We start from the raw sequence: 138819 nt of genomic DNA, 5'->3' as shown, positions 1-138819 counted from the left end.
ATTCTCTCATTAATCAGTTTCCATCCATTATTCCTTATCTGGCCTTCGAGCACTTTGGAGAATAGCTTGACTGCCTCTTCTTTGGAGCAGCCCCTGAGATACTGGAGCACTGCTATCCTGTCCCCTGAATCCTTCTGTTCATTAAACTACTAGACAGACCCAATTCCAGCAACCTTGTATGTTTTAGCCTCCAGTCCCCTGATCCTCTTTGTTGCTCTTCTCTGCCCTCTTTCTAGAGTCTCAACGTCTTTTTTATAGTGTGGAGACCAAAAGCGATTGCGGTATTCTAGGTGTGGTCTTACTAAGGCTTCATTGAATGGTGTCAGTACCTGCCGTGGTCTTGATTGAATCCTTCTATTAAAGCAACTTCGGATTGCGTGGATGGAGGATTCGTGGAAGGAAGGAGCTTCAGGGGCTTCAGTGGAAAGGGGGAAGGGTCTGCCTAGTAGGAGGGCTACTGGGCAGAGGCAAGGGAGGCTCCTGCAATGAAGAGGGGTGTGGAGGTCCTTCAAGGAGAAAAGCCGGGAGTTGGAGGTCTCACCTGTGGGGGTGGCCTTGCCTTGCAGGAACGGGGAAGAGTGGCGCTCGGACCGGCTCACCCTTAACAAGGAGGTGATCAGCCCTGCTGGCACCCGGAAGTTCCTGCCCTTCCTCAACATGGTGGCCGAGGACTTTGTGGCCTTCATGCACCGGCAGGTCAGGAAGAACACCCGGGGCTCTCTGACCGTTGACCTGTACCACGACCTCTTCCGCTTCACGCTGGAAGGTACGGCCAGGCCCAAATAAGCATCCTAGCCCTAAACTGGAGGACGATTGCCCTTCTTTCTCTGTCTGGGACCTGCTGCTTGACCCTTTCCTCTCTTTGTGACCCTCCACCTAACAGCCAGCAGCTACGCCTTGTACGGAGAGCGCCTGGGCCTTCTGGAGGAGAGTCCCAAGCCCGAGTCCCAGGAGTTCATCAATGCCATTGAGACCATGTTGCAGACTACGCTGCCTCTGCTCTTCATCCCGCCAGGCGTGATGCGCTGGGTGAACAACAGGCTCTGGCAGGACCACCTGAAGGCCTGGGACATTATCTTCAGCCACGGTCAGCCTCAGAGGAGCCGGGCACTGGAGTACTGGGGGTTGAAGGTCACTACAACAGGATGGCAGAGGCCTGGAGGATAACTGCAATATGGGTTGGGTGGGTGAGCGAGGGGCCACCGCCACAATGGGGCGGTGGTCAAGGTCTAGCTCTAGGACACCAAACGTGGGTTGGCCAAAGCGCATTGAGCTCCAGGGACGGCATCTGCTTTCCAGCCTCAGGCCCTTTTGGGGTTGGTTTGGATCAGCTACCTCTGTCAGGCTCCCTAGATACCTCACCACCTCCTATCTGGTTGCCGGTGATGGGGGATGTAGTCCATGCGGTTGAAGGGCTCAGAAGGAGAGAAGCTGCTTCAGCATGGCTGAACTTGGCCAACCTACCAGTCCTGAAGCCATCGTGCTAGGAGAGGCACGGTTTCAACAGCGGAGAATCTTTGTAGCTCAGGTTGAAAGGAGGGGTCCTCGCTGCTCTCTGAGTTTGGTGGTCTTCCTGCAGATGCTTCATGACCCAAATATGTAGCGTCTTCAGTGCTAGGAGGGAGTGGGGCTTTTGGAGTGGAGGAGGAGGAGGAGGAGGAGGAAGATAACTATGAGGTCCTTGGTGCTCTCTGAGCCTGGTTGTTTTCTTGCAGATGTTTCATGACCCAACTAGGGAACAGCATCAGTGCTAAACAGGTGTGGGGTTTGCAGACAAGAGGAGGAGGGGGGAGGAAGAGGAGGAGGGGGGAGATGAGGAGGAGGAGGAGGAGGGGGAGGGGGAGGAGGGGGAGGGACTCCGGGGTTCTCGGTGCTCTCTGAGCCTGGTTGTTTTCTTGCAGATGTTTCATTGCCCAACTAGGGAACATCTAGGATGTCTCCCTGTCCCGGGTGGTCGCACTGAGCAGGGCCTGGGTCTCGGGTGCTTCTCACTCCTTGGGTTGTTTCTTCCAGCTGACAAATGCATCCAGAACATCTACCAGGAGTTCTGCCTGGGGAAGCCCCGCAAATATTCAGGGATCATGGCGGAGTTGCTGGTCCAGGCTGAGCTGCCTCTTGACTCCATCAAGGCCAACCTCACTGAGTTAACAGCTGGGGGTGTGGACACGGTGAGTGTGCCTGAGGGTCACACAAATATCCCTAAGGAAGCACAAGTATCTCAGGTGCACCACAATCATGTAACACTCATACTATCCCTTGACCTGTTGGACCTTCCCTGCCCACGGCAGTTCATGCCTGGGTCCTCGTCCCTCTGTTGGAGAGGTTTTTTTTGGGGGGGGGCAGAACCTCTAGGAATAGATCTGTGTGGAGGTTCTCAATCATCCAGGCCATAGTTGTCTCAAAGGGGTTTTTGCTCAGAATTAACCCTTCCACAGCCCCCGCCATCCTGCCAGAACCGATGAAGCTTCGTGGGTGAGGAGCAAAAAGTCTTTTTCTTCTTCCTCAAGGAAAAAAAGTCTCCAGTTGACTTTTGGAAAAGCACCTTTGTGTCTCTCAGAAAATGGAGTTGGACAGACTCCTGAGCTCCCCCAGTTTTTATCTTTAGCGAGGGACCTTCCACTCCATTCTTGGGCTGGTTCACAACACAAATTTGCTGGCGCCCGAGAACAATATTTGTGATGCTGCTTCTGCAGGTTGTCATAAAATCATTAGCAACCAACAGTCCGCCTTTAAAAGGGTTCGTAAGGTTCCAGCCTTCCAAAGGTTCCCGGGCCCCCAAGCTAAAGAAAGATGGTGGCCAGGAGCCCCAAGGAGGCCTTGCTCCCCAGGAGCCACTTTCTGAAGCTGGGTGTAGCGGCTCCAGGCACTTGGCCAAGGGTTGAAAAGGTCCTCTGGCAGGCTGCCTGTCTGAGTGGCCGGTGGGGTACAGAACACTTTTGAAGTGACAGTTGGCCTCAGGCAAAGCAGGAGGGTGGCCATTTATTTTAGGGTATGATGAGAACATGACAGAAGGAAAGTGAACGTGTGCACACAATCCAAGTAATTACATCCAAGACCTATATGGAGATTACGGCAGTGGCCTCATATCTGGATGTCCAGTTCAGCTATCCAGGCCTTTGGTGTTGCTGGGTGCAGATTTCTAGGGAAGCAGAGAACGCCTGTTGTGTGCAATCTTGCACAATATGTTTCATAGTTTATCAGTACCACAATCGCAACAAGGGGGAGCCTTCCCATCCCCACCGATATGGGGCAGAGGCCCGTCTTCCAGGGAAACACCTAATTCTGTTCAGTTTCGCAGAGAGAGAGAGAGAGAGAGAGAGAGAGAGGGAGGGAGGGAGGGAGGGAGGGAGGGAGGGAGGGAGGGAGGGAGGAGAGAGAGAGAGAGAGAGAGAGAGAGAGAGAGAGAGAGAGAGAGAGAGAGAGAGAGAGAGAGAGAGAGAGGCCAGTCAAAACCAGCTGCCAAGTGAAGGTGATCTCATTGGCTTAAAAGTTGGAAAGCAGATCCCTGCAGAACAGCCTGGGGTTGGCTGTTCCTGCCTGAAATTCTGAACAATCTTCTCTCCTCTCCTCTCCTCTCCTCTCCTCTCCTCTCCTCTCCTCTCCTCTCCTCTCCTCTCCTCTCCTCTCCTCTCCTCTCCTCTCCTCTCCTCTCCTCTCCTCTCCTCTTCTCTCCTCTCCTCTCCTCTCCTCTCCTCTCCTCTCCTCTCCTCTCCTCTCCATGTCCCTTTCTGTTTCTCTTTTCTGCCCCATCCATCTAACCATCCGTCCATCATTTTTCCTCTCTTCTCCTCTCCCCTCCCCTCTTCTTCTTTCCCTCTCTCTCCTCTGTCCCATCCATCCATCCATCCATCCATCCATCCATCCATCCATCCATCCACCCCCTCTGCTCTCTGCTCTCCTCTCCTCTGCTCTCCTGTCTCCCCCTCTGTCTCTCTCCTCTGCCCCATCCATCCATCCATCCATCCGTCCATCCTTTCTCCTCCCCTCTCCGTCTCTCCCCTCCTTCTGCCCCCCTCCCCGGCTGCCCCACAGACAGCCATGCCCCTGCTCTTCACCCTCTTTGAGCTGGCCCGCAACCCCCAGGTCCAGACGGCCATTCGGGAGGAGATCAAGGGTGCCCAGGCGCAGGGCTCCAAGGAGCTCTCCAGGGTGCTGAACGCCATGCCGCTGCTCAAGGGGGCCATTAAGGAGACGCTGAGGTAAGGGGGAGGCCGGGCTCTGTGTGTGTGTGTGTGTGTGTGTGTGTGTAGGGGCCTGGGTTCACAGGGTCTCCAGCTGAATGCCTCTCCTATGGGGACCAGCCCGGGATTTCCTAAGCTCAGGTACAATTATTACACTGAGAGGAAATTTGGTGCAGTGGTTAAGGTGGTGGCCTAGAAACCAGGAGACTGTGAATTCTAGTCCTGCCTTGGCCACAAAAGCCAACTTGGCTGTTGTTGTGGGGACAATAGGAAAAGGAAGGAGTGTTATGTATGTTCACCACCTTGAATTACTACTGTAGAAAGCAGGGCTCTTCAAACTTGGCCCTTTTATGACTTGTGGACTTCAAGTCCCAGAATTCCTCATACCTGGCTGAGGAATTCGGGGACTTGAAGTCCACAAGTCATAAAAGGGCCAAGTTTGAAGACCCCTGGTATAAAGTAATAAAGGCAGGATAAAAATCTAATAAACAAGGGTGAAAAATGAACAACGTTGGCTGCTTTCAAACCAGTCTTAGCTCTTGGCAACTACATGGAGAATTTTCCTGGCAATGTTTTTCCAGAAGTGGATTACTAACGTCTTCCTCCTAGAGCTGACGGAGGGGGGATTGGCCCAAAGTCACCCAGGCAGAACTAGAATTCACAGTCTCCTGGTTACTAGCCCGCTGCCTTTAATCGCTTGGCAAGCAATATCCATGATCAAAGCTTTGAAACTTTGAAAGTTGGGCGGTTAAGAACTTGGATAGGTAAATAAAAATGAACACCCCAATCTCCACGTAGGAGAGCTGGGGAGAAGCAACGGCCCCTCTTTTTTCCCCCCCTTCTGTTGCAGGCTCTACCCTGTGGGCATCACCATCCAGCGCTACCCTCTGAGAGATGTGGTGCTCCAGAATTACTGCGTGCCAGCTGGGGTAAGTGCCCAGCGGCCCAAGGGCCTGCCCCTCACAACCCCCACAATCCCTGGGGAGGTGCGGTGTGTGTGTGTGTGTGTCTGAGATCAGCCTTGCTTGACCTGACGGATTCCTGCCACTCCGGAGAGCCCCTAGCTCAGTGGTGCAAACTGGAGCACAGGGTCCGCCTGGCAAAGATCCGAGATTCAAATCCTTATAAAACCCAATTCTGGGCAGCAGGAGACCCCGTCTCCCCCTCCTCCCCCCATGGCCCCCCTCTCTTGGTTCTCGGTGGCCCCTTCATGCGCAATGCTTGGGTGAGGCTGAGTTGACTTCGGGGTGCCGTTCCTTGCCTCTCTTCGGGTTACCATCCATGACCACAGGCAGTCCTCGACTTACGACTGTTCATTTAGTGACCATTTGAAGTTACAACGACACTGAAAAAGGACAATCTTTCACACTTACGACCATTGCAAGGTCTCCCCCTCCCCCGTGTGGTCACGTGATCAAAATTCAGAGGCTTGGCAACCGGTTCATACTTACGACGGTCGCAACCTCCTAGGATCCTGAGATCCCCTTTTACGACCCTCTGACAAGCAAAGTCAGCGGGGTAGCTTGATCCACTTAAGGACCGCGTGACTAACAACTCCAGTGATTCACTGAAGAACCATGGCAAGAAAGGTTGTCAAATGGGGCAGAACGCACTTAAAAGCTGCCTCACTTAGCGACGGGAATTTGGGGCTTGGCCATAAGTCGGGGACTGCCTGTAACGAGACGTGCAATGGGGGTGAAGATCGTCTCCCAGAGCCGCTTGGGGGCTTTTTGAGCAGGGCGGGTCGGGCCGCCGCCTGAAAGACCCAGGAGCCGTGAGGCGGAAGGGCCTGCCCTGCCTTCCCTGGGCGCAGGAGGGCGACCGGCGGCCTCCTCAGCGGCGTCTCCCTCTCCTCCCCCAGACTCTGTGCCAGGTGGGGCTCTACTCCATGGGCCGCAGCCCGGCGGTATTTGCGGACCCCGAGCAGTACAAGCCCACCCGCTGGCTGGGCAAAGAGGACAACAACTTCAAGGCCCTGGCCTTCGGCTTCGGCTCGCGCCAGTGCATCGGCCGGAGGCTGGCGGAGGCCGAAATGGTGCTCTTCCTCATGCACGTGAGTCTGGCGGGCAGGGGTGCCGCAGGATGGGCCCCGAAAGCCAACTGCTCTGCCTGGGTCGGGGGTCTTGTGGACTTCAAGTCCCGGAATTCCTCAGCCAGGCACGCTGGATCCAAGCCTGCATTTTGATCAAAATGGCCGTCTGAGGAATTCTGGGAGTTGAAGTCCACAAGTCATAAAAGGGCCACGTTTGAAGACCCCTGGGCTAGGTAGTCCTCACTTTACGACTCTTCCTTTAGTGACCATCTGAAGTTACAACGGGGTTGAAAAAGTGACTTTCTTTCCCACTCTTTCCAGCGTTCCCCCTGGTCACATAGTGAAAACTCTGACGGTTGGCAACTGGCTCCTATTTATGACGGTCGCAGCGTTCCGGGGGTGGTGGTGGGTGGTCATGTGATCCCCTTTTGCGACCTTCTGACAAGCCAAGTCAAGGGGAAAGCCAGATTCACTTAACGACCATGTGACCAACTTCAGAACTGCATTTAACAACTGGGGCAAAACTCACTTAACAACCATCTCACTTAGCAACAAATGTTGGGCGACTGTGGTCATAAGTTGAGGACCACCTGTAGAATGAAGCCTTGGTAGATGGCATCCCCCAGCGAGCTGGACGGGGATTATGGGAAGGAAAGGCTGGGGAATGCAAAGGCTGGCTTTGCAAAGGGAGGGGGGCAGGGAAGGGCCTCTGAGGGACCCCCGTCTCTCTTCATGGCCACTGTGGGGCTCTTTCAGATCCTGAGGAACTTCAAGATTGACACCGTCTCCAAGGAGGACATCAGGACCATCTACAGCTTCATTCTGAAGCCGGAGAAACCCCCTCGGCTCACCTTCCGCCCCATTGACTAGGATACCCCCCCCCTCCATGCGGGCTTGTCCTGCTCACCAACTCTGGCCTACATTCTGCAGAGGGTGAGGGGGGAGAAGGGACAGGCCCAATTCTCAAAGACCGGGAAGCCCCCCAGTTTGCCCAGCTCCCTCCTGACAGCAAACCACCCTCCTTACTAGCACTGATGACGTTTTCTAGTTGGGTCATGAAACGTCTGCAAGGAAACAAGCCAGCTCAGAGTGCACCAGGGACCCCACAGTTCTCCTCCTCCTCCTCCTCCTCCTCCTCCTCCTCCTCTCCCCAAACCCCACTCCTTTCTAGCACTGATGCGGATACCTAGTTGGGTCATGAAACGTCTGCAAGGAAACAAGCACGGAGGAGCCCTCATTTCAACCCTGAGCCGTGAAGATTCTCCTTTATTGGTACAGTTTCCTCCCCCAGTTCCTCCATTCCCTCCCCCCTCCAGCAGCTGGGGGCTTTTCTGGTGGGGGGGCACCAAAATGAGCACCTCTTCCTTTGCAATTACTGAGGGGCAGTGGTGGGATTCGGCCACTTCGCACCACTTCGGCAGAACCGGTAGCTAATTTTTTGTTGCCCAGGCCCAGAACGGACTTCCGGAAGCGGCATCCACGCAGAGAACCGGTTGTTCACCTGTTTGAATCCCACCACTGCTGGGGGGGGGGGGTTGTGCAGAAGAGGGAGGCTTCCTGCAAACATCAAAGCAGCGTCCAATTCTCTCTCTGAGGGAGAAGGGCGCTTTCTAGATGAGATAAATGAATAAATAAATCTTCTCCCCACTTTTTAATTTTACTTTTCTGAGGTTTTTTTTCCCTCAGTCGATGTATGCAGGGCTGTCCCAAAGGATCAAATGATGTTCCGTTGGGAATCAAGCATAAATAAATATATGGCTGCCGATGCCCAGTGGTTTATGGCCTTGTCGTGTGCAACCCCGGAGGAGCCGAGGCCCCCAAGCCCCCAACCCCAGGAACTCCAGTTGCAACATCCTGGGGTCACCTGGTCCTCTTCTGGGCACCTTCTGACAAGCAGATTCAATGGAGAAGCCAGATTCGCTTAACAGCGGTGCTACTCATTTAACAACGGCAGTGATTCCCTTAACAAGTGTGACCAAGGAAGGCCGTAAAATGGGGCAAAATTCACGTTAACAACTGTCTCGCTTAGCAACATAAATTTTGGGGCCAATTACGGTCGTAAAGTCGAGGACTACCTGTCTCTCACTCCCAAACCTCCTCAGGAGTGGGCTGCGTTCAATTCAGAGACACCTTGCAGCCAGATGGGTGGTAAACAAACTTTATTTAAGAAGTAAATTATATATATACACATACATAGAAGGCCAGATCCTGAAGCTAAAACTCAAATACTTTGTCCACCTAAGGAGAAGGAAGGACTCACTGGAGAAGAGCCTCATGCTGGGAAAGGTTGAGGGCAAGAGAAGAAGGGGACGACAGAGAAGGAGGTGGCTGGATGGAGTCACTGAAGCAGGAGGCGTGAGCTTAAATGGACTCCAGAAGATGGTAGAGGACAGGAAGGCCTGGAGGAACGTTGTCCATAGGGTCACGATGGGTCGGACACGACTTCGCAACTAACAACAACAACAACATACATATATAAGGGACATGGTGGCTCAGTGGGTTAGGATGCTGAGCTTGTCAATCAGAAGGTCAGCAGTTTGGCGGGTCGAATCCCGAGTGCCGCGTAGCAGAGTGAGCACCTGTTACTCATCCCAGCTTCTGCCAACCTAGCAGTTCGAAAGCACATAAAAATGCAAGTAGAAAAATAGGGACCGCTCCGGTGGGAAGGTAACAGCGTTCCGTGCGCCTTTGGCGTCTAGTCATGCCGGCCACATGACCACGGAGACGTCCTCGGACAAGCGCTGGCTCTTCGGCTTTGAAATGGAGATGAGCAGCGGCCCCTAGAGTCGGAAACGACTAGCACGCATGTGCGGGGGAACCTTTACCTTTTACATACATACGTGTGTGTGTGTGTGTATAGATAGATATATAGATATATAAAATATATATAGATATAGGCATCAGTATCCAACTTCCTTCCGCTTGCAGACAGGCTCCCAAATGCTCCTGCTCAGTCGAAAGGTCGTGTCGCGAACGGTGTCGTGAATGTGACCGCCAACGGCAAGCAGGAAGTGGCTGAGAAGGGAAGAAGCCCTCCGTACCCCTTCACCCCCCTCCCCCTTTCGGCCTGTGGGCCTTCGGACCCCTCTCCCCACCCCCCCTTTCCCCACGAGAGCAGGCTGCATCCGAAACAACATCCGGCGGCAGACAGCCAAGCCTCCTTCCATGATGGTTCATTGAGTGACCGTCCAAAGTTACAACAGCACTGAAGAAAGCGACAGAACTGTTTTTTGCACTTAACAACTGCTGCAGCATCCGCCACGGTCACACAACCAAAGTTCAGACGCTTGGCAACTGACTCGTATTTATGACGGTTGCCATATCCTGATCCCCTTTTGTGACCTTCCGACAAGCAAAGTCGATGCCAGATTCACTTAACAACCGTGTTACTAACAACTGCAGGGATTCACTTAACAAAGGTGGCAAGAAAGGTCGTAAAATGGGCCAACACTCACTTAATAGATGTCTCACCTAGCCACATAAATTATGGGCTCAGGTGTGGTCATAAGCCGAGGACTACCTGTATTTGCCATAAAGAGACTTCTCTTTTCACTCCCCAAATACACCCGAACCCCAAATGGATTCTTTCCCTATGGTCAACGATGGGTCCCGGTGAAGGGGTGGTGTCCCCAGGATGTCCTGGCATCATCCTAGGGGACAATCCCTTAAATAGGAGCCAGCCGTGTGCGGCAGCTGCCAAATAAGCCAACACAGTGTTAGGCTGCATTAATGGAGGGACAGAATCCAGATCAGGTGAAGGGTTAATACCCCTTTACAAGGCCTTGGTAAGGCCACACTTGGAATACTGCATCCAGTTTTGGTCACCACGATGTAGAAAAGATGTTTAGAACTGGGCTTTTCAACCAGTGGTACGGGTACCACCTGTGGTACCTAGAAAAGTGGTAGCGGGGGAGGGGAATGAGCTGAACCGGTGGCAGCACCGCACAAGCCTGAGCGAGGGATGGCTGGAGCTGCAGGGCTGTCAGGGCTCAGCGGAAGCGCCAGGATCAGTGCCAGGCTCCAGCTGGGCCTTGGCGCTGATCCCGGCACATATGCTGAGCCCAGAAGAAGCGCCGATCAGCTGGAATGTTGCAGCATCTCCAGGGCCTTGTGATTTACATTCAGAGGCTTGGCAACTGATTCATATTTATGACAGTCACAGCCTCCCAGGGTCATGTGAAGTGACCAAAACCTGCAAAAATCACCCAGCAGTGGGGGGAAATAAAAACCAAACACCCCCCCACCCCACCCCCGCTGCCAATCCTCAACAGAAATGCTCACAACAATGGAAACCTCGGAGAGGAGGAAGAACGCCGCCAGGCGGGCAGGCAGGTGTCTTGCTCGGCTGTGGCTCGGCTGTGGCTTTTTTCATTGCCATTGTAACTTCGAACAGTCACTAAGCGAACTGTTGTAAGTCAAGGACTACCTGTACTTCATCACTTTTTTTCCATTTTTTTGGGTCATCAAGTTTTTGACACCTTGCTAGGCGACTGGTGGTACTCGAATGTTGCCATATCCTAAAAGTGGTACGATGGGTGAAAAGGTTGAAAAGCCCTGAACTAGAAAGAGTGCAGAGAAGAGCAACGAAGATGATTAGGGGACTGGAGGCTAAAATATACGAAGAACAATTGCAGGGATTGGAGATGTCTAATTTAATGAAAAGAAGGACGAGAGGGGGGGGGACATGATAGCAACTCTTCCAATATCTCAGGGGTTGCCCCAAAGAAGAGGGAGTCAAGCTATTCTCCAAAGCGCCTGAAGGCAGGACAAGAAGCAACAGATGGCAAATGACCAAGGAGAGAAGCAACCTGGAACTAAGGAGGAATTTCCTGACAGTCAGAACAATTAACCTGCCTCCAGAAGTTGTGAATACTCCAACGCTGGAAGTTTTTAAGAAGAGATTGGACAACCATTTGTCTGAAATGGTATAGGGCTTCCTGCCTAAGCAGGGGGTTGGACTAGAAGACCTCCAAGGTCCCTTCCAGCTCTTATTCTGTATTCTGACCTGCAAGGCTTTGGGGAAGAAGACCACCGTTCATAACCAGGAGTTTTATGTTGCATCCAGGCAGGAAGGCTGTTTCGTCTCCACAGCCAGCAGCCTTGGAGAGATCTCTCCTCCAGGACCAGAGATGAGCTGTCGAAAAGTGTTCAGTCAAGTACACTTCGGCAGCCAGGAGTCTGATATCCCAGAGCACATGTGGTTCTTCAGGGGGGGACGTAACCCCTCAGGAGCAGGAAGCTGAATGGAGGACCTTCCCACCATGCCTTGAAGGGGGGCTTGGCGGCTGCAGCTGCCCTGGAGAGCCCTTAGCTTGGACCAAGCCCAGAGTTATTTTCTTCTCCTTCAAGGGGGGGGGAGGACAGAGGGACAGTAAGCTTAAAAAGCCCCCTTAGTTAGAGAGGCAGGATAGGCTCCCAGTTGTGGGGCTGAGAACTGGTGCTTCAGCTCAGCTCAGTGCATGCTCTGGGGCGGCGTTTCCCAACTTTGGCATAATAATAATAATAATAATAATAATAATAATAATAATAATAATAATAATAATAATAATAATAATAAGAATAAGAATAAGAATTAGAAGAAGAAGAAGAAGAAGAAGAAGAAGAAGTTGGAAGGTACCTTGGAGGTCATCTAGTCCAACCCCTTGCTCAGGCAGGAAACCCTATACCATTTCAGACAAATGGCTGTCTAGTCCAGACATGTCAAACACAAGGCACGGGGGCCGGATGCGGCCCGCGAAGTGGTTTCATGCGGCCCGCGAAGCCATCCTGGAAACAGTAATGGCCCCCACTGCCTTGGCCCTGGCCCAGAGACCCTCCTCCTGCCAGAGACCCTCAGATCTGTCCCACTCCTGCCCAGGCCCCCATAGGCACCCTTGATGCGAACGATGTAGAGCTGGCCATGCCCACCCAGTAGGCTATACGCACTATAGCCACGCCCACCCAGGCCACACCCACCCGGCCCCCTGAGGGCAACTGCAATGCTGATGCGGCCCTCAATGAAATTGAGTTTGACACCCCTGGTCTAGTCTCTTCTTAAAAACCTCCAGTGATGGAGCATTCACCGCTTCTGGAGGCAGGTTGTTCCACTTGAAGATGAAGTATGGACTTCAAATCCCAGAATTCCCCAGCCAGCTATTGCTCTGGAGCGTTTTGTCCTTCTGTCCAAAATGTTTTTCTTCATTACATTTCTGTATCGCACACCTCCCCTGCAAAGTGACTCTGGCTTACAAATTATAGAAACAAATAAAAAATAGCTAAAAGTTAAGAGCCCTGGTGGCGCAGTGGTCAAAGGGCAGCACGGCAGGCTAACTCTGCTCACTGCTAGGGGTTCAATCCTGACCGGCTCAAGGTTGACTCAGCCTTCCGTCCTTCCAGTAAAACGAGGACCCAGATTGTTGGGGGCAATAGGTTGACTCTTTAAACCCGCTTAGGCCTGTGAAGTACTGTGAAGCGGTATATAAGTCTAAATGTGATGGCTATTGCTGTTGCTAAAAGAGTAAAAGGAACCAACATTAAAATATTATTTTAAAAAATTCACCTTCCAGTTGCCGTTTTGCAGAGGGCTCCAGCTGGTGGGCCTTTGGGCCCCTGTGAAATCTGCCCCTTTTGACTTGGACAGAGGCGATGGCTGGGGGGGGAGGCGAACTGAAAGAGAAGGGGTTCATTTGGCAGGCTGGTGCCTGTTGACCTGGGGTTCCCTTGGGATGGCCTTCCAAGTGGCCCCATCTTGTGTGCCAAAGGGTCATCATGGATCCCTCCCCTGTCTTTTCTAGAGACCCACCCAGTAGTAGGATTCAAATATATAAACAACCGGTTCCCTGCGTGGATGCCGCTTCCGGAAGTCCATTCTGGGCCTGGGCAACAAAATATTAGCTACCGGTTCTGCCGAAGTGGTGCAAACCGGTTGAATCCCAGCACTGGACCCACCATTAACAGCCAAGCACATCCTCCATTACCTGTCCTGCAAACAGGAGAGTCCTCCATGACCTTCATGCAAAGGTATCCACTGGAGTGATGGTCAAGCTGACTGAGGTGATAAAATAAGCATCTTTCTTGGGCTCATGATAGAAAGAACTGCGGGCCTCTCAACTGCAGCATGGACCAGAACCTTGTCACTGGTGATCCCTCATTTCTCCTTGGTTGCAGAGCACAGATGGAGACCACCTTTGCCCTAAGCAGGCTGACCATCTGGCTTGGTCATGTTCCACCATGTCTTGAGCCTCTATGACTTCTTCCTGGCTTACACTTACACTTACACACACACGTTTATTTTGCTGCAGTGATGTGCAGATAGTCCTCGCCTTATGACTACCCGAAACCTCTGTTGCTAAGTGAGGCATTTGTTAAAGGAGTCTTGCCCTATTTTACGACCTTTCTTGCCACTGTTGGCAAGTTAGCCATATGATTGTTTGTTGTCTCCCCGCCACCCGTCTCTACCCCCTCTGTGCTCTGCCCACCTTCCCGAGGTGAGGTGTCCTAGACCCGTCATCAATGAGACCAGAAGGCACTGATTGGAACCCATTGCTGGATACTCTTAGGCCCGGATTATTATTATTATTATTATTATTATTATTATTATTATTAGTAGTAGTAGTAGTAGTAGTAGTAGTAGTAGTATTAGTAGTATTAGTATTAGTATTCAGCATTTGGCGATGTTACATTAGCCAGGAGACTGCACAACTAACGCAGAGCAGAGGGCTGCCTCCTCCTTAGGGGTCTGCGACAACTCGCCATGGCCCACTGCCTGCAGGAAAGGAGTTACAAAGAAATAGTCGGATGGAATCATTAAAGAGAGGATGCCAAAGGAGGGGCAAAATAAAACGTGAACGGCAAAAATTGAAATAATTTTTAAGACTATTTTAAATAATTGAATTGTTCGATTGTCCCGTGGCGAGGTGTCTCATTCCGCCCTCTGAGCCCTTCCCCTCTTGAAAGCCTCCCTTCCCCAGATCTGAGTCCTGTCTCACCCAGGAGGATTTTGCACAAGGCGGGGGAGCGGGGGGGGGGGGCTTTTGCAACACATCCTGCCAGGCGCCTGGTCCTTTGGTTCCTGCTGATCCTGCTGCGCTCGCTCGCTCGCAGCCGGCCTTTTGTTACCCGGAGCCTTCCCGCTGCTTCCCTCTTTGCCTCCCACCCCAGGGCGCTGCTGTGGCTGCGTCTCCGCCGTGCTTCCTGCAGGCTGACAGGTTTCAGCACTCATCCACCACCGCCTTCTGGACCCCGCCTGGGGCCTGCTTGGGCCGGCTGCCCCGGGCCAGGGGGCACGCGGGCTGTCCGGCTTGCACGGGCCCTGACCTGCAGCCTGCCCCCTCGGTGGTGGGGCCTTCGGGGAAGGCCGTGCCCCTGGGTGTGGCAGCTGGAGCTCTGCAGCCTTCAGGGCGGGCAATAAACAGGAAAAGGACTCTTGACTTGTGTCTAAGGTTACTTTCCCCTCCCCTAAAACGCTTCACGGTTGGAAGCTGACCCAGCAAATTCCCTTGTGGTCACAAATGTGCAAGAAGGGATGTTACCAAACTTCAGGCTGCTTTTGCATCACCTGCAGCTGGCATGTGTCAAGGGGGAGTGGGCCGAATCAGCCTGGCCAGCCCCTCCTCAGCTTGTGCTCCATTTCCTGCGTCCCCAAAATAAATCCCTTGCGTCCCTCTGGTCAAGAAACCAGCATTGTCAAAGAAGAGACTGTTTCTCCAAACCATCTCCTGATCTTGGGAAGATGTCGGATGAGCCGGCTGTTCTGAGAAAGCCACGCAGGTCTTGGAGGGGAATCATAAAGTCTTAGGGCTGGAAGTCGCCTTGGAGGTCTTCTAGTCCAACCCCTATTCAAACAGGTGACTCTAAACCAGGGCTCTCCGGCCTTGGGAAATGTAAGACTTATGGACTTCAACTCCCAGAATTCCCCAGCCAGTTTGGGGACTTGGGAGAAGCCTGACAATCTAGCCTGTCGGGTTTGAACACTCTCTTTTCTCTTTCTTTCCCTTATGTCTTGACCGTCTCTCCCTGGTTGCATCTGCCCGACCCACCAGAGCGGGGGAGGCAGGGAGCGTCGCGGGTCCCATCCCCTAAGGAGGCCCATCTGGCGGGACCCAAAAGAAGGGCCTCCTCTGTGGTGGCTCCCTCCCTCTCTCATCCCCACAGATTGGACTGGCCGCCATTTTGACCCTCTTTTGCAAGGCCCCCAAGACCTGGTTCTGCCAGCGGGCCTGGGGGACCCAGAGTGGTGGGAGGGGGCCCATCAAGGGGCTGGTATGAGTGTGTCTTGTCACCAGGGGGATGGGGGGGGGTGTTATTGCTTTTTATTCTTTATATATTGGGTTTTTATTCTTTGTAAGCTGCTCAGAGTCACTGAAAGTGAATGGGCAGACATACACATTTTCTAAATATTTTTTAAACTTCTCCTTGCTTGTCCTTCCCACGTTGCCCTGGGGCTAGCCCAGGGGTAGGCAACTGTGGCTCCTTCATGACTGGCGGACTTCAAGTCCCAGAATTCCTGAGCCAGCACGGCTCAGCTTGGAATCCTCTCCCTTTCCCCTCAGCGTGGCTGGCTCAGGAATTCTGGGAGTTGAAGTCCACAAGACAGCCAAGGTTCCCCACCCGTCCTAGGCCTTGGCTGCCCTGGGTTGGAGTGTCACTTTGGAGAAGAGCAGAGATCCTGCAAGCCGCCACCAGCCGCCCTTGGTGGGGGAAGGTCCCCTGGCGGCTGCTTTGCCCTGGGGAGCTCCGGGACGAGCCGCTTCGTGCTCCAGAAGGGGGCTGCAGCCCCTTTGGGGGGGAGCAGCTGCCTGCGCAGGGAACCTGGTTCCCTGTGGTCCAAAACCACACAAGCGAAAGCCGCCGGAGTCTGGCTTTATTATCTGTTTCTAACCAAGGTTTGAATGTTGGTGTCCTCCTCCTCTTAACCCACCATTCCTCCACTCCTTCCCGCAAGGGTGGGGAACTGGTGGCCATCCATGGAGGCTCCCCAGGTCCTCCATACTGGTGGTGGCCGCCGGGACTGGGCACAACTACAAGGAGCCTCAATATCGTTTTTCCTTTCAGATGGGGATACTACTACTACTACTACTAAAGTTGGAAAGGACCTTGGGAGGTCATCTAGCTTGAGTCTTGACTCCCTCTTCTTTGGGGCAGCCCCTGAGATACTGGAAGGCTGTTATCATGTCCCCCCTCGTCCTTCTCTTCATTAAACTACACATACCCAATTCCAGCAACCGTTCCCTATATGTTTTAGCCTCCAGTCCCCCAATCATCTTTGTTGCTCTTCTCTGCACTCTTTCTAGAGTCTCAACATCTTTTTTTACATCGTGGTGACCAAAACTGGATGTAGTATTCCAGGTGTGGCCTTACCAAGGCCTTGTAAAGCGGTATTAGTACTTCACGTGATCTTGATTCTATCCCTCTGTTAATGCAGCCTAGCACCGTGTTGGCTTTTTTGGCAGCTGCAGCACACGGCTGGCTCCTGTTTAAAGGATTGTCTACTAGGACTCCGAGGAGGAAGGTGTGTGGGATATGCTCACTGCCTCGAGTCATTTGCAAAACCAATAAAGGCAGGACATTAAACAAACAAATAAACAACCTGTGGACTTCAGGACTGCTGATGGCATCATTTCCTTCCCAAATTCTCCTGGACCAAACCCCCGTCTTCATCAGCGGCCAGGCTGGGTCTGCGCCAGAGCTCTGGGGTTCCTATGTCCAGACACAACCCCCCCCCTCTCTAAGTGAGGCAGTGCCCCTGCTAACCTTGGGGGGGGGGATCGGCTTGCATACACACTTCCCCTCCCCCCCCCTGAGCACTGCTTGATCCTTTCCTACTCTGAGTTTCTACTCTACTCTAGTAGTCTGCTCTACTCTTCTATACTCTACTCTTCTACTCTGCTATACTCTACACTCTACTCTTCTTCTCTACTACTCTGCTCTACTCTTCTACTCTGCTTTACTACTCTACTCTACTCTTCTATACTCTACACTCTACTCTTTTACTCTAGTACTCTGCTCTACTCTTCTACTCTGCTTTACTACTCTTCTATACACTTTACTTTTACTCTACTACTATGATCTACTCTTACTCTACTTTCCTCTTCTATACTCTTCTACTCTGCTTTACTACTCTTCTATACTCTACTTTTACTCTGCTTTACTACTCTACTCTATCCTATTTTTCTACTTTACTACTCCTCTTCTACTCTACTCTGCTCTATTAGTCTGCTCTATTCTACCCCACTTTACTACTCTACTCTTCTACTCCTCTGCTCTATGCTTTACTACTCTACTCTTCTACTCTGCTCTACTCCTCTGCTCTACTCTTGAGAGTCACCTGATGGGGAAGCCCGCTATCCCTGCATCCGCCCCCCGCTTTGCCACAGGTTCCCCCCCCCCCGCCCCCGTCTCGGGAGTTGTAGACGCGGGGAAAGGAAGGGCTCCTCCCGCCGCGCTCTGCGGGGCCGAAGCGAGGGAAAGGGCTCCTCGGGCAAGCGAGGGTTAACTGAGCCCACCCGTGAACCCCGAGCCCCGCCCCTCCCTCCTCGCTTGCCATTGGCTGGCGCCCCGAGCGGCGCCTTTAAAAGGAACTACATTTCCCGGCGGGCCGGGGCGCGGAGCGGCTGCGCAGCGGGCGGTGGGCGGAGCCACGGCGTGCCCGGGGCGAGGCGGGCGGGCGGGCGCTGCCGCGGGCGGGGGGCGTGGCCTGCGAGGGGGCGGGGCCCGGCGGGCGTCGAGCAACGGCGGCGGCGGACGGGGCGGAAGGCTCCGCGGGGCCCGCGCTTCCTCGGCTTCCTCCGCCCGCCGCACCGGCCATGGGCGAGCGGGGCAGCAACGGCGCCCAGCAGCCGAAGAAGCGGGCGGCGGCGGCGGCGGCGGCGGGGGGCGTTTCTCGGCCGCCCCGCGAGGGAGCGGGAGAGGCGAGCCCGGCGCAGCGCGGCGCGGGGGACGGCGGGGACCCCTTCTCCGACGCCAGCTTCAGGTAGGGGGGCGGGAGGAGGGGGCGCCACTCGGCCCCCCCGCGAGGTTTCCACGCGTGTCCTCCGGGGGGGGCGACTGGGGGGGTGGGGGTGGTAAGGCGGAGGAAAGGGCCTCCCCGCTGCTCCTGCTCCTGGACGCCCACCTCGAAGGGGGGGGGGCTTTCCCGACCTCTCCAACTTCCACTCCCAGAATCCCCCCCAACCTTTCCAGTTGGGACGCCGCTCCCAGTCCCCTCCCCCCCGCGTGGCGCTTCCTGGGATGCAAAATGCCCCCCCTTCGGTGCTAGGCTTGACCTTTTGCCCTTGGAGGCCAAGGTGGGGCGGGGGGGGCCTTTCCCTTCACCCCTGCGGTGTTGGTGCTGCCCCACGTGCCCCCCCCTTTGGCTTCTGGCACTTTGGGCTGGAGAGTTTTTAAGAGGAGACGGGAACGGGACAGGGGGGGCTGGACTAGGAGACCTCCAGGGTCCCTCCCAGCTGTGTTCTGATTGAAATGGATAAAGCGCCCGGCCCACCTGTTTCACCAGCCGGAGGATTGTGGCTCTGCAGCACTTGTTCTGCGCTCCCCAAGTGGGAGTAGCCACTTCCTCAAAACAAACTCCTCGCCCAGAGAATTTAACCCTAGACTAAAGTTCGTTTCTGCCCCAGAGGCAGAAAACAGGTCAACCATTGTAAATCAGTTCAGAAGAGCCTCCCACTCTCCTCTTTGCACGGTGGGTGTGGCGTAAATCTTGCAACCTGTGCCTGGCTAGCCTGAATTAATATTTGCCACTATTCACTCACTGGCTGAAGAAAAAAAAATGGCAAATCGCTGGCTTAGTGGAGAAGCTCAGGAATACAGGATAACAGAGCTGGAAGGGGCCTTGGAGATCATCTAGTCCAACCCCCTGCTCAGGCAGGAGACCCTACGCCATTTCAGACAGGTGGCTGTCCGGCCTCTTCTTAAAAACCTCAAGTGATGGAGCACCCACAATATCTGGAGGCAAGCAGTTCCACTGGTTAATTATCTTCACTGTTAGGAAATTCCTCCTTAGTTCCAGGTTGCTCCTCTCCTGGGTGAGTTTCCCTCTGCTGCTTCCTGTCCTGCCTTCAGACGCTTTGGAGGACAGCTTGAGCCCTGGCAGCCCCTGAGATATTGATGGGACTTTGGGCAGGGGAGGGGATGCAGCCCCAGGAGGAGGCGGTGGGGGGGAAAGCTGCTCTTCCCCCCCCATGTCAGAGGGAGTCTCGGGGCCGCTGTTGAAGTACACACCACCTTTGACCTGCAAAAGTGATGACAAAGCTGAGGCAGAGTCAGTTTCCGAGAGGGTGTGGTGGCGCTTACTATGCTCTGGAGTCATTGACTTGTAGAGCGAGTAAAATTTTCCTGGCCAGGCTGGGGAGGGGGGGTCTGTGTGTGTGTGTGTGTGTATGCACCCCGGATGCACTTTGCAAGGAAGGTTTTGCCAACTTCTGGCACAGGGACAGTGTGTCCCGCGCGAGTTCGCCATCCTGCTCTTCTGACGTCCCAGCTTTCCCTAACGCACGGAAGGCAGACCCAGGGTTGCCCGAAGTCGAGGCGGCCAGCTTTGCGCAAACAACCTCGGGCAGCCGGGCTCTGGCCAAAGAAGGGGAACTTGCTTCCTAGCCTTACCTTAGGTAGCTTTCTCGGCAAAACAGCAAAAAGGACAAGCTTTCCTCCCCCCACCACCCCCTTTTACAACCTGGAAGCTTCTCTCCCAGAGCAGAATTTTGGGTTTGAAAGAGGCAGGGAGAAAAACCAAAAAAGGAGGGAGAAAGTAGCCTGAATCGCAAGTGGCTGTCCGGTCTCTCCTCAAAAAAGCCTCCAGGGATGAAGCAACGTCGGAAGGTACAAACGGCACCCTCAGGATCCGCATAGGGAGCAGGCCAGGGCCCTGGGTTCAGGATCATTTTGCAAGGTGCCATCTGGGCCACTCTCCGGGACCGGAGGTTTCTTTCCCCCTGAGGATGGCTCCAGGCGTGAGCCCAAAAGCTTTGGATTGGGGAGGGGGGAAACGACCTTTAGTCCCGGTGACCGACTTACAGCATTATCCCGGGACCTGTAGATTTTATTATTTGTTTTATTTTGCTAGGGCCCATGCTTCAGACAGAGCCATGTCTTCCCAAAGGATTCCACCCTGGGGGGGCGGGGGGGAGACACTTTGATGGGTTCTAGTGCTTAATGATCATGAAAAGCCAACACGGTGGGGGGGCTAGAGTTTGCCGCTCCTGAGGCTGCTCCCACTGCCCTTCCCTGTGCTGGGGCTGGAGGGGGGGGGCCCTCTGTCAGGAGCCCCCTCCCACAGTTCCTGGCGAAGAAGGGCTGGCCAGATCAACGGAGGGCAGGCCTGGGGCTGGTGTGAGAGGGGGAGGGCCCCCCCACCCGGGTAGGAGAGCCTGGGGGCTTCCCTTTTCAAAGGAACCCTGATCTGGAGCTTTTTCAGGAATGTGGCGGGGGGGGGGGGGGAGGCAGAGCACCTTGCTACCCTGATGAGAAGGCCCCACCAGCTTTTTCTGTGGGGGTTTTGGGGTTCTAGGCCCAGAGCAGACTCTTAAGGCACCAGTGGGGGCGGGGGATTGTACGTAGGGGGGGGGGGTTTGCAGCAGCAGAAACCAGGTGCATGGCAAGGTGAGGCATGAATAAGGTTGCAAAGTGGCAGCCCCCACCTCCCAACCAGCTTTCCTGCTTAATAAGGCCAGTTGGCTGTCTTGCCTTTGCCCTAGTTGGGGTGGGGTATCTAGGTGAGCCGGCCGGCTGTTGTGGGAGTAGGGGTCTCTTGGTGTAGGCCAGCGGCTCCCAACCTTTTCTATACCACGCACCCCTAAAACGTTTTGGATATATTTTTGTACCTCTTACAAAAGTTCTAAATAACGGCAACGAATTATGCATATACGCGACAAGTTTTTACACACACCGGAATATCGTCTCGTAGCCCCGGTGGGGAACCCCTGCCACAGACACGGGGAGGGGGCTTTTACCCTGATGCCCCTTTCCCACAGAGCCAGCCGGTGGCTGTGCTGGGCAGCCTCAAAGGGGAAGCCCTTGAATCTTGCGGGACGGCAGTCAGGTCTGAACAAGGCAATTCGGCACCGAGTCAGGCTGGCTTCTCTCGCCAGCTCAGGAGGCTTCCCAACCCGTAACCGATGGGGCGCCAGACGTGTCTAGGGCACGCTCTGCTCTGCCCTGGCAAGGCCGCTCCCCAAGGCTGGGGTCAGAGGTTGGCACTGAGAGGCAAGGCGAGAATGCGCAGCTCAGCTGCAAGACCGCTAAAACCCCAAACCGGTTCCTTTGCGGGAACCGGTTGGGCTCCATCTCCTTTCCAGAAACTGGCCAAAGTTCGCCAGGGAGCAATTCTGCACCACCGGTGACTGTTCCCCCCCCCAATCGGCTTTCATAGTGGGGGTCTTGGCGCGGTGGAGGGTCCTGCCTGGCCCAGTTGGGCTTCTGTGTTTGCTGGGTCCCGGGCCCACCGTGAAAGGCCAGCTGTGAGCAGCGTCAGGAAGGCCGACATTGTAACACAGAACCTCAAGGAGCGGGGGAGGGGGGCACGGTTGTGTGTGTGTGTGTGTGTGTGTGTGTGTGATTGGTGGAGTGGTGCCTGTTTTTTGTCTGGGATGCCCCCCCCCTCAGTCAGGAAGGGAGGGAGCTTTCTTCTCGAGTCCCAGAGGTGCTTTTTCCCAAAGGCAAGCAGACTTCCTTGTTGTTGTTTTTTTGTTTTTTTTCCCTTGAAGACATTTCACTTCTCATCCCAGAAGCTTCTCCGGTTCTTGGGTGAGAAGCGAAATGTTTTCAGAGAAGAAAAGCGAGAAAGTCCAGTTGCCTTTTGGGGAAAAAAAGCCCCTTTGGGGCAACCCTGACCAGATTTTCCACTGGAGAAGTTTGCAGAGCTGGCCAAGAGAGGCAGGTCCCTCTCGAGTACAGCTAGTCCTCGACTTAGCAGCAGTTCGTTTAGCGACAGTTCAAAGTTAGAACAGCACTGAAAAAAGTGACTTATGACCGTTTTTCACACTTACGACCTTTGCAGCCTCCCCAGGGTCACCTGATTTACATTCGGACCCTTGGCCTTTGACTCGTATTTACGACGGTTGGAGCGTCCCGGGGTCACGCGATCCCCTTTTGCGACCTTCTGACAAGCAAAGTCAGTGGGGGAAGCCGGATTCACTTAACAACCATGTTACTCCTTTAACAACTGCAGGGATTCACCCAACAGTTGTGGCCAGAAAGGTCTTAAAATGGGGCAAATAATAAATGTCTCGCTTAGAAACAGAAGTTTTGGGCTCAACTCTGGCCGTAAGTCAAGGATTTCCTGTACCTGGATATTTTTGCTCCCCTGTCACCTTTGCCAGTCCTTCTGCCACTTTGGGATGAGGAAGCCACAGACAACCCCCCCCCCCATTGGAAGAGGGCCCTTTGACCCCCTTCCAGAAGCACTGACCTCCAAGGAGAGGGTGGGTCTCAAAGACTGAGCCGCCAGTATTTCCTTGATGCCCGCAAGCACGAAGGGGCTGGCAAGGCACCAGGCCACCGGGCCCCTCTTTACCATTGGTCAAGGCAGCTGGGGCTCCAAGGGCCACAGCTGGCTGGCTGGCTGGGGGGGGTCTCCCTCCTGTGGGCTGCTTCCGAGGACTGCCCAGAGAGATTAGTAGCCTGGAATTATTTATTTATTTATATTTATTTATATTTAAATTTATATACTGCCCTATTCCCGTAGGACTCAGGGCGGTTTACAGGGAAAATTAAAAGTTAAAATACATCATATACAATTAAAAACAATTAAAACTAAGATTAAATTAATCCCTGAACTTAACTAAAACCCCATTAATTAAAAATTAAAACCCCTCAGTCTGGGCCAGACAACTCAAAAAATCAAGTTTTCAAGTCCCTACGAAATGAGCGAAGGTCGGGGGCGGTCCTAAGCTTCGTGGGAAGTTGGTTCCATAGGGCTGGCGCGCCCACAGAGAACGCCCTTCCCCTGGGAATAGCCCGCTGGCATTCCTTAACCAGTGGTACCCTGAAAAGGCCCTCCCTGTGGGAGCGCACAGGACGATGGGAAGTTGATGCCGGCAGCAGGTGTTCCCTTAGATAATCCCAAGCCATTTAGAGCTTTATAGGTCATCACCAGCACCTTGAATCTCACCCGGAGGACAACCGGAAGCCAATGCAGCTCACGGAGAAGAGGTGTTACATGGGAGTATCGGGAGACCCCCATCACAACTCGCGCGGCCGCATTCTGCACCAGCTGAAGCCTCCGAGTGGTCCTCAAGGGCAGCCCCATGTAGAGAGCGTTGCAGTAGTCTAGCCGGGAGGTCACAAGTGCATGGGTGACTGTGCGTAGGGCTTCTCGGTCCAGATAGGGCTGCAACTGGCGCACCAGACGAAGCTGGGCAAAAGCCCCCCTGGTCACGGCTCCTATATGGTCTTCAAAATTGAGCCGTGAATCCAGGAGGACGCCCAAGTTGCGATCCCTATCAACGGAGGGTAACACCTCACCCCCCCCCCCTCCGTCATTAGTGGTGGAACAACCTGGTTGACCCGAGATGCCGATATGCACAGCCACTCAGTCTTGGCAGGATTGAGTCGAAGCCTGTTTCTCCCCATCCAAACCCGGACCGCTTCCAGGCAACATCCTAATGCTTAGGATCTTTCAACCTGGGCTGAATGTTGAAAGGCAGAGGAGCTGCACACCTGGGTGTGGTGGCAAGTTCAGGTGTTGGGAGGAAGGAGAGCGGCCAGCAGAGACTTCAAAGTCCACTGAGAACCCGGCTTTTGACATTAACAGAATAACAGAGTTGGGAGGGACCTTGGAGGTCTTTTAATAGCAACAATAGAATTGGAAGGGACTTTGGAGGTCTTCTAGTCTGACCCCCTGCTCGGGCAGGAAACCCTACACCATTTCAGACAAATGGCTGTCTGGTCTCTTCTTAACAACTTCCAGTGTTGGAGCATTCACAGCTTCTGGAGGCAGGTTGTTCCACTGATTAATTGTTCTCACTGTTAGGCAATTTGTCTTTAATTCCAGATTGCTTCTCTCCTTGACGAGTTTCCATCCGTTGCTTCTTGTCCTGCCTTCAGGCGCTTTGGAGAATAGCTTGACTCCCTCTTCTTTGGGGCGGCCCCTGAGATATTGGAACACTGCTATCATGTCCCCCCTGGTCCTTCTCTTCCTTAAACTGGACAGACCCAATTCCAGCAACCGTTCCTTATGAGTTTTAGCCTCCAGTCCCCTGATCCTCTTGGTTGCTCTTCTCTGCTCTCTTTCCAGAGTCTCAACCTCTTTTTTACATCGTGGTGACCAACCCCTGCTCAGGCAAGAATCCCTATACCACTAGTGTGTCTATGTGTGTTTTAAAAGACCACCCAACTCTACTACAAGTCTGGGCAGCGTGCAGTGGAAGCAGTCAGGCTGTTTAGGAAAGGATTTGGCAACCTGCCGTTCCAGTCTATGAGCTCAGAAAGCGAAGTCTTTGATCTCTGCGCGTTCAGAGGGTGTGAACACGGAATGAAGATGTTGACATCTGTGGCTCCACCCTGGGATGTTGACTTCTAGGGATGCAAGTGCAGGAGTCCTCCTACTCCTGGGAAGCCTAATTAGTTGCCTTGGGCTGAGAGAACTGGGCCTGAATCCCTGGGTGGCGGCAGGCTTTCCCCGAGCTGTGTGCCTGGCCCAGCTGCAGAGAGGCGGTTCCAGCTGTGCCGACAAAGGTTCTCGGGAGGTGTTGAAGGACCCAAGGTTGGCCGAGGGGAGTGGCGGGTCCAGGCAGGTGGCCTCTTGTGCCCAAGCACAAGGGGAAGTCCTGCGTTTGAGCTGGGAAAGGTGAGCACACCTAGGGCAGGGGGTCTCCAATCTTGGACCCTTTAAGACGGGTGGACTTCAACTCCCATGCTAGCTGAGGAATTCTGGGAATTGAAGTCCACCCGTCTTAAAAGTGGCCAAGGCGGGTTGCCAAACCCTTTTCTAAAAAGTTTGACTGCTTCCACTGCACGTTACCCAGACTTGCTGTAGAGTTGGGTGGTCTTTTAAAACACACACACACACACACACACACACACACACACACACACACACACTGGGTTGATGGTATAGGAATCCCTGCCTGAGCAGGGGTTGGACTAGAAGACCCCCAAGGTCCCTTCCAACTCAGCCAGGTTCTCAGCTGATTCTACCCTGTCTGGAGTCTCTGCTGGCCTGGAGGACTAGAACAGGGGTCTTCAAACTTGGCCCTTTTATGACTTGTGGACTTCAACTCCCAGAATTCCTCAGTCCACAAGTCTTACAAGTTGCCATGTTTGAAGACCCCTGCTTTAAGCTTTTAGCCACCAACTCAGGGGCCTTCAAACTTGGCACTTTTATGACTTGTGGACTTCAACTCCCAGAATTCCTCAACCAGGATGCTTCAAGACGGGGGGGGGTTTCTTCAAACTTGGCCCCTTTATGACTTGTGGACTTCAACTCCCAGAAATTCTGGGAGTTGAAGTCCACAAGTCATAAAAGGGCCAAGTTTGAAGACCCCTGAACTAGAGGGAACCCACACACCCAGGGCCGGGGGTCTCCAACCTTGGACGCTTTAAGACGGGTGGACTTCAACTCCCAGAATTCCTCAGCCAGCATGGGAGTTGAAGTCCTCCCGTCTTGAAAGGTTGGCGACCCTGAGTAAGGGCAAGGAGGTAGCTGAGAAAATCTCTTATTTTCCCTAGGAAATTCAGGTTTGGCAGGAGGGGAGAAGCAGCTTTCTGGCACTTCTGGAGAGCTGATGTGTGTCTCTTGCACGGGGGGCAGGATTGCCGTGTCATGTGCCCATTGTGTGTGGGTCTTCCCTGCTCTCGGTGCCTGGTGGGGGACGGGCAAGGTGAGGTTCATGTCTATGGAGATTCTCCGTCTTCCCAAAGGGGCCTTTTCACGAGGCAAACGGACTTTCTTGTTTTTCTTTGAAGACGTTTCGCTTCTTTTCCCGGAAGCTTCTTTGGCTCTGACTGGACGGTGGGGAGTGGAAGGGTTTATACCGAGACTGAGTTAGAGCTGAGAAAGCTTCTGGGAGCAGAAGTGAAACGTCTTCAAAGAAAAACAAGGAAGTCCCGTTGCCTGGTTAAAAAAAGCACCTTTGGGATAAGGCAGGGGTCTTCAAACCTGGCCCTTTGATGACTTCAACTCCCAGAATTCCTCAGCCAGACCCACGTCAGGACCCCCAGGGTTCTTCCCGTTGCTGTCCCTCCCTCCCTCCCTCCCCCTAGTCTGGACCTGCCCTTCCCAACAGGCTGAGGCTGAAGGGCAGGTGGTCTTCACAAGGTGCAGAGGGAGCCCTCCGGTTACCATCCTTCCTTTAGTCACCAAAGTTTACAACACTTGCAGCATCCCCCTGGTCACATGATCAAAATTCGGATGCTTGGCTCATATTTATGACGGTCGCGGCGTCGGGGTGTGTCTCTGTGTGTCTGTGTGTCACGTGATCCCCTTTTGCGACCTCAGTGGGGGAAAATCCGGATTCACTTAACAACCTTGTTACTAATTTAACAGCAGCAGCAGCAGCAGCGACCCACAGCAATTGTGGCAAGAAAGCTTGTAAAATGGGGCTAAACTCGATGATCTTTGGGGTTCAAGGACAGCCTGTGTTGGACACCCCCCTCCCAGGATCCCCCTTTGAAATCCAGCCTAATCCGGTGCTCCTCCTCCTTCTCTCCCCCCCCCCGCCCCCCCCAGGTGTCACAAGCTGCAAGACTCCTTGCTCAGCTCGGCCAGCGGCTTCAGCAACTACCGAGGCATCTTGAACTGGTGTGTGGTCATGCTGGTGAGTAGCCACTGCGATCCCCGGGGGGGGGGAGGGGAGGGCTGATGCCTGGCTCGCTGCCCCTTGGCACCCCTCGGCGGCAGACGCCAGCTGCGTTTCTTGGGCCGCCAAAGCTGGCAGCCCGCCGGGCCGAAGAGGCACTCTGGGCGGCCCCTTAGCAGCACAGAGAGGACATTGTGGTCTTAACAGCCCGGCGGCCTGGCAGCTTTGGCTTCGGGTAAGTGGCGGCTCGTGGCGGGACGGACTGCTTGGAAACGGGCCAGGCCAAAGAGATTCGGGCATTTCAGGGGCGATTCTGGGTCCTCGGATGGAATGGCTGAGGATATTGGAGAGGAGGGACCCCCCGGGGTGGGAGGCAGCGGTCACCTCCTCCCCCCAGAGCCACCCTCTCTTGGTGGGAAGGCGGTAGGTCTCCACGCGGCCTCCAGAGAGGTTTTCCAAAGGGGGCCCCTTTAAGACTTGTGGCCTTCAACTCCCAGAATTCCCCAGGCAGCATGAACAATGCTGCCTTAGGCCAGGGATGTCCGGCCTTGGCCAGTTCAAGACTTGTGGCCTTCTGGGAGTTGAAGGCCACAAGTCTTAAAGGGGCCACCTTTGGGGACCCCTGTGCTGGAGGACTGCCCTGTTCCTCCTCCCTCTTGTTCCCCAAGCATTCCGCTTGTCCGCTTGTGACGATTCCTCCCTCACGGGCATTTGCAGGAAAGACCCCTCCCAATTCAGAGGATCCCCTGCCCAGCTGTCAGAAGCCCCTCTGAGGGAGGGCAGCTCTCCCGGGCCTTTTCAGTGCCCTGAGGCTCCGGAGGGCTTCTTCCCTGGGGGAAAATGGCTTCAGTCTCCCGGAAATTTATGGAGAGCTTAACCCCGGAGCCTGGTGGTGACCTCCAAGCAGGTTCTGCCTCTCGGAGGGATCATTGTCAGCCCTGGGGAAGGAGAACCGTGCCAGGAGCGCCCTCATGAGCCGGGACGGTTCCTGGCATCCGGAAGGCTGGATGGACTGGTGGGACTGCAGGACAAATGACCCAGCGCTGGGCTCCCTCCCAAAGTCCTCCTGCACTGCAGTTCTCCCTGGCTGGTTTTGGGATCTCCTGGGTGCCAGCTGTGCCAAGCAAGAGAGCCCAGTTCGAAATAGCTGGTTCTAGCCAACTGGCACAGGGGCCGCCGCTGAAAAAAGCCGAATAATAACAGAACGACAGAGTTGGACGGGACCTTGCTCAAGCAGCCGTCCCTGTATCATCTCAGGCAAGTGACTGTCTGGTCCAGGGGGAGGCAACCTCGGCTCTTTTATGACTCGTGGACCTCAACTCCCAGAATTCCTCAGCCAGGCACGCTGGCTGAGGGATTCTGGGAGTTGAGGTCCACGAGTCATAAAAGGGCTGAGTTTGAAGACCCCTGTTTTAAAGTTTACTGAGTCTTCTTTCTCTTTCGTTTTCAATGTCCACTTGTCCATTTCTGCACAAGCTAGAATTTTTGGGAGTTGAAGTCCACGAGTCATAAAAGAGCCAAGGTTGCCGGCCCCTGGTCTAGTCTCTTCTTAAAAACCTCCAGTGATGAAGCAACCACAACTTCTGGTGGCAAGCTGTTCCACTGGTTAATCGTCCTCACTCTTAGGAAGTTTCTCCTTAGTTCCAAGCTGCTGCGTCTTGACTAGTTTCCATCCGTTGCTTCTTGTCCTGCCTTCCGGTGCTTCGGAAAACCAGTTCACCCCCTCCTCTTCTTTGTGGCAGACCCTCAAATATTGGAATACTGCCGTCCTGTCCCCCTTAGTCCTTCTTTTCTCTGGCCATGCCCAGTTCCTGCAACCGTCCTTCGCATGTTGGTTCACGTGGACCAGGGACTCCCTTTGGGGCTGAGTCTTCTGAAACTGGCCCCTCCACCAGTTCAACCAAAGGGGCACCACGAGAGGCCCCTGGACCTTCTCTGCATGGAGAAGCTTTTGGCAGCACCCCAACAGAAGGCATTGTAGTCTTTGGGGGCCGTTGCAGATCAGGGTTTTCTGAGGCATCCATAAGTATAAAGCAGGGGTGTCCAACCTTGGCCACTTTAAGAGCTGCGGACTTCAACTCCCAGCATTGCCCAGCCAGCATATTGGATGGAGAATTCTGGGAGTTGGAGTCCACACCTCTTAAAGCGGCCACGGTTGAGAAACACGGAGTACAGTACGGCTGTCCAAAGCTGGCCACTTTAAGACCTGCGGACTTCAACTCCCATTCTGGCAGTTGAAGTCCGCAGGTCTTAAAGTGGCCAAGGTTGAATACCTGTGGTCTAAAAAGAAGGACTTCCCGTCCCTGTTGGTGGAGTGCCCAAATGCCACCGCTGGCTAGTCTTGCTAGTTTCCATCCTTGGGCAAATGGCTTGTGTGTTGTGAGACCTTAACAATAAATGGGGTGTCCCTCTGTCCGTGACCCACAAGCAGGGAACCTCCGCCGTCAGTAGTCTCCCTGTTTCAGGCGGATCCTCCAGCTGGCGGTGGCAGTTGGAGGTGGCAAGCCCTTGCCACGTTGGCTTCTTGACCTTCAACCAGGGTGTGGCGGTGGCTGGCACTGCCAGTCAGTCTGCCCTCCAGAGAGCCAGCCGGCCCAAGGTTGCCTCCGCTGCAGGATTTGCTGGGTTAACTCGGGGTGGGTGGGTGGGAGAGTGAGTCAGACGTGTCCTTTGCCCTTTTCCCCTTGGCCCTTTGCAAACGTCGTCGGCCTGAAGTGTGGAAGTCCTGCCTTGTAACTGCACTCTTGGCACCCCAAGGTCCCTCCGGTGGCTGGGAGGGGCATCCTCTCCCTCCCCCCCCTCGGCAGAGATGGCGGGAGTTTTGATCCTGCAGGTTTTGAAGTTGGGGAGAGCCTTCGAAAGACTCCCCTTGTTGTGTTCGTGGTGCTGGTGGGCAAAGATTGCACACAACGGGAAGGTCTGCCCGAGGCATCGCCGGAGGTCACTGCCTGGAGACCTGAACTGGTCTCCTCCTCCTCCTCCTCCTCCTGTAGAAATTTTGTATTTAATTATATGGATTGTGTATATACTTCTCTTCTGTCATGCATTATTCAGTAAATAATACAGGCAGTCCTCAACTTATAACAATTGATTCAATGACTGTTCAAAGTCACGACAGCCCTGAAACAAGTGACTTATGACCATTTTTCACACATCCCCAGTGATCACCTGATCAAAATTTCGGGCGCTTGGCAACTGACTCATATATATGACGGTCGCAATGCCCCGGGGTCACACGATCCCTCTTTCGCAACCTTCTGACCAGGAAAGTGAGTTGGGAAGCCAGATTCACTTAACGACCGTGTTACTCGCTTAATGTCCGCGGTGGTTCACTTAGCAACAGTGGCAAGAAAGGCTGTAAAAATGGGGCAAAAGGTCACTTAACAACTGTCCTGCTTAGCGACGGAAATGTTGGGCTGAATTGCCAAAAGCCGAGGACCGCCTGCAGGGTGCTGGCTTGTTCGGCCCAGGGTGGGGTTCCATCAGACCTTTGTTCTTCAGCGGCACGTTCCTCCCTGGCCCCGAGTGGATCGGGCCCCCGTCCCCTCCCTGCCTGATCTCTCTTGTCTCCCGCAGGTGCTCAGCAACGCCCGCCTCTTCCTGGAGAACCTCATCAAGTGAGTGACGGGCTCCCCCCCTCCAGCCCTGCCGCCCGGCCTGACCTCTGCCCCTTGCCTGGGAGGGAGGGGGGTCAGCAGGGGACTACAGGGGAGCCCCTTGGCAAGAGATCGCCCTGGGGTGCCAAGCCAGCTCAGGCATGGCACAGAACTCATCAGAGCCACCCTCACCCCCCCCACACTGCTGAGCCCGGGGGGGGGGGGAAGGTTGCTTTTAATTATCACCGGAGGGGGGGCTGCAGGGGGGGGATGGCTGGGTCGCTGTAGCCCCTGTGCCAAAGGGGCTTTTAAAGACCAGGCCATTGCAAGGACATCGATCCTTCCATTCCCCACCATTCAGTCAGAACTGAAGAAGCTTCTTGGATGAGAAGCGAAACGTTTTCAAAGGGGGGGTGGGGAAACCCCAAGAAAGTCCAGTCTCCATTTGGAAAAAAGCCCCTTTGGGACCCCACCACAGCCCGGATGACAGAATCTCCACGGTCATCCAGCCACTGGAGATAGGAGTGGAGCTACTGGATAAGATAAGAGAACCTTTTATCGACATTTTTTGCCGTGAGCACTCTGGCCCACGTGACAAATGGGAGTCTGTTGCCTGCTCTCAAAAGAAACTACATAGCTACCCATGGAGAGTTCCCAAGATTGATGCTCTAGGGCAGGGGTCCCCAACCTTGGCAACTTTTAAGACCTGTGGTCTTCAACTCCCAGAATTCCCCAGCCAGCGCATGCTGGCTGGGGAATTCTGGGAGTTGAAGACCACAGGTCTTAAAGTTGCCAAGGTTGGGGACCCCTGCTCTATGGAACAAAACTGTGACTGAACGGACTAGGAAAGGGGGTGTCCTTCCCCTCCCCTCCCCCAGGTTCTGGTCCTCTTGCAGCCCTATGCCAGGGTACCACGGAAGCAGCCCAGCTTCTTTCTATTTCTGGCAGATTGGCAAGGGTGGTGCTGCCACCCTGTGGCTCCCCACTGCTCTGCATGCCCTCCGTCTCCTGCTCCCTGGCCAGAGGCAGCCCCTTGCAGGGGTCCCACGGGCGGGGGGGGGGGCGCTTGGGCTCTGACGCAGGAGGGAGCCATTTTTAAGTCTGTCCTGAAAGACGCATTCCAGGGACAGCCAGAGCACCGCCCTGGGCCCAGAACTGGAGCTACCAGCTTCCCTTAGAGGAGGATACATTTGTGCCCCAGCCCCACTTCTCATCTGGGCCTCCTCTCCTGCCTTCCAAATGGCCACTAAGCCGGCTGAGGAATTCTGGGAGTTGAAGTCCACAAGTCTTAAAGGGTCCGAGGTTGCTTTAGGGGCTTCAGACCCTTCGCTTTGGCCTTTTGCCACCTCAAAGGTTGCCCTCTCCACTCCAGCCTGGCCTCTCCTGCAGCTGCAGTGCTGCATGCACGTGAAAGACCTTTCTGCAGCTCCCTTCCCCCACATTTCACGAAGGGGAGAAATTTGTGCAGGGCTTGCTGCGTGTGTGCCCCTCCAACGCACAGTGCAGCGTTGTGCATGAGGCAAAGCGATGTGGGGACAGGCCCCTCCCTTCCCCTTGCTTAAGAACCCTGGAATGCTCTGGGACAGATATGTGGGGAGGGGCACAGTGTTCAAACTACAGAAGGACTAACCTTGATGATGTTAGCTAGTTTGGGTAATGAAATATCTGCAAGGAAACAAACTCAGAGAGCCCTTAAACTGCAAAGATCTCAGCTGCAAACAGATAACAAAAGTTTGCGGGGGGGGGGGCTGACAGGCTGCCGCATCTCACAACAGGCTGCCCCTCCTTCCCCCCCCTCCCCCAGTTGGCCTGGAGCCAACAAGATTCTTTATTTTTCAGGTACGGCATTCTTGTGGACCCCATCCAAGTCGTCTCCTTGTTTCTGAAGGACCCCTATAGCTGGCCTGCTCCGTGCCTTATTATTGGTGAGTCAGCTTTGCCTCCCCCCTTTTCTGTCCTTCCTTCGGGGGAGGGAACGGGGTAGGCGGGGGTCCTACTGCCTCTGTATCACTTGAACCCCTGAAATTTGGCTGCAGGGGGGAGGTCCAGTTCAGGACACTCCGGCACGACACGGGGAAGGCTAAGGGTGGGTTCCGGCAAAAAAGGGGTTTGCAGAGCTTTAGTGGAGAGGGAAGGCCTTTGGGGGAGCGGGGGGGCCACATTCGGGGCTGGCTTGTGGGTGGCCAAGACCCCCATCCTTGTGCTTTCCTTTCCAGGGGCCAACGGCTTCGCGCTGGTCGCTCTGCACGTGGAGAAGAAGCTGGCGGCGGTGAGCAGGGGGCGCCGTCCCTTGGCTCTTATTCCTTTTCCTTTATTTGCAGATCAATTAACTCGGTTAACTGTTGTCGCGGGGCGGGGATCGGAGGCTTATTGCCTTTTATGTTAGGTTTTTATCTTTGCAAGCCACCCGGGGTCACCGAGGATGGCTTGGGCAGTCATATAAATTTTCTTAATTAAATCAATGTCAAATTTAGAGACTCCCATCTCACTCGCTTGATCAAGTCTTCTCCTGGAAATCTGGCATTCAGCTGTTTTAAGTATAGGCAGACCTCAACTTACAGCAATTCATTTAGCGACGGCTCAAACGGCACTGAGAAAAGTGACGTACGAGCATTTTTCACTCTTAACGGCCGTTGCAACATCCTCAAGGTCACGTGATCAAAATTCGGACGCTTGGCCACTAACTCATACTTTACGACGGTCGCCGTGTCCCGGAGTCACGCAATCCCCTTTTTGTGACCTTCTGAGAAGCGAAGTCAATGGGGGAAGCCAGATTCACTTAACAGCCATGTCGCTAACTTAACAACTGCAAAGTTTCATTCAACAATCGCGGAAAGAAAGGTCGTCAGATAAGGCAAAACTCATAACAGCTGTCTTGCTGAGCAGCGGAAATTTTGGGCTCCGTCGTGGTCGTACGTTGGGGACTAGTGGAATCCTTTGCCCTTCGTGGCCCTTGAGAACAAAACCTTGAGCAAGAGAGCCGGTGGGCGGGTGGGTGCGTGATGGTTATTGTGGGTTTGTGTTTGGTGTCTCCGGCCTGCTTTCAGGGCATTTCATGGGTAAAGACTGGATTTAGGACAACTTTTAAGACCTGTGGACAATTCTGGGAGTTGAAGTCCACAAGTGTTAAAGTGACCACAGTTGGATATCCCTGATGCCACTTTTCCAGAACTGGCAGAAAGTCCTGATTGGGCAGGATAAGAAGTAAGGTGTAACTTCCAGTTCAGATTTGGATCAGAACGAGAGTTAACAATGTTCCTGGTGGGTCTGGTATATAGACTTCAAGGCAGAATTATGTTTGTTAGGTATAATTGTAGGAAAGAATGTATTTAATATTACATGTATTAACTGCAGCAAGAATTGTATTCGCTCAACATTGGAAAAGTGCAGCATTACCAACGGAGGAAGAGTTAATAAAAAAAAATTCTAAATTGTGCAGAAATGGACAGGTGGACATTGAAAATGAAAGAGAAAGAAGACTCGGTATACTTTAGAAGAAGGGCCTTCAAACTGGGCCCTTTTATGACCTGTGGACTTCAACTCCCAGAATCCCTCAGCCAGCGTGCCTGGCTGAGGAATTCTGGGAGTTGAAGTCCACGAGTCATAAAGGGGCCAAGTTTGAGGACCCCTGCTTTAGAACATGGGATACTTTTTATCAATGGCCTGAAAAACAAGGTAGAGAGAAAGGAACTTAATATGTATTAGGATGTTAAATATTGGAACCCAGACAATACGTTGCTGATAAAATATTAATAACTTGTGATTATAAAAAAGTAATATATATATATTTAAAAAGAAAAGAAAAAGAAGTAAGGCGTTGACATCGTGACTTTCCAGATCAGGTGTGGGTCAGAATGAGAGTTGCAGCGTTCCTGGTGGGGTCTGGGCTGCGCTTAAGCCTTTGGGGGTTGGGCAGGGGGGGGCTCTGATTCTGGGTACTAAGATGAGCCCCTTTCCTTTGTGCTTCAGGGCTCCTTATCCGAGCGCAGTGGGACCGTCCTGCACGTCTTCAACCTGCTGATGGTCTTGTGCTTTCCTGCCCTGGTGGTGCTGGCGGTCACCACCATCACGCCAGGTGGGTGCCGTCCGGTGAGGGGGGCCTTGCCAGGCAGGATGTCTTGTGGGAATGGGCTGGGTGGGGGTCTCGGGGCAACCTGGTGCTTGGACTGTCTTGCCTGAACACAGCCTGTCCTGCCCCCGTGAGCTGTTCATGGGTGGGGCTGCATCTCCTCCAGGATGGCCAAGGAACCACAGCATAAGAGAGTTGGGAGGGGCCTTGGAGGTCTTCTAGTCCAACCCCTTGCTCAAGCAGGAGAAGCTATACCATCTCAGACAAGTGACCGTCTAGTCCAGGGGTCTTCAAACCTGGCCCTTTTATGACTTGTGGACTTCAGCTCCCAGAATTCCTCAGCTGGCTGAGGAATTCTGGGAGTTGAAGTCCACAAGTCATAAAAGGGCCAAGCTTGAAGACCTCTGGTCTAGTCTCTTCTTAAAAACCTCCAGTGATGGAGCACCCACAACGTCTGGTGGCAAACTGTTCCGCTGGCTGATTGTTCTCCCAATCAGGAAGTTTCTCCTTAATTCCAGGCTGCTTCTCTCCTTGATTGGTTTCCATCCGTTGTGTCTTGACTTGCCTCCTGGTGCTTTGGAGAATCGGTTGGACCTTTCCTCTTCTTTGAGGCAGCCCCTCATACCCCCCCCTTCCCCCCTTCTTTTCTCTAGACTGGCCATTCCCAAATCCTGCACCCATTCTCCATAGGTTTTAGTCTCCAGGCCTTTGGTCATCTTCCTTGCTCTTCTCTGAACTTCTCTGAGCTGTTCCACGGATTGATTGTTCTCACCGGAACATTCCGGAAATTTCTCCCTAGGTTGCTTCTCTCCTCGATTGGTTTCCCACCAATTCGTTGTGCTGCTTTCATGTGCTTTGGAGAAGGACCCCAAGATGCCTCTCACAGTTACTCACAGAGCCAGGTCCCACCTATTCCATACCTGGGCCTTTGGCTCTTCTTGCCTAAGTGTAAAACCTTGTGTTCCTCAACACTGAATTTGTTAGGTAGGGGCCCAGACTTCAAGTCTGTTCAGGTCCTTCTGATCTTGAGCCCAACTTCTGGAGTGTCGGTCACCCCTGACAGTCAGATTCGGTCACAGCTTTGTTCCGTACGGTATTAACCTTGTGAACTCTGAAGCTTCCTCCTTCCATTATGTATTCAAGATGGACAGGGATTAATATTTATAGGTTATTTATATGTAAGGGTGTAGGTCAGGGATAGGCAACCTTGGCTCTTTTGTGACTCGTGGACTTCAACTCCCAGAATTCTGGGAGTTGAAGTCCACGAGTCACAAAAGAGCCAAGGTTGCCTACCCCTGGTGTAGGTCTATACATATGTTGTATATAAAAAGGTAAAGGTAAAGGTTCCCCCGCACATGCGTGCTAGTCGTTTCCGACTCTAGGGGCCGGTGCTCATCTCCGTTTCAAAGCCGAAGAGCCAGCGCTTGTCCGAGGACGTCTCCGTGGTCATGTGGCCGGCATGACTAGACGCCAAAGGCGCACGGAACGCTGTTACCTTCCCACCGTAGTGGTCCCTATTTTTCTACTTGCATTTTTACGTGCTTTCGAACTGCTAGGTTGGCAGAAGCTGGGACGAGTAACAGGCGCTCACTCTGTTACGCGGCACTCGGGATTCGACCCGCCAAACTGCCGACCTTCCGATCGACAAGCTCAGCGTCCTAACCCACTGAGCCACCGCGTCCCTTCTATGTTGTATATAGTATGCTTTAAATGTGTGCTATGTATATGTACACTTTGAGAGGAAGCAACTAAATTTCATTTTTTAATGTGTGCCATTGCGTCCACAGGAAAAATGACAATAAAGGTTATCTAACCTAAAAAAAAAATTGTGAGTTGTTTGCAGAGGTCTTGCAGAGGGTTGGGAGGAGCCCCGTATCCACCAAGGAGCCCACGGGAAAGCTGCTGTTCTGTGTTCTGAACATGGCCCACCAGATGTTTGGGCTGTTTCATTGTTTGGGAGAGAAGGAAGAATCTGGGGGAGACGAGAGGCTGCTTCAGTTCCCAAGGCCGCAGCGGACCTCTTCCTTTCAGCCTTCTAGAACAAGGGTCCCCAACCCACGGTCCGTGGACCGGTACCAGCCCGCCGCAGGCCAGCAACCGGTCCGCAGAAACAAGCAAAGCCCCATCCGTGGGATGCAGGCTGCACACAAAACCAGGCCCCCTCCAGTCCACGGAAAATCTTCTCTCCGTGGAACCGGTCCCCGGTGCCCGAAAGGATGGGGCCCTCTGATCTAGAGGCACCATGTTCAAGCAGCTTCGCCCCGTCATTCCTTCCCAGCTGCACCTTGGATTCTTCACCAAGGCCACGAATTCTTTGGGGCTCCCCCACCTCAGAGGCAACGCCATCTGTGAAGCCCCTCAACCTGCCTTTCCTGTCCTCCTCCACAGTTGGGGCTGTTTTTGCCCTCATGGTCCACACCATCCTCTTCCTCAAGCTCTTCTCCTTCAGGGACGTCAACAAGTGGTGCCGCCAGAAGCGGTCGGCGAAAGCCGCCCGAGGGCACGCAGGTGAGCACAGAGAGGCCTCTTCTGGCCTGGCTTCCTCCGGAGGCCCACATCGGGAGGACTGGCACGGGGGGCAGGAGGGGGTGCTTTGTGGGGGGGGGGAGGGAGGGAAAAGAAGGTGGCCCCTGAAGGCCTCTGAACTCAAGGGAAGCTGAGGAAGGAGCTTGCTGAGGGCCAAGGAAGACCCGGTTTGTGGGTCCAGCTACTGATGGCTGAGATGTTTTAGTTGAGGAACGTCAACCTTCCTGGATTGGTGCTTGGAGTGGTAGCATTTCAGTGTCTGTTCTTCAGACTGAAGGTCTCTGGAGCTTCTCCATCGCCCAGGTCATGCTTGTCCCAAAGGTGCTTTTTCAAGAGGCGACTGGACTTCCTTGGTTGTTGTTTTTTCTTTGAAGAAGTTTCGCTTCTCATCCAAGAAGCTTCTTCGGCTCTGACTGGATGGTGGGAAAGGATTTATATTCCTTCCTGGCCATTTGCATCCTTTCGGAGAGTCATTGAGGCCACCTGGAGGCTTGTCTGTGTCCTCAGGGTCAGCCGAGTGGTGCAAATGGGTGTGGAGCCTTCTTGGACCTGCTGAAGGGACAGTATGGCAGAGGGGGAGGGATACGACCTCATCTACCTCCAGTCTACAACACCGTCCTTTCAGCAATTCCAAGATGGCTCCACACCCATTTGCACCACTCAGGTGATCCTGAGGACAGAGACAAACCTCCGGGTGGCCTCAACAACTCTCTAAAAGAGAGGTATCAAACTGCCGGCCCACGGGCCGGAGGTGTCATCCGGAAGCCGGGCCCACCCCATTGCTGGCAATGGCAAAGCTCTCCCGATATATTGTGCGACGTCATGTGATGTCGCGAGTTTGACATGTCTGCTCTAAAAGGATGCAAATGACCAGGTCTCTGCAAGGAGTATAAATCCTTCCATTCCCCACCATCCAGTCAGAACCTGATGAAGCTTCTTGGATGAGAAGCGAAACTTCTTCAAAGAAAAACAAGAGACCAGTTGCCTCCTGAAAACCCATCTTTGGGATGCTCTTCAGAGAGCTCTTGAGCCAACCTCTCCCAGTCTGGCTGATGGGGGAGGCTGCCAGTGCCGCCTTGGGACACCCCCAGCTGGGCTGAGATGGGAACTCTCCGGCCTGCTGCCTGTTACTCCTCCTCCATGCTCAATTCGGGGGTCCTGCCTGCCTCTTGCCTGGCACAAGCCACTTCCTGGCCTTCCAGGGTCCCCCCGTCCCCAGGGCAGTGGACGAGCTGGCTTGTGACTCACCGGCGTTTCCCTCGGAGATGGTGGAATAGGAGGGGGTGTGTCTCTCCCTGGATCAGCTGGACCACCGCCGTGACCACGGTCTCTTTCCGTTCCAGCTCCAGGGCCACAGAAAGCCAACGGGAACGCGACTCCACAAGAGGTGACCTACCCAGACAACCTGACTTACAGAGGTGAGGAGACCGGGGGGGGGTCTCGTAGGAGGGGCGGGAATTGAGTGGGATGCGGTGGCCGTGGGCCCTGGGTGGCGGCGTCTTGTTCCCCCCCTCCCCCAGTCTGGATGCCGACGTGGCCGTGCCCTCCCCTCCCCTTCGGCTCTCTTTCCTCCGTGGGAGGCGGACGCCGCCCTTCGCTTTCAGCCCCTCATAAGGGTCCCCCTCTCCCCCCCCTGCAGATCTCTACTATTTCTTGCTGGCCCCCACGCTGTGCTACGAGCTGAACTTCCCCCGTTCCCCACGGATCCGCAAGCGCTTCCTTCTGCGCAGGCTTTTCGAGATGGTGAGCCTCCTTCTGGGCGGGGTCCTCCCTCCAGCCCCGGGGGTGGGGTGGGGGAAGCTGCTTTTCAGCGACTTATGACCGTTTCCCAAACTTACGACCGTTGCAGCGTCCCCTGTGGTCACGGGATCAAAATTCGGACGCTTGGCATCCGGTCCCTATTTGTGACGGTCGCAGCGTCCCCAGAGGGAGCGCTCCCCTTTTGCGACCGTCTGGCAGTAAAAGCTAATGGGGAGCCAGATTCACTTGACCGTGTGACAAAGCTAACCACGGCAGCGATCCGCTTAACGATTGCGGGAAGAAAGGTCGTAAAATGGGGCAGAACCCGCTTAGCAACTGTCTCGCTTAGCAGCGGAAATTTGGGGTCGTAAGCCGAGGACTGCCTGCGCTCATAGATTGGAGGGCGGCCACCTGCGACCTTCTCCTCGGGCGGCTGAGTTTCGAAGGGAGCTGCGCTGGCAGCGTTGGTCCTGGGAGGCGCCTCGGTCATCCAGGCTGACCCCCAGGCGGCCGGGTGGGATTTCAGCTGGGCCCTTCTGCAGCCGGAGCGGGTCCGTTGGGTCAGGGGCCGTCCGACTGGAGGCTCTGGCCACTTGTGGCCCTGCCGCTTCTCCAGCGAGTCCTCGGCTACGGCTTCCCCGGGAAAAGGGCCCAAGGCTGCAAGGGACGCTTAGAGGGATGGGAAGCGGTTGGGACGGGCAATCCGGAGGGCGCTGCTGGTTGCACTCACCCTGGCTTCCCCCCTTCCTCCTCCTGCAGCTCTTCTTCCTGCAGTTGCTGGTGGGGCTGATTCAGCAGGTGAGTGGGGGGGGGGCTCTGGGCCTGCCCTCTTCCTCCGTGACTGGGAGGGGGGGCTTCCCCTGGCAGGCTCTCCTCTGGCCTCTCGTAAGAATCCCAGATTTCTGGTGCGGCCCAGAGCTGGGAAGGGAGTGGGGGGCGGCCCTGGGAGGCTGCAGGAGTGTCGCCCCTCCCTTTGGGGCTGCGGACCCAGAGCCGGGGCTTGGCCCCGCCTTGAGTCTCTGGTGCTTCTGGTCCTGACTTGCGGAGGAGTCTCCCCGGCCTTTGGAGGGGAGGCAGTGGGCTCCAGGGGTGTGGAAGTCGGCCCAAGGCCCCCGAGGCTTCCTCAGGCTTGGTTCAGAGTTGCACCCTTGAGGGCTGGGAGGGCAGGACCGTCGCAAGGACAGCCCCCCACCCCCACCCCGCTTCCCCAGTCTGGCTGCCTCTGAGTGGACCAGAATGGCTCCTTCCGGTCAAGGCCGCTCTAGAACAGCCGTGCAGCGGTTGGGTCTCATCGGCAAGGATCTTGAACGGCTGGAGTTGCTGTGCATGTGAAGATGGCCCCCCTCGGCACCTTGTTCTCTTGCCCAAGGAGGAGTCTGTCCCAGGGCAAGAGAGCCCCTCTGGGGGGTTGGTCAGGCCTGGACAACATGGCCCATAAGCGACTTGTCTCCGGTCTTCCTCTTCTAGTGGATGGTGCCCACAATTCAGAACTCCATGAAGCCTTTCCGGGTAAGCTCCGCTTTTCTTGCTCCCTCGCTGAAGGTCCTTGGAGCACCAGGGACTAGAAGCTTGTATGGATAAAGGAGAACCTTTGTACCTCAGGGTGGAAACGGAGGTTTCTTGGTGGTCTCTGAACTTGGTGGTTTTCTTGCAGGCATTTCATGACCCAAACTAGGGAACGTCATCCGTGGTAGAAGTTGTGAACCTCATTCCCTTCTAGCACGGATGACGTTCCCTAGTTGGGTCATGAAACGTCTGCCAGGAAACCGCCCAGCACAGAGCGCCAGGCACTCTCTATAATCCCCCTCCTCCTCCTCCTCCTCCTCCTCCTCCTCTCAACATCCATCTAGCACAGATGATATTCCCTAATTGGGTCATAAAAGGCCTGCAGGGAAACAACCCAGCTCAGAGAGCACCCAAGTCCAACAAGATCAAAGACCAACAAGCCAGAAAGAGAACGCAAAGACCCCAAAACACCTCCCCACCGGCGGTCACCCCCCAGATGAGCGTACCGTCGGTCAAGATGTCAGCAGTCCCCCAAGCAAGTCAGCGGTAAACGGCCCAACCAAAGAACCTCCCAAGAGCGTCCGCCACTAACACGGAGAGGGCAGGCCCCTAGAACAGGGCTCTTCAAATGTGGTCCTTTTATGGCTTGTGCACCTCAACTCCCAGAATTCCTCAGCCAGGCACACGTGCCTGGCTGAGGAATTCTGGGAGTTGAAGTCCACAAGTCATAAAAGGGCCACGTTTGAAGAGCCCTGCTTGTGCAAGGATACCTCATTGCAAGGAGCCCCTCCCTCCTAATTGCTCATGGTAAAGATGGCCCCACTTTCTCCCACCTGGAGGACCCCTCTATGGTTGAACCTCGCACCCGTCTCCTGCTGCAGGGGGCGAGGGACAGCATTTTGACCCCCATGTTTGTCTTTTCTCCAACCTTGCGGGCTGCGTGTCTAAATACACTGGACAGTATTTCTCAGCTGCCAGTTTTAATAAAATAACACAGCCGGAAGGGACCTTGGAGGTCTTCTAGTCCAACCCCCTGCTCGGCAGGAGACCCTATCCCGTTCCAGATTAATAGCTACCCAGTTTTTTAAAAAAATCTCCAGTGATGGAGCACCCACAACTTTCTGGAGGCAAATTCCAGATCTGGAAATTTCAGCAATTGCCTGGCTGGCTAGGAAATTAACGAATGTGGACGCCCACATGCCTAGAAACTTGAGAAGCTCGGAGATTCAGACCCCCATGTGCCTCAGCCAATCTAGAAGAGACATTGGGGTTAATTTTGAGCAGCTGGGAGAGATGGGGACAGGGCCGCCTTGGGGAAGGAGAAGACTGAAGCTATTCTTGCTTTGCAGGACATGGACTACTCTAGGATGATCGAGCGTCTGCTGAAGCTAGCGGTAAGTACCACAAATGGCTGGCGAGGAATCCTGGGAGCTGTAGTCTCCATTTGGAAGGCAGGAGAGGAGGCCCAGCTGGGAAGCGGGGCTAGTGGGCAGTGTGGGGGACGCCAGTGTGGCCTCCATCTCCAAGGGAAGTTGGTAGCTCCAGTTCTGGGCCCAGCACCGTGGTCCACCTGCAGGATGTGGCTGTCCCTGGAATGTGTCTCTTGGGGCAGACTTAAAAATGGCTTCCTCCTGCGCCAGAGCCCAAGGCCCGTCTGGCTTGGCACTAGGGAAGGCCAACAGCAACTCTTCCCTAAAGGTGGGTGGGAGCTGCTCTCCTGGTTCAGGATTTGGGACGTTGCTCCCAGAAGCTCCTTGGGGCCAAAGAGGAAGCTCTTCAGTGCAGGAGTCCCCAAACAAGGCCGTGTGGACTTCAACTCCCAGAATTCCCCAGCCAGTGCAAGTCATAGAATCCAAACTGGTCACAGGAAGAAAGTGCCTAGAAAAGCTCTTTCCGTAGGGCCTCTGTAGGACTTTTATCTCAATGGTAAAAAAGGCGTTGCAGGCAACCTCAGCCATTTTATGATGTATGGACTTCAACTCCCAGAGTTCTCCAGCCAGCCATGCTGGCTGGGGAATTCTGGGAGTTGAAGTCCACTTGTCTTAAAGTGGCCCTGTTCTGGAGGAAGCCAAGAGCACCAACGGGGCCTCCTTTGTCTCGTGTCTCTACAGGTTCCCAATCACTTGATCTGGCTGATCTTCTTCTACTGGTACTTCCACTCCATCATGAACTTTCTCGCCGAGATCTTGCAGTTTGGGGACCGAGAGTTTTACCGGGATTGGTGGTGAGTCGGCTAGTGTGTCTTCGTGCGTGGGATCTTTGTGAACGGGCCACTTGCAGGACTGCCTCCATCTTGGCACTTGGAGTGGTCCAGGACGGCCCCTGTCCAAAGGAGAGGGGAGAGGGCTTATGAGCGTAGAGATGCCCCATCATTCCTAGACCGGCCTTTCATTCCCATGCCTCTTCTGATCTTGCTGCTCCTTTGCAGGAACGCGGAGTCAGTGACCTACTTCTGGCAGAACTGGAACATCCCCGTCCACAAGTGGTGCCTGAGGTAGGACACCCGAGCCCCAGGTGGTCCTTGCAACCGTTCGTTTAGTGACCTTCAAAGTTACACAGTGACCAGTTTTTCACAGTTACATCCACTGCCGCTTCCCGCCTAGTGGCGTGATCGGACGCTTGGCCACTGACTCGTATTGATGAGGGTTTGCAGCGTCCCGGGAGGGTCACGTGATCCCCTTTGGCGTCTTTCTGGCGAGCAAAATCAAACGGGGAGCCAGATTTGCATAACAACTGGGTGACTAGCTTAACAACGGCAGCGACTCACTTAACAACTGTGGCAGGAAAAGGTCGTCACGTGGGATAAAACTCAGAAAACTGTCTCGCTTGGCAGCAGAAATTTTGGGCTCAGTTGAGGTCATAAGTCAAGGACCACCTGAAAGGGGCAAGGTGGGGAAGAGCGCTCCTGCTTCAGCCCCGGGAACGGTGGGCATTCCTGCCCAGAGAGGGGCTCCTGAGGCCCGCTTGGAGCCAGCCGGCCGCCTGCGCCTGGTCCAGCTGCCGCTGGGGCTCCTCCAAGCCTGGCGATCTGAAAGCCGGAAGGGCCTCATCGGCCTCGAGGAGAGAAACGGGATTCGGAGCCTTCACACCGTTTCTGGAGAGAGAGGCCTAGCTGGCATGGCTGAGCTGACCTTCCCGGCCCTGTCTCGTTTTCCATGCCCGAAGGTTGGTGTCCTCCTTGCGGCAGAAGCTCCCACGTTCCTGGAGTCCCGAAGGTGCTTTTTCTTTTTTCTTCAAGAGGCCACTGGACTTTCCTGTTTTTTCTTTGAAGACGTTTCGCTTCTCACCCAAGAAGCTTCTTCAGTTCTGCCTGGACGGTGAGGGACGGAGGAAGGATTTGTACTCCTTGCGGTCGTCTGGTTGTTAGCACTCTCTCTGAGAGTCGTTGCGGCCAGAGCTGAAGAAGCTTCTTGGATGAGAAGCAAAAGGTCTTCAAAAAAGCAACAACAGGAAAGTCCAGTGGCCTCCTGAAAAAAGCACCTTTGGGACAGGCCTGACCTGGAGGAGGGAGAATCTCCAGAGACACGTTCCTGGAGCTCATCGGCCGTCTCCACCTGCTTGAGCCAGGGATGCCGGGTTACCTGGGAGACGCCATCCTCCATCTTCTCCAGGGTACCTGCCAGGCTGGCTCTTTCTAAGTCCAAGCAGGCAAGGATGATCCTTAGGTGATCCTAAGTCCGCCTATTGCCAGATGCCGTTGAGGCCACGTGGGAAGGACTTAGGGACCCACCGGCCCCCTGGCTCTCCCTGGAGGTCAGGACTCTCTTAAGGGCGGCGTCTCTTTTGCCCCTGTGCATTTTCTAGGCATCTCTACAAGCCCTTGATGAAGAAGGGAACTGGGAAGTGGACGGGCCACGTGGCTGTGTTCCTCGCTTCTGCTTTCTTCCACGAGGTTAGTACCTCTCTCTACTAACCGACACGGGCCGCATCCGAACTAGGAATGCGGGAGGGGTCCTGGAGGCTCTCTGAGCTGGGTGGCTTTCTTGCACGTTTCGCGACCTTACTAGGGAACACCATCAGTGCCAGCTGATGATGTTCCCTAGTGGTTTGCCTAATGAAACATCTGCAAGAAAGCCACCCAGCTCGGAGGGCACCAGGGACCCCCTCAGGGCTGCTTCAGATCCTGGGCGTGACTGAAGCGAAGCCCTAGCGCTCTTTACACAACCCTTTCCTTTCCACGGGGACTTTCAAATAAGAACAGAGCCTGCTTTTGGCCCCCACCTGTCCCCTTCCCTGGGCTTAGTTGACCCCACCCCCCAAGAGGGCGTCCGTGGTGACTTTCAGCTGATCTCTCCATTTCTCTTCAACCCTGGCAGTACCTGGTGAGCGTCCCGTTGAAGATGTTCCGGCTGTGGGCGTTCATGGGCATGATGGCCCAGGTGAGATCAGGAGGCTCGCGGCCACGGGTGGCATTCGGGGAGCCCAGGAGGGGCTGTGGACAAACCTCAGGGCTTTTGCCACCCCCCAGCCCCCCCTCTTAAGCTGCTGCTGGTCTCCCCCCCTCCCCAGATCCCCTTTTCCTGGTTTGTGAGCCGCTTTCTCCAGGGCAACTATGGGAACGCGGCGGTCTGGATGTCCTTGATCATTGGCCAGCCGATCGCCGTCCTCATGTATGTCCACGACTACTACGTGCTGAATTACGAAGGAAGCCAGTGACACTCTCCTCCTCCGTCCTGCCTCTTCCTCCTGAGGATCAGCGGGGGGGTGGGTGCTGGCCGTGGCCAGCCTCCCCCCTCCAGACTTTCTGCCGCCTCCTGGGAGGCCCAGATCCACTGAAGGCACCACACGGATTCTGCTGAGGATGAGTTGCCTGGCGGGTGTTATCTTGTCTCTGTGCATGTGCGTGTGTGTGAGATGGTTGTCTGTCAGGTACTCTTGAGTCCGAATATTGGATCGATGCAATAACCTTCCTGGTGCCCCGGTTTTGAGCTGGTCCTCTGGCAGGATTGACCCCTTGAGCCGTTGCCTTCCATCCATGCAATAGGAACTAGGACTGACGCCAACCGTGCCTGGCAGGGCAGAGGCTGCGGCCTTTTCAGAGGGAAGCTGGGCCACTTGAACGGGTGGGCAAAGGGGCTGCCTCACTGGCACTTTAAAGGACTCAGGTTTGTTTGGGGGTTTCCCCAGTCCCATCAGCGGATGAGAGCAGCCCCCCCTCCCTCTCCTCCCCCAACCTCCCCCCCTCGGGGCGTCTGGCCCTCTTCGGTATGCCGTCTTCTTTCACGGGCCTGGGGCTCCAGGGCTCACCCCGCTGCTGCTTTTCGTAGAACCAGGGCCTAGGGCTTGTCCTTGCCCCACAAGAGGCGTCCCAGTTCTCTGCACTCCTGGTCCGTCCCGACACTTCTGGGGCTCAGCTTTGCACAGCCACTGGTCCCTTCTGGCAGCTGCCCCAGGCCTGAGGGACTCCGGGAGGCTGGCAGGAGCCAGAGCCACTGTCTGATTCCCGAGGTGGGTGGGTTGCTACCTAGCCCGACCGTGTTTTTTGTCAACCCAGCAACTTTTTAAGAGTTTGCAGAATGTATCTGCCCGGTACCCAGTGATTAAAGCATATTTTCAAAACGTTTCTGTCTCTGTGCGGTGGCAGTGGGGAGGAAGACCCCCCTTGAGGGAAAGCAGCCAGAGGGTCCCTGGGGGGCTCTGGGGAAGGGCAGTGAGTCGACCAACTCAAGGATGAAGCCGGAGGCGTTTGCGGCAGTTAGACATGAGGGAAAGAGAACAAAATTAGCAAGCTTTAAGCAGAGGTGCCCCAGCCTGGCCACTTTTAAGACCTGTGGACTTCGCCTCCCAGAATTCCTGAGCCCACTTGGGCTGTTCTGAAAAATGGGATCTAAGGAGGCCTGGAGAGATGTGAACTTTGGGGCAAATCCAAAGTTTCCCCTTGGCCTGGAGAAGTCTTCCCACATTTGGGAACAGGCAGAAATGGATGACCGGCTGGTGGAGAACAAGGTGATCCATGAAAAGCAGTTTCTCCCCTCTTTCCATATTCATTTGCATCCCTCCTTTATTATTTATATAAATAAGGTGGCGAACGCACACCATACTTCTTCCATCTCCCATTTTCCCCACAGCAACAACCCTGCGAGGTGGGTTGGGCTGAAAGAGAGAGACTGACTCCAGCGGTCATTGTGTCTAAGGCGGGACTAGAATTCACTGTTTCCTGTTGATTGACCCAAAGTCACCCAACCAGCTTCCGTAACTAAGGCGGGACTAGAATTTGTCTCCTGGTGATTGGCCTAAAGCAGGGGTAGGCAACCTCGGCTCTTTTATGACTCGTGGACTTCAACTCCCAGACTTCCTAAGCCAGCCATGCTGAGGGGAAAGGGAGAGGCTTCCAAGCTGAGCCAGGGTGACTCAGGAATTCTGGGAGTTGAAGTTCACAAGTCATAAAAGGGCCAGGGTTGCCTACCCCTGGCCTAGGCCTTTCTCATTCAGGCCAGACTCTTCAGATGGCTAACTAGCAACTCATTCATTGCTGATTTTAGCTCACTTATAAACAGAAATGCGCCAGTCTAGAAGAGAGAGTAATTATAATAGTGTTTGGTCTGTGATAAAAGAGCATACCTGAGTAATATCTTGGTTAAAACCATGTTTTCAAGTCTTGCTTTAATAGGCAAGATGTTAAGGAGGAAAGGTGATCCAAATTCACTCAAAATGGAGACTAGTTGACAATTCTGCTTCCTATCATCTGGGTCTCCTGCTTGAGCAGCGGCTTGGACTAGATCAGAGGTAGGCAACCTCGGCTCTTTTATGACATGGACTTCAACTCCCAGAATTCCTGAGCCAGCAGGAATTCATGGGAGTTGAAGTCCATGAGTCATAAAAGAGCCGAGGTTGCCTACCTCTGGACTAGATGCAATGTTTCTCAACCATGGCAACTTGAAGATGGATGGACTTCAGCTCCCAGGCTGGCTAGGGAATTCTGGGAGTTGAAGTCCATCCATCTTCAAGTTGCCAATGGTTGAGAAACATTGGACTAGAAGACCTTCAAACTCCCTTCCACCTCTTATTCTGGTAATTGTGGTTGTGAGTCGGGGACTCCCTGTACTTTTAGGGAGCAAGCATAAGGTTGCTAAGACTGGAAAGCAACTCAATCAAAACTATCCAAAAAACCTGATAGTTTGATGGGCTGATTCATGAATCTCTTGGGTTCCTTCTTAGAATAGAAGAACTTTATTTTAGTCACTTTGAATGTACACTAATTGGCATACATTAAAATGAAATTTCGTTGCATTCAGCTTGCAAAGGGCCACCACCTCATTGGTGGTAGATCTGAAGGCAGAGAATCTGGTTCCTACAAACTTGGGAAAAGCTCCAGATGCCCCATGTGGAGTAGCCCCCCCCCAAGGACCTAGGCTAGGGCAAATGACTGATTCTCCCCTCCCCCCCCCCCGCCCATATCCCTTCATGCGTGGCTGCCTCACTGCCCAGCCCCCCTCAGCCCTTGGTGCTTCTTGTCCCCTTCCAGCTTCACGAGGAACAGAACAGAACAACAAAGCTGGAAGGGACTTTGGAGGTCTTCTAGTCCACCCCCCTGCTCAAGCAGGAGAGACCGGCTTAGACCAATTCCTTCCGTCAGGTAGCTGTCCGGTCTCTTCTTAAAAGCCTCCAGTGTTGGAGCACCCACGACTTCTGGTGGCAAGCCGTTCCACTGATTAATTGTCCTCACTGTCAGGAAGTTTCTCCTTAGTTCCAGGTTGCTTCTCTCCTTGATTAGTTTCCATATGTTGTTTCTTGTCCTGCCTTCAGGGGCTCTGGAGAATAGCTTGATGCCCTCTTCATTGGGGCAGCCCCTCAGATACTGGAAGACTGCTATCCTGTCCCCCCTCGTCCTCCTTTTCTCTAAACTGGCCATACCCAGTTCCTGCAGCCTTCTTCGTATGTTTTAGCCTCCAGTCCCCCAATCATCTTAGTTGCTCTTCTATGCACTTTTTCCAAACTCTCAACATCGTTTTTCTGATATGGTGACGAATATCGGCTGCAGTACTTCCCGCGATCATGATTCTACGCCTCTGTTTATGCAACCCAGGATCGTCTTCGCCTTTCTGGCTGCGGCTGCTGCTGCAGACGGCTGGCTCAGTTTAAGGGATCGTCCACTGGGCCTCGGGGACCGAGGGGCTCTTCCCTGGTTCCGCCGAGAGAAAGGACTACACTCCCAGGTTGCAAACCGGCCGGACGCGCGGCCCCATCGTCCCCAACCGGCGCCGCTCCAGACTTTCGGCTGGACCGGCTGCAGCATCCGCCTCTATGGCGCATTCCACGGCCAAACCGCCTCGGCCGCTCTGTCCGCCCGCCGGTCCCGCGCTCTGTGGCCTGGAAGCGGAAGCTGCCCTCTGGCGGCCCGGCGGGGAAGCCGCCTCTTCCTGCCGCTCCCGCTCGCTCGCTCGCGCTCCTGCCGCCGCCGCCGCCGCCATCTTGTCTCCCCCCGCGGCGGGCTGAGAGAGGCCGCCCCCTCCCCCAGGAGCGGACCCGGGAGAGACCCGCCCGCTCCCCCCTTCCTCGTCGCCGCCTCCCGCGCGGCCCGGCGAGGTGAGGAGGGGCCGCGGGGCAGCCTGGGCCGGCCGGGGGGGGAGGGGGAGGCCCGAGCCCCGGGAGGGGCGGGCGGGGGCTGCGGGGGGGGTCGGGAGGGGGTCCCCGAGGGTGGCGCCCCCCCCGCAGCGATGGGCCGGGATGCGGGCGCCGCTTGGGGAAGGCCCCGGCCGTTGGGTTGGGGGGGTGGGCGAGGGGAGCCGCCTCCGGACTTTGAGGCCTCTGGGGGGGGGCGGGGAAGACGTCCCCCCCGCAGAGAGGGGGCTTTTTGGGCGGGGGAGGCGCGACCCCCGCCCTGCCCCCATAGCTATCCCCGGAGGCTTTGGGGTCGCTGATTTCTCGACAACCCCCCCCCCGCCGGGGCTGTCGTTGGGGCAGAATGGAGGAGACCCCCCATCCACAAAGGGTCCCCAATAGAAGTCTTGGGTGGGGGCTTCTCAGAACCCTTCCTTCCTTCCTTCCATTCTTTCTCTCTTCTTTCTTTCTTTCTTTCTTTCTTTCTTTCTTTCTTTCTTTCTTTCTTTCTTTCTTTCTTTCCTTTCTTCCTTTCTTTCCTTCCTTCCTTCCTTCCTTCCTTCCTTCCTTCCCACACTTTAATACTCTCTGAGCTTGGTTCTTTTCTTGCAGATGTTTCATTATCCAAACTAGGTAACATCGTCAGAAAACCCCCTCCCTTCTAGCACTGATGGTGTTACCTCCCAGAATCCCCCAACCAGCATGCTTAAAAGGTGGGGACTTCAAATCCCAGAATCCCCCACCCAGCACTAAGGAGTTCCTCCTCCTCCACAACCCCCACTCCCTTCTAGCACTGATTATGTTACCTAGTTTGGGTGGTGAAACATCTAAAAGAAAATCACCAAGCTCTGAGAGCCCCAAGGACCCCCCGTTTCACCCCCCATGCTACGAAGCCCCCCTGCTCTCTTTTCTAAACTAGCCAGTTTGGTTTGGGGATTCGGAGAAAGCTGACCTTTATTGTGTTCCATCCAGGTGTCTTCCCTGGGATTCGGGTTATTTTGAATTATCTCTCCGGCCTGGTTTTATCACTCACGGTTTTCCCCACATAACTTTCTGGATTTATCTAGCTCCCGGCCCCTATTTAGAAGAAACTTTAGGATTCCTACAACCTCTTATTCTCCGATAGCTACTTGAGAGTGATGTGTTCCATTTTTTCATCGTTACCCTAGCCGTGTAAGTTTTTGTGCAGACTATCCAGGAGAGAAGTGTTAAAAAACAGCGGTTTGGGGAAGGAGAGAACATGAAAATTACAGAAATTATTCCTTCTTTTTTTCAGGAACGGGGCGATGCTGTAATCGGATGCCTCTGTTTCTGCCCCCCTTGTGTCAGATGGAATCCGGCCGCTGACGGCGTGGGAGCAGCCTGCCACGCCTTCCTCCCCGACCCCCCCCTCCCCGCCTGGAATGCTGTATGTGCCTTGCTCGGCCTCTGGCAGGACAGCGGCCAGTGGCAGCTTTGGGGCTACCCATTAAAGCAGACTCCAGGTACCCGCTCACGTGAGGCCACCCCTCTTTCTTCCGTCAGATGTGGGGACCCTTGTTGGGGTGCGGATGTGAACTCGTTTGTGCAGGTAGTCCTCAACTTACGACCACAGTTGAGCTCAAAATTCACGTGACCGAGACGTTTGTTAAGTGAGTTTGGCCCCATTTTACGACCTTTTTTGCCACGGTCGTTAAGTGAACCACTTCAGTTCTGAAGTTAGCGACACTGGCTTCCCCGCTGACGTTGCTTGTCAGAAGGTCACAAAGCGGATCACACAATCCCCGGACAGTGCAGCCGTCATAAACACGAAGCAGCCGCTAAGCATCTGAATTTTGATCACGTGACCGTGGGGGATACTGCAACGGTCGTAAGTGTGAAAAATGGTCATAAGTCCCTTTTTTGAGTGCCGCTGTAACGACGGTCACTAAATGAGCTGTTGTAAGTTGAGGACTAGCTGTATTCCATTTATTTTTATATCTTATGCATATTCCGGAAATGAATTTCTCTGGATGTTTATTGGGAAAGTGGGATGTAAGAATGCTTCCCAGGTCACGAATTCAGAAAGGAATGTTGACTCCATGTTGACTCTGGTGTATCCGTAGCCTTAATGCCCATCTGTGCCACAGCTTAAGTCGTGCTTTCCGCTCCTCTCTGGCCTGGGTGTTCTTGAAGTGTTAGCACAGACACCCTGACTCTAAAGGCAGTTCAGCAGCACGACAGCCATTTACTCAGCAACAGGTTGGAATCTTAATAATTGGGGACTTTTTGTGGGCTCTCAGTATTCGAAAGACAACTCGGTGCAAAATGCCCCTTTGGTTTTATTTCACTTTATTGTAGCACCTAGCTTTGATTTCCGATTCAAACATCCTAAACCTAATATAATCAGGACCCTGCATACTGTTGCTCTCTCCCTTTGGTTCCCCTTTAAAGTTAAGCTTTAGATTTTAAACTTTTCTATTTTGAACTGTGCAGCCTAAAGTTTATCTAACCACGTATGTTTTCAAACGTACATTTGCGTATGTGCCTGTCTGGGTTTCTAAATAACTATTGCTACATAGCGTAAAAAAAAACAGATTTTTAAAAAATTGCCAGCAGTTTCCGTCTCTCTGTCGCTCTGGCTAATAAAACCTCTTATCTTCCCTCACCTTTCCCGGAGGCAATCTGTTATGGGCTGATCAGGCCCCATAATTCCCCCTGCTATTCAGGTCTTTACCAATCTTCCCCACCCTTGCCCTGTCCTTCTCTGCCCTCGGCCATTCTCCAACCAGCATGCCTTTTGCACCATCCACGATCGGTTGGCCAGCTAGCTTTTTAATCCAAGGCCAATCTTCAGTGGCCACAAATTTTGCAGATCAGTGTTGTTCAAATTTGGCAAGTCTAAAATATGTGGACTTCAACTCTCAAAATTCTTCTGCCAGCATGCTAAAATCCACACATTTTAAAGTTGCCAACTTAGAAAGATGCTGTTTCAGATCCGTGCTGGATGCCAGCTGTCAAGTTCTATGCCCCGGTCCTTCTTTCCAAAGTTAACTAAAGTTAAAAATTAACTTCTAACCCAAAGTTAAAACTCCCTCTGATACCAGCCCAGGAGTTCTTCCCTATTATAAGGATTCAATTATCCTTGTGATGAAAGTCCTTGTTACAGTTCAAAACTAATAGTGCTTCTCTTAGAGCAGGGGTCCCCAACTCCCGGTCCGTGGACCAGTACCAAGCTGCGGCATGCCAACAACCGGTCCACCCAAACAAGCAAAGCCCCATCCGCAGGAGGCAGGCAGCACACGAAACCAGGCCCCCTCCAGTCCACGGAAAATCCTCTCTCCACGCAACCGGTCCCTGTGCCCAAAAGGTTGGGGGCCTCTCTTAGAGTTACTACCAAATGATTGTTATGATGATGATGATGATGTTGGAAGGGACCTTGGAGGTCATCTAGTACAACCCCCTGCTGAGGCAGGAAAGCCTATACCAGGGGTCAGCAACCTGAAACAGTGAAAGAGCCACTCGGAACCGGTTCCCTCACAAAAGGAAAAACTGGGAGCGGCAAAAAATGTGTGCGCATGCACGTACATGCGCGCATGTGCAGAACAGGGTTTGACTGAAGAGTGGAGACAAGGTGAGATATGCACCTACCCTGCATATTAGAATTGATTGGTTGACCCTTTCTAGTCCCACTTTTTTTTGGGGGGGGACTGCACATGTCAGAGGACTGGGAGCCGCAGGAGACGGTTGAAAGAGCCGCATGCGGCTCCAGAGCTGCGGGTTGCAGACCTGTGACCTATACCATTTCAGACAGATGGCTGTCCAGTCTCTTCTTAAATGCTTCCAGTTGTGAAGCACCCACAACCTCTGTAGGCAACCTCCGTTCCACTGGTTAATTGTTCCGACTGTCAGGAAGTTTCTCCTTAGTTCCAGGTTGCTTCTCTCCTTGGTTAGTTTCCATCGTTGCTTCTTGTCCTGCCTTCAGGCGCTTTGGAGAATAGCTTGACCCCCCCCCTCTTCTTTGGGGCAGCCCCACAAATATTAGAAGACTGCTGTCATGTCACCCCTCATCCTTCTTTTCATTAAACTAGAGATAATCAATTCCTGCAACCGTTCTTTATATGTTTTAGCCTCCAGTCCTCTTAAGCATCTCTGTTGCTCTTCTCTGCACTCAGAGTCTCAACATCTTTTTTACACTGTGGTGACCAAAACTGGATGCAGGACTCCAAGTGTGGCCTTACCAAGGCGTTTTTCATGCAGCTGTTTCACTACGCAACTAGTTAACATCAGTGATCCATCCTTCCTGCCTGCCTGCCTCTCTGTCCCTCCTCCCTCCCTCCCCAGTGGAGAGATCTTAATCTGTCAAGGGGCAGGAGAAAGTGACTGCCTTCATTCCCTTTGCGTTTGTCTCCTGGGCTCCACTCTGTCTTCTCATTGCTAGCTGGGCAGTTCTTGGAGCAGCAGAACCCAACCTCTCGGCCCATCCGGTAGGGCTGATTCTGCAGCCTCCCCTTCCCCTTTGGAAGGATCCACTACTACTTTTCACTCTTTGGGGGCAGATTTGTTTAGAGGACGGCTGTTCAACCGTGGCCGCTTCAAGATCTATGGACGTCAACTCCCAGAATTCCCCAGCCAGCTCAAATTGGCCAAGATTGGACACCCCGGGTTTAGAGGCTGGAAGGCCCTCTTTGTGGGGAATTGAAATTTAGAATTATTTGTAACGAGTATGGGATTGGATTTGATGGCCTACACATCTGCTTTCAAATTAGGTATGAGAGCAGAGGTGCATTAGATTTAATTGCACAGAATCGTATCGAATTCATATCCTTGAGGCCTGGCCTATCACTCTGTGGTGGACAAGCTCAGAAGCACCAATCCGTGTCAGCGAGGAGGTGTTGTCTGTGATTCGGCCAGCGTAGGTGTTCGTGTTTCCATAGCTTTCTGCGGTTGCACTCTGATGAAATGCAGACTCAAAGTTTTGGCCTAGGAAAGAAAAACAGGAACTTGGAAGAAACTTTGTGAAAGTTTTATTTCTTTTTTGCTCATGCTTTAAATTGATGCCCTTTGCATTTGTGTGCATGTATGTACATGGGGGCTTTCTCTCCTGTGAGAATTCCTGACGCTGGAAGCTTGCTTTCCGAATGGAATTTAATCTTGAGATGCCAGATTCCTTTCCGGAGCACCAGCTGTGGCACAGGCTGTGAATGAATGTTTCTGGAGTGGGTTTTGCTCACTGCTGTGTCTCCAAGAATCGCCGCAACCGAGAAGGTGCCTCATTTGGTTCTGCTCCATCCGAGGAGTGGTGGAGAATTAGAATTAGAAGGGCAGGTTGAGCGGGCCTACGACGGCTCACCGCGGGACAAATCCCCGCAAGACAGGAGCTCCACTGATATCGACGGAGGAGTGGAATAGAATCGTTAAAAGAAAGTTTGGCAAGGAGGGACAGAACGAAATGTGAAAGACAAAGATTTAAATTATTTTTAAGTATCTTAAATAATTGAATTCTTGAGGGCGAAGGTTCGTTCTCCCAGCTGGCAACCTCTTCAGCGGCGTTAACTTGTGCACTTCAACTCCCAGAATTCCTCGTCCAGACAGGCTGGCTGAGGGATTCTGGGAGTTGAAGTCCCCAAGTCTTAAAAGTTGCCAAGGTTAGAGAGAGACCCCTGGCATAGCTAGAGGGAGCCTTTGGGCTGGAGGGAAGCGACTCTCCCGCATTTCTCAGAAGTGGGGTTTCCTCGTTCTGCTGGCCGGCCTTGCTTCAAGGCTCCAGAATCCCGGGGCAGATCTTGGAAACTTGTGGACGGTGTTAACCTTCCGTTGATTGTTCCCCTCCGAGGCACCTTTGTGCTTCACCTCCTTTCTGGGCCCGGCCTTTCGTGGGAGCCGAAGCCAAGGGGGGCAGAGGGCCACCCCAGCTGAGAAGGGGAGCCTCCGGTCTGGAATTCAGAATGACTTCGGCAGGCCGTTGGAAGCTGCTTGGGGGGCATAGGCAGTCCTCGACTTGCGAGCACCCGTGAGCCCCACATTTTTGTTGCTAAGCAAGAAGGTGAGTTTTTCCCCGTTTTGCGACCTTACCACCGTTGTTAAGTGAATCACTGCAGCTGTTAAGTTAGTAACAGGGTTGTTGAGTAAATTCGGCTTCCCCACTGACTTCGCCAGTGGCGTGGCGACCGTTGTAAATACGAACCAGCCGTCAAGTGCCTGAATTTTGATCATGTGACCCTGGGGCAGGGCTAGGCCACCTTGGCTTTGCTGGCTCAGGAATTCTGGGAATTGAAGTCCCTGAGTCATAAAAGAGCCAAGGTGCCCTAGCCCTGCCTTGGGGGGGGGGAATGCAGCAGCCGTCGTAAGGGTGCCGCTGTAACTTCGAACGGCCACTAAATGGGACGGTTGCAAAGGGAGGGCTGCCTGTACTTAAAGGACCCGGGTTCAAACTCCCTTCTTGGCCTCGGGAAGACCCCTGGGAGACCCCGGGGCCAGGCTGGGAGGGGAGCTCTTCCTGGCAGCTGGAGCGCTAGGTTGGCACACCCCAATCGTCTGCTTTGTTTATGTTGAGCTTTGGGGCCATATTTGTTGTTGCAGTGTAGTTTTATTTTACTTTTTACGGAGGTGCGCCTCCCCCATTTTCGCAAGTTGCCCAGCTACGCAAACACGTAAACAGAGAGACGGAAGAGGCGAAGGCCGGCAAAGCCAGCCAGGGTTGGTTTTTTTAGCATGGGCTGCTATGGCTTTGCCTGCCTTCCAGGCCTGGCCGTGTGCCGGGGAGTCCCCAGAGCCGGGCTGAAATCCAAGGCAGCCTCCCCTCGGTGGAGGTCATGGCCCGGTGCTCCAAGATGCGGACCTTGGTTTGGCCTTGTAAAGGGGGCTGCAGGGGTCTTTCCTGGCTGAAAAGGACTCTGGCTGCCCAGGCCAGGCCTGTGGGTCCTTCTGCTGCCGCTGGGCACGGGGGGGGGGGCTGTTCCCTCCATCCTTTTCTCTGGCACACCCAAGGTGCCTTTCGGGCTTCCTCCGCCGTTGGCAGCGGCAGCCTCGGATTCTTGCCTCCCATGCCTTGGGTTTGTGTCTGCGAAGTAGTGGAGGAAAAGACTTCCCTTGGATGCAGCTAACTGGGACCTCCGTAACCGGGAAGGGAAGATGGACTGGAGGGGGGGGGGGGTTCTTCAGAGAACAAGCCCTTCCAAATCCTTCCAGGGGTCCAAGGGGGAGGACCCCATTGGGGAAGGCCGGAGCTAGCCAGGAGGGTGAGCGAGGAGGCTCCCTGTCCCGTTTGCTGGGGACGGTGGCCGGGGGGCTCCTCCTGCCTTGCTGGGGGGCTGCTTCCCGTCGGCCTTTTGCAGGCTCCGATGGAAGAAGGCCGGGAGGATCCACGTCTCCACGGCTGCCATTTCCCATTTTCTCTGGCTTGCATTTATGTTGAGCCCCGGAGCTGTGCAGAGCTGCCACGGTGGGGGCAGGGGGTGCTCTGCAGGGTTGCACTTGTGTCGATGACCCCGTCTCGCCCTCCCCTCCTCCTTTCCAGGCAGCAGTGGCCAAAGTATTTGAGCCGCAGCTTCAGGCCGGTCTCGCTCAGGCCGCGGCGTCCGCCCTTTGCCCGCCTTGCGCCTTGAGGAGGAGCTGGTGGAGACGCGGGGGCTCTTTTGGACAGGGAAGAGCACCAGCCAAGATCCAGGAACTGTACTGTTCCAGCACGCCCTGGTAGATACGCCCTTCATGGTCACGGCTCTTAGGACCTTCCAGAACGCTGTGCCCCAAATCCAGGCGTGTGGACATTTCCAAGGCCCCTTTTAGCTGGGAATTCAGCTCAGAAAAGGGTTAGGTGGACGCCAAGCGCTCAGTCCCAGCAGCCCTCGGGGCATCTCCCCAGCGCCTTCCTGTCGAAGGAACACCAGTGGGCACATGGGGGGGGTGTTGGGGGCGAGCAGGGGCGCCTTCCGGGATCTCAGCCCCAGAAAAAGCCCCTCGGCCACTTAGGCTCTGGCCTCTCTGCCCCCTCTGAGTCCGCAAAGCCCCTCCTTTGGGCTGGGGGCCCCCAGAGGGGCTTTTCCCAAAAGGCAACTCGACTTTCTTGGGGTTCTCCCCCCCCCGTTTGAAAACATTTCGCTTCTCATCCAAATTGTCCAGAACTAAATAAGCTTTTTGAAAGCAAAGCGAAACATTTCCAAAGGGGGGAAAAACCAAGCAAATCTAGTTGTCTTTTGGAAAAATGCACCTTTGGGAGAACCTGGGAATCTCCGTGCCCCCGGGCTGGGAAGAGCTGCACGCAGGCTGGTTCTCTCGCTGCAGCCTTGTTGCGGCCGGGGCTGCGGCTGAAAGCTCCGTGCTGGGGCTCCTGGTTCCCCAAGGGCTCCTCAGCCCCCGCACCCCCCCCAGCCACAAAGGAGCTTCTCTTCTTGACTTAATGGGCCTCCGGCTGGAGAGTGGCTGCGTGTCATACGAGGGGGAGGCTGTTGGATCATCCCTGCGGGCCTCTTGGGAAAGGGGCCAGGTGCTGCGGCTGCACAGCTGCCTTCTCTCCAGCCTGGGGGAAGAGTTGCTGCTGGATCTCAACAGAATAACAGAGTGGGAAGGGACCTTGGAGGTCATCTAGTCCAACCCCCTGCCCAAGCTGGAGACCCTATAACCGTTTCAGACAAACGGCTGTCCAATCTCTTCTTTAAAACCTCCAGCGTTGGAGCAGTCACAGCTTTTGGAGGTCAGTCGTTCCCCTGGTTAATTGTTCTAACTGTCAGGAAGTTTCTCCTTAGTTCCAGGTTGCTTCTCTCCTTGACTAGTTCCCATCCGTTGCTTCTTGTCCGGCCTTCAGGGGCTTTGGAGAATAGCTTGACTCCCTCTTCTTTGGGGCAGCCCCTGAGATACTGGAACACTGCTATCCTGTCCCCCCTGGTCCTACTTTTCTTTAGCCTAGACCAGGCATGTCAAACTGCCGGCCGGCGGGGCGGATGCATCAGGACAAAACCGCGCCCTCCCCATTGCCGGCAATGGAGAAAAAGTTGCAATACGTCGCACGACGTCACGTGACGTCGCGAGTTTGACATGCCTGGTCTAGACCAGGGGTGGGGAACCTTGGCTCTTTTATTACTTGTGGATTTCAACTCCCAGAATTCCTGAGCCAAGGTTCCCCACCTCTGGTCTAGACATTCCCAATTCCTGTAATTTTTATAATAATAAAGTTGGAAGGGACCTTGGAGGTCATCTAGTCCAACCCCCTGCTCAAGCCAGGAGACCGTGTACCATTTCAGACAAGTGGCTGTCCAGTCTCTTCTTAAAAACCTCCAGTGTTGGAGCATTCACCACTTCTGGAGGCAGGTTGTTCCCCTGGTTAATTGTCCTTGCTGTCAGGAAGTTTCTCCTTAGTTCCAGGTTGCTTCTCTCCTTGACTAGTTCCCATCCGTTGCTTCTTGTCCTGCCTTCAGGCACTTTGGAGAAGAGCTTGACTCCCTCTTCTTTGGGGCAGCCCCTGAGATACTGGAAGGCTGCTATCATCCTGGTCCTTCTCTTTATTAAACTAGACATTCCCAATTCCAGCAGCCATTCCCTATATGTTTTACCTTCCAGTCCCCTGATCATCTTTTCTGCTCTTCTCTGCACTCTTTCCAGAGTCTCAATGTCTTTTTTACACCGTGGTGACCAAAGCTGGATGGGGTATCCCAGGTGTGGCCTCTTGTGAAGAGGAGGCACCAAGGAGAGCGACCAAAGAGGGGAACGGGCAGCCGGGCCCCATCTTGGAAGGGATGGGGAGGGGGGGGTCCCTCCTTCCTGAAAGATGCGCGAAAGGATCTTCCCAAGAGAACAGCCAAGGCCGAAATCCCGGAGAGCTGCCCACAAAACTGATGTCCCAGTGCTTGTGCTGGACCGTTAAGTCCTACTCTCTTCCCTGACTTTCCCTTTCCAAGCAACCCCAAATCCGAGGGGAGTTTTGGCTTTCTCGGACCTCCGAGCAGTTGCCTCCCTTCTCAGGAAAGGCCGGTTCCTCCGCTTTCATCCCAGCTTTTGCAGGAAGGCCCAGGCCGATGTGCAGCTGGGTGCCTTCTGTGGTTCCCCTGGGCGTCTGGGGCAGTGTTTCTCCCATCTGAGCAAGTTTTAACAGGCGCGGACTTCAACTCCCAGAATTCCCCAGCCAGCGCATGCTGGCTGGGGAATTCTGGGAGTTGAAGTCCGCGCCTGTTAAACTTGCTCAGATGGGAGAAACACAGTTTTAGTGCTCGCCTTCTTAGTCAAGCCTCTTCTGGGGCTTTTCTCCCAGCGACCCGAGGGTCCCTTTTCTCTCTTCGGGGAGGGGCAACGTTGCTCTGCCTTTTATTTTCTTTTGGTGGCAGCTGATTTATCCGCTTGCTTCTTCCAGAGCAACTGCGGTGCTGATCGCCACGCTGGGACAGCATGTCGGGCCCGGTACCAAGTCGAGCCAGAGTCTACACGGACGTCAACACCCAGAGGCCTCGCGAATATTGGGACTACGAGTCCCATGTGGTGGAGTGGGGGTAGGTGACGGTGGATTCTGCAGAAGGCTGGCAGACTGCTTCTCTCCCCCCCTCCCCTTTTGGGACCCTGAAAAGGAACAAGCTTTTTCCTTGAGTTTGTGGTGGTTCGTTTGCCTGGCCTGCCTCTCGGGGGGGGGGGGGGCTGCAAAACCGGCCGAAAGAGTGGCAATCCGGAGAGGAAGGAAGGAGGCCGATCCCTCATAATTTGGGAGTCGGGAGACGGCCAGGCTGCCTTCATCAGAAGCCCCCTGAAATGGTCCTGTCTTTGCCATCCCGAAAACCTTCCTTGGCACGGCAAATAATTCCGGGCCACGGCGTTTTGTCGATGCCGGTGGCGAAGGCTCATCTGTGGCCAGAGAAGCCCACAGGATTGGGGTGGGGGCTGGGGGGACAAGGTGGGTGGCAAGGGACCCCCCCCCCAAGGGAGCCCGTTGGGGTGCACAGGGCCTTGTCGGGAGATAGACAAGCCGCAAGGCCTCCCGAGTCCAGAGAGCGAGGGCCATCCGGGGCTCCTTAAAAAGCCTGCTGCTGCCGTTTGGCCACATTTCCAGTGCTTCTTATTTTTGGGGAAGGAAAAAAAAAGTTCACAATACAGGTAGTCCTCGACTTACGACCAAAATTGAGCCCAAGATTTCCGCCGCTAAGCAAGAGAGTCGTTTTGCCTCGTCTTACGACCTTTCTTGCTGCAGTTGTTAAGTGAATCGCTGCAGTTGTTCAGTCAGTGGCACGGCTGTTACGTGACTCCGGCTTCCCCGCTGACTTTGCTTGCCAAAAGGAGATCACGTGAGCCCGGGGACGCTGCCACCGTCGTAAATACGAGCCAGTTGCCCAGCGGGCGAATTTTGATCATGTGAGCCTGGGGATGCTGCAGTGGCCGTAAGTGTGCAAAAAGTCCCTTTTTCAGTGCCGTCGTAACTTTGAACGGTCACTAACCGAATGGCTGTAAGTTGGGGACTACCTGCCCTTATGCAATAAAATGCAGATATTTCATAGCCCAGCTAGGTAAGAGCTTCAGTGCTAGAAGCGTTAAAGAGTTAAAGGGGCAACCCCCCCCTCCCTGGGCCAGCCCCGGGGCAGGGGGGCAGCCACGCCGGAGACCTTGCCTCCCACTCAGGGACCCCTCTGGCGGCTTAATTTCCTCCTCCCTCCCTTTATTTCAACAGCAACCAAGATGACTACCAACTTGTGCGGAAACTCGGTCGTGGCAAATACAGTGAAGTCTTTGAAGCCATCAACATCACCAACAACGAGAAAGTGGTGGTGAAAATCCTCAAGGTGTGCCAGTCGGCATCTTCCCGTTTGGGGGGGGGGGCTTCCAGGGCGGGGGGGGGCGTCCCTTCACCCAGGCCACGGGCAGGGTGGATCCAGGCCTCGAGTCTCACCTTCACTCCCAAATGGGGTGGATCATCACAGCACTGCTGCCAAGAACAGGACAGAACGACAGAGCCGGAAGGGACCTCGGAGGTCATCTAGTCCAGCTCCCTTCTCGGGCAGGAGGCCCTCTGCTATTTCAGACAAGGGGCTGTCCAGTCTCTCCTTGGAAGCCTCCAGTGTTGGAGCAGCCACAGCCTGGAGCTTTTTAAGAAGAGGTTGGACAAACAAAAGTTACCGGAAGTGAGCGAAAGTTTCAAGCCAGCCTGGGGATCTGCTGCTAAAAGGCAGCCCGCCGGCCGGCTACATCTTGCGTAACGTTTTCCTGCTTGGGGTCTGGTTTAAATGGCTTTGGATTGGTTTGGGAGTAGGTTTTAAGAGCAGGTGTAGTCGCGTGCTGGCCAGGGTCCATTTTGCGTGAGGTGGGCAGACACGTAAATTTGCCAGATGAGTAAAACAGGTCTGCAGTGCCGTGACCTCCGGGCTCCCTCTGGTCAAGCTGGCTCCGCTCTGCCCGTTCCAGGGGCTGCAGAGCTGCTGCCCTGGGGTGGGGTGGGGGGTGAAGTGTGAGTGAGAAAGGAAAGCAGGAGGGTGCAATCCCGATCTCCCCCCCCCCAGTGCCTGGGCTGCAGTGTCTGAGCAGAGCCACATGCCCAGGGGGGGTGGGTGGGGGTGGGGGGCAGTGTTCCCCGCCGGGCAGGTGAAGGCCGTTCCAGGCCGAGAGAGCCCGCAGCCCAGCGCTTACTGCAGCTGTTCTTTCTTTTCAGCCAGTAAAAAAAAAGAAAATAAAGCGTGAAATTAAAATCCTGGAAAACCTGCGTGGAGGACCTAACATCATCAACCTTCTAGACATCGTTAAGGACCCCGTGGTAAGCAGGGCCAGGCCGGGGGGGAGGCAGGTGCAGGTGACCCTAGGCCAGGGCTAGGCAACTTTGGCTCTTTTAGGACTCGTGGACTTCAGCTCCCAGAATTCCTGAGCCAACAGGGCTCAGCATGGAAACCTCTCCCTTTCCCCTCAGCATGGCTGGCTCAGGAATTCTGGGAGTTGAAGTCCACCAGTCCTAAAAGAGCCAAGGTTGCCTACCCCTGCCCTAGACCATTCCAGACAAACTTGCTTGGTCTGTTGTGGCTTGCTGGGCCTCTTCCTACTCCTAAGTCCTCGGCTTACGAGCACAACCGAGCCCCAAAATTTCTCGTGCTGAGCGAAACGGTCGTTAAGTGAGTTTTGCCCCATTTTATGACCGACCTTGCCACCATTGCTGAGGGAATCGCAGTTCCCAAGTTAATAACACGGCGGTTGTATGAATCTGGCTTCCCCATGGTCAGGAGAGGATCATGTGACCACACCCCACACCCCCGTGGCACTGCGACCCTCCCCAGTCCCTGCCAGTGGCTGATCGTCTGAATTTTGATCACGTGACCAGTGGGGATGCTGCAACGGACGTAGGTGTGAAAGGTCGCAGGTCCCTTTCAGCGCCGTTGTAACTTCCAATGGTCACTACATGAACTGTTGTGAAGTCGAGGACTGCCTGTATAGGAGGGAGGGGGGAAGTGCTAAGGGACGCCGTTCTCCTGCCTCTGGGTCGGGCCCCAGTTCTGACCCACGGCCACCGGGCCTTGGCTCGTCCCCCTCCCCCAGCCTCATTTCCGAGGCCCCCGAAGGGCGGTCCTGACCGTCGGTTTGGGCTCCAAGACTCAACCTGCCACCTCGCCTGGGCTGGGCTGCCCCGTAGAAGAGCCTCGATCACCCCAGTTGAGGAAGGGGTCAGTAAGGAGGGGGCACCGGCTCAGCCTCTTTTGCCTCTTTCTTCCCTGCTCTTCCCCCTCGGCCTCTGGACCGCCCGGCGCCGCAGTCTCGGACACCCGCCCTGGTTTTCGAACATGTCAACAACACGGACTTCAAGGTGAGGAAATGCCGGGGTGCCTGTGCGACGCCGGCTCTGGGCACTGGACCTCAACTCCCAGGGTCGCCCAGCCAGACCGCCCTCCGGAGGCTGTCGCGGTTGAGAAAGGCCGGCCGGGAGTGGGGCTGGGAGCCATCTGGGAGCCGGTTCTGCCGCTTCGTTGTCTCCTGAGCTGGGAGGGCCGCAGGAGTCCTGGAGCTGGCCCAGATTCCACTCCCAACCGGCCACCCTGGTTTTGAACTGGCCTCCCTTTCCTTTTTCTCGTCCGGTTCCCGTACTGAGACTCGGGGCTGCGCAAGAGCAGAGCGAGGGGAGGAGCGAGAGGAGGCAGTCCTGGGCGGGAGGCCGGGGGGGGGGGAGAGAGACGGTGCCCTTAGCAGACCCCGGGGACCAAAGCAGGCCTGTTGGGGACTTCCTCTTGATGATTCCTAGGCCTCCAAGGTCCCTTCCAGCCCTTGGAGTCTGTGGTTCCTGGCGCCCAGTGGGGGGAAAGTCCTCCAGGTTGGAGCTTTGCAGCTGCAGAAGCAGCTGGCTCTTGACCCCGAAAACGTCCTAGGAACCGTCCGAAAGCACCCCGGGGGGGCTGGGGAGTTCTTCTGGCCCAGTTTTCACGCTGGGTGGCTCTTCGCATCGCCTTGCTATTGAAAGGGCCGTCCTGAGTCCGGAGAAGGTTTTGCTGACCCTCGTTCCCCTCCCCCTTCTCCTCCCCTTACAGCAATTGTATCAGACGCTTTCAGATTTCGATATTCGGTTCTACATGTACGAAATCTTGAAGGTAAGAATCAGGCGGGCAGCTCCGTGGCGAAGTCTCCTCCTGGGGCGCAAGAGAGGCTGAGGGCTGGGGAGGAGGCCTGCCTTTCCTTAGCCGGGCAGTCCAGATCCTCCTTCCCCCAGGAGTGCAAGGTTGGCTTGGGGAATAGCCGGGACGCCGGAGTTGGCCCCGTGGGCTCCATCGGGCCTGGTCCTGCATCCACAAAGAGGCCGGGAGCTCAATTAAGGAGAGCAGAGGACTCCTTAAAGGCCGCCTGTTCAGTCCTTGGCAGTGCCAGCTAAGGGGGGGGTGGGACAGGCTTGGAAGAGCTCTCTTCCCCCCCCCCCCCCGGAGATGAGATGGTAGCTGCTAACCTTATCAGCCAGCTTGGTGTGTTTGCGACATCTGAGCTGTGTTGACAGTGGGTTTAACTGGGACAAAGGGACCTGTCAGTACAAGTGCAAAAGGCTAAAGCCAGTCAGTGCTGTGGTTAGGTCAGTGGATTCTAGCCCTTGAGCAGGAGGGTGGGGTGGGGTGGGTGGGGGAGGGAACCATGGTCCCTGGATGACTTGTGGAATTCAAGTGTCAGAATTCCTGAGCCGGCAGGGAGTTCTGAGCATGGCCGCCTCAGGAAAGAGCCCTAGAGGCTCTTTCTCTCTTCCCTTCCCTTCCCAACTTTCCCTGGTCAGTCATGCAATTTGGCTAAGATGGAGCTACTCTGGAAACTTGATTTTACTTGCCTCTACACACACACACACACACACACACAGAGAGAGAGAGAGAGAGAGAGAGAGAGAGAGAGAGAGAGAGAGCTCCCTTGGGCAGCTGGTGTTTACTTGCGTGGCTGCTTGTGCTCCATTGAGGATGAAATCTACCTTCGGCCACCACCTGGGGTCCCCCAGCGGCTTTGCAGACTGGGCTGGGTCCTCCCAAATCCTCTGAAAAGTCTCGGGGGCTTCAGCTGCTTAAAAAAAACACTATGTGAGCAGTTGTGTTTAAGGCAGATTGCTTTGTGAAGCTTTTTAAAAAGGAATTTGGCACAGGATGGAAGAACTTTTATTTAATAAATTAATATTCCACCCCACCCCCCACAATCTGGCTGAATGCAACTCCGGGCAACGTGCAACCAAGACTTAAAAACCACCTGTTAGCTTTTTAAAAATAACCTTTGAAATATAAATAAGAGCAGCATTGCAGGAGAAGAGTCTCCCATCTAAACACAACGTAGCTCAGTGGCGCCCATCGAGGCTGCTGGAAAAGCCACACTTGGGGGGCTTTCCGGAAGGCTAAATGTGCCCTTGGGGGAGAGGGGGAGGAAGCTTCAGAGGGCGGGGGCCGCAGCAGGAAAACCGCACTGTCCGGTCTGGCCAGGTGGATCTCTTCAGCAGACCGGACCCAGAACAGATTCCTCCTGCCAGAGCTGAGCAGAGGGGATCCCAGGGTAGATGCGGCCCCAGCCTGGCCTTCTCGCTGGAAGACGTGATCTTTCTGTCCCCGAGCTGTGATTGGTTCTCCTTTGGCAGGTTTAGTAGATCCCCTTGACAAACCGGCGTAGGGATCCACTTGCCCTGTTCTAGGCCAGAGTCCCCCGCAAGCTTTCTGGCTTTGCTGACCGGGGTGGGGGGGAGAGGGGACGGTTCCGTGTGGGCGGCAGGCAAGCGTGCACCCCCGTGCACAGTTCCGTTTGCGCAAGTGGCAGGCAAGCGCGCCTGCCGCTAACGCAGATGGAGCACACGCGCATGCGCTCTGCCGCTGCTCGTGCAAGTGGAGATTGCGCACGCCCTCGCCCGCTGCTTCTGCGGCCCGGTTCCGAACAACTCGTGGCCCCAGGGGCTGGGGACCCCTGTCACAGGCTTTCTTGCTCGAACAGAGGAACGGATAGAAGACCTCCAAGGTCCCTCCCAACTCTGTTACTCTGTTACGTATCTCTCCAGCCGTTCTGTTCTCTTGGGGACCAGCTCCCACCCTCTCCACCCGGCCTGGAGTCCTGAACCACAGTAGAAGGTGGGAGCCGGCCTTTGCCGTGTGCCTGGACCGCTGCAGAAACCATCCCGGCTCTTAGGCTACGCCCGCATTTCTCTGTGGTGCCGATAAAGGAGAATGTCTGTAGCTCAAGGGGTGCCTGGCGCCCTCTGAGCTGGGTGGTTTTCTTGTAGACGTTTTGTGACCCAACTAGGTAACATCATCAGTGCTAGAAGGGAGTGGGGATTGCAAAGGGGAAGGGGAGGAGGAGGATTGTGGGGGTCTTGGGTGTTCTCCGAGTTTGCTTGTTTTCTTGCAGACGTTTCGTGACCCACGTGACATCAGTGCTAGAAGGGATGGGGAGTAACGGAGGGGGAGAGGAAGGAGGACTATAGAGCAGGGGTCCCCAACCTTGGCAACTTTAAAACCTGTGGACCTCATGGCTGGCTGGGGAATTCTGGGAGTTGAAGTCCACAGGTCTTAAAGTTGCCACGGCTGGGGGCCCCTGCTCTAGAGTCCTTGGTGTTCTTTGAGCTTGGCTGTTGCCTTGCAGATATTTCATGACCCAAACTAGTTGATCACTGATGCCGTTACGTACTTTGGGTCATGAAACATCTGCAGGAAAACCACCCAGCTCAGAGAGCACGGAGGACCCCTCCTCTCATTTCTCCTCTTTCCTCCCCTCCCCCAATTGCTAGAGCAGGGTGAGCTTATCACCGCCCGAAGCCATGAGGCCCCTGGGCTGATGTCCCCCAGAAAGCCCCAGCGGCCCGGCCCGGCCATTGGCCCACCTGGCAGGTCTCAGGTTGCCTCTGGGTGTCCTCTGCTCCTCTACCCACTCTCTTCTCCCCCCAACCCTCACAGGCTCTGGATTACTGCCACAGCATGGGGGTCATGCACCGGGACGTCAAGCCACACAACGTGATGATCGACCATGAGCATCGGAAGGTGAGGCCGCTGCCTCGCGGGGGGCATCGGTTGGCTGCCCTGGTCAGAAGCAAGGCCCGAGAGGAGAGCGGTTCACGGGAGCCTGGGACAGACTGTGTCCCAAGAGTCACCCGGGGACGCCACTCCAGAGCTTCTTGAATCGTACCTCACATCTCTGGTCGCTGCTGGCTTTGGCCATCTCTGTGGCCTCGGTAGCTTCTGCCCTTGATGTGCTCCTGCATCTTCTGACTGCCCAAACCTTCGGTGGATCTGCAGCAGGGGTGGCCAACCTTGGCCACTTTAAGACTTGTGGACTTCAACTCCCAGAATTCCTCAGCCAGCTTAGCTGGCTGGGGGATTCTGGGAGTTGAAGTCCACAGGTTCTTAAAGTGGCTTCAGTTAAATACCCTTGCATTAGACCATGTTGGCTGAGGAGCTCTGGGAGTCACAGAACACAGGATCTTAAAAGTGGCCACAATTGAACACCTTTGTGTTAGACCAGGGGTCTTCACACGTGGCCCTTTTCTGACTTGTGGACTTCAACTCCCAGAATTCCTCAGCTAGGCACGTGTGCCTGGCTGAGGAATTCTGGGAGTCCACAAGTCAGAAAAGGGCCACGTGTGAAGCCCCTGTGTTAGACCATGCTGGCTGGGGGATTCTGGGAGTTGAAGTCCACAGAACTTAAAAAGTGGCCACAGTTGAACACCTTTGGGTTAGACCAGGGGTGTCCAACTCGCCACGTCACGTGACATACTGCGACTTTTTCCCCCCATTGCCGGCAATGGGGTGGGCGCGGCTTCCCTATGATGAAACTGGCCCGTGGGCCGGCGGTTTGACACCCCTGGGTTAGACCCTGTTGGCTGAGGCATTCTGGGAGTTGAAGTTCCCAGGTCTTAAAGTGGCCACGGTTGGAGATCCCTGATCTACAGTGATCCCTTTCTCCTGAAGCGGTGAGCCCAGAGCCTTCCCAATTCAGCTCCGTGCTTCCCAGTTCTGGACCAGGCTAGCCTCTGCTTCCAGATGCCGGTCCGTGTCTCCTCTGATCTTTGGAAAGGGACAAAAGAGTGGCCGGTTCCTCCCTAGAAAAATGGATTCGGTGCTCAGCAGCTTTTTTTTTTTTAAATTTTTTTCAACCCCTTCCCCAATTCTTCTGCCTGCTGCAGCTGCGCCTGATCGACTGGGGACTGGCAGAATTCTACCACCCGGGACAAGAATATAACGTCAGAGTGGCTTCCCGGTACTTCAAGGGACCGGAGCTTTTGGTGGATTACCAGGTAAGATGGCAGCGCAGAAGGGGGCCTGCCTTTGGGGGGAGGAACCAGGCAGGAACTGCCCCTTCCTCACCAGAGGACGAAGCCGAGTGGCCAGGAGTGCAGCCGAGGTGGGGGACCGGTGCAGCCTCAGCTCTGCTCTTCCACCCCTCCCACCCCCCTCCCACCCGTTGTTCCCAGTCGTTCCAGTCCGTCAATGGGTTGGGAAAGACCTTCAGCCACTGGGCCACCTCAGGTGCCCAAGAAGTGTTAGTACCACTTTATGATATCTTGGCAAGGCCACCCTTGGAATCCTGCATCCAGTTTTGGTCGCCATGGTATAAAAAAAGGATGTTGAGACTTTGGAAAGAGTGCAGAGAAGAGCAACAAAGCTGATCAGGGGACTGGAGGCTAAAACATACAAAGAACGGTTGCAGGAACTGGGGATGTCTAGTCCAGGGGTAGGCAACCGTGGCTCTTTTATGACTGGTGGACTTCAACTCCCAGAATTCCTCAGCCAGCACGGCTCAGCTTGGAAACCTCTCCCTTTCCCCTCAGCGTGGCTGGCTCAGGAATTCTGGGAGTTGAAGTCCACCAGTCATAAAGTGGTCTAGGCCTAGGCCAGGGGTAGGCCACCTTGGCTCTTTTATGACTGGTGGACTTCAACTCCCAGAATTCCTCAGCCAGCACGGCTCAGCTTGGAAACCTCTCCATTTCCCCTCAGCGTGGCTGGCTCAGGAATTCTGGGAGTTGAAGTCCACCAGTCATAAAGCGGTCTAGGCCTAGGCCAGGGGTAGGCCACCTTGGCTCTTTTATGACTGGTGGACTTCAACTCCCAGAATTCCTCAGCCAGCACGGCTCAGCTTGGAAACCTCTCCCTTTCCCCTCAGTGTGGCTGGCTCAGGAATTCTGGGAGTTGAAGTCCATAAAAGGGCCAAGGTGGCCTACCCCTGGGCTAGTCCAATGAAAAGAAGGAGTAGGGGGGGACAGGAGAGCAGTCTTCCAATACCTGAGGGGGTCTCTCAGAGAATAGGAGAGAAGCAACCTGGGACTGAGGAGAAATTTCCTGATTGGGAGAAAATTAACCAGTGGAACAATTTGTCTCCAGAAGTCACGGGTGCTCCAACACTGGAAGTTTTTTAAGAACAGATTGTCCGGAATCCTAGTATAGGGTCTCCTGCTTGAGCAGAGGGTTGGACTAGAAGACCTCCAAGGGCCCTTGCAGCTCTCTTATTCTTCCATGAGAAGAAGAATCCATCAGGCCCGAGTCTCTTGAAGAGAGGGAACTTTCTGCAGAAGCTTCTCAGCTAGCAGAAGGAATTTCCTTCAGGACTCCAGGGCCTTTTTTGGCATATCTGCAAGAAGGCCGTCCTGGCAGGGCTGGTGGATATAATCTAGGCCCCTGAGAATCCAGAGGGGGTGGGGGTGGGGCGCTACCTGAAGGTCAGGTGTCCGCCGCCCTCTGCCTGGGCTGCCGAGTGGGGGGGAGCCGTGTGGGTCTGCCTGCCTTGCTCCTGCCCCATGGCCCCCCCCTCGCCCTGCTCTCCCTGCAGATGTACGACTACAGCCTGGACATGTGGAGCCTGGGCTGCATGCTAGCCAGCATGGTCTTCCGCAAGGAGCCCTTCTTCCACGGGCACGACAACTACGACCAGGTGAGGCCCACCCCCCCCCCCCGAGGCCAGCCTCGCCCCGTCTTCCCTGATCTGCTCTGCTCACCCCCCAGACTGCCCTGTGCCCTCCTCCCGCCTTCACAGTCACACCTACAGGAGACCGGAGCTGGGAGGGGGGTGTGTGTGGAAGGTGGGGGAGGAGGAGGCCCTGAACAGGAGCCCGGGGGTCGCCCTTCACGGGCACAGAAACCGGAGGGTCCGTGGAAAATTCTCCGTCGTCCGTGGGCTGTGGTTGCCCCAAAGGGGCTTTTTTCCCCAAAAGCCAACTGGACTTTCTTCTCATTTTTTTTGTTTTGCTTTGAAATCGTTTTGCTTCTCATCCCAGAACCGAAGAAGCTTCTGGGATGAGAAGCGAAACGTTTTCAAGGGAAAATGGCTTCCCCCATCGACTTGGCTTGTCAGAAGGTTGCAAAGGGAGATCACCTGGCCCCAGGACACTGCAGCCGTCACAGATATGATGAACCAGATGCCAAGGGTTCACATTTTGATCACGTGACCCTGGGGATGCTGCAACCGTGGTTGTTAAATGTGAGAAACTCTCATGGGCCAGTTTTCCCCGGTGTTGTTGTAAGTTAAAATGGACTCTAAGCCAGTGACTGTAAGTCAAGGGCTACGTGTGCTATAGAAGGCCACCGGTGGGGCCCAGGAAGAGAGCCTTTTCTTTGGGGGCCCCACCCTGCGGAACATCGGACCCTCCCCCTCGAATTAGATGGGCCGATTTAACTCTTACCAGCCTCAAAGGGGCGGTTTTGCCACCGGATTTGGAAATCTGGATATGTGGTAGATCCTGCAGAGCGATTTCGTTGATAGCTGTTGGTGTTCTTTTTATACGCTTGGCTGCTGATTGTGTGTAGTGTGGTGTTTGTGCAGTTCTGCTACGCTTGCGCTGTCCTTCGCTTTTTACATTGTTTTAAATGGCCGTAAGCAGAGTCATATGGTCGAGGCAGGTGGGCTAGGCACATTGAACATTTATTTCTCCCCTCATTTATTGCCGCATTTGCTATAAAACAGGGGTCTTCAGACTTGGCCCTTGGATGACTTGTGGACTTCAACTCCCAGAATCCCTCAGCCTGGCTGAGGAATTCTGGGAGTTGAAGTCCACAAGTCATCGAAAGGTCAGGTTTGAAGACCCCTGCTATAAAATGTCCTTCTCTGTCCTTGGCGCTGCCGGGCGGTGACCGGCCCCCTTCCCACTTCTGGGTCTTTCCCCAGTTGGTGCGGATCGCCAAGGTGTTGGGCACCGAGGATCTCTACGACTACATCGACAAGTATAACGTGGAACTGGACCCCCGCTTCAACGACATCCTGGGCAGGTGGGTGAGCAGGGCCCCCTCCCCCTTTGGCGGGCCGCGGGCTGTGAAGGACAGCACTGGGAACCTTCCCCCTTTCCTCCGGGGCAGGCATTCCCGCAAGCGATGGGAGCGCTTTGTGCACAGCGAGAACCAGCACCTGGTCAGCACCGAGGCCCTGGACTTCCTGGACAAGCTGCTGCGCTACGACCACCAGACTCGGCTGACGGCCCGCGAGGCCATGGAGCACCCCTACTTCTGTGGGTAGCCGCGTCAGGGTTCCCCCGCGTACCCCAGCCCCCTTGGACGGAGCTCTGTCGGCCGACTCTCCCTCTTTTCAGGGCCTTCTTGGGGGCAGCCCCCCTCCCCGTCCAGCCCTTCTCTCTCAAGGCTGCGCCTGCCCTCCCTCCCCTCCCTCTGCGCTGCCATCCTGCCAGGACTGGGCTCTGCCCTTCTGGGTGCTGAGGGGGCAGGGGGTGGAGGGAGCCTCACTGCCGCTTCTGCCCTTCTCTCTCCCGGTACAGATCCGATCGTGAAGGACCCGGCCAGGCTGGCCTCCTCCACCGTCCTCTCGTCGGCTAACACGCCTGTCAGCTCCTCCAGCATGTTGGCAGGTAGGCATCTGGGCCTCAGCCGGGTGGGCCGGGGTGTGCCAGCCGCAGCGCTGGGTGAGTTGGCTTCCTCAGTCAGAATAGAGCTGGAAGGGGCCTTGGAGGTCTTCTAGTCCAGCCCTCTGCTCAGGCAGGAGACCCTCTACCATTTCAGACAGGTGAATGTCCAGCCTCTTCTTAAAAATCCTGCGGTGTGGAAGCAACCATGATTTCTGGAGGCAACGTCTGTTCCACCGATTAATTGTCCTCACTGTCAGGAAATTTCTCCTTAGTTCCGGGTTGCTTCTCTCCTTGGTTAGTTTCCATCCGTTGCTTCTTCTCCTGCCTTCAGGCGCTTTGGAGAATAGCTTGACCCCCCCCTCCTCTTCTTTGGGGGCAGCCCCTCCAATACTGGAATGCTGCTCTCTCGTCCCCCCAAGTCCTTCTTTCCTCTGGACTGGCCAGCTCCACTTCCTGCAACCTTTCTTCCCATGTTTTTGTTCCCTGGCCTCCCTTTTCCCCACCTGCAGGCATCGCCTCCATGTCAGCCGCCCAGCCGATCGGCAGCTTGGCCGCCTCCCCCGTCATCTCCTCTCCGAATGCGCTGGGCTCGCCAGTCCCCGCAGCCGCCGGAGCTCAGCCGTGACCGCCAGGCAGCCACTCTGGCTTCGAGCCCCACCAAGCCCGCAGCCGTGCCCTCCTCCTCCTCAGCCCACCTGCCCGCCTCTGCGTGGCGCTGCTGACGCCCGGGGCAGGCAGGAGGACGGCCCGAGGCGGGGCAGGGCGGACCCTGCCTCTGGAACCCCCTTTTTTTTGTTTCTTTGTTTCTGTTGAGTGTGTCGAGGAGCTGAGGCCAGGCTGCCGCCTCCACCTCCCAGCAAGGCAGACTCTCGTTCCGGGCAGAGGCTTCTCCTGTGTGGCGGGTGTCGAGTCCCGCCGGCTGCATTCTTCCCATGAGGGTCGTGGTTAGTGATGCAACTACAGTGTAGACACCTGAACGGAGAATAAAATTTATTTTCTATGTCCCTAAAGGGGCAGGTGTTGGGCCCTGCTTCTTCCTGATGGAGAGAGAGAAGGGGGGGGACGCCAGGCCACAGGGGTCTCCAGACCGTGGCGGCCTCTTTTAAGACCGGTGGGCTTCGGCTCCCACAATTCCTCAGCTGGCTCTGTGGAAGGCCACCAGTCTTAAAAGGGGCCACGGTTGGAGAACCTCGCCCGTAGCAGACAGGGAGGGACGCTTGGAGGGTTTTGTGGGGGGTGGGGGTCTCAAGGCAAGGGTGCTCGAGGTGGAAGACACACATCCTGGAATTCGGCCCTGCGTCCCATTTCCAGGCCTGGTCTCAGGTCGCTGCAGCTTGGGCACAGGGCAGGAAGGCCCCTTTGTTTCGCTCGGGGGGGGCCCTCGGGGGACCTTCCGCAGCACAGGTGGGGCTGGCTGAGCCCTTCCCACAAACGAGACCTGGGGAGGAAGGGAAGGAGGCGCCCCCTTCCCGGTCCTTCAGCTGCAAGCCGCTGCAAGAGGGTGAATTGAACGGGTGCCCGGCCGTGGGGGGGGGTTTCCCTGGGGGCGCCAGCACTGCAGTTCTAGAGGTCATAAACTTGGGGAGCAACACAGACCTCCCCCCCTTCCCGTGGCCTTGGCACGGCCGAGCCTGCAGTCGGCTCCTCTCAGGAGTGGGGCAGAGAATGATGCTGCTGTTGGGAAAGCTGCTCCCCACGGTGGGTGTTTTCCTACAGACCGCGCGCAGGTAGTCCTCTACATACGAGCACAATTGGGCCGCAAATTGATGTCGCTAAGCGAGAGAGTTGTTAAGTGAGCTTTGCCCCATTTGATGACCTTCCTTGCCACCGTCGTTAAGTGAATCACTGCGGTTGTTAAGGTTGCCAAGTGGATCTGGCCTCCCCATCGACTTCGCTTGGCAGAAGGTCACTGAAAGGGGATCACGTGACCCTGGGACGCTGCGATGGTCGTAACTGTGAGTCAGTTGCCAAGTGGCTGAATTTTGATCACATGACCCTGGGGCGATGCAGTGGTCGCAAGTGTGTGAAAAACTCTTTCCTGTGCTGTTGCAACTTGGAACAGTCACTAAACGAATGCTTGTAAGTTGAGGACTATTTGATAGTCACCAAAGCTCGTCCAGCCCTCCTCCTTGGCTCTTACTTGTATTTGCTTGTATTTTACTGTTGTTAGCCGCCCTGAGTCCTTCGGGAGATAGGGCGGCATATAAGTCCCATTAAATAAATAAATAAATAAAATCTTACAGTGGCAGGAAACACCCCCCCCACACACACATACACACTTGTTCCCCCCCCCCCGAACCTTCCATCAGTTGCATAACAGGAGGCCGTCCTCAGGACCCCGCCCGACACCCCAGCCCAGAAGCCCTCCTAGACGGTGCCCTCAGGACTCGGGATACCCGTCTGGTGTTCGCTGGTGGGCACCAAAGGGAAGGGAGGCCCCTCCAGCCCTCGGCTCTCCACTTCCAGGGGACTTCCCCCTCCGTCACTAATAGGGTCGCCAGCTGACGTGGTGGGGAAGCGGAGCTTGTCTTCCTGACGGGTGAGAATGCCCAGGGGTGGCAAGAGGGTGGCACTGGAGCCTCTAAATCACCAGGGAGGAAACGGACAAGATCAGAGTTACGCTTTAGCTCAGGGGTCCGGCACCAGTCCGCGGCCTGCTAAACAAGCAAAGCTCTGTCCGTGCTCACAGGGGATCCAGGCAGCGTGTGAAACCACACATCCCGGTTCCACTGAAGAACCGACCTCCACGGAACGGGTCTCTGGTAGCCAAAAGGTTTCGTGGTGGTGGTGGTGGAGTCTGTGCCGTAGCTTGTTCCTTGTGGCAGGGAAGCAGTCCTGGCAGAGCTGCAGCGGTCTGGCTGGCAAGCTCGGCCCGTTCTCTCTGGCTTCCTAATCTGGAGAGTGGGACCTGGTTTGTCTCGTTCCCTTCTGTGGCCAACTGAGGGGGTCAGGAGTGGTACCTCTGGAGCCCCTGTGAAATGGAGAGGGGCACGGAAGGAGGTCTGCAGAGGGCGGGCTGCGTCACCAAAAAGCTCCCTCATCATCGCTTCCTCTCTCAGAGGCTTTAGGGCCGGGGTGGGGAACCGGGGGGCTTTCGTGACTTGCCTGGCTCAGGAAGGGTGGGAGTTGAGGTCCACAAGTCATGAAAGGGCCCTGGTCCCTGCTTTAGGGCATCCTCCTTCCCTGGGTGCTGTCGGGCTTCTGGATGTGGCGGATGAAAATCCCCGTGGAGACGCCCTCCGAGGCTTAATTCATACGCTTGCAGGCTGCTTCACCCGGTAAGCCCTGAGCCTCTCATCGGAAGACGGGAGCTGGGTTCACGAGACGTGCTGTCCCCAAGTGAGTCGGAGCATTTACTGATCTGTAAGACTTTGTGGGACAAAGCTAAACAGGGTGTCGGGCCATCAACGGAACCGGCTCCTTCGCTTCTGCTTGGAGGCGGTTCGTGATTCCCACTTTCCCTGTCCTCGATTTGTGTGATTGCCTGGCTTACTGCTAGGAATATTTTAACCAAAAGCTGCTCTCCTGCGCCTGGATTGGGAGCCCTTTGCTCCAGGGTCTTGCTCAGTGCAGAATCTGCCCAAGACTCCTGTAGAGATGGCTGGCCGGTGTCTGTGTGCGGAGCTCTGGCAAAAGGGGAACGGACCATGTTCCAAGAGCTTCCTCCTAACTGATTGGTTGATCGTGTGCCACCAGAGCTACTAGCGCTGATGATGTTACCTGGTTGGGTAATCAAACGTCTTTGAGAAAACAGCCAAGCTCAGAGAGCACCACGGATCCCACAGTCCCTCCCTGCCTCTCCTCTGGTACAACCCTGTGCTGAAGCAAGAGGCTACCCCATTCTGGACAAATGGCTGTCCAATCTCTTCTTTAAAACCTCCAGTGTTGGATCATCGGCAACTTCTGTTCCACTGGTTAATTGTCCTCACTGTCGGGGAAGTTCCTCCTTACTTCTTGGTCGCTTCTCTCCTTGGTTATTTTCCACCCGTTGCTTCCTCTCCTGCCTTCTGGTGCTTTGGACTTATAGGAGGATGTTATAAGAGGGAGTGATCTAAGACTGCAACACCAAACAGATCTTGAAGACGTAGACGTTGCCTTCTCCTTCGTGGTCTGGCGCTCTTTGCCTTTGTGTCTTGGAAACCAATCCCAGAAACAAAACAATTGCTCAGAGTAGGTTTATTTAAGAGAACCAGGATTGACTGAGTTATCCATTACACTTGTTCCTGTCGCTGACACGGAAGGTTCCTGGCTACACACTCTGGTCCCGTAGACTTCCCACCTCGCACAGTGCCAGGGATACTGTGCTGGCAGGAACGGTGACGGTGACATAGTGTCCCACACGACCGTCGCAGGAGATGGTGCTGAGGGAGCCCAGACGGGTATCCGTGATTCTCCCACAGCTCTTGGAAGGGAAAAAGGGAAGACCCCCCCCTCCCGTTGTTTGTTGTGGTTCAGAAGGAGCGAATCAAAAGAGAAGTTAATGCGTTCCTACAAACGGTAACATATAGTTTGAGAACGTCTCCTCTGGACGTTTCAAGCCACCTGGGATGATCTGGCAGCCACAGCAGAAGCCCTTCGATGCTTAGCTTTCTCAGAGATCGAACTATAACGTCTATCCCATTGCGAGACATTATGGTGATTTTATTACGGTTTCATCTTAATTTAATATTTTACTTCCTGTTAGATGATTTAGGTATTACAATTTTAGGTATAAAGTTGTACATACCGTAGTAACAGTTTACCTGCAAATGACTTTTATAGTTTTGATCATAATGTAATGTGTGAACAACCGCTTTAAACTTAATGTAAACTGCTTTAAACACAGTTGTGTTTAAATTCAGGTTTTGTATCAGGGTTGTCAAATTTCTGGAATATCCTACCCGATTTCAGTTGTCTACTCTAAAGCTACTAACTTTGATAGCTTTAATTCTAACTTAACTTCTGTTTACTTCATCCCATATTTAAGAGGTTCCTAAGGGGCATGCATAAGTGCCCTAATGTGCCTCTTGTCCCTGTTACATTTTAATTTTTTTCTTTAAAATAAAAAAATGTGTTGCCTATCTATCTGTCTCTCTATCTCCATTATCTCCCTCTCTCCCATTAATATGTCTGTCTGCCTATATCTATCTATCTATCTATCTATCTATCTATCTATCTATCTATCTATCTATCTATCTATCTATCTATCTATCTCTCTCTCTCTCTCTCTCTCTCTCTCTCTCTCTCTCTCTCTATCTATCTATCTATCTATCTATCTATCTATGTATTATGGTGCTTTATTTAAATTTATATTTGTATGTCATGATTGCATGACCTCTGTAGATGCTATACACTAAATAAAATTAAGAAATGCATTCCTAAAAAAAGGTATGCATAGATTGCCCCTGTGATTATGTAGGACAGATGGGGAGGAAGCTAACCACCAGATTGCAAGAATACAAGCAAGCATTCGGACTAGGAGACCTGAACTCATTGTTAGCGTTCCACTGCAGTGAATGGGAACACATTCAATTTTGCAACTACTAAGATTCTCGGACGAGCAGGCACAAAAACAGCCAAAGAAGTGATTGAAGCCTGGGAAACGGGCCCCTCGTCAGTCAACAGGAGTGCTGATTTACCACCAGCCTATCAAGTAGTTAGAAGGTGAGGGATGGCCTGCACAAGCAAATGACAGCCAATGACTTAATAGCCAGCCATCAACACACCCCAATCAACATCTAAACAGCCACATACAACAGGCACCATATAAATACACACAACAGCACACTGCTAAAGAGAGGTTTCCTAAAGATGGGCTCCAGCATGAGTCCAAAAGCTTGGAAGACAAAATCTGTGCTCCCGGTGACTGACCCAGATTGGATCCTAAAAATATATTCACAAATATGGAAGCCTTAAGTATTTTAGTCTTACCCCACCCCAAAGCTAAGGACTGGCCTCCTCTATGAGGTCTTGGGTGCTACCAAGTTGACGTCATTTTCCTAGCCACTTTGGCTCCTGTCTAGCAACTTTCTGCAAAAAGAGGAACTTACAGAGGATTGTTTTTTCCACGGTCGTTCACAGAGTCTCCCACACGGATCTCTGCTCCCCGGAGCCTTTCTCCACAGCAGTCTGCACGGTTTTTCATCACCACAGAAGAAATGGCGTACCGGCTACCCAGGTCCACATAACACCAGGTCCCCCTTTCTCGCTTTGTGTGGGTGCAGGTGTTCTGTCAACTAAATATGTATGTCTCAAATTACCCAGCAAGAAATTAGGACCAAAATTCTTGGGGCCTTTCCCCATAGTGAGAATCATCAACCCGGTCACAGTAGAATTGAAGCTTCCTAGACTTTTGGGGAAAATTCACCCTGTTTTCCATTGTAGCTTACTGAAACCTTTTCGGGCCTCCACTTTAAGACCTCCCCCTAAGAAGGCACCCGGACCCCTTGTAGTAGCGGGTCAGGCCCATTATGAAGTGAAACATATTCTTGACTCTAGAATCTTTAAGGGAAAATTGCAGTACCTGGTACAATGGAAGGGATACCCATTGTCTGAAGCCATTTGGGTGAAATCTAGCAATGTGAAAGCTGACAGACTTATCAAAAAGTTTTATGAGAAACACCCCAACAAACCAAAAGCCATTTCCTAACTTGTGTTCTATTTACATTACAGGAGCTGTCCTTTTTGTAAGGGGGGCCGGATGTCAATGCTGTAAACATTGACACGTTTTTGCACTGACAATATAAGAGGCAGCCTTTTGCTTTAGCTGTTTGGCTTTGAATCACTAAAGAGCGGGAGGGATTCATTCCAGATGTTTTAAGAAGATAAGAAATAACGTGCTTCAAGGGAAGTGAAACTTTGTGTGTTGGACTAATTGGTGAATGTGATTCATGACGTGTAATTAAGGGAGGGAGATTCTGTAGGATATGATGTGTCACGGGGAGGAGAATTCAGATTCTGGCATCCATCCATGAGTGCCGATGCTCTGTTCTGCTCATTATAGACTTTTTTAGAATAAATAATCATGCAGTGCTCTTTGATGGGTCTTTTTAATTGGAACCATGACACGCTTCTTGTAGCAGCACGTAGCTGGAGGTGCCCTGAAGAGAAAAAGAGGGGGGGGAGAGGAGAGGATATAAAAGGAGGAGGTTTTGGTGGGAGAGGGGGAAAAAGAGGAAAAGAGAAGGCGACGGAGAAGAAACTGTGGATGGAGAGGCCAGCAGGCAGGGAGGAAAAAGAGAGAGGAGAGGGAGAGAGGAAGACGGGCCGACCAGCCAGCTGACCGCCAAGGTAGTGGTGTATATTAATAAACATGGGTAAAGTCATTATACATTTTTCAGTGCAAAGGGAAAGTGATTCAGCCAAGGAACCGCCATGGAAGAAATTACAACCGGTAACTTTTTCCTTTTTTAAAACGGTTTGTAACATTTTATTAGATTATAGAACAGTGATGGCGAACCTTTTAGAGACCGAGTGCCCAAACCGCAACCCAAAACCCACTTATTTATTGCAAAGTGCCAGGGGCGCATCAGCATTATGGTGCCCTCGGGGGGGGGGCAAGTGCCGCCTCTGGCACGCAAAAACCAGGGGCGCAAAAATGGGCCACTGTGCTGCAAGGCGCTACACCACGCAAGAACGGGGCAGGGCTAGTGAGTATCACGTAGGCACTAGCCCCGCCCCATTTGCAGCACGTGCATGCTCACGGCCTCGTGCGCGCATGCACGTAAAATGCTTCCCCCTCCCTTTTCTTCCAGTCCACCAATCGACAGTGTTTGTTGGGACCTCTCTTCTACCACCTCTACTCAAGCTGGCTAGTCGGCCGCTTCACCTCCTTTGTGCTGGGCGAGGCTCCTGCTCCGGGCAGCGGTGGAGGCCTGATGGACCTGCTGCTGGCGGCGGTGGCGTGCGTGCCCACAGAGAGGGCTCTGACTGCCGTCTCTGGCACACGTGCTGTAGGTTCGCCACCACTGTTATAGTATAAAGCACCAAAGCAAATAGTAGGACACAGTGGGAAGGAAAAAAGGGGGGGGGAAGTGAGTGGGAGAAGGGAAAAAGAAAAGAAAATGCATTAACTTCCAACTTCCTCTGTTGCAGTAGAATGAAGCCATTTCTATAACAACAAATCAACCTAATAAGTAAAACTCAAAATTTCTCCCTTTTTTTTAGTCATCAAGTTTTTGACACCTTGCTAAGCACTGGTGGCACTCGAATATTGTCATGTCCTAAAAGTGATCTTCACAATCTGTGCAAAGGTTGAAAGGCCCTGGACTAGATGACCTCCAAGGTCCCTTCCAACTCCGTTATTCTACTATGGCAGGGCATATTTCAAACCAAACCCCAAAACAAAACAGTTGCTCAAAGTAAGTTTATTTAAGAGAATTGATGGAGTTATTGAGTTCCTGTCCTGACACGCAAGTGTCCTGGCTTCACACCCTGGTCCCATAGACTTCCACCTTGCACAGTGCCAGGGACACTGTGCGGCTAGGAACGGTGACGGTAACATAATGTCCCACACGACCGTCGCAGGAGATGGTGCTGATGGAGCCCAGAGAGGTATCGGTGATTCTCCCACAGCTGTTGGAAGGGAAAAAGGGAAGACACCCCCCCCTCCCATGGTTTGTTGTGGTTCAGAAGGAGCGAATCAAAAGAACAATAACGGTAAGACGTATAGTTTGAGAACGTCTCCTCAGGACGTTTCAAGGCACCTGGGATGATCTGCTGACAGCCACAGCAGAAGCCGTTCGATGCTTAGCTTTCTCAGATATTGAGCTATAGCGTCTATCCCATTGCAAATCTATGGCACCATGTTATGGTGATTTTATTATGGTTTTATGTTAATTTAATATTTTATCCTAGATTTTATCACCCTCATTCATTCTCTCTCTCTCTCTCTCTCTCTCTCTCTCTCTCTCTGTCTCTCTCTCTCTCTCTCTCTCTCTCTCATCTATATTTGTTGATGCTTCATTTAAACATTTGTATAGCATGATTGTGTGACCTCTGTAGATGCCATATGCTAAACAAAATTTAAAAATGCATTCTTAAAAAAAGGATACTCCCAGATACAGAAGCAATTTAACCTCCCGCCATGCCAAATCCAAGCGCTGGTCCCATCTGCACTGTTTTGGGTGCTACCAAATTGACGTCCTTTCCCTACCCAGTTCATCTCCTGATTGACGGATCTCTCTGCAGTGGGCAAAGAGGAACTTACAGAAGATTGGAGAGTCCACAGTCGGGCACGCTGTCTGCCATGTGGATCTCTGCTCCCTGCAGCCTTTTTCCACAGCAGTCCACACGGTTTTTCACCACCACGGAAGAAAAGGCGTACCGGCCACCCAGGTCCACGTACCACCAGGACCCCCTTTCTCACTTTGTGTGGGTGCAGGTGTTCTGCCCGATCCAGCGTCCACTGCAGTTGCCATCCATGGCTTTGCTTGCCACTGAATTGAACAGGCTTGCAATGGTGGAAGACTGGAAAGCTGGACGCCCCCTGGCCACGTTTGTAGCTAGGAGGAAGTTTGGGAGAAGAAAGGCATGTCAGAATTTATTCTCGGTTGACCTTTCTCCTCTTGGATTTGCACACAAACATCCCGGAGGAAACGCAAAGTCCCTGGGACAACTTTCAACTCTCTTGAAGTCTTGCTGTCTGCTGGAGAGCACTTTGGAAGAGCTCAAGGGAGGGAAACACGGATGACCCTCTGGACTTTCCTGTGTGCCTCACCAGGAAGTGGCTGTCCAGAATGAGTGGGCAGACGTAGTCTGGAGAGCTATTCACGGATGTAAAATATTATATTAGTCTATCAAGATATATAATACAGGAATATGAAGAAAATGGAAGACAATGGAAAAATAAGGGAGTGTGGGAACGGCACCCTCAGCAAATGAAGAACAAAGACAGCAGCTCAAAAAGAAAACTCTTAATTGGTCAGAAGCAACCTAGCATGTGGTTCTGGGGCAGCTGATAGCTTGGTTTGGTGAATACAAGGATTTTTTTTTACAGCATTTCGTAATCAGGGATTGTGTTGTGTGTTTTTGTTCTTAGATTTATTTAGCCTGTTTTGCAAAGGCTGGAATACTGCTATCATGTCCCCCCTAGTCCTTTCTCCAGACTAACCAAGATATAACCAATGTTCTATGTTCTTTTCTATTTTTTCTTGTCTGCAACTTTCTAACTGTTCTATTCCTTTATATTTTTCTCGTTTGCTTGACTTTTTAATCTCTTTAATTTGCAGTGTTTAATGAAAGCCACCAAGGAAGGCAATAGCTGTGCTCTCCTTTCCCCCTTCAGTAATTGCAGCTGGCCAAACTCCTTCATTCACGTTCCCCCTTGTCTGCAGCGCTTACCAACCTCTCAGCTGCGGTTTGCAACTCTGGGCCCCCGCTTGGCCGGCCAGAAGCCCCAGAACAGGCAGCCACATCCAGGTGAGAAGCATTGTCCTGCAAGGAGACAGAGGGCAGTGAGAAGGAGCACAGCATGCTGGAGGCCCAGGACTGGGGTCCTGCTCAGCCACGGACCTCTGCAGGTCCCCTCCTGGGTGAGGCAAGGAGGGCCTCGGGGCCTCAGACCTCCCTTGCCAGAAGCTGGCAGCCTTCCCGGTAGGGTAAAGGGCCTTCTCAGGGGAAGCAGACCACACAGCAGAGGAGAACAAGTGTTTTGGAGTGGGACATTCTGAGAAGTAGCAAACGTAACATGTGGCCAAGCGAAGAAGTGAAAAAGAGATGCAAAGTTGGGAAGATGCCCTGATTCCAAAAATCATAAAAGCACATTGCGGTGCTCTCTATGCTTGTTTATTTTTTTGCAGACCCAAACTAGGCAACATCATTAGCATGGATCACTAACACTAACGCTGGTGGTGTTACTTAGTTTGGGTAATGAAATTAGTTTGGGTCATCTAGTTCAAGGGCCCCCTAATTGGGCAACTTGAAGACTTGTGGACTTCAACTCCCAGAATCCCCCAGCTAGTCTGGCTGGCTGAGCAATTCTGGGAATTGAAGTCCACAAGTCTTAAAGTTGGAAGGTTGCAACCCCTGGGTTACAGCAAACTTAGAAGTGGCTGAGGAATTCTGGGAGTTGAAGTCCACAAGTCTTAAAGTTGCCAAGGTTGGAGACCCTGATCTAGTTGACTTTCATGCCTGTGGCAGGATAAGAATTCATGGCCTTCTACCTACTCAGGCATGGCCATAATCCTTTATCAAATTGCCATTTAAGCATAATTGGGTCTAAGCATAACTTACACAATCAACACTCTTCATATAAGGAACGGTTGCTGGAATTGGGTAAGTCTAGTTTAATGAAGAGAAGGACGAGGGGTGACATGATAGCAGTCTTCCAATATCTCAGGGGCTGCCCCAAAGAAGAGGGAGCCAAGCTCTTCTCCAAAGCCCCTGAAAGCAGGACAAGAAGCAATGGATGGAAACTAGTCAAGGAGAGAAGCAACCTAGAACTAAGGAGAAGCTTCCTGACAGTGAGGACAATTAACCAGTGGAACCACCTGCCTCCAGAAGCTGTGAATGCTCCAACACTGGAAGTTTTTAAGAAGAGACTGGACATCCATTTGTCTGAAATGGTATAGGCTTTCCTGCCTGAGCAGGGGGTTGGACTAGATGACCTCCAAGGTCCCTTCCAACTCTGTTATTCTGAAATGACTGTTCTTGGGCAGCCTCTCAGTCCCAGGAGAACTCGTGGAGATGGGCAGAAGGGATTCCCAGAGCATCAGGGGAGGAAGACAAATGGAATTTGGCCAGGCCCAGATCTGCAGTCAGGACTGAGTTTTCATGGTGGTGGGTACAGCAGGGAAGCGCCTGCAGCTCTGATTTCATTGCATCAGCATGTTGCTCTCCATTGTCCAGGTTTATGGTCACGTTTCGGGGGAGGCAAGGTAGGAAAAGCTGATTATTTGAGCAGGATAAGTTTCAAGCAAAGCTTAGTTAGGTACATACATCCTGTGTTAATTGTTTATTTAGCATCCTTTTCAGGACAGACTCAAGGATGTAGGGAAGGAAGTGCAAAGTACACAAAGCCTGGCTCTGCTTGTTCTAGAGAATGGCATGGGGGTGGAGCAGGGGGACAATTACGCAGGGAAGATTTTCTTAACAACAACAAAAAAACTGGGAATGTTGAAGCTGAAAGGTGAAAGTCCAGGTGTCTTCTGAAGAGGCCTGGCAGATTCTCAAACTGGCTGTTTCTGTCTGTGAATCAATGGCCTGGTCTTATCCCAGTCATGAACTTTGACCCCACCAGCCTACAGAATGATGGCTGTGGTGGAGTCTGGTTGGGTAAATATTAATTACTATAGTATTATATATCCTTGTATTACCTCTTAGTTCCCCTTTCTACAGATTGCAGACTTTTAGTATAATTATTATTTTCTCTGTTGTCTTGCAAGTGTAGTGAGTGTTTCTGTTCCCAAGTTATATTCCTTGTGTGTCTAATCACACTTGGCCAAATAAATATTCTATTCTATTCTATTCTATTCTATTCTATTCTATTCTATTCTATTCTATTCTATTCTATTCTATTCTATTCTATTCTATTCTATTCTATTCTATTCTATTCTATTCCATTCCATTCCATTCCATTCCATTCCATTCCATTCCACTCCACTCCACTCCACTCCACTCCACTCCACTCCACTCCACCTATTCTATTCTATTCTATTCTATTCTATTCTATTCTATTCTATTCTATTCTATTCTATTCTATTCTATTCTATTCTATTCTATTCTATTCTATTCTATTCTATTCTATTCTATTCTATTCTATTCTATTCTATTCCTATATTCTATTCTATGTGTCTGGTGGTGAAAGGAAAGTCCGATGCTGTAAAGATTTTTTCTCCATAGGAACCTGGAATGTAAGATCCATGAATCAAGGAAAGCTGGACGTGGTCAAACAAGAAATGACAAGACTGAACATCGACATCTTAGGTATCAGCGAACTAAAATGGACAGGAATGGGTGAATTTAATTCAGATGACCATCAGGTATACTACTGCGGGCAAGAATCCCTTAGAAGAAATGGAGTAGCCTTCATAGTCAATAAAAGAGTAGGAAAAGCAATACTGGGATACAATCCTCAAAATGACAGAATGATCTCAGTTCGAATCCAAGGCAAACCATTCAATATCACAGTAGTCCAAGTCTATGCCCCAACCACCAGTGCTGAAGAGGATGAAATTGACCGGTTCTATGAAGCCCTACAGCACCTTATAGAACTAACACCAAAAAATGATGTCCTTATCATCATGGGGGATTGGAATGCTAAAGTAGGAAGCCAAAAGATAACTGGAATAACAGGCAAGTTTGGCCTTGGAGTACAAAATGAAGCAGGGCACAGGCTGATAGAATTTTGTCAAGAGAATACGATGGTCATAGCAAACACTCTTTTCCAACAACCCAAGAGACGGCTCTACACATGGACATCACCAGACGGTCAACACAGAAATCAGATTGACTATATGCTCTGCAGCCAAAGATGGAGAAGCTCTATACAGTCAGTAAAAACAAGACCAGGAGCTGACTGTGGCTCAGACCATGAGCTTCTCCTTGCAAAGTTTAAGCTTAAACTGAAGAAAGTAGGGAAAAGCACTAGGCCACTCAGGTATGAATTAAATCATATCCCTGTTGAATATACAGTAGAGGTGACAAATAGATTTAAGGAATTAGATCTGATAGACAGAGTGCCTGAAGAACTATGGACAGAGGTTCGCGACATTGTACAACAGGTAGCAACCAAAACCATCCCAAAGAAAAAGAAATGCAAGAAAGCAAAATGGCTGTCTGAGGAAGCTTTGCAAATAGCTAAGGAAAGGAGGGAAGCGAAAGGCAAGGGAGAAAAACATACATATGCCCAATTGAATGCAGAATTCCAGAGAATAGCTAGAAGAGATAAGAATGCCTTCTTAAATGAACAGTGCAAAGAAATAGAAGAAAACAATAGAATAGGGAGGACCAGAGATCTTTTCAAGAAAATTGGACAGATGAAGGGAACGTTTAATGCAAAAATGGGCATGATAAAGGACCAAAATGGCAGGGACCTAACAGAGGCAGAAGAGATTAAGAAGAGGTGGCAAAATTACACAGAAGAACTATACAAGAATGAGCTTAATGTCCCTGATAATCACAATGAGGTGGTCACTGACCTCGAGCCAGACATCCTAGAATGTGAAGTGAAGTGGGCCTTAGAAAAGCTGAGCAACAACAAAGCTAGTGGAGGTGACAGTATTCCAGCTGAGCTATTCAAAATCTTAAAAGACAGTGCAGTAAAAGTGCTACACTCAATTTGCCAGCAAATTTGGAAAACTCAACAGTGGCCACAGGATTGGAAAAGATCAGTTTACATTCCAATTCCAAAGAAAGGCAGTGCCAAAGAATGTTCAAACTATCGCACCATTGCACTCATTTCTCACGCTAGTAAAGTCATGCTTAAAATCCTACAAGCTAGACTTCAGCAGTATGTGGATCGAGAACTACCAGAAGTACAGGCAGGATTTCGAAGAGGCAGAGGAACTAGAGATCAAATTGCCAACATACGCTGGATCATGGAGAAAGCTAGGGAGTTCCAGAAAAACATCTACTTCTGCTTCATTGACTATGCTAAAGCCTTTGATTGTGTGGATCATAACAAACTGTGGCAAGTTCTTAAAGAGATGGGAGTACCAGACCATCTTATTTGTCTCTTGAGAAACCTATATGCGGGTCAAGAAGCAACAGTGAGAACTGGACATGGAACCACTGATTGGTTCAAAATTGGGAAAGGAGTCCGGCAAGGCTGTATACTGTCGCCCTGCCTATTTAACTTATATGCAGAGCACATCATGAGAAAGGCAGGGCTAGATGAATCAAAAGTTGGAATTAAGATTGCCGGAAGAAATATCAACAACCTTAGATACGCAGATGATACCACTCTAATGGCAGAAAGTGAAGAAGAACTAAAGAGCCTCTTGTTGCGGGTGAAGAAGGAGAGTGCAAAAGTTGGGTTGAAACTTAACATTAAGAAAACCAAGATCATGGCATCTGGCCCTCTCAATTCCTGGCAAATAGATGGGGAAGAAATGGAGGTAGTGACAGATTTTATTTTCCTGGGCTCCAAGATCACTGCAGATGGGGACTGTAGCCAAGAAATTAAAAGACGCTTGCTCCTGGGGAGGAAAGCCATGGCAAATCTAGACAGCACACTAAAAAGCAGAGACATCACCCTGTCAACAAAAGTGCGTATAGTCAAGGCTATGGTCTTCCCAGTTGCAATGTATGGCAGTGAAAGTTGGACCATAAGAAAGGCTGAGCGCCAAAGAATTGAGGCCTTTGAACTATGGTGCTGGAGAAGACTCCTGCGAGTCCCTTGGACTGCAAGGCGATCAAACCGGTCAGTCCTAGAGGAGATCAATCCTGACTGCTCTTTAGAAGGCCAGATCCTGAAGCTAAAACTCAAATACTTTGGCCACCTAATGAGAAGGAAGGACTCACTGGAGAAGAGCCTAATGCTGGGAAAGATCGAGGGCAATAGAAGAAGGGGACGACAGAGAATGAGGTGGCTGGATGGAGTCACTGAAGCAGTAGGCGTGAGCTTAAATGGACTCCAGAAGATGGTAGAGGACAGGAAGGCCTGGAGGAATGTTGTCCATAGGGTCGCGATGGGTCGGACACGACTTCGCAGCTAACAACAACAACAATATTCTATTCTATTCTATTCTATTCTATTCTATTCTATTCTATTCTATTCTATTCTATTCTATTCTATTCTATTCTATTCTATTCTATTCTATTCTATTCTATTCTATTCTATTCTATTCTATTCTATTCTATTCTATTCTATTCCTGTTCTGTTCTGTTCTGTTCTGTTCTGTTCTGTTCTGTTCTGTTCCTGTTCTGTTCTGTTCTGTTCTGTTCCTGTTCTGTTCTGTTCTGTTCTGTTCTGTTCTGTTCTGTTCTCCATCCCATTCCATTCTCTATAGAATACAGAATTCTATCTAGCAGTGTTCCAATACTTGAGGGGGCTGCCACAAAAAAGGAGGAAACCTGTTTTCCAAAGCAATTGGGTATGTCTGGTCTCTAGTCTAATGAGCAGAAGGACGAGAATAGCAGGATTCCAGTATTTGAGGGTCTGCCCCAAAGAAGAGGCAGTCAAGCTATTCTCCAAAGCATCTGAAGGTAGGACAAGAAGCAACAGATGGAAACTAATCAAGGAGAGAAGCAACCTGGAACTAAGGAGGAATTTCCGGATGATGAGATCAATTAACCATTGGAACTGAAGTTGCCTCCAGAAGTTGTGGGTGCTCCATCACTGGAGGCTTTTAAGAAGAGACTGGACAACCATTTGTCCAAAATGGTATAGGGTTTCTTGCTTGAGAAGGGGGATGGACTAGATGACCTCTAAGGTCACTTCCAGCTCTGTTATTCTGTCAAGAACAAGCAACCAGAACTATTTGTGAAGAGTCTCAAAGAGGTTTATTTGGAGCCCCTTGATCTCTCTGAGCTTGGCTCTTTTTATGCAGACTGTCATGGTTCCGATAAATGAGACAATTCAAACAAATTACAGGCATATTATTTATGTAAAAAATCTTAGTAATGAAACGAAACATCGGCACTCATGGAGGGATGCCAGAATCTGAAATCTCCTCCCCCAAACCCATCATAACACACACACTACCCCCGCCCTTATCTACACATCATAAATCACATCCAATTAGTTTTACATATGAGGTTTCATTTCCCATTCTGTACGCGGGCTTTTGCAATCTTATCACAACTTCTGGGTGCTTTCCTCCCTCCCAAATGAAGCAATTAAAGTAACAGGCTGTCTCTTATATTGTCAGCGCAAAAACATGTCAATGTTTGCCGCATTGACACAGACGTTTCACTGCCCAAGCTAGGTAATGCCATCAGTTATGTTGCAAGTCACCTATTGTACAAGAATTCTCACCAGACTGACTGCACGGCTTCAGGGATTCTGAAGGAGGGCAGGCCTGTAGTTCTTTCTGCGCTGCAAATATTCCAAGTTTGGCCCCCTCTTAACCCCACCCACCAGTCTAGCTGGAGATTCCAGCACATCACACTTTTTTTTTGCTGCCCATACTCTGATTTTTAGTCCATTGCAAGAGCTGTGGTTGCTTCTTGTGCTCCTCAACAACATTTCCAGTGACTCTTCACAGCTGAAGAGGGGTTGGCCAGGGAACTGACCAACCAGTATAGGAGGTCCTGGGGGGGCAAGAGGGAAGGGAGTCTGGGTCATGGGCTCCTCATGATGACCCGGTGGGGCTGGGCATGCCAGCTAACAAAATCCTCCCTGATAGGATTAAATATTGACCAAGCTCCATTCATAAATTGGCAGAAATATGGACCTAGGAAGTGCTAGCCAATGTCTCCCTCTTTTGCTGGGCCGCATAGAGCAGGGGTCTCCAACCTTGGCCACTTTAAGACTTGTGGACTTCAACTCCCAGGAGTCCTTAGCCAGCTATGCTAGTTGAGGAATTCTGGGAGTTGAAGTCCATAAGTCTTAAAGTGGCCAAGGTTGGAGAGCCCTGGCATAGAGTGCTCAAGTCAAGAACACCAGTAGCATGGATCCTCCACTAGGGGGCAGCAGATGCCTTTGTTGGTGGGGAGACGGGAGTGCCTTCTGGTCTTGGGAACCCCTCTTGCATAGAAAGAACCACAGAGAAGCTGATGTATGAAGGTACCTGCTAAGTATTTACCTGAGCAGGTTAAGCCACTGTTGAGCTCTGTTGACTTCAGTGAAATCAACCGGGGGGCCAACAGCCACAGGATTTGGGGCCCTCACAAAATGTGAGAATTAGAGACTGAGGAGGGGGAGAATCTCCGTAGTTTACCTCCTGGCATTCCTGAAGTGCCACCTGCTTCCCAACCCCACCCCTTGGTCCAAGAGGGGAAACGAAGCCAGCTAAGTTGTTGGCTAGTTGGTTGGATTTACATCCCAATTAACCCCCAGGAGGTCAAGGGGGCTCACCTGGAAATCTCCATTCATGGTGGGTAAAGGGAAAGGACCCTGTCGGGTATATTGGGCCAGGAGGAAAGGAGAATGGCTCAAAATGATGCTGAATTTTCACAATGAGGATAGATGTGCTCTCAAATCACTGCTGGAGACCAGCGCTGGACTAGCTGGTCCCTATGGAAGGCAGGATGCAGGATATGGTAGCCATAGAGGAGAATCTCTTTAGCTCTGTGGGGTTTGCAGAGAGGAGGAGGAGGAGGAGGAGGACCAGGAGGATAACTGTGGGGTCCTTGGTGCTCTCTGAGCTTGACGGTTTCCTTGCAGACGTTTCATGACCCAACCAGGGAACATCATCAATGCTAGAAGGGAGCGGGGTTTGCAGAGAGGAGGAGGAGGAGGAGAATAACTGGTGCTCTGAGCTTGGCAGTTTCCTTGCAGACGTTTCGTTACCCAGCCCTGGGACACCGTGGTGTTTGTCTGCCTGGAGACAACCAAGCTATACCTATCTCACTCACAGCCCGGTCGATGCCTTGGTGGAGGCCTGGGAAAGGGCGGCCACCGAGGCGCTCGACCGTGTTGTACCCTTGCAACCCCTGATCCGGCACAGATCCCGTTGGGCTCCATGGTTTTCTGTGGAGCTCCGGGAGATGAAGCGTTGGAGACGGGGTCTGGAGAGCTGTTGGAGATCCAGCCGTTCTGAATCTGACCGATTGCGGTTGAGAGCCGCTACGAGGACTTACCTCGCGGCGATGAGGACGGCAAAGTCTAATTACTTTGCTGCCCTCATCGCGTCCGCCGATAATCGCCCGGCCGCCCTGTTTAGGGTGACTCGCTCCCTCCTTAATCGGGAGGTGAGGGAGGAGCCCTTGCAGGGGCAGGCCGAGGAGTTTAGTCACCATCTTGTGGACAAAATCGCTCAGATTCGGGCCGGTCTGGACTCTGACTGGGCAGAGACTGATGGGGAGGAATTGAGCGGTCTTGAGAATGTCATTTGGAGTGAGTTCGATCCTGTTACCCCGGATGAGGTGGACAGGACCATGAGGAGACTGAGTTCCACCACGTGTTTATTGGACCCGTGCCCCTCCTGGCTGGTGTATTCAGCTCGAGAGGAGACACGAGCCTGGTTCCAGGCAGTAATAACTGCTTCTTTGAGAGAGGGTATCTTCCCTACTGCCTTGAAAGAGGCGGTGGTGAGGCCCCTTCTCAAGAAGCCTGCTCTGGACCCGGCTATTTTGAATAACTATTGTCCAGTCTCCAACCTTCGCTTTTTAGCGAAGGTTGTTGAGAGCGTGGTGGCGCATCAGCTCCCTTTGTTCCTGGAGGAAACTGATTATTTAGACCCGTACCAATCGGGCTTTAGGCCCGGGTACAGCACGGAGACGGCATTGGTCACACTGGTGAATGATCTCTGGCGGGCTCAGGACAGGGGTTGTTCCTCTGTCCTAGTCCTATTAGACCTCTCAGCGGCTTTTGATACCATCGACCATGGCATCCTACTGCGGCGTCTAAGGTGGCTGGGAGTGGGGGGCACTGGTTTACGGTGGTTCTCCTCCTATCTCCTGGGCCGTTTGCAGTTGGTGTTGACGGGAGGGCAGAGATCCACCCCGAGGCCTCTCATTTGTGGAGTTCCTCAGGGGTCGGTTCTCTCTCCCCTCTTGTTCAACGTCTATATGAAGCCACTGAGTGAGATCATTCGTGGTTTCGGGGTGGGGTATCATCAGTACGCTGATGATACCCAGCTTTTTCTTTCCACCCCGAACCAACCCGGTGATGCCCTCAACGTGATGCCCCGTTGCCTGGAGGCGGTCCGGGTTTGGATGGGGAAGAACAGGCTTCGACTCAATCCCACCAAGACTGAGTGGCTGTGCATACCGGCATCTCGGGAGAACCAGTTTTGTCCATCGTTAACTATGGGGGGTGAGGTGTTACCCCCCGTTGATAGGGCCCACAACTTGGGTGTCCTCCTGGATTCACGGCTCAGTTTGGAAGACCACATAGGAGCCGTGACCAGGGGGGCTTTTGCCCAGGTTCGCCTGGTGCACCAGTTGTGGCCCTATCTGGACCAAGATGCCCTACGCACAGTCACTCATGCGCTCGTGACCTCCCGGTTAGACTACTGCAACGCTCTCTACATGGGGCTGCCCTTGAGGACCACTCGGAGGCTTCAGCTGGTACAGAGTGCAGCTGCGCGAGTTGTGATGGGAGTCTCCCGATACTCCCATGTAACATGTCTTCTCCGAGAGCTGCATTGGCTTCCAGTTGCCCTCCGGGTGAGATTCAAGGTGCTGGTGATGACCTATAAAGCTCTACATGGCATGGGTCCGGATTAACTTAGGGAGCACCTGCTGCCAACAACAACTTCCCATCGCCCTGTGCGCTCCCATAGAGAGGGCCTCCTCAGGGTGCCGCCGGTTAGGGAGTGCCGGCGGGTGATCCCCAGAGGGAGGGCATTTTCTGTGGGCGCGCCTGCCCTTTGGAATGATTTACCTGTGGAACTCTGGACCGTCCCCGATGTGCGTTCATTTCGCCGGGACCTGAAAACCTGGCTTTTCGATCTATCAGGCCTGGACTGAAGGGGTTTTAGCTTTTTAATATTGTTTTAATTGTTGGGCTTTAATTAATTTAATTAATTTTAATTTTATATTATCTTTTTATATTGTCTTTTATATGCTGCCCTGTAAACCGCCCTGAGTCCTTCGGGAATAGGGTGGTATAGAAAATTAATAAAATAAAATAAAATAAAATAAAATAAAATAATAAAATAATAAAATAAAATAAAATAAAATAAAATAAAATAAAATAAAAAAATAAAATAATAAAATAAAATAAAATAAAATAAAATAAAATAATAAAATAAAATAAAATAAAATAAATAAGCTCAGAGAGCACCAAGGACTTCGCTTCCTGTACAGTTGAGGCTCGTGGACTAACTCAGTCCCGAAGCTCCCTTGTTAAAAAAGGACGGATCCCCACAGCTGAACTGGATTCCAGGTGACCCTTGTCCTGTCAAGGTGATCCAGGTGTTTTTCCACACTCAGAGACCTTTGAGCTTCTTGATCAAGCTCACCGTTCAGGCAATTCTCTCCGAAGCCCTTTCAGAGCGGCACGTACAGTCAGTCCACCTTCCTTTCAATTCTCAAGGAGAGAGACAAGAGGTTGGGCCACGTCCTGCCCCTGTGTAAGGGGGCTTACGTGACACCCTCTCTGTTTTTGCACAGCGTGTGTCCCCCCCTGGTGTCTTTGGGTTCATTGATCACCAGGAGAAGCTGAATGGTTCTTAACATTGTGAAGGAAGTGTGATACACAACTTCCTGTAACATCACTGAGCACCAGGATCTCCGTAGCTCTTAAACCTAATGTCCTGCATATAAAGTAGTCTTGTTAAGTGTGAAGGTCTGTGAGTGAGTCCATGCATCCATCCACCCATCCTTATATCCATCCATCCATCCACCCATCCATGCATCCTTCCATCCATTCTTATATCCATCCACCCATCCATGCATGCATGCATCCACCCACCCACCCACCCACCCACCCATCCATCCCTCCACCCATCCCTCCATCCCTCCATCCTTCTACAGGCACACACAATCATCTTCTTAAACGTAAAAGTCTGTAAGTTCAGTTCCCAGCAGAGGTTGGAAACTCGACAAATAATATCTGGCTCTCCATCCCTGAGGAGTCCTCAAAAGACAAACTGGTTACACGGGACCCCTTGGGGATCAATAGATCAGATAATCTGAAAAGGGTACAGGGGAGTGATGGACATCAGGGAATGGATCTCCCGAACAGACACAAAGGCCTCCCTTTTAACCAAAGAATGACCAGAGGAAACCCAGGAATGCATGATCATAGCCCATTTATTTGGATTTATTTGGAAAGCAATTGGCATTTTGCAGGAGATCCCAACGCGAGGCCTGGCTTCTCTACTGAGCACCGTAGACCTCCACTTCACAGATGGTCAAGTAGTCCTCCCTGGGTAAGTGGACACTGACGTAGCGGCCTTGCTGTCCATTGCAGTAGATGGTGGTGATGGAGCCTGGGCTGGTGTTCAGGATAATCCCACAGCTGTGGGGCAAGAGAGGTCACGTTAGGGGAGCAGCCCTCCTGCCCCACCCACCCACCGGTCACCCAAAGCTCACCCTGAGAACGCAGCCCCCCCCCACTTGAAGCCCAGCCCCCTTTGAGCAGTAAACCAGACCTCCCCTCTGCTCCCCTGGGTGCTGGGCCTCCATTTTGCCTCTAATGTTCCATTAACTGTAAATATTAACCTAGTTGGAGAAACTATAGGAGGAAGAAATGTTTTTTAAAAAACTTTTGATTTCTTTCTCAAGGTCGTCGTCTTGATTTTTTGGATCAAGCTCTGAAGCATGCCTACTGTCAAGCATGAGAAATAAAGAGGTCCAGGCAGTTCAAAGATTATACAGGCTTATTGCCAGCTTAATCTCTCTAGAAGAATCTGAACTACTAACGGTCAAAGCAAATTGGTGAAATTCTCCAACTCAGTTTTGTCCCTAGCCTGGATGGCTATCTTGGCCAGATCCGTCCATTGGAAATGGGCAGCTAATCAATTCAAATAAACAAATATATAAATAAAATCCCAGATCTGAGCAATTTATTCACCCATAACTTAAAATCTCTCTTTTGCTCCCTTACCCAACCATTTCTCTAAATGCAGTGAAATGATTGGGTCCACCTGTGTTTCCCATTGTCTTCTCCTAATTTATTGTTTTCATTCCCAAAACCCTTTGGAAGCCAAAATGGAGAACATCTTTTTTTGCGGTGAAGCGACCAAAACAAAACCCAAGCGCAGAAACCTCCTTTTCCACCACAGCCACGTGGCCTCATTTCATGCACTTAGCCCAGTTCTGAAGGAGCCCATGTTCTCGATTTGTAACAGAAACGATAGGAAAAATTAACAATCGGGTGGCATTCACACAGTCCCCCACCTAATTGAGACCACAACTTAGCCAGGTGGTATCAGGTCTTTCCTGGGAGACCAAGGAGAGAGGTGACCTCACAATCTCCCCACAATGGAGTCATGACATCTTGGCACCTTATACCCGACAGCACCCCAAAATCACCCACACTGTCTGTGGATTCTGTATGTGGGATGCCACAAACACCTGGAGGATCCCAGTTGGGGATGAATGATTCAAAGCCACTTACCGTGGGTTGGATCTTCCATGGTTCTCCAGAGAGTCTCCTACGTGGATCTCAGCTTCAAAGAGTCTTTCGCCACAGCAGTCCTTGCGGTTTGCCACCACCACTGCGTAGATTTTATGAGACTGTCCCAGGTCCACCAACCACCCGGGGTTTCTCTCCAGGTTGGTGTGGGTGCAGGAGGCATGGATCCAGGTCCCGTTGCAGTCCCCATCCACAGCTTTGTCTGGTGATCCAATGCTCTCATAGGGGAAGTTGGAAGTCTGGTAGGCCGGCTTCCCTAAGGCCAAGTTCTTTGCCCCTCCGTCTGCAGGAGAGAATGGAGGAGATCCTTCAAGCAGAAGGTGCTGAGGAGAAGAAGAAGGGAAGGTGCAAAGCCAAGAGGGCAACATTTTGGTGGCACAAGGAATGAATTTTGAAGACTGGGAAATGGGTTGAAAGAAGTGAGCTGAGCAGAGTGCTACATTCCTCTGCTATCGTCGGAGGAACCCCTCGGCCTCCTCTTCCTCCCTCCCCATTTGGCAGCACATTGGCAAGAGAAGAACTGGGCATCCTCCCAGTAGATTCAGTGAAGTCTATATCAAGTGGCCACTTACCACGTGATCTTGCTCCACTGGAGACCATGTGGGTGATTGGTCTGCAGCCACTGGACAGATTAGGGAGAGCAAATATCCAGTTGCCCCGCTTACATCTCTCCCCCCCAGTTTATATTCTATTGGCTTGGTCCTCTGCAAGTGTCTCCAGGGGACGCCCAGATGTTCTGAAGCGTATGAGTATGGGTTAGAAAAGCAAAGAGAACAAAACGGCCAAGTGCCCATTTGGTTGGGAAACATACACGTTGAAGTCCCTGCTCCCAAGGACACCCAACAATGGCTGTGCAACAGAGCACTGAAGTTCAGGGATCTTGTGGCCCTTTGAGCAACCAATTATGGTATGTGTTGGTATCTGAAGGTGCTATGAGACTAAGAGGAGAGACTGGCAGAGGACTACTGGATGTTGAGATGGACAGGACTACACCTTTATCCACACACACATGCAACACACAAAGGTCTCTAGGTGGTTCTTACTTCCAGGTGGAGGCCTGCAACTCTGAGCTGCTGCAGAGCCAGCCAAGAGGGTCACGGCCAGCAGACCCTCCCAGATGAAGAACATCATCCTGCAAGCGAGGAAGGGAGAGATCAGGAAAAAGCGTGGTAAGGAGCTGGCTTCCTCTACTCAACACACCTGAACTTCAGGATTGGCCATGGACCCAAAGGGGGGTTGGAGGTATTTTCAAGGTTCTGCCATTCTCCCAGAGGACCATCAAGAGCATTCTTGAAATTGCTCCTCTGACTGTTTCTTCACCAGGCCTTTCTCACATGCTGAGACCGATCCCATTGAAAAATTCAAGGTGTGTGTGTGTGTGTGTGTGTTGTGTGTGTTATCGGCGTCTCTTTCTCCTCAGCCCACTTTCTCAGGCTATCTCATAATTTCACCTACCCCTCACCCAGGGGTTAGCTTTTCCTTCTTTCCCCGCTACTCACCTTCAACCTCTCGGGGATGACCAAAGGGCTGCTTGTCCTTCCTGGAAGGTGAACAACCACAGCTTCTTTCCACCAACAGGTGCTAGAGGAGAGCCCGGGACCCCCTTCCAGGCAGCCCTGGTTTTATCTCCTTTCTCCCAGGTAGGACTAACCTGACTCAGGATGTCCAAGCCAATCAGAAGAAGGCCAGACCAGAGGTTGACCTGAGTCCCCACTCAGGTGGAGCTTTAAGTTTGCTTTGCTACAAGATCCATCTCCAATCTAGCAAACGTGGTCTTCTCTTACGTATTTTATTGGCTCTCTCCCACAGTGGAAAACCACACACGGCTTTTTAGCAGGAAAGTCTGCATTCCCATACAACCCGTGACAAGCCCTCAGCAAACACTGAAGTGTCAGCACTGAATTTCACATTACAACAGCATCTTATCCATGGAATGGGGTAGTTTGCTCTGCTTTACAAGCACACCAAAAAGCAAACTCAAGTGTTGTGGTTTTTTTTAAAAAAAATCATGGCTGCATCAACTAAGCCAACTATTCATTGATTTTATTTTCTCCGTAATTATCTTTTGCACCCCCTTGTCTACATAAATCAATAAAAAAATGGTTACCATCTCTGTGGCTATTGGCTCTGTTGCAGATCCAAGGGTGAGGAGCAATGTTCTCCAACACGTTCTGGTCTCCTCCAGGACTCTCAAGAATTGGGCCCTTCCCACAGAGGACCCTCAAGGTCCTTGGACACCCTCCCCACTAATCATCTGCAGAGGATGCCGGGGGAAGCCACCCACAGCTACAGAGCTCCAGAGTAACTGGGACAAGCTCTACGCCAGCAATGTCCATGGAAGTGGGGACCCCCCATTCACATGAGACCGGGAGTGCGGTTCTGGCCTTAGGCATTGTCCTTAGGCATTGCAGTAGCTGAAAGGACCGGATTGCCTCCTTCCAATCCAGCATATCACTAGGATATAAGAAGAGAATATTTCCAAAATAAAGTAAAAAAAAAAGCTTCCTGGCAATAAAGGTGAACAACATTCAAGTGCCTTACTGAAGGAAACGTTGGGCTCCTGTTCATTGATATGTTCGAAAAGTAGCGCAAATGCCATCTTTGGAGGTGACCAACTGAAGAGGAGGTTGGACTTCATGGCCTCCAAGGGAAGCTTCAAAAGCACCAGGTAAGGTAGTCAAGAATGGCAGTTGGAGAATAATTTGACCCCCTCCTTCTTCTTTGTGGCAGCTCCTCAAATACTGGAATACTGCTATCATTTCTCCCCTGTTTCTTCTTTTCTTCACGTTGTGTGTCTTGTACGTTGTTGTATGTCTTGGCAGAAATGATCTCTCCCAAAAAGATGTACTCTCTGGGCAGAATGATTTCCAGAGCTTGGGGCAGGAACTTACCAGGATAGACTGCAGGATTACTTTTTCAGAGCTTTTACCTGTATGTAAGGAACAAAATGGAAAAGGCCACCGTATAGCGGAGTTCAACGTGTGGCTAAGGGGGTGGTGGAAAGGGCAAGGCTTTGGTTATATTAGCCACGATGTCTGCATGAAAACCTGTACAGAAGAGATGGTTTGCATCCATCAAAGAAAGGGACTGAGTTACTTGGCATTCAATTCACAGATTTTCTGAAGAAACATTTAAACTAAACAGTGGGGGACAGAGAGTTCATTGATACAGAACATTTCTGACCCCAGCAGTCTAAAACTAATAGGCTTATCAGTGCTTGTAACATTGTGTGGGTAAGAATAACAACCTTGCTGTCAAGGAAAATCAATCTTTTGATTGTGTGTGCCACAGCATGTGCACTAATCAAACAGGTGGTAAGGAAGTAGGGGAACTCAAGCGCAAAACAGATTATGTAGGAAGTAAACACAGGGTCAGTCAAAAAGGACTGCAATGTCTATACACCAAGACATAGAGTATGAGGAATTAAACAGGTTAAACTAGAAATTCAACTAAATGGGGGCAGACATGATATTGTTGTGATTACGGAAACTTGGTGGGATGAAACCCACAAATGGAACGAACAGCTAGAGTGATTTAAATTATTTAAAAGAAACAGACCAAATTAAAGTTATATAAGAATTAACTACATCTCTACAGAAATGTAGAGCACAACAATGATGAAAACTGAATGCATTTGGGTCAATATAAAAGGGGAAAAAATTGACATTGCCATAGGTGTATACTATACTGTAGGCCGCCCAACCAAACAGGGGAAATAGATGAACTCTTTCCTAGCCAGTTAACTAAGGTATGTAGGAAGCACATCACAATAGTAATGGGGGACTTTAATTACGCTGACATCAACTGGGAGACAAACTCTGCACCAAGTGGAAGATCAAACAGATTCCTGACAAACCTAGCAGACAACTTTGTCACCCAAAAAGTAGAGAAGGGAACTAGGGGATTAGCCATTTTGGATCTAATTCTCACTAACAGTGATGAAATGATAGAAGGGGTTGAAGCCACAGAACCTTGGGAGGAAGTGATCATGCAATATTGAAATTCAACATTATGGAAGCACAAGCAATAGAACACAGTCAAGCTAGAGTCTTGGACTTTAAGAGAGCTAATTTTAATAAACTTAGTCTTAGAGAGACCTTGGGAAGGATTGCATGGATGAGAATCCTAAAGGGGAAAACAACTCAGGAAGCTTGGGAACTTTTGAAAAGTGAGATAATAAAAGCCCAGTCCAGCACAATACCAATGAAGAAGAAAAATAACAGTTCTCAAAAGAAACCAGCATGGCTGCATAAACAACTCTCTGATAAATTGAAAGACAAAAAGGACAAATATTAAAAGTAGAAAGAAGGGCACATAACCAAGGCAGAATATCAGCAAATACCCCAAGCCTGCAAAGATGAAGTCAGGATAGCTAAGGCTCAGAATGAACCAAGGCTTGCAACAAAAGTCAAAAATAACAAAAAAAGTTTTTTTCAGCATGTAAAAAACAAGAAAAAAGTTAAGGAAATGATTGGTCCATTAGTGGGAGAAAGTGGCAAGAAGGTGACAAGCAACAGGGAGAAAGCAGAACTACTCAGCTCGTTTTTGCACACAGGGAAAAAACAGTCCAAGCTATCAAAAACAGTGCCATAAAAAACAGAACAGAAACGCAAGTTAAGATAGGCAAGAAAATGGTAAGTGAGCACCTGCCCAGCCTAGATGAGTTCAAATCACCAGGACCAGATGGATTACACCCCAAGGTTCTCAAGGAACTGGCAGACGTGATCTCAGAACCACTGAAGTATATTTTTCAAAGATCCTGGAGCACTGGGGAACTACCAGAGGACTGGAAGAGAGCTGATGTAGTTCCCATCTTCAAAAAAGGGGAAAAAATAGATCCAGGAAACTACAGACCTATCAGCCTGACCTTAATACCTGGGAAGATCTTGGAAAAGATACTCAAGCAACAAATCAGCGAACACCTAGAGGCAAACAAAGTTATCACTAAAAGCCAACATGGGTTTGTCAAAAACAGATCATCCCAGACAAATCTTATTGCATTCTTTGATCAGGTGACAAAATTAGTGGACCAGAGGAATGCTGTAGATATAATTTACTTGGACTTCAGTAAGGCATTTGATAAAGTAGACCACAACCTACTACTTGATAAGATAGAAAAATGTAGATGGTCAGATGATCTGAAAAGGGCACGGGGGAGTGATGGAGATCAGGGAACAGATCTCCCAAACAGACACAAAGGTCTCCCTTTTAATCAAAGAATGACCAGAGGAAACCCAGGAATGCATCTTAGGGGCCCATTTATTTGGATTTCTTTGGAGAGCAATTGGCATTTTGCAGGAGCTCTGATCTCCCCCAACGCGAGGCCTGGCTTCTCTACTGAGTGCCGTAGACCTCCACTTCACAGAGGGTCAAGGTGTCGTCCCTGGGTAAGTGGACACTGACGTAGCGGCCTTGGTGTCCGTCGCAGTAGATGGTGACAAGGGAGCCCGGGTTGTCGTTCTGGATAATGTCACAGCTGTGGGGCAAGAGAGGCCATGTTAGGAGAGCAGGACTCCTGGCCCCCACCTGCCAGTCACCCCACACTCTCCTTGAGAACCACAGCCCCCCCTTCTTGAATCTTCAAGGGCAGCCCCCTTTGAGCAGCAGTCCAGACCTCCCCTCCTCTGCTCCCCTGGGTGCTGGGCCCCCATTTTGCCCCTCATGTTCCATTAACTGAAAATATTAACCCAGTCGGACAAACTGCATGTTGTCCTCGACGTATGATCACAACTGAGCCGAAAATTTATGTTGCTAAGTGAGAAATGTTTTAAGTGAATTTTGCCCCATTTCACCATTTTCCTGCCACATTTGTTCAGTGAAATCTTGCAGTTGTTAAGTTAGTGACACAGTTGTTAAGTGAATCTGGCTTCCCCCATTGGGTTTGCTTGTCAGAAGGTCGCAAAAGGGGATCATGTGACTCCAGGACGCTGCGACCGTCATAAATGTGAGTCCGCTGTCAAGTGTCTGAATTTAATCACCTGACCTTGGAGATGCTGCCACGGTCATAAGTGTGAAAAATGGTCATGCATCACTTTTTTTCAGCATGGTTGTAACCTCAAACTACGTGAATTGTTCTAAGCCGAGGACTTAGGGGTGATTCTGAAAGGAATGGTTTTTTTTTTAAAAAAATCATTGATTGGTGTGATTCCTTTCTCGGGACCATCATTCCTGAATTTTTGGACAGCCCTAAAAATTGTCCAGGCAGTTCAAAAGAATATAGCAAGCCTAATCTCTCTAGAAGGAATCTGAACTACTGACAGTCAAAGCAAATTGGCGGCAGATAAGAATTCCAGGAGGGCTGGAATTGGATCTCTGGTGGGCATGAAGGGACTGCAGATTGATGATGCCTTTGGCCCCTCCCTCCCTCCCTCCCTCCCTCCAGCTCAGCCTACTCATCTCCTACAATTACCATCTTTTTTGTCTTTTGATCCTGCTCTGAAGAAGACTACAGTCTTTATCTAGGTCTACATGAATTTATCCAACCCCTTGGGGGAGCAAGGAGGGAGGCGATCTCACAAGCCGCACACTGATGGAGTCATGACATCTTGGCACCTCATACTCAACAGCACCCCAAATCCACCCACACTGGCTGTGGATTCTGTGTGTGGGAGGCCCCAAACACTGGGAAGTCCCAAACATTTGGCGACAGCTGCCTCAGAGCAACTTACAGATAATTGACCCTTCCATTGTCTTTCCGAGAGTCTCCTACGTGGATCTCAGCTTCATAGAGCCTTTGCCCACAGCAGTCCTTGCGGTTTTTCACCATCACTGCGTAGATTTTACGAGACTCTCCCAGATCCACCAACCACCAGGGGTTTCTTTCATGGTTGGTGTGGGTGCAGGAGCCTTTACTCCACTCCCCAATGCATTTCCCATCCACAGCTTTGTCTGGTGATCCATCGCTTGAAGTGGAGGACTGTTGGGCTGGCTTCTTCAAGGCCAGGTTTTTCCCCACTACATCTGCAGGAGAGAACGGAGGAGAAGGTGGTGGGAAGGAGAAGAAGAAGGGAAGGTGCAAAGCCACGAGGGCCCCTTTTTGTGGGGACTGTTGGGGCGGGGAGGCTTTGAAGGCTGAGAAATGGGTGGAGGGAAGTGAACAGAGTGCAATGCTCCATGTCTTTGCTATTGGGGGAGGATTCCCCTTGGTCCTCTTCTTCCTCCCTCCCCACTTGGCAGCAAATTGGCATGAGAAGAATTGGACATCCTCACAATAGATTCCATGAGACCTCAACTGAGTCACCATTTAGCAGGTTTTTATTCTGGCCAGTGAGATTTATCCCTGGGTGTAAATACGTTCGTAATGGGTGTGGGAGATTGCACCACTGGAGACCTCGTGGGTGATGGAATTATAGCCAGTGGGCAGACTCAGGAGAGCAAATATCCACTTGGCCTGAAGTGCTGTGGGCAATTACACCATTCCCCCCCACCCAGTTTACTGTCTATTGGCTTGGTCCTCTCCAGGGGACACCCAGCTGCTGTAAAGTGTAGGAGTAAGGGGTAGAAAAACAAAGAACACCCATCAAGGAGAACAGAATGCAAAGTGGACAGGTTTTTGGAAGACATAGAGATTGAGCTCCCATCTCACAGTGACCGCAGTTTCCACTGAAATTCAGAGTTCCCTTTGAGCAGGCCACTGTGCTATACATCTATGGAGATTCTCCATCATCCAGGTCATGGTTGGCACAAGGTGCTTTTTCAAAAGTTAACTGGACTTTCTTGTTTTTCCTTGAAGAGGTTTCTCTTCTCATCCCAGATGCTCCTTCAGTTCAAGAAGCTTCATGGATGAGAAGCAAAACTTCTTCACAGTTACCTTTGGAAAAAGCACCTTTGGGACAGCTATAATATCGGTTTGAGGCTGTTTGCTGATATCTGAAAGTGCTACAAGGAGAGTGGGAGAGGGCCAATGAGACTTTAAGACAGCCAGGACTTCACCTGTAATCACGTGCATGCAACACACAAAGGTCTTTAGATGGTTCTTACCTTTAGGTAGGGGTTTGCAACTCTGAGCTAGCGCAGGGCCGGCCAAGAGGGTCACGGCCAGCAGACACCCCAAGAAAAGGACCTTCATCCTGCAAGTGAGGGGGGTGGAGAGATCAGGAAAGGCATGGTAATGCCCCGTAGGGACCATGAGGAGCTGGCTGCCCCTGATCAGTCAGGACTGGCCATGGACCCAAAGGAGTGTTGGAGATACCTTCAAGGTTCTTCCATCCTCCCAGAGGACCATCAACCGTGTTCCTGGTAGATGGTCTCTACCTGTTTCCTCCACGGATCTTCCTCACAGACTGACATAAATCTTAATGTCCCAACAAAAAAAAGATCAGAACAGGTTTATTTGGCGTTTCTTTCTCATCTGCCCACTTTCCTAGCCCCACACAATATTTCGACCCATCCTTCCTTCAATTCTTGGCGACGACAACAGAGATGGATGTTCTTCCTGGAGGGTGAGCAATCACAGCTTCTTTCCACCAACAGGTCTTAATGCTTCAGGTGAGTCCTGGACCTCCTCCTGGCCAGCCCCAGAATTATCCCCTTCCTCGCAGGTAAGACTAGCCTGGCTCAGGAAGTCCAAGCCAATCAGAAGGAGGCCAGACCAGAGGTTGACCTGGGATCCGAATCAGGCGGACGTTCAGGTTTGCCACTCATACAAGATCTATCACCAATCCAGCAAACACGGTCTTCTCTCATGGATTGTCAGCCCCATGACCACCACCCATCTCAAAATGGGGTTGGCTCTCTCCCATAGTGAAAATCAGCACGTGGCTCTTTAGCAGGAAAGGCTGCATTCCCGCACAACACACGAGAAGCTCTCAGCAAACACTAAAATCAGCCCTGAATTTCGCAAGACCTCTGCGTCTAACGCATGGAATGGAGCCATAATTTCAGTGAGGCCATTTGCTGAGCTCCTCAAACAGACCAAAAGCAAACCCAAGTTGTTGTTTTTTTTTTTTTAAAAAAAGTCATGGCTGCATCAACTAAGCCAAGTCGTCATTGATTTTATTTTCTCCATAATTATCTTCTCCAACCCCACCTCCTCATCCACATAAATGAAAAAAAAACTGGCTATCCTCTCTGTGGCTATTGCCTCTGCTGGAGATCCAAGGGTGAGGAGCAATCTTCTCCAACAACTGAAAGACAGACACCCCCCAACTCCCTTGGAATATTGGATCCAGTCATGGTTCAGTTTTTAAGAAGAGATGGCACAGCCATTTGTCTGAAATGGTGTAGTGTCTCCTTCTTGTGCAGGGGGGTGGGACTAGAAAACCTCCAAGGTCCCTTCCAATTCTGTTATTCCTCCAGGACCCTCGAGAATTGGGCCCTTCCCATAGAGGACCCTCAAGATCCTTTTACATACACACATCCATCACCTGCAGAAGATGCCGGAGGAAGCCACCCACAGCTACAGAGTTTCAGAGTAACTGGGACAAGCCGTACGCCAGCAATGTCCATGCAAGTGGGGACCCCCCCCCCCATTCCTAGGAGACCGGGAGTGGAGTTCTGGCCTTAGGCATTGTCTCCACAGACTTTCTTTTAACTCACCTGGGGTCTGTCACTTGGACAACCAAATGAGCTTCCACAGCTGCTCCTCTACAAAGTGCGATTTCTGCAAGATATTCAAAAATTCTTCTGTACCAGATATTTTTAGCTCCTTTCTTAGTGAGGCAGCTCTTCCTTCAGAGGATTCAACCAGCCAATGGAAAGTGGCAGAGCTTCTGCTGAAGACCAGGGACCCAATCCAGACCAGGTTTCAAATTCCCACAAGAGGTGTCAGCAGTGGGGTGGGGGAAGGACATGTTACACAACCCGCAATCTACTGGATCTCACCTCTTCTTTCCACGTGTTAAGGGTCTCTTTTCTGCACAGGAACATCAGGGTTCTCCTTGGCAGACGCCAACTGATTATCCACATCAGAACATCACCATTGTCTCTGGGCAAACATCAACATGAATGTTGTTTTTGCAAGATGCAACCATGCTCACACTTCCAAAGTCAACACAATCTGCAGTAGCTGAAAGGACCGGATTGTTTCCTCCCAGGCATGCAAATCACTAGAAGGGAATAATTGCAAAATAAAGTCAGAAAAAAGCTTCCTGGCAATAAAGGTGAACAACACCGGAGTGCCTTACTGAAGGAAACGTTGGGCTCCTGTTGATTGATATGTTCGAAAAGTAGCCAAAGTAGCCATCTTTGGAGGTGACCAACTGGACAGGAAGTTGGACTTGATGGCCTCCAAGGGAAGCTTCAAAAGCACCAGCTAAGCGAAGGTCTCCTGCTTTCTGGGGACATGTTGAGTCTCCTGGTTTGTACGATGAAAGGACTGCTACGTACCTGGACAGGTACCGTGGGTGGTGAGAACTTCTCCCACCTCTGATGTCTATGCTCTTCCGGCATAAATTAGGTGTCCAGCTCAGCCCTTCTGCTCTACTGAGCCTCTGGGCTATCAGCCGCCTCTACCGCAAAGATCCTGCAGGAGAAGGGCAGTGTGGACAACCGTGGGATCTGGCAGGCCAAGACTCATGAACCACAAACACAGAGCTTTCTCAGTGTCCCTTCATAAAAGATACGGTGCCCTTGCTGACCTTAACAGGGATACTGAGGTGGCAGGTCAAGCTGGTCGTGATGACGAAGATAAATCAAATGAGCAGGGGATGGTGGTGCCAGACAAAGATTTTGGATAGGGGAAAGTGTGTATCGGGTGTTACACGTCAGTCCTGCAAGAAGAACAAGGCCTGCAAAAAGGGAAGCCACCTTCTGGCTGGTGGTTCAGTTGTAAGGAATGTCAATTTAGGAAAGGAGGAGGAGGTTTTGAAAGAGGTCAGGTGTCTGCCAGGTGCTACTTCCAGTAGGGACAAGAGGCATATTTTTAAGATAATCAAGAATGGCAGTAGAACTATGATGTTGATGCTATTAGAATAGAATAGAGCTGGAAGGGACCTTGGGGGTCTTCTAGTCCAGCACCCCACTCGAACAGGAGAACCTATACCATCTCAGACAGGTGACTGTCCAGTTTCTTCTTAAAAACCTCCAGGGATGGAGCGCCCACGATTTCTGGTGGCAAGCTGTTCCACTGGTAATTGTCCTCACTGTCAGGAAGTTTCTCCTTAATTCCAGGTTGCTTCTCTCTTTGGTGAGTTTCCAACCATTGTTTCCTGTCCTGCCCTCTGGTGCTCTGGTGAATAACGCGACTCCCTCTTCTTTGTGGCAGCTCCTCAAATACTGGAATACTGCTATCATTTCTCCCCTGTTTCTTCTTTTCTTCACGTTGTGTGTCTTGTACGTTGTTGTATGTCTTGGCAGAAATGATCTCTCCCAAAAAGATGTACTCTCTAGGCAGAATGATTTCCAGAGCTTGGGGCAGGAACTTACCAGGATAGACTGCAGGATTACTTTTTCAGAGCTTTAGAGCTCAAGTAGAAAAATAGGGACCACTGTGGTGGGAAGGTAACAGCGTTCTAGTCATGCCGGCCACATGACCACGGAGACGTCCTCGGACAAGTGCTGGCTCTTTGGCTTTGAAATGGAGATGAGCACCGGCCCCTAGAGTCGGAAACGACTAGCACGTGTGTGCAGGAGAACCTTTACAGGCCACCCAACCAGCCAGAAGAAACAGATAAACTCTTTGCCAACCAGTTAACAAATGCATGTAGGAAACACACCACAGTAGTAATAGGAGACTTCAACTATCCAGGTATCAACTGGAAGACAAACTCTGTAGCAAGCAGGAGATCAAACAGATTCCTAACCAACGTAGCTGACAATTTTGTCACCCAAAAGGTGGAGCTATACTGCACTTAATTTTGATTCTAGGCCTCTGGTTACACAACCAAGGATTGTATTCACTTTTTCGGCTGCTGCTGCACACTGCTGGCTCATGGTCAAGTGATCGTCCACTGGGACTCCAAGGTCCGTCTCACAGTTACTATTTTTGAGCCAGGTCTCACCTAATTTGTATTTATATCTTCGATTTTTTTCTGCCTAAGTGTAAGACTTTGCTTTTCTCCACATTGAAACTCATTTTGTTGGACAGGGCCCATTGTTCAAGTTTCTCAAGATCTTTTTGGATCCTGAGTTTGTCTTCTGGGATTTTGGCTATTCCTGCCAGTTTGGTGTCATCTGCAAATTCGATGACTTCCCCTTCTATTCCCTCAGACATTTTTTTTACTCACCTGGAGCCTGTCACTTGGTCAACCAAATGATCTTTCACAGCTGCTCTTCTTCAAACTGCAATTTCTGCAAAATACCAGATATTTTTAACTCCCTTCTAGTGGGATAACTCTTCCTTCAGAGGGCAGAATGATTTCCAGAGCTTGGGGCAGGAACTTACCAGGATAGACTGCAGGATTACTTTTTCAGAGCTTTTACCTGTATATAAGGAACAAAATGGAAAAGGCCACCGTATAGCGGAGTTCAACTTGTGGCTAAGGGGGTGGTGGAAAGGGCAAGGCTTTGGTTATATTAGCCACGATGTCTGCATGAAAATCTGTACAGAAGAGATGGTTTGCATCCATCAAAGAAAGGGACTGAGTTACTTGGCATTCAATTCACAGATTTTCTGAAGAAACATTTAAACTAAACAATGGGGGACAGAGAGTTCATTGATACAGAACATTTCTGACCCCAGCAGTCTAAAACTAATAGGCTTATCAGTGCTTGTAACATTGTGTGGGTAAGAATAACAACCTTGCTGTCAAGGAAAATCAGTCTTTTGATAGTGTGTGCCACAGCATGTGCACTAATCAAACAGGTGGTAAGGAAGTAGGGGAACTCAAGCGCAAAACAGATTATGTAGAAAGTAAACACAGGGTCAGTCAAAAAGGACTGCAATGTCTATACACCAAGACATAGAGTATGAGGAATAAACAGGGTAAACTAGAAATTCAACTAAATGAGGGCAGACATGATATTGTTGTGATTATGGAAATTTGGTGGGATGAAACCCACAAAAGGAACATTCTTTGACCGGGTGACAAAATTAGTGGACCAGAGGAATGCTGTGGATATAATTTACTTGGACTTCAGTAAGGCATTTGATAAAGTAGATCACAACCTACTACTTGATGAGGTAGAAAAATGTGGGTTAGACAGCATCACCACTCAGCGTGTGGTCCTCAATGGAACCGCATCTACATGGAAGGAAGTGTGTAGTGGGGTGCCCCAGGGCTCTGTTCTGGGCCCAGTGCTCTTCAACATCTTCATTAATGATTTGGATGAGGGGATAGATGGGGAACTCATCAAATTTGCAGACGACACCCAGCTAGCAGGAATAGCCAATACTCCAGAAGTTACAGGCTTAAGATACAGGAGGATCTGGACAGACTCGAACACTGGGCACTGTCTAACAAAATGAAATTCAATGGTGAAAAAAGTAAGGTTCTACATTTAGGCAGGAAAAATCAAATGCACAGGTATAGTATAGGTGGTACCTTGCTCAATAGTAGCAACTGTGAGAGGGATCTCGGAGTCTTAGTATAGAGGTCCTAGTCCATCCATCCATCCATCCTTCTACAGATACTGTTCTGAACCAGCCCTCTTCTAACAAACCCCTTATCAGAAAGAAGAGACTGGAGAGCGTCCAAGGCTAAAAGGCTTCTGCCAAGATTTAATTACGCAGTTAACAAAAACACTAGAGCTTGTCTTCTCAAGCGGAAAAGTTGCTTTCAGCAACCAGCCCCTCCCCAAACACTCCTTTTATAGAGAGCTCAGGGCGTGGTCTCCCTGTGCCTCCTCCCGAGGAGTCCCATAGCCTTTCTTTGTTTGTTCCTGCTCGACTGCCTCCTGCGTCGGGCGTCCTTGAACAGGGCCAGCTGTGGGTCATCATCCTCCGCACTCTCGGGCTCACGCAGCTGAGAAGAGGTCCCCGGCTGAGGACTCTGCAAAGCCTCCAAACCATCATCAGCCGGTTCGTCTCCCTCCTCCCCCTCATCTGAGTCCTCCGATACGTCGGAGCCGGCTGTCGGACCCACAGGCTGGCCCTGAGTCACAACACTATCCCGCACCGCAGGGCCCTTCCCCCGGGTCTGCCGATCCGGATGCGGTCGGGATGGGAACTGTTCGTGAAAAGCAGTCACCAACGCAGGGGCATGAACGGCGGTCGCGTCTTCCCATGTGAAGTCCTCCGGCCCGTACCCTTTCCACTCGATCAGGTACTGGAAGCGACCTTTCAGCCAGCGGGAATCCCTGATGCTGGCGACCTCGTACTCGGGGGTGCTGCCTCCATCACGAGTTCCTGATGGGGGAGGTTCCGCTTGGCGAAGTGGACAGGCCGGTTGTTCGGGGACCAACAAGGACCGATGGAAGACGGGGTGCACGCGCAGGGAACGTGGCAGAGTTAAACGATAGGCGACCGGATTGATGACGGCCTCGACTGGGAACGGTCCAAGGTAACGGTGGTCCAGCTTCCTCGCCGGCCGAGTGGATGGTAGGTTCCTGGTGGACAGCCAGACCCGATCCCCCACCGATAGTGGAGGCGTATCCCTTCTCGACCGATCGGCGAACCTCTTGTAGTCGGCCTTGGCCTTCTCCAGCTGCCGTCGCACCAACCGATGGATCGCCTGTAACTCCGTCATAAATTCGTTCGCTGCCGGCTCCGATGAGTCCACGGGAGAAAGGGGGAAAAACCGGGGGTGATAACCCACGTTGGCCAAGAACGGTGTCATCTGCGTGGAGGTGTGCTGCGAGTTGTTAAAGGCAAACTCGGCTATGGCCAAATAGTCCACCCAATTGTCCTGCTGCAGGTTAACGTAGCAGCGCAGATACTGCTCTAAGATGCCGATGACCTTCTCGGTACCCCCGTCGGTTTGTGGATGATGCGCGGACGAGAGGCAAACCTTAATGTCCAACGCCCGCATCAACTCCTGCCAGAAGCGGGCTGTAAACTGGGCCCCCCTATCGGAGACGACTCTATCGGGAAGGCCGTGCAGCCGGAACACCTGTTGGATGAACATGCGACTAGTGGCGCGAGCTGACGGTAAGCCGCGACAAGGGATGAAGTGCGCCATCTTGGTCAGCATGTCCACCACCACAAACACTGTCGTGAAGCCGGAGGATGGGGGTAGATCCGTCAGAAAGTCCATGGACACAGCCCCCCAGGGTCTCTTGGGTGTTGGCAAGGGCTGCAGTAAACCAGGCGGGGCCCCTGTCGCTGACTTGGCCTGCCTGCAAGGAATGCAGGAGGTGACATAAGACTGGACATCGTGTCGGACTCGGGGCCACCAAAAAGTACGGGAGACCAAGTTCAGAGTCTTGAACAGGCCAAAATGCCCCGCTGCCGGGTTATCATGACACTGGCTGAGGACGAGTCCCCTGAGTGGCCCTCCTGGAACATAGAGCCGGTCACGATAATACAGGAGTCCATCCGCGACCGACCAAGGCGAATCTGGCCCCACCTCTTCCTTCCGCTGAGCCACCCACGCCTCCTGCTGCTGCGCCTCCCGGATCCGAGCCCGTATATCCACCGGCTCCCGCACCGCAGCAAAAGACTCGACGGGGATCACTGTCCTGGGCGGAAGCTTGTCTTCTGCTCGGGTGTATTCGGGCTTTCTGGACAGAGCATCCGCTCTCTGGTTGTGCCCGCTTGGTATGTACCGCACCCGGAAGTCAAACCTCGCAAAGAAGAGGGACCACCGGATCTGGCGTTGATTCAAATTCCGAGCGGTCTGCAGGCTTTCCAGATTCTTGTGGTCCGTCCGGACCTCGATCTGATGCCGCGCCCCCTCCAGATGATGCCTCCAAGCCTCGAACGCCGCCTTGATGGCCAGCAGCTCCTTCTCCCAGATGGTATAGTTGCGCTCCGAGGGGTTCAATTTCCGAGAGTGATACGCGCAAGGGAAAAGGGTACCGCTGGGCGTCGTCGCCTGGAGTAACACGGCCCCAATGGCAATGTCGGAGGCGTCCGCCTCCACGACAAACGGCCATTGCGGGTCGGGATGTTTCAAGATGGGCTCCTTCATGAAGGCGTCCTTCAAAGCCTGGAACGCCTGTTGTTCGGGGGCGTTCCACTGGAACCGAGTCTTCTTCTGCAGGAGCCGGGTGAGGGGGGCTGTCAAGGCAGCAAAGCCAGGGATGAATGTCCGATAGTAGTTGGCAAATCCAAGGAGTCGCTGAACGTCCTTCACGCGACGCGGGGGTTGCCAACTCTGCAACGACTCGACTTTACTCGGCTCCATGGCGATGCCCTCAGGAGAAATGCGGTGACCCAAGAAATCAATGGTCACCTGGTAGAACTGGCACTTCTCCAACTTGGCAAACAGCCGATGTTCCCGGAGGCGCTGCAGGACCTGACGGAGATGCTGATGATGCGCTTCACGCGACGGGGAGTAAATCAGGATGTCGTCCAGGTAAATCACGACAAACTGGTCCAACAGATCCCGAAAGATGTCATTCATAAAATGCTGAAACACAGCGGGGGCGTTGGTCAAGCCAAACGGCATCACCGTGTACTCGAAATGTCCATAGCGAGTACCAAACGCCGTCTTCCACTCATCACCCGGCCGAACCCTGACGAGGTTGTAAGCTCCACGCAGGTCCAGTTTCGTGAAGATCTTAGCCTCCCGGAGTCAGTCCAAGAGCTCGGGGATGAGGGGCAGCGGGTAGCGGTTACGCACCGTGATGGCGTTGAGTTTCCGGTAGTCACAGCAAAGCCGTAACTCGCCCGACTTCTTTTTGACGAAGAGCACGGGCGCAGACACTGGCGAGGACGAGGGCTGGATGAAACCACGAGCCAAATTCTTTGTCAGGAAGTCCCGCAATGCAGCCAACTCGGGCTCCGACATGGAGTACAAACGCCCCACTGGGAGAGGCGCATCAGGGACTAGGTCAATGGAGCAGTCGTAGGGCCTGTGCGGGGGTAATTGGTCCGCCTCTGACTCGCTGAACACGTCAGCAAAGTCGGACAGTTCGGGAGGCAAGGAAACCCCTGGGGAACCCTCCACCTGGCCGGCACAGATATGGCGGGTGTGGTCCACGCACTGCAAACTTGGGAAGGTGACCAAGTTCTGAGACCAATAGATCTGTGGATCATGCGCCCGGAGCCACGCCAGTCCCAAAACCACGGGGAAGTGCAGATCCGAAGTGACGTAGAACTGAATGGCCTCCACATGGGTACTGATGGCCATACACACGGGTTGCGTGGCGGCCGTAATAGGCCCGGACAGGAGCACTCGACCATCGATGGTCTCCACAAGCATGGGCGGATCCACTGGACACTGGGGAACAGCCCATTTGGCCACAAAGGCCGAATCCATAAAGTTAGTGGTAGCCCCAGAGTCAATTAAGGCATGGACCGGAATCCCCTCTGGCTTGCCAGGAAGGATCAGACGTGCCTCCAGAATCAAATGCCGTGGAGGTTCACAGGCACCGTCGGAACGGCGTCGCTCGGCGTGGTCGTTGTGGGTCGCCCGATCTTTCACACCGTCTAGATCGGGCTCGGGCCGTTTCCCGACAGCAAAGCAGGGGACTTTCTCGGGGCAGGCTTGATCACTGACGCCCGCTGACGCTTCTTCGGGCAAGAAGCAGCCAAATGTCCAGGGTCCCCACAGTAAAAACACAACCCCCCCGATCGTCGTCTGTCCATTTCCGTCTCCGATAGACGGGACCTGGCGGCACCCAGCTCCATTGGCTCCTCCCTCTGGACTGGGGGCTCACGCACAACAGGAGCGGCAGGGGTCTGTGGGGTGGCACGGCGACTCTTTCGCTGCTGCAGCCGGGCATCGATCCGCAGACAAAGATGGATCAGCCCATTCAGGTCTGAGGGAATGTCCACGCGGGCCAGCTCATCCAACATCTCCTCCGACAAGCCATCCTGGAAGGCATCCACGAGCGCAGCCTCATTCCAGGCGGAATCCTGGCTAAGCAGCCGGAAATCGCTGATGTAGGCCTGTAGGGGGCGCTGACCCTGCCTCAAAGCTTTCAGGCGTCGGGTGGCCGTCTGCGCCTTAATTGGGTCCTCATACATGAGGCGCATATGGTCACAAAACCCCCCAAAGTTATCCAACAAAGGGCTAGGCTGTGCCAACAGAGGCGTGCCCCAACGAGCTGCATCTCCCGACAGAAGGCTCAACACGAAACCCACCTTATCTCGGTCAGTGGGGAAATCAGCTGCTCTCACGCTGATAAAAAGCTGGCATTGTCCCAGGAAGGCAGGAAACAGTTCTGGATTGCCAGCAAATTTATCCGGCATAGCTATCTGACATTTCCTCCTGGGTGGGGGTGCAGCATGTACCTGGGCTTGTAGTTGCCCCACTTGAGCTGCCAGCAAAGTGAGTTGCTGGGTGAGCTGAGCATTCTCGGCAAGAAGCTGCTCCATCGTAGTTGTAAGGGGTGGGAGGCTGAAAGCAAACTGTTCTGAACCAGCCCTCTTCTAACAAACCCCTTATCAGAAAGAAGAGACTGGAGAGCGTCCAAGGCTAAAAGGCTTCTGCCAAGATTTAATTACGCAGTTAACAAAAACACTAGAGCTTGTCTTCTCAAGCGGAAAAGTTGCTTTCAGCAACCAGCCCCTCCCCAAACACTCCTTTTATAGAGAGCTCAGGGCGTGGTCTCCCTGTGCCTCCTCCCGAGGAGTCCCATAGCCTTTCTTTGTTTGTTCCTGCTCGACTGCCTCCTGCGTCGGGCGTCCTTGAACAGGGCCAGCTGTGGGTCATCATCCTCCGCACTCTCGGGCTCACGCAGCTGAGAAGAGGTCCCCGGCTGAGGACTCTGCAAAGCCTCCAAACCATCATCAGCCGGTTCGTCTCCCTCCTCCCCCTCATCTGAGTCCTCCGATACGTCGGAGCCGGCTGTCGGACCCACAGGCTGGCCCTGAGTCACAACAGATACACACAATCATCTTCTTAAATGTAAAAGTCTGTAAGTTCAGTTCCCAGCAGAGGTTGGAACCTCAACAAATAATATCTGGCTCTCCATCGCTGAGGAGTCTCCAAAAGGACAAACTGGTTACACAGGGCCTCCTGGGGATCAATAGATCAGGTGATCTGAAAAGGGCACGGGGGAGTGATGGAGATCATGGAACGGATCTCCCAAACAGACACAAAGGCCTCCCTTTTAACCAAAGAATGACCAGAGAAACCCTGCTCTGAAGAAGGCTACAGTCTTTATCAAGGGCTGCATGAATTTCTCCAACCCGGTTTTGTCCAGGGGCCTGGGTGGCTGCCTTGGCCAGATCCGTCCATTGGAAACGGGCAGCTAATCCATTCCAATAAAGACATAAATAAAATCACAGATCCAACGAGAGAGGGGAAACCTGAGGAATTCTTTCATCCACAAATCTCTCTTTTGCTCCCTTATGCAACAGCTCCTCCAAATGCAACAAAGTGGTTTAGTCCACCTGTATTTGCCATTGTCTTCTCCTAATTTATTGCTTTAGTTCTAAGTCTTGCCCAAAACCCTTCGAAAGCCTCTTTTCCACTTCGAGAACATCTTTTGAAAAGTGCAGGGATCAGAACAAAATCCAAGCACTCAAACAAGTACAAAAACGTACTTGGAAACAGAGCGGCCCAACTCATCAGGGGGGGGGCTTTAAACTAAAACTGAGGGGGGGGAGGGTGACCAATCTCTAGAACCTCTAGAACCCAAAACCAATCAGAAATCCCAAGAAAACAAATCAAAGAATGAGGTAGGCAGTGATGGGGAAAAACAGAAAAACTCATGCAACAACGAGAAGACAGAGGAAACACCCCCACGGACAGGCATAAATGCTGACGTACAAATGCTCAAAGCTCAGGGAACAAGCAGGGCGAAGAGTACACGAGGGAGGGTATGACATAGCTGGCATAACAGAAACCTGGTGGGACGAAACCCATCGATGGAATGGACAGAGGGATGGATACAAATTGTTCAAAAGAGACAGGTCTACAAAAAGAGGAGGGGGAGTTGCACTATATGAAAGAGAACACTACATACGTATCTGCAGAAATGCACATGATCAAAAATAAAATCTCTCCAGAATGTATATGGGTCAATATAAAAGAAAAAAAAAGTGGCATTGCCATAGGCGTATATTACAGGCTGCAGGGACGCGGTGGCTCAGTGGGTTGGGACGCTGAGCTTGTCAATCAGATGGTCGGCAGTTTGGTGGGTCGAATCCCGAGTGCCGCGTAGCAGAGTGAGCGCCTGTTACTCGTCCCAGCTTCTGCCCACCTAGCAGTTCGAAAGCATGTAAAAATGCAAGTAGAAAAATAAGACCACTACGGTGGGAAGGTAACAGGGTTTCGTGCGCCCTTGGCGTCTAGTCATGCCGGCCACATGACCACGGAGATGTCCTCGGACAAGCGCTGGCTCTTCGGCTTTGAAATGGAGATGAGCACCGGCCCCTAGAGTCGGAAACGACTAGCACGTGTGTGCAGGAGAACCTTTACAGGCCACCCAACCAGCCAGAAGAAACAGATAAACTCTTTGCCAACCAGTTAACAAATGCATGTAGGAAACACACCACAGTAGTAATAGGAGACTTCAACTATCCAGGTATCAACTGGAAGACAAACTCTGTAGCAAGCAGGAGATCAAACAGATTCCTAACCAACGTAGCTGACAATTTTGTCACCCAAAAGGTGGAGCTATACTGCACTTAATTTTGATTCTAGGCCTCTGGTTACACAACCAAGGATTGTATTCACTTTTTCGGCTGCTGCTGCACACTGCTGGCTCATGGTCAAGTGATCGTCCACTGGGACTCCAAGGTCCGTCTCACAGTTACTATTTTTGAGCCAGGTCTCACCTAATTTGTATTTATATCTTCGATTTTTTTCTGCCTAAGTGTAAGACTTTGCTTTTCTCCACATTGAAACTCATTTTGTTGGACAGGGCCCATTGTTCAAGTTTCTCAAGATCTTTTTGGATCCTGAGTTTGTCTTCTGGGATTTTGGCTATTCCTGCCAGTTTGGTGTCATCTGCAAATTCGATGACTTCCCCTTCTATTCCCTCAGACATTTTTTTTACTCACCTGGAGCCTGTCACTTGGTCAACCAAATGATCTTTCACAGCTGCTCTTCTTCAAACTGCGATTTCTGCAAAATACCAGATATTTTTAACTCCCTTCTAGTGGGATAACTCTTCCTTCAGAGGATTCAACCAGCCAATGGAAATCAGCAGAGTTTCTGCTGAAGACCAGGGACCCAATCAAGACCAGGTTTCAAATTCCCCACAAAGGGTTTTCCCCTTACTCCTGGCTGTTGGTGGGAGGGGGGGAGGGCATGTTACACAACCCACAATCTACTGGATCTCACTTCTTCTTTCCACGTGTTAAGCGACTCTCTTCTGGACAGGAACATAATAGTCTTCCTTGGCAGCTGATTATCCACATCAGAACCTCATCGTTGTTCGTTAGCAAACAGCAAAATGAATGTTGTCTTTGCAAGGACCAACCATGCTCACACCTCCAAAGTCAACACAAGTTGCAATTGCTGAGAGTTGCTGAGAGAACCAGGATGTTCTCCTAATGTTGTAACTTGGTGGAACATAAGAAGATAATGTGTCCAAATTAAAGTCAATAAATGTGTACACTTGCATTTCTCAATCTCAGCTGCCAGAAGATGGGTGGACTTCAACTCCCAGAATTCTCCATCCAGCAGAGTTTGGCTGTTTAAGTACACCCATTTTCTGGTGGCCAAGGCTGAGAAAGTGTACAACACTGAAGTGCCTTATCGAGGGAGATGCTCCTGTTTGAAAAGTAGCCCTAAGGCAGGGATAGGCAACCTTGGCTCTTTTATGACTGGTAGACTTCGACTCCCAGAATTCCTGAGCCAGCCATGCTGGGGGGAAAGGGAGAGGTTTCCAAGCTGAGCCATGCTGGCTCAGGAATTCTGGGAGTTGAAGTCCACGAGTCATGAAGGGGCCATAGTTCCCCCATGTTGGCTGAGGAATTCTGGGAGTTGAAGTCCACGAGTCATGAAGGGGCCATAGTTCCCTCATGCTGGCTCAGGAATTCTGGGAGTTGAAGTCCACAAGTCATGAAGGGGCCTTAGTTCCCCCATGCTGGCTCAAGAATTCTGGGAGTTGAAGTCCACGAGTTATGAAGGGGCCTTAGTTCCCCCATGCTGGCTCAGGAATTCTGGGAGTTGAAGTCCACAAGTCATGAAGGGGCCTTAGTTCCCCCATGCTGGCTCAGGAATTCTGGGAGTTGAAGTATGCAAGTCATGAAGGGGCCATAGTTCCCCCATGCTGGCTCAAGAATTCTGGGAGTTGAAGTCCACCAGTCATCCAGGAGGCCATAGTTCCCCCATGTTGGCTGAGGAATTCTGGGAGTTGAAGTCCGCAAATCATGAAGGGGGGCATAGTTCCCCCATGCTGGCTCAGGAATTCTGGGAGTTGAAGTCCACCAGTCATAAAAGAGCCGAGGCTGCCTACCCCTGCCCTAAGGCCACCTTTTGAAGGTGACAACTGAGCAGGAGGCTGGACTTGATGGCCTCCAAGGGAAGCTTTCAAAACACCAAGAAGGTGAAGGACACCTGCTTTCTGGGGACGTGTTGAGATTCCTGGTTTGTACCATGAATGCGCTGCGGTGTACCTGGACAGGTAACAGCTTCTCTGATCACCTGGGTTTTCCATTCGCCCCAGTCTGGCCTGACCCGTGCCTGCAACACCTTCCTTTGTCCCAAGCTATTTTATTTATTTTTTTAATTTTATTTCCATTTATATCCCGCCCTTCTCCGAAGACTCAGGGCGGCTTACAAGCTTAGCAGTAGCCTTCATTCCATGTATATGCCTGCTTATTAGGGCTTTCGCACACACACCCAAGCGGCATTATTACAAAGTCAGCTTAATTGCCCCCAACAATCTGGCTCCTCATTTTACCTACCTCGGAAGGATGGAAGGCTGAGTCAACCTTGAGCCTGGTGGGACTGGAACCTGCAATAATTGCAGGCAGCTGGTGTTACCTAGGGAGGCATTAGCCCACTGCTCCACCAAGGCTCTGTGCTATGCTTTGTGCCGTTTGTTGTTATATGTAAACCACATTTATAAACACGGAAAACTGACTGCAGAAAAAGAGCTAAGGGCCCTTTTTGTTTGTTTCCTGTTTCCTTATTTATTTTTAATTAGCATTGTTTTATTTCATACTTGTACCCGGAGGACAGGGAACGGACTGAGAGGGCTTTCCCCGAACAGACACACAAGGGCCTCCCTTTTAACCAAAGAATAACCACAGGAAAGCCAGGAATGCATCTTAAGAGCCCAGAGGCAGTTTATTTGGATTTCTTGGGAGAGCAATTGGCTTTTTGGAGGAGCGCTGACTGGCCACACAGCAGGGTGTGGCTTCTCTACTGAGTGCCGTAGACCTCCACCTCACAGAAGGCCAAGGTGTTAACGCTAGGCTGGTGCACACTGACGTAGCGACCTTGCTGCCCATTGCAGTAGATGCTGGTGATGGAGCCCGGGCTGGTGTTCTGGATAGTCCCGCAGCTGTGGGGTGAGAGAGGTCACCTTAGGAGAGCAGCCCTCCAAGCCCCCCACCTGCCGGTCACCCCACACTCACCCTGAGATCACAGCCCCCCCCCGCTCTCCTGTGCTCTGCTTCCTCTTGTGTTCTGCCTCCATTTTGCCTTTAATATTACAATTAATTGGTAAAATTAATTTAGTTGGACAAAGGAACAGAACGGAACAGAACGGAGCAGAACAGAACAATAGAATAGAATAGAATAGAATAGAATAGAATAGAATAGAATAGAATAGAATAGAATAGAATAGAATAGAATAGAATAGAATAGAATAGAATAGAATAGAAAATATGGAATGGAATGGAATAAGATAGGATGGGATGGAATGGAATGGAATAGAGAATAGAGAATTTATTTTTATTTATTTATTTAATCCCATTTATATCCCGCCCTTCTCCAAAGACTCAGGGCGGCTTACAATATAAGCACAAACCAATGTGCTTAGCAATAGCCTTCATTCTATGTATATGCCTGCTTATTAGGGCTTTTGGCCCCATCTCAAGCGGCATTATTACAAAGTCAGCTTATTGCCCCCAACAATCTGGGTCCTCATTTTACCTACCTCGGAAGGATGAAAGGCTGAGTCAACCTAATAGAGAATATAGAAAATAGAATAGAATAGAATAGAATAGAATAGAATAGAATAGAATAGAATAGAATAGAATAGAATAGAATGGAATGGAATGGAATGGAATGGAATGGAATGGAATGGAATGGAATGGAATAGAATAGAATGGAATGGAATGGAATGGAATGGAATGGAATGGAATAGAATAGAATATTCTTCATTTGGCCAAGTGTGATTAGACACATAAGGGATTTGTCTCCAGTGCAGAACTTCTCAGTATACATACAAACAACAAAGGAATAATAATCATAACAACAAAGGAAAATAATCATAATAAGGATACAATAGAAGATTGTGGAACAGATGAGAAGGATAATAGTAATACAGCCAGGCTACCTGGGTAGATATCCTTTGAAATAACAATAATATTGTGGTAATTAGGTCTTCAACAGAGTGAGGGCATGAGGGAAAAAAACTAAAGGGGTATGTTTTTTAAAAAATACTTTGATGGCTTTATCAAGGAAAATGACTATTTTGCTCCCTTGTGGAACAGTTTTTCTCTAAGCCCATCTTTATTTGCTATTTCCCTCTCCTGATATACTTTTTTAGTCCTAGGTCCGGCCCAAAACACTTAGGAAGCATCCTTTCCACCCTTAGTGCATTTTTTTTCACGGTGTAGTGACCGGAATGCCATGCACAAAATCCAAGCAGATTAAAACCACAGCCTTGTGGTCTTACACCATGAGCTTAACCCGGTTCTGAAGGAACCCATGCCCTAGATCTGCAACATACATGTCAGCAGAAATTAACCAGTCAGGTGGAATTCACACAGACCCCAAACTAATTGAGACCACAATTAGCCAGGTTAATGCCTGGCACCAGTGCAAAGATGGGTCTTTCCCTGTCTCTTGAGGGAGCAAGGAGGGAGGCGACCTCATAATCTCCACCCCAAGGCAGTCACAACCTCTTGGTCCCCAGGCCAAAGTTGGCACCTCATACCCAACAGCGCCCAAAAATCACCCACACTAGCTGTGAATTCTATGCGTGGTGAACCGCAAACATTTGGAGGTCCCAAAACACCTGGAAGCACCAAACACCGGGTGAAAGCAACTGCTCGGGGCAACTTACATAGGATTGGACCTTCCGTGGTTTTCCAGAGAGTCTCCCACGTGGACCTCAACGTGATGGATTACTTCACCACAGTAGTCCTCACGGTTTTTCACCACCACCATGAAGATGTTATAAGAGTCTCCCAGGTCCACGTACCACCACGGCTGTTCCTCATGCTTGGTGAGGATGCAGGAGCCCTTGGACCAGTTCCCGTTGCAATTCCCATCCACGGCTTTCTCTGCTGACCCAATGATCTGATGAGGGTGGATGGAGGACTGGAAGGCCGGCTTCCCTAAGGCCAGATTCTTCCTCTCTACATCTGCAGGAGAGAATGGAGGAGACCTTGAAGGGGGATGAGCAGCAGACAACCCTACGCCTTCAGGAAGGTGCAAAGCCATGAGGGCGCCCTTTTGGGGGAGACAGGGGGGGTGAGTTTTGAAGACTGGGGAAGAGGTAGAAGGAAGCCAGCAGAGTTCTGTGCTACATTTCTTTGCTATTGGGGGAGGAACTTTTTTCCCCTCCCTCCCTATTTTGGAGCACGTTGGCAAGAGAAGAACTGGACAGCATCACATTAGATCTCAATGTGACCTCAAGTGAGTAGTCCTTTCTCAGGTTTTTATTCTGACGGCGAGATTTACCCACTTTAGATAATGTGATCCGTGCACGATTTTGTTTGACTAGAGACCAGGTTAGGAGATGTTTTTCTAGGCCCTTGTCAGACGCAGGAGAGCAAACCTCCATTTTCCCTGTGGTGCTGTGAACAATTAACCACACCATCCCTCCCAGTTTACAGTCTATAGCAGGGGTCTTCAAACTTGGCAACTTTAAGACTTGTGGACTTCACCTCCCAGAATTCCTCAGCCAGCCCTGGGAGTTGAAGTCCACAAGTCCTAAAGTTGCCAAGTTTGAAGACCCCTGGTCTATAGGCTTGATCCTCAGCATGTCTCTCCAGGGGCTGCCCAGATGTTTTGAAGCCTGTGGGTGTGAGAGATAGAAAAACAAAGAGAACAAGGGCCAGGAGACCCCTGAACATCAGTGGAATCTGTGGTCTGCTGCACAACCATTGTGAGGTGTCCTTGGAAGCCAAGACTTCAGCTTGTATGTTTCTCACAAACTGGGTGGTTGAGTGTTTAATTCTCATTGCTTCCAACAGCCGTGCAACAGACCACAGTTTCCACTGACGTTCAGGGGTCTCCTGGCCCTTCAAGCAACCAGGCATGGCCTCAAATGCATTTGAGGTGGTCTGCTGGGTTTCTGAAGGTACAACAAGACTAAGAGGAGACCACTGGGATATTTAGATGGCCATGACTACACCGGTATCAACACACATACATGTCTTCTGGTAGTTCTTACCTCCAGGTGGAGGCCTGCAACTCTGAGCTGCTATAGGTTCTGCCAAAAGGGTCACGGCCAGAAGACACCCCCAGGTGAAGAGCATCATCCTGCAAGTGAGGAAAGGAGAGATCAGGAAAGGTGGGGTAATGCCACGTAGGGACGATGAGGAGCTGGCTTCCCCTACTCAACACACCTGAGCATCAGGACCCAAAAGAGCAGGGGTCTTCAAACTTGGCCCTTTTATGACTTGTGGGCTTCAAATCCCAGAATTCCTCAGCCTGGCATGCTGGCTGAGGAGTTCTGGGAGTTGAAGTCCACACATCGTAAAAGGGCCAAGTTTGAAGACCCCTGCAAAAGAGGGTTGGAGGAATTTTAATAAAAGTTTGGCTATTCTCCCAAGAGTATTCCTGAAATGGCTCCTCTGCCTTTCCTCACCTGCTCTTCTCTTATATATGTCCATTAAGGTGGGCTGTTCAAAGGTGAGGAGGCCCGTGGTTCTGGTCTTTGGCATTCATTTCACAAGCTTTGTTTCACTCACCTGGAGTCTCTTACTTGGCCAACCCAATGGAGGTGAGCTTTCAAGGTTGCTTCTCTTCAAATGGCGATTTCTCCAGAATATCGGAATTTTTCTCTTTAGGACTTGTGAAAACTTCCTTCCTCGTGTGGTGTAACTCCTCCTTCAGAGAGCTCTGCCAGCCAACGGGAAGGGGCAGAGCTTGTGCTTGAGACCAGGGACCGAATCAAGACCAGGTTTCAAATCTCCCACAACTGGTTGGCAGTGGGCAATGTTACACAATCCACATTTCACGGAATTTCACATCTCCTCCTGTGTGCTGAGTATCTCCTTGAGAGGAATATAATGGTCTTCTTGGCAGATGCCAACTGATTTCAATATCAGAACAACACCATTGTTGTGAGCAAACAACAATAGAAATGTTGGTTTTGCAAGACCCAAGCATACTCCACACCTCCAAAGTCAACACAAGTGGGCAGTTGCAGTTCTAAAGAAAACCATAATGCTTGCCCCCAGTCTCGCTAGAACATAAGAAGGAATATTTCCAAATTAAAGTGAGAAAAACTTCCTGGCAATAGGTAACACTGAAGTGCCTTACCAGGAAAATGTTGACCTTATTGAAAATGTTGAAAGTGTTTGAATGTCTTCAAAGAGCAGCGAAAAGGCCATCTTTCAAAGGTGACCAATTGAACAGGAGCCTGGACTTGATGGCCTCCAAAGGAAACTTCCAGAACTGCAGGTAAGCGAAGGAGTCCCGCTTTCTGGGGACCTGGTACTCCTGATTCGTACTGACTACATACCTTTGACAGGTAAGGTGATGGTAAGAACTTCTCCCACCTTTGATCACCTGGGTTTTTTATTCAGTCCAGTCTGGCCTGACCACTGGAAAATATAATAATAAAAAAACCAGATCTGTGAACATCTAGAAATAAATAAAATTATAACTAGTAGCTAGCAGGGGTTTGTTAAAAACAGATCATGCCAAACCAGTCTTATTTCATTCTTTGATAAAGTGACCAAATTACTAGACCAGCGAAATGCTGTGGACATAGTATACTTAGTTTTCAGTAAGGCATTCGACAAAGTAGACCACAATCTACTGCTTGGTAAGCTAGAAAAAGGTGGAATAGACAATATCACCACCAGATGGATGTGTAACTGGCTGACAAACCATACTTAATTACTTCACAAGTAGTCCTCAGTGGCACTCTATCCACACGGAGGGAAGTAAGCGGTGGGGTACCACAAGGCTCCCTCTTAGACCCAGGACTCTTCAATATCTTCATTAATGACTCAGGCAAGGGAATTAATGACTCAGGCGAGGGAATTGTCATCAAATTTGCAGATGACACTAAACTGGCAGAAGTAGCCAACACCCCAGAAGACAAACTCAGGATCCAAAAAGATCTTGACAGACTTGAACAATGGACCCTGTCCAGCAACATGAAATTTAATGTGGAGAAGAGCAAGGTTTTACACCTAGGAAAGGAAAAACCAAAGGTAAGAGTACAGATTAAGTGAAGGCTGGCTCAAAAACAGTAAATGTGAGAGGGACCTTGGAGTCCTAGTGGACGACCCTTCAAACACGAGCCAGCCGTGTGCGGCAGCAGCCAAAAAAGCTAATACAATCCTTAGTTGTATAAACAGAGGCATAGGATCAAAATCATGTGAAGTATTACAGTAATACCACTTTATAGAGCCTCAGTGAGGCCACGCTTGTAATAAGGGATCTGTTGTGATTCAGGGTCAGCCTGTGGGTTCGGCAGTTGGGTCGGACGACTCAGAGGAGGAGGAGGGGGTGTTGAAGAGCTTGCTGAGAATAATATTGAGGCTCCACAGAGCCCTCAGCCAGGCCCCTCCCACCTGGTCACGAGAGAGACCCAGCTGTGTGAGCCTGACACCGTGGATGAAGATGACCCACAGCTGGCCCTGTTCAAGGACGCCCGACGCAGGAGGCAGTCAATCAGGAGTAAACAGAGGAAGGCAATGGGGCACCTCGGAAGGAGGCAGAGAGGAGCCATGCCCTGAACTGTATAAAAGGGGAATGCGTGGGAGGGCTGGTTTGCTGAAGGCAACCGCTTGAAAAGCTCCTGTTTCATGGTTCGTGTTTGCTCTCTTTGCTCTGTGTTTTTATGTTAATAAATTTGGCAGGCTTAATTCCAGCCTCTTGCCTTCTTGTAAAAGGGGTTGTCCCTGCCTTTTCTGCAGGGCCGGTAGCAGGCTGGTACAGAACAGGATCCAGTTTTGGTTACCACGGTACAAGAAAGATGTAGAGACTTTGGAAAAAGTGCAAAGAAGAGCAACTAGGACGATTAAAGGCCTTGAGACAAAAACATATGAAGAATGTTTGCAGGATCTGGGTATGTCCAGTTTAATGAAAAGAAGGTCTAGACATGACATGATAGCAGTCTTCCAATATGTATGGGGTTGCCCCAAAGAAGAGGGAGTCAAGCTGTCCTCCGAAGCCCCTGAAGGCAGGACAAGAAGCAACGGATGGAAACTCATCCAGGAGAGAAGCAACCTGAAACTAAGGAGAAACTTCCTGACAGTGAGGACAATCAACCAGTGAAACGGCTTCCTTCCGGACGTTGTGGGTGCTCCATCGCTGGAGGCTTTTAAGAAGGGACTGGACAGCCACTTATCTGAAATGTTATAAGGTCTCCTGCTTGGGCAGGGGGTTAGACTAGAAGACCTCCAAGGTCCCTTCCAGCTCTGTTTGATTGATTGATGCCAGCAAGACCTTCCTTATGCGATGTGTCAAACCTTTGCTGTCCTATGTAAACCACATTTAGAAACCAAAAACTGATGGCAGAAAAAGACCTAGTAGTCCATTGAGTTTGCCCTCTGAGTTTTTTTTTAAAATTAATTAATCCCTCCCTCCCTCCCTCGCTTGCCACGGCCTCTAATTTTTCCAAGAATATTTATTTAAGGAGAAACTATCCTTGGAATGTACGCCTTATCTCATTTCCCTGCTTAAACTACTTTCAAGATCTGTGAACAAGGAAGTCTAAGAAAGGCCATATTCATATTTTGGCAGAAATACGGACCTGAAACCGCTCTCCTGTTTCTCCCCCTTCTGTCGTTGGCATGGAGTATGCAAATCAGGCCCAGGGGAATCTGGGTCCTCCTCTGGGTACAGCAGTGGAATAGCTGCCTTGGTTGATTGGGAGATGGGAGTGCCTTCTGGTCTTGGGAACCCCTCTTGCACGGCCGACAGAGAAGCTGATGTATGAAGGCACCTGCTCAATATTTACCTGGCCAGGTTAAGTCAATGTCAGGCAATAACTTCCTTGAATGTAATAAGCCAACTGGGTCGTGGTGGCGGTGGTGTTTGTCTAGAAACACCGTTCAGTTTTTGGACGCTATATATTTACAAGGTTTACGTCTCACCTATTATTTAATTGTTGCGGTGACAGTCATGACATTAACCAGTAAATAACTGCAAGTTAATACAATCTGTACAGGAACTTACAACCACACCTGAGCCACAAAATTTCTCTAAAAGATGGCAAATGACCCAGGAATATAAATCCTTCCCTCCTCCACCATTCAGTGAGAAGTGAAGAAGCTTCTGGGATGAGAAGTGAAACCTCTTCAAAGAAAAACGAAGAAAGTCTGGTCGCCTCTTGAAAAAGCACCTTTGCGACAACCAGGACCTGGAGAGTGGAAGAATCTCCATGGACATTCAGACAAATGGTGGTCCAATCTCTTCTTAAAATAGCTCCAGTGTTGGAGCATCCATATGAGGAGCTGGACTCCTGCAATGGGTTATTTTGTCAGTGTGGGGATTGCATACCAGTGCAAAAGCCAACATGTGAGATTGGAATTAGGGACTGAGGGGGAGAGGGTCCCCTCAGAGGACCTGGTAGGCTGTGCTGAAGTGCCACCTGCCTCCCAGCCCCCACCCCTTGGTCCAAGTGAGAAAAATGAACAGAACATAGGATAGGATAGGATAGGATAGGATAGGATAGAATAGAATAGAATAGAATAGAATAGAATAGAATAGAATAGAATAGAATAGAATAGAATAGAATAGAATAGAATAGAATAGAATAGAATAGAATAGAATAGAATAGAATAGAATAGAATAGAATCTGGAAGGGACCTTGGAGGTCTTCTAGTCCAGCCCCCTGCTCAAGGAGGAGAACCTATACCATCTCAGACAAGTGACTGTCTAGCCTCTTCTTTAAAACCACCAGTGATGGGGCACCCACGATTTCTGGTGGCAAGCTGTTCCACTGATTAATTGTCCTCACTGTCAGGAAGTTTCTCCTTAATTCCAGGTTGCTTCTCTCCTTGATGAGTTTCCATCCGTTGTTTCTCGTCTTTGCCTTCTGGTGCTTTGGAGAATCCTCCTGGGTTTCTGGTTGGTTGGTTAGCTGGTTAGATTTACAACCCAGTTTTCTTCCAGGATTTCAGGGGCGCTTACTGGGAAATCTCTGTTCATTCATGATAAATTAAATGGAAGCTGTAAGGCAAAAAAACATTCTGGATTTTTATAGCTGAGGATAGGGCAAGAAGTAATGGATGAAGCTAATCAAGGAGAGATCTAACTTAGAAATAAGGAGAAACTTCCTGACAGTGAGAACAGCTTGTCTCCAAAAGTTGAGGCTTTTAAGGTTAGTGGTTTGTTTAGAATGGTATAGGGACTACTACTTGGGCAGAGGGTTGGACTAGAAGTTCTCCAAGGTCCCTTCCATTCTGGCTTGGATGTGTCTGTTCTGCTCTCAGTGCCTCAATTGCTCTACACAACACTAGCTGGTCCCTACGGTAGACAGGATGCAGGCTAGGATTCCCATAGAAAGGAATAGCTCCGGGTTGAACTGTGGGGTCCTTGGTGCTCTCTGAGCTTGGTGGTTTCCTTGCAGACGTTTCATGACCCAATCAGGCAACATCATCAGTGCTAGAAGGGAGTGGGGTTTGCAGAGAGGAGGAGGAGGAGGAGGAGGAGGAGGAGGAGGAGGATAACTGGTGCTCTGAGCTTGGCAGTTTCCTTGCAGACATTTCGTTACCCAGCCCTGGGACACCGTGGTGTTTGTCTGCCTGGAGACAACCAAGCTCAGAGAGTACCAAGGACTTCGCTTCCTGTACAGTTGAGGCTCCTGGACTAACTCAGTCCCAAAGTTCCCTTGTTAAAAAAGGACGGATCCCCACAGCTGAACTGGATTCCAGGTGACCCTTGTCCTGTCAAGGTGATCCAGGTGTTTTTCCACACTCAGAGACCTTTGAGCTTCTTGATCAAGCTCACCGTTCAGGCAATTCTCTCCGAAGCCCTTTCAGAGCGGCACGTACAGTCAGTCCACCTTCCTTTCAATTCTCAAGGAGGGAGACAAGAGGTTGGGCCACGTCCTGCCCGTGTAAGGGGGCTTATGTGACACCCTCTCTGTTTTTGCACAGCGTGTGTCCCCCCTGGTGTCTTTGGGTTCATTGATCATTGATGCCTCCTGGTGGTCAATAGATTAAATGATTGGAAGAATAAAGTGAATGTATGATGGGGGTCCCCTTCATGGATTGCTGCCTTGTCGTGGCGAAGGGGCTTGCGTAATTCAATGAAGCTATGAGCTATGCCGTGCAGGGCCACCCAAGATGGAAAGGTCATAGCAGAGAGTTCTGACAAAACGTGATCCACTGGAGAAGGAAATGGCTCTCCAGTATCTTTGCCATGAAAATCCTATGGACAGTACCCAAAGGCAATATGGCAGTGAAAGTTGGACCATTAAAAAGGCTGAGCGCCAAAGAATTGAGGCCTTTGAACTGTGGTGCTGGAGAAGACTCCTGCGAGTCCCTTGGACTGCAAGGCGATCCAACCGGTCAGTCCTAGAGGAGATCGACCCTGCCTGCTCTTTAGAAGGCCAGATCCTGAAACTAAAACTCAAACACTTTGGCCACCTAATGAGAAGGAAGGACTCACTGGAGAAGAGCCTAATGCTGGGAAAGGTTGAGGGCAATAGAAGAAGGGGACGACAGAGAATGCGGTGGCTGGATGGAGTCACTGAAGCAGGAGGCGTGAGCTTAAATGACTCCAGAAGATGGTAGAGGACAGGAAGGCCTGGAGGAACGTTGTCCACAGGGTCGCGATGGGTCGGACATGACTTCGCAGCTAACAACAACAACATAATGGGGGTCTTCTATCTAGCCCAGGGGTAGGCAACTGTTATGTACTGGGCTCTTAAAGTATACCACGTGGGTTGCTGGAGCAGCTAACGGCTCTCCAGCAACCCAGACTACAAGTCTCCTGTGATGCAATTGGCTATCTCCAGGCGGCAATGGTTGATTCAAACCTATTGGCTGCCGCCTAGGGGCTAGACTATATATTGCAGCTAGTTGCAGACATTTCCCCAGTACAGTTCCAGCACGAAATAAACTATGAGTTACCTTGTACTCAGCTTCGCGTCTTCATTCCTGTGCCAAAGAACCCGCTATTTAACAGTGGCGACGAAGTTGGGATCCTGCTTCACTGATTAAGAGTTGAAGTCTATGAGGGAAAGGCAGCGCACGCCGGAGGGAAAAGGCATTTCCCCCCCCCTCTCAAGGTCGGCTAGCAAGCTACGCTAGCGACCTCGTGCTCAGTGGACTCATTCCCTGAGCCTGGAAGCAGGATCCGGAAGAATGCAGGAAACAGCAAAAGAATGCCGAAGGTCGGGAAACTGAGAGAATTCGACGTGAAACACCCAGAGGAATGGCCAATCATATCTATCACAAGTAGAAAACTACCTCAGGGCTAATCAGATCGCGGAAGAAGGACTGAAGGCCGCAACGTTACTCTGCGTGTGCGACCCAGCAACCTTTGATTTGGCCGAGAACCTTTTTGCGCCGACACCGATCGAAGCAGTCTCCTACGCAGACCTCAAAAAGAAGCTAACCGGACATTTCCAGCCCAAGATGTCTGAAATGGCTTGGCAGTTCAAGTTCGACCAAAGAATGCAGCAACCGGGTGAATCAGCTTCTGAGTTCATAGCGGGCCTGAGGCAGGCTGCACGCCTTTGCAAATTTTCAAATTTAGAAGAGCGACTATGAGACCGGCTCGTCTGCAGCCTACGGAACAGAACGCTTCAGCAGAGACTCTTTGCTAGGACAAATTTAACGTTTTCTGAAGCACAAGATGAGGTGATGGCCGACAAAGCTGCTGGGGGTGCTGTTCAAACAGTGCAGCCCGCCAAATCGACAAAGTTTGAAGAAACGGTCCACTGTGAGGATGCCAAACGCACCGAAGAATTCTCCAAGGAGGAGGAAACTGAAATCAACCGACTCCAAAAGCAGCCCAACGCGCAACACTGAAACAGCCAGCAGTGAGAGAACAATTACAAGGCAGTTCTCTTACCGAGATGTAAGGGGTGCGGTGGCAACCATTTTCGCGCCAACTGCAGATTTCGATCAGCCACGTGCAGAGCTTGCAGAAGGACAGTCCACATCGCAGTGGTTTGCAGAGCCCACCAGAGAGACTGGCCACCCAAACACCAGTCGGAAGAACCGACTAGGAGAGGGCCCAGGGTGCAGTTAGTGTGGGTTTTTTCAGAAGCCGTAGAAGCGTATGCCGCACCGGGGCTCAACGCCCCCTCAAACCCAAGCTCATGATAGAGCTACAAGGAGTTCCATGTAAGATGGAATTGGACTCTGGCTCTGCAGTCTCAATTATTTCTCAAGACATTTTTAACTTCATGTGTAGGCGCAGTAACAATTGGACCAAACTAAGACCCTCAGATATAATCCTAACGGATTTTCAAAATGCTCACGTTAAAGTTATGGGAGAAGCCACTTTGTTGGTAAAGTTTAAAGGGTTTTGGGGGCACCTGAATGTAATAGTAGTAGGGGGCCAGAGAACGAGTCTCATTGGACTCGATTGGTTTGATGCCTTAGGTATTCAGATTACTGGTATAAACCGGACACAAACTGCAGACCTCACATCAGTATGCGAGGAATATGCAGATGTTTTTGATTCAACCCTAGGAACATACACAGGCCCGCCTATCTCATTTAAGTTAGATCCCAACGTAGTTCCAATCAGGGTTAAGCCTCGTAGGGTTCCCTTTGCCTTAAAACATAAAATTGATTCCAAAATTGATAAGCTTGTGGAACAGTGCGTATTATAGCCTGTTGATGGTGGGGAGTGGGAAACTCCTATAGTCACCCCATTTAAAGCCAATGGGGAAGTTCGCATTTGTGCTGACTACAAATGCACTCTAAATAAAGCCCTCAAGCAACATGCTTACCCGGTCCCAGTGGTCAATCATATTTTAGCCTCCTTGCAAGGGGTACTATTTTTGCTAAACTTGATTTAGCACAGGCCTATCAGCAATTGCTGGTTGATGAGGCCACAGCCACGGCTCAAACAATCGTGACTCACAGTTTGGAGTCAGTGTTGCACCGGGTATTTTTCAAGGAATCATGGAGCGTACACTCAGGGGTATTCAGGGCATCTGCCCTTATTTTGACGATGTTCTTATTGCAGGACAATCCCCAGAAGTGTTGGCCAGTAGGCTCAGGGCTGTCTTACAGAGGCTTCACGAAGCAAGCCTCAAATTAAAAAAGAACAAGTGTAGTATTTGGGCTTCTTCAACAGAATTCCTGGGTTTCCGAATTGATGCTAACGGCATTCACCCCGCTGATTCTAAAGTGAAGGCCATTAAAATGGCTCCTAGGCCCAAATCAAAAGGAGAGCTACAAGCATTCTTGGGCCTCTTAAACTTCTACCACACATTTCTACCTCATAAGGCCGCACTAGCAGAGCCCCTCCACAGGCTTCTAGATAAGAAAGCTCCATGGAAATGGACTAACTTACATGAAAAAAGTTTCCAGGACTTAAAAGCACTACTGTCAGAAAAGTCCACTGTAACTCAGTACAAAGAGTCTAAACCTGTGTGTCTTGCATGTAGTGCATCTCCCTATGGGGTGGGGGCAGTTTTAAGTCACATAGAAAAAAATGGGAAACAGGTTCCTATAGCATTTTACTCAAGGACATTGTCCTCTGCTGAGCGCAACTATGCTCAGATTGACAAAGAGGCCCTAGCCATCGTTGCTGGAATTAAAAAAAATTCATGACTATTTATATGGCAGGGATTTCACGGTCTACACTGACCACAAACCTCTGTTGGGACTTTTCACAACAGACAAACAAACCCCCCACATACTATCTCCAAGAATGTTGAGATGGTCTATTTTCCTATCTGCATACAATTTTAAATTGATTCACAAACCGGACAAAGAAATGGGCCATGCTGATGGCCTCAGCAGACTACCACTGCCACTAATGGATCCAGATCTGGCTCCTGCTGCTAGAATATTGTCCATACAGGACATACCTGAGTTTCCCCTCCATGCAGGGGACATTGCTGCTGAAACTGCCACAGATAAAATACTTAGTAGAGTATTGTCATGGCTGGTTGGATAAAAGTCCTGGCTCAGAATTTCAGAGCTATTTTGTCAGGAGGCATGAGTTATCTGCCCATAAAGGGTGCATTTTATGGGGAAACAGTCATAATTCCCACTTCCCTAAGAGACAGGGTTTTACAATGATTACATGAAGGCCATCCAGGCATTGTCAGAATGAAAGCTTTAGCTAGAAGCTTCCTCTGTTGGCCTGGCCTTGATAAGGCCATTGAGGCTCAAGTCCATGGTTGTTATACATGCCAGCAATCTACGCCTGAAATGCCACAGGATCCAGTTCACAGGTGGGAGGAAATGCACACTCCCTGGTCTACGGTTCACATAGACTACGCTGGGCCCTTTCAGGGACAGCTCTTCCTTATAATTGTGGATAGCCATTCCAAATGGCTGGAAGTAATTCCAGTTCCTAACATGACTACTGCTAGGACCATCCAGGTGCTGAGAAAACTCTTTGCCACACATGGGTTGCCAGATGTCTTAGTTTCAGACAATGGGCCCCAATTCACTGCTGCTGAATTTCAGGCCTTCCTTACAGCTAATCTCATCAGACATGCAATGTCTGCGCCTTTTCATCCATTTTCTAATGGCCAAGCTGAACGCATGGTGAGGACAACGAAGGAAGCACTCAAGTCCATTGTCACAGGTGCCTGGCATCACAGATTGGCAGATTTTCTACTCTGCCAGCATTCCACGCCCTGCACTGCTACAGGCAAAAGCCCTGCAGAACTACGTTGGGGGAGGCATTTGATCACTAAACTGGACAGGCTGCATCCAGATAGAGTGGCAGCAGAAGCCTCTCGGCCAAAACCCCCGATGGCGATTGGGTTTGGGCCAGGAACTATGGTCATGGGAATCTGTGGGTTCCTGGTCAGGTGACCAAGGCATCCGGACCCCTATCTTATGAAGTGGGGTTGGAGGGAGGGCGAGTTGTCAGACGACACATTGATCAACTCAGGAAACGGTTTCCAGAACGGCCACTAAGTGAGGACTGCGTCATAAGTCCCTCCCAAGGTCCTCAAACTTGCGGCCAAGCCAGTCCTCACATGGACTATCAGGACTTTTCCTTCTTAACTGAGGCAGGACTGGAAGGAGAACTGGGCAGCCCTGGAGCGCAACATGGGTCCCCTGAAAGAGCAAGCCAACTGAACCTCAGCAACCACTGTGCCTAATCTGCCGAACAGTCTGACTCTGGGGTGGGCCAACCTGGAGAGGCCAGCCAGAGTGCATCGAATCCCCTTGACTCAGGAGCACAAAGGAACACAACTCTACCCAGCCCACTGGGTAAGCTGGTAGACCACAAAGTAATGGGAACGCCGAGACGTTCCTCTAGGGCACACAAGCCTCCTTCATATCTTGCAGATTACATTGTAAAATAAAGAGCTATATATTGTTGTAATTCCTGTTGCCACTACACTACAGAAACTAGCGCTATGATGTAACTGTCTAAAAGTGTCAATTTTGAAGCCAATTCATTGAGACGTTGTTTAATAACATTGTAACCTAAATTGTTTTTTTTAACTTTTATTATTATTATCACTTTTATTTTAGTGTGTTTGGATAATGAGTCTTGACAATTGTTGAGACTAATTGGTGTTATTATGATCTGGTCTAAGAGGGGAGGGGTGTTATGTACTGGGCTCTTAAAGTATACCACGTGGGTTTTATTTTTATTTTAATTTTAATTCCATTTATATCCCGCCCTTCTCCGAAGACTCAGGGCGGCTTACAAGCTTAGCAGTAGCCTTCATTCTATGTATAGGCCTGCTTACTAGGGCTTTCACACACACACCCCAAGCGGCATTATTACAAAGTCAGCTTAATTGCCCCCAACAATCTGGGTTGCTGGAGCAGCTAACGGCTCTCCAGCAACCCAGACTACAAGTCTCCTGTGCTGCAATTGGCTATCTCCAGGAGGCAATGGTTGATTCAAACCTATTGGCTGCCGCCTAGGGGCTAGACTATATATTGCAGCTAGTTGCAGCCTTTTCCCCAGTACAGTTTCTGCACGAAATAAACTATGAGTTACCTTGTACTCAGCTTTGCGTCTTCATTCCTGTGGCAAAGAACCCGCTATTTAACAGCAACCTTGGCTCTTTTATGACTTGTGTAACTCCCAGAATTCCTCAACCAGGCTTGCTGGCTGAGGAATTCTGGGAGTTGACATCCACAAGCCATAAAAGAGCCAAGGTTGCCTACCCCAGGTCTAGACCATTCCCCTGCTCCTCCCATAACATTTCAGACAAATGGCTGTCCAGTCTCTTCTTAAAAACTTCCAGTGTTGGAGCATTCACAGCTTCTGGAGGCAGGTTGTTCCACTGGTTAATTGTCCTCCCTATTAGGAAGTTTCTCCTTAGTTCCAGGTTGCTTCTCTGTTTGGTCGGTATCCATCCGTTGCTTCTGGTCCTGCCTTCAGGTGCTCTGGAGAACAGCTTGACTCCCTCTTCTTTGGGGCAGCCCCTGAGATACTGGAGCGCTGCTAACATGTCCCATGTGCGTGGGGCAAGTGACAGAGAGCAAGCGAAGAACGGAGGCCCTTCCTTGGTCTCCCTGAGCTGACCCAAAGGCTCTGCCCACCCCCAGAGACCCCCTGCGATCCTCCAAGCATCCCTGGCAGCGTCTCTCTGTCCCTGGGCCTTGCGCTGCCTGACTTTAGCCTGGACCCTTGAACTCCCCTTAGGAGAGACTGGCAAGGTGAGGGGGAAGGAAGAAAGGAAGGAAGGAAGGAAGGAAGGAAGGAAGGAAGGAAGGAAGGAAGGAAGGAAGGAAGGAAGGAAGGAAGGAAGAAGGGAGGGAGGGAGGAAGGAAGGAAGGAAGGAAGGAAGGAGGGAGAGAGGGAGGGAGGGAGGGAGGGAGGGAGGAAGGAAGGAAGGAAGGAAGGAAGGAGGGAGGGAGGGAGGGAGGGAGGAAGGAAGGAAGGAAGGAAGGAAGGGAAGGAAGGAGAGAGGGAGGGAGGGAGGGAGGGAGGAAGGAAGGAAGGAAGGAGAGAGGGAGGGAGGGAGGAAGGAAGGAAGGAGGGAGAGAGGGAGGGAGGGAGGGAGGGAGGGAGAAAGGAAGGAAGAAGGGAGGGAGGGAGGGAGGAAGGAAGGAAGGAAGGGAAGGAAGGAGAGAGGGAGGGAGGGAGGGAGGAAGGAAGGAGGGAGAGAGGGAGGGAGGGAGGGAGGGAGGAAGGAAGGAAGGAAGGAGGGAGGGAGGGAGGGAGGGAGGGAGGAAGGAAGGAAGGGAAGGAAGGAGAGAGGGAGGGAGGGAGGAAGGAAGGAAGGAAGGAAGGAAGGAAGGAAGGAAGGAGGGAGGGAGGGAGGGAGGAAGGAAGGAGAGAGGGAGGGAGGAAGGAAGGAAGGAAGGAGGGAGAGAGGGAGGGAGGGAGGGAGGGAGGGAGGAAGGAAGGAAGGAAGGAGGGAGGGAGGGAGGGAGGGAGGGAGGGAGGGAGGGAGGGAGGGAGGAAGGAAGGGAAGGAAGGAGAGAGGGAGGGAGGAAGGAAGGAAGGAAGGAAGGAAGGAAGGAGGGAGGGAGGGAGGGAGGGAGGAAGGAAGGAAGGAAGAAAGGAGGGAGGGAGGGAGGGAGGAAGGAAGGAAGGGAAGGAAGGAGAGAGGGAGGGAGGGAGGGAGGGAGGGAGGAAGGAAGGAAGGGAAGGAAGGAGAGAGGGAGGAAGGAAGGAAGGAAGGAGGGAGGGAGGGAGGGAGGGAGGGAGGGAGGGAGGGAGGGAGGAAGGAAGGGAAGGAAGGAGAGAGGGAGGGAGGAAGGAAGGAAGGAAGGAAGGAAGGAAGGAGGGAGGGAGGGAGGGAGGGAGGGAGGAAGGAAGGAAGGAAGGAGGGAGGGAGGGAGGGAGGGAGGAAGGAAGGAAGGGAAGGAAGGAGGACTGCGTCATAAGTCCCTCCCAAGGTCCTCAAACTTGCGGCCAAGCCAGTCCTCACATGGACTATCAGGACTTTTCCTTCTTAACTGAGGCAGGACTGGAAGGAGAACTGGGCAGCCCTGGAGCGCAACATGGGTCCCCTGAAAGAGCAAGCCAACTGAACCTCAGCAACCACTGTGCCTAATCTGCCGAACAGTCTGACTCTGGGGTGGGCCAACCTGGAGAGGCCAGCCAGAGTGCATCGAATCCCCTTGACTCAGGAGCACAAAGGAACACAACTCTACCCAGCCCACTGGGTAAGCTGGTAGACCACAAAGTAATGGGAACGCCGAGACGTTCCTCTAGGGCACACAAGCCTCCTTCATATCTTGCAGATTACATTGTAAAATAAAGAGCTATATATTGTTGTAATTCCTGTTGCCACTACACTACAGAAACTAGCGCTATGATGTAACTGTCTAAAAGTGTCAATTTTGAAGCCAATTCATTGAGACGTTGTTTAATAACATTGTAACCTAAATTGTTTTTTTTAACTTTTATTATTATTATCACTTTTATTTTAGTGTGTTTGGATAATGAGTCTTGACAATTGTTGAGACTAATTGGTGTTATTATGATCTGGTCTAAGAGGGGAGGGGTGTTATGTACTGGGCTCTTAAAGTATACCACGTGGGTTTTATTTTTATTTTAATTTTAATTCCATTTATATCCCGCCCTTCTCCGAAGACTCAGGGCGGCTTACAAGCTTAGCAGTAGCCTTCATTCTATGTATAGGCCTGCTTACTAGGGCTTTCACACACACACCCCAAGCGGCATTATTACAAAGTCAGCTTAATTGCCCCCAACAATCTGGGTTGCTGGAGCAGCTAACGGCTCTCCAGCAACCCAGACTACAAGTCTCCTGTGCTGCAATTGGCTATCTCCAGGAGGCAATGGTTGATTCAAACCTATTGGCTGCCGCCTAGGGGCTAGACTATATATTGCAGCTAGTTGCAGCCTTTTCCCCAGTACAGTTTCTGCACGAAATAAACTATGAGTTACCTTGTACTCAGCTTTGCGTCTTCATTCCTGTGGCAAAGAACCCGCTATTTAACAGCAACCTTGGCTCTTTTATGACTTGTGTAACTCCCAGAATTCCTCAACCAGGCTTGCTGGCTGAGGAATTCTGGGAGTTGACATCCACAAGCCATAAAAGAGCCAAGGTTGCCTACCCCAGGTCTAGACCATTCCCCTGCTCCTCCCATAACATTTCAGACAAATGGCTGTCCAGTCTCTTCTTAAAAACTTCCAGTGTTGGAGCATTCACAGCTTCTGGAGGCAGGTTGTTCCACTGGTTAATTGTCCTCCCTATTAGGAAGTTTCTCCTTAGTTCCAGGTTGCTTCTCTGTTTGGTCGGTATCCATCCGTTGCTTCTGGTCCTGCCTTCAGGTGCTCTGGAGAACAGCTTGACTCCCTCTTCTTTGGGGCAGCCCCTGAGATACTGGAGCGCTGCTAACATGTCCCATGTGCGTGGGGCAAGTGACAGAGAGCAAGCGAAGAACGGAGGCCCTTCCTTGGTCTCCCTGAGCTGACCCAAAGGCTCTGCCCACCCCCAGAGACCCCCTGCGATCCTCCAAGCATCCCTGGCAGCGTCTCTCTGTCCCTGGGCCTTGCGCTGCCTGACTTTAGCCTGGACCCTTGAACTCCCCTTAGGAGAGACTGGCAAGGTGAGGGGGAAGGAAGAAAGGAAGGAAGGAAGGAAGGAAGGAAGGAAGGAAGGAAGGAAGGAAGGAAGGAAGGAAGGAAGGAAGAAGGGAGGGAGGGAGGAAGGAAGGAAGGAAGGAAGGAAGGAGGGAGAGAGGGAGGGAGGGAGGGAGGGAGGGAGGAAGGAAGGAAGGAAGGAAGGAAGGAGGGAGGAGGGAGGGAGGGAGGAAGGAAGGAAGGAAGGAAGGAAGGGAAGGAAGGAGAGAGGGAGGGAGGGAGGGAGGGAGGAAGGAAGGAAGGAAGGAGAGAGGGAGGGAGGGAGGAAGGAAGGAAGGAGGGAGAGAGGGAGGGAGGGAGGGAGGGAGGGAGAAAGGAAGGAAGAAGGGAGGGAGGGAGGGAGGAAGGAAGGAAGGAAGGGAAGGAAGGAGAGAGGGAGGGAGGGAGGGAGGAAGGAAGGAGGGAGAGAGGGAGGGAGGGAGGGAGGGAGGAAGGAAGGAAGGAAGGAGGGAGGGAGGGAGGGAGGGAGGGAGGAAGGAAGGAAGGGAAGGAAGGAGAGAGGGAGGGAGGGAGGAAGGAAGGAAGGAAGGAAGGAAGGAAGGAAGGAAGGAGGGAGGGAGGGAGGGAGGAAGGAAGGAGAGAGGGAGGGAGGAAGGAAGGAAGGAAGGAGGGAGAGAGGGAGGGAGGGAGGGAGGGAGGGAGGAAGGAAGGAAGGAAGGAGGGAGGGAGGGAGGGAGGGAGGGAGGGAGGGAGGGAGGGAGGAAGGAAGGGAAGGAAGGAGAGAGGGAGGGAGGAAGGAAGGAAGGAAGGAAGGAAGGAAGGAGGGAGGGAGGGAGGGAGGGAGGAAGGAAGGAAGGAAGAAAGGAGGGAGGGAGGGAGGGAGGAAGGAAGGAAGGGAAGGAAGGAGAGAGGGAGGGAGGGAGGGAGGGAGGAAGGAAGGAAGGGAAGGAAGGAGAGAGGGAGGAAGGAAGGAAGGAAGGAAGGAAGGAAGGAGGGAGGGAGGGAGGGAGGGAGGAAGGAAGGAAGGAAGGAGGGAGGGAGGGAGGGAGGGAGGAAGGAAGGAAGGGAAGGAAGGAGGGAGAGAGGGAGGGAGGGAGGGAGGGAGGAAGGAAGGAAGGGAAGGAAGGAGAGAGGGAGGAAGGAAGGAAGGAAGGAAGGAAGGAAGGAGGGAGGGAGGGAGGGAGGAAGGAAGGAAGGAAGGAAGGAAGGAAGGAGGGAGGGAGGGAGGGAGGGAGGGAGGAAGGAAGGAAGGGAAGGAAGGAGGGAGAGAGGGAGGGAGGGAGGGAGGGAGGAAGGAAGGAAGGAGGGAGGGAGAGAGGGAGGAAGGAAGGAAGGAAGGAAGGAAGGAGGGAGAGAGGGAGGGAGGGAGGGAAGGAAGGAAGGAAGGAAGGAAGGAAGGAAGGAAGGAAGGAAGGAAGGAAGGAGTGGAAGGAAGGAAGGAAGACAAACCCCAGGGATAAGTGAGGATTGACCCAGGTAAACCCCAGCTCAGGGCCTTATTGTGTACAATTGCAAGGTGTGTGTGTGTGTGTGTGTTGCATGAAAAGACTGGTACCTGCAAGACTGGCCAACATGTAATCACAGAAATCTTTGTCAACTGGAGTTTTATGAATTTAAAACAATTATATAAGCTGCCCGCCTTAGCACCAGTCTCTGGGCAGTTGCCATGAAAGCTGGGGAGACAGCGGTCACTAGGAATGACTGGATTCTGGGTTCCTGCTGGGGACAACAGCCAGGAGGGGTGGGGGAGAGACACTAAAGGCCCACCTCCCACGAAGGACTTTCCCTCCTGGCCTTTGCAGAAGGGGAGGGGCAAATCTCCCCTCCCTTGGGTGACCAGGAATCGGAAGAAACCCAGGAATGCCTCTTTAGCCCATTGATCTGGATTTATTTGGAGAGCAATTGGCATTTTGCAGGAGATCCCAACGCGAGGCCTGGCTTCTCTACTGAGCACCGTAGACCTCCACTTCACAGACGGTCAAGTAGTCAATCCTGGGTAAGTGGACACTGACGTAGCGGCCTTGCTGTCCATTGCAGTAGATGGTGGTGATGGAGCCTGGGCTGGTGTTCAGGATAATCCCACAGCTGTGGGGCAAGAGAGGTCACGTTAGGGGAGCAGCCCTCTTGCCCCCCCCACCCACCGGTCACCCAAAGCTCACCCTGAGAACACAGCCCCCCCCAAATCTTCAAGGGCAGCCCCATTTCAGTAGCACTCCAGCCCTCTCATCCTCTGCTGCCTCCATTTTGCCCCTAGTACTCTGATTAATTGGAAGGGATCCCCCGGCTTTTTAAAAAGATACTTTAGGAAGGGAAATCTCTCTTTTGCTCCCTTGTGCAACAGTTTCTCTAAGTGAAATATGACGATCACACCCACCTTTATTTGTGAGGTCCTTGGTGCTCTCTGAGCTTGGTGGCTTTCTTAAAGATGTTTCATGACCCAAGTAGGTCACATCATCAGGGATGATCACGCAACACCAGGCCCTGATGATGTGACCTACTTGGGTCATGAAACAAGAAAACCACCAAGCTCAGAATCCCGCAGTTCTCCTCCTCCTCCTCCTCCTCCACACCCCCCTCCCTTCTAGCACTGATGATGTTACCTAGTTGGGTCATGACATGTCTGCAAACAAGAAACCAAGCTCAGAGAACCCCAAGAACCCCACAGTTTTTCTTCCTCCCCCTCCCCCTCCCCCCTGCAAGCCCCCTCCCTTCTAACACTGACGATGTGAGCTAGTTGGGTCATGCTGATTTTTTTTTTACATC

General features: G+C 51.8%; 4 protein-coding genes and 2 long non-coding RNA genes across 17 annotated transcripts in view; 5 read left to right on the top strand and 1 right to left on the bottom strand.

Moving 5' to 3' along the window:
- Positions 1-7083, top strand: part of LOC308666748 (cytochrome P450 11B, mitochondrial-like) — a gene marked incomplete at both ends in the record, with an annotated part of 13605 nt that extends 6522 nt beyond the window's left edge. Inside the window, 7 exons of the mRNA XM_081325641.1 lie at positions 567-766; positions 884-1087; positions 2014-2168; positions 4033-4199; positions 5032-5110; positions 6043-6234; positions 6970-7083. Coding sequence (XP_081181767.1) covers positions 567-766; positions 884-1087; positions 2014-2168; positions 4033-4199; positions 5032-5110; positions 6043-6234; positions 6970-7083 — 1111 coding nt within the window. The remainder of the gene's footprint in view (positions 1-566; positions 767-883; positions 1088-2013; positions 2169-4032; positions 4200-5031; positions 5111-6042; positions 6235-6969) is intronic.
- Positions 7084-17906: 10823 nt separating this feature from the next.
- DGAT1 (diacylglycerol O-acyltransferase 1) lies at positions 17907-45916 on the top strand. Of its 2 annotated transcripts, none has more exons than XM_081323335.1 (17): positions 17907-18157; positions 26855-26942; positions 30501-30541; positions 32360-32445; positions 32737-32789; positions 34490-34595; positions 36978-37097; positions 38459-38533; positions 38755-38858; positions 39615-39653; positions 40323-40364; positions 41711-41755; positions 42473-42585; positions 42790-42855; positions 44166-44253; positions 44678-44740; positions 44871-45916. In XM_081323335.1, exons 1-17 carry the CDS (start codon positions 17997-17999, stop codon positions 45015-45017), a joined length of 1437 nt encoding a protein of 478 aa, XP_081179461.1. In that variant the 5' UTR covers positions 17907-17996; the 3' UTR covers positions 45018-45916. The 2 variants fall into 2 exon arrangements, with proteins under 2 accessions (XP_081179461.1, XP_081179460.1); XM_081323334.1 differs by having other exon boundaries at positions 17907-18163.
- Positions 45917-48705: 2789 nt separating this feature from the next.
- Positions 48706-76136, top strand: LOC308666306 (casein kinase II subunit alpha-like). Its single transcript, XM_081325012.1, has 14 exons — positions 48706-48887; positions 50179-50386; positions 59203-59338; positions 60502-60613; positions 61477-61578; positions 62563-62613; positions 63329-63388; positions 66191-66274; positions 67417-67527; positions 69057-69158; positions 70389-70489; positions 70577-70725; positions 70990-71079; positions 71586-76136. The coding sequence occupies exons 3-14, from the start codon at positions 59238-59240 to the stop codon at positions 71699-71701; spliced, it is 1179 nt and encodes a 392-aa protein (XP_081181138.1). The 5' UTR covers positions 48706-48887; positions 50179-50386; positions 59203-59237; the 3' UTR covers positions 71702-76136.
- Positions 76137-76474: 338 nt separating this feature from the next.
- LOC308664834 lies at positions 76475-93882 on the top strand. 3 transcript variants are annotated; one of them, XR_014025760.1, is made up of 4 exons: positions 76475-78345; positions 79222-79415; positions 92899-92978; positions 93334-93882. It is a non-coding gene; the product is annotated as an uncharacterized lncRNA (long non-coding RNA). The 3 variants fall into 3 exon arrangements; XR_014025761.1 differs by lacking the exons at positions 92899-92978; positions 93334-93882 and adding an exon at positions 81390-81954 and having other exon boundaries at positions 76475-76719; positions 77137-78345; XR_014025762.1 differs by lacking the exons at positions 92899-92978; positions 93334-93882 and adding an exon at positions 81390-81954.
- On the bottom strand, positions 92700-104221 carry LOC308664832 (fucolectin-like). Of its 9 annotated transcripts, XM_081322378.1 has the most exons (6): positions 104009-104071; positions 103724-103787; positions 102378-102479; positions 102167-102255; positions 100855-101146; positions 96565-99662 (listed from the first exon to the last, which is right to left on the bottom strand). In XM_081322378.1, the coding sequence occupies exons 4-6, from the start codon at positions 102252-102254 to the stop codon at positions 99521-99523; spliced, it is 522 nt and encodes a 173-aa protein (XP_081178504.1). In that variant the 5' UTR covers position 102255; positions 102378-102479; positions 103724-103787; positions 104009-104071; the 3' UTR covers positions 96565-99520. The 9 variants fall into 9 exon arrangements, 7 of the variants coding, with proteins under 7 accessions (XP_081178499.1, XP_081178498.1, XP_081178500.1 ...); XM_081322373.1 differs by lacking the exons at positions 96565-99662; positions 100855-101146; positions 102167-102255; positions 102378-102479 and adding exons at positions 92700-93067; positions 94169-94469; positions 95230-95318 and having other exon boundaries at positions 104009-104221; XR_014025758.1 differs by lacking the exons at positions 102378-102479; positions 104009-104071 and having other exon boundaries at positions 96565-96640; positions 96728-99662; positions 103724-103874.
- LOC308664835 lies at positions 96346-115403 on the top strand. Its single transcript, XR_014025763.1, has 3 exons — positions 96346-96575; positions 103692-103928; positions 115308-115403. It is a non-coding gene; the product is annotated as an uncharacterized lncRNA (long non-coding RNA).
- Positions 115404-138819: the final 23416 nt, after the last annotated feature.

The sequence above is a fragment of the Vipera berus genome (assembly GCF_964194415.1).
Source record: "Vipera berus genome assembly, chromosome: 3".
NCBI lineage: Eukaryota > Metazoa > Chordata > Lepidosauria > Squamata > Viperidae > Vipera > Vipera berus.
This window is presented reverse-complemented; position numbering and strand designations above follow the sequence as displayed.

Coding starts and splice junctions, on each gene's coding strand:
- LOC308664832 (XM_081322373.1), bottom strand. CDS start 95,317: ATGATGTTCTTCATCTGGGAGGGTCTGCTGGCCGTGACCCTCTTGGCT. Junction 94,470..95,229: donor TTGCAGGCCTCCACCTGGAA/GTAAGAACCACC, acceptor TCTCTCCTGCAG/ACGGAGGGGCAAAGAACTTG. Junction 93,068..94,168: donor CATGGAAGATCCAACCCACG/GTAAGTGGCTTT, acceptor CTTGCCCCACAG/CTGTGGGATTATCCTGAACA.
- LOC308666306 (XM_081325012.1), top strand. CDS start 59,238: ATGTCGGGCCCGGTACCAAGTCGAGCCAGAGTCTACACGGACGTCAAC. Junction 60,614..61,476: donor TGGTGGTGAAAATCCTCAAG/GTGTGCCAGTCG, acceptor CTTTCTTTTCAG/CCAGTAAAAAAAAAGAAAAT. Junction 70,490..70,576: donor TTCAACGACATCCTGGGCAG/GTGGGTGAGCAG, acceptor CCTCCGGGGCAG/GCATTCCCGCAAGCGATGGG.
- DGAT1 (XM_081323334.1), top strand. CDS start 17,997: ATGGGCGAGCGGGGCAGCAACGGCGCCCAGCAGCCGAAGAAGCGGGCG. Junction 26,943..30,500: donor ACTGGTGTGTGGTCATGCTG/GTGAGTAGCCAC, acceptor TGTCTCCCGCAG/GTGCTCAGCAACGCCCGCCT. Junction 44,741..44,870: donor TCATGGGCATGATGGCCCAG/GTGAGATCAGGA, acceptor CCCCCTCCCCAG/ATCCCCTTTTCCTGGTTTGT.